Source organism: Phyllobates terribilis, unplaced genomic scaffold (assembly GCF_046119375.1).
Source record: "Phyllobates terribilis strain yellow unplaced genomic scaffold, ASM4611937v1 Scaffold_3__8_contigs__length_932513732, whole genome shotgun sequence".
NCBI classification, from domain to species: domain Eukaryota; kingdom Metazoa; phylum Chordata; class Amphibia; order Anura; family Dendrobatidae; genus Phyllobates; species Phyllobates terribilis.
In genome coordinates this window covers 318,528,502-318,672,680 of record NW_027362763.1, presented here as the reverse complement: position 1 = coordinate 318,672,680, position 144,179 = coordinate 318,528,502, and the positions used below count along the sequence as shown (strand labels likewise).

General features: G+C 45.1%; 1 protein-coding gene across 3 annotated transcripts; it reads right to left on the bottom strand.

The window, feature by feature from the left end:
• Positions 1-62,158: 62,158 nt before the first annotated feature.
• On the bottom strand, positions 62,159-129,712 carry TMEM44 (transmembrane protein 44). 3 transcript variants are annotated; one of them, XM_073675050.1, is made up of 10 exons: positions 129,409-129,712; positions 117,605-117,731; positions 114,724-114,817; positions 112,825-112,979; positions 111,250-111,336; positions 110,202-110,372; positions 109,077-109,232; positions 108,510-108,608; positions 105,733-105,909; positions 62,159-62,739 (listed from the first exon to the last, which is right to left on the bottom strand). In XM_073675050.1, exons 1-10 carry the CDS (start codon positions 129,606-129,608, stop codon positions 62,530-62,532), a joined length of 1,476 nt encoding a protein of 491 aa, XP_073531151.1. In that variant the 5' UTR covers positions 129,609-129,712; the 3' UTR covers positions 62,159-62,529. The 3 variants fall into 3 exon arrangements, with proteins under 3 accessions (XP_073531151.1, XP_073531153.1, XP_073531152.1); XM_073675052.1 differs by having other exon boundaries at positions 129,467-129,577; XM_073675051.1 differs by lacking the exon at positions 62,159-62,739 and adding an exon at positions 104,499-105,365.
• Positions 129,713-144,179: the final 14,467 nt, after the last annotated feature.

Genomic DNA, 144,179 nt, shown 5'->3' with positions numbered 1-144,179 from the left:
TGTGTCAGACTTCTTGTCTCCTGTGGCCTTGCAAAGGATGGGCTAAAAAAGTGGTGAAATGATTCCGCAAAATTGATGTTACCAGCAGATACTGTGGTTCTGTTACGGTTTGAGTGCTGAACACTTGACGGTCCCACGGTTGGCAAGTTGGAACTGTGAGATTCACTACGTGCACCACTGGTGTTTTGTGGAAAAGCACATGTAAGATTCTGCAACAGTCTCTGCTGATACTCCTGCATGCATGCATCCCTTTCTATGGCAGGAATAATTTCGGCAAATTTACTTTTGTACCGGGGATCTAACAGTGTGGCAACCCAGTAGTCAGGATTATTTCTAATTCTCACAATTCGAGGGTCATGTTGCAGGTAGTGCAGCAAGAAGGCACTCATGTGTGTTGCGCATCCAGGAGCACCAAGTCCCTGTTGTGTTGGTGGCGAGGTAACAATCATGCTTCCTTCCTCTGTCCTCTCCCCCCAACCTCGCACAACAGAAATGTGATCAAGGTCTCCCTCATCTGATGAGTCTTCCATCAGTTCGTCCTCCACTTCTTCCTGGGCTCCTCCACCTTCCTCACTAGTTTGGCTGCTACCATGCGCCCTGGTAAAACCATCTCCCCCACCCTCACATGCCTGCCGCCTTGGTGCTGCCGACCGTCTGGACCTTGCAGATGTTAGCCCTTCCGCATACAACTCCTCCTCCTCTACTTCCTCCACCTCCTCTTGTGCCACCACCTGACTCCGAATTCTGTTTAACATGTGCTCCAGCATGTAAATCACCGGAATAGTCATGCTGATAATGGCATCGTCAGCACTAAACATCTTCGTCGCCATTTCAAAACTGTGCAGAAGGGTGCATAGGTCCCTGATCTGAGACCACTCCTCCAGCGTGATTTGCCCCACCTCTGGATCTCGTTGGCCCAGGCTATACGTCAGAACGTATTGCACCAGGGCTTGTCGGTGCTGCCACAGTCGCTGCAACATGTGCAGAGTTGAATTCCACCGGGTAGGCACATCGCATTTTAGCCGGTGAAGTGGCAGGCCCAACGACTTCTGTAGAGATGTAAGTCGCTGAGCTGCGGGATGCGAACGGCGGAAGTGAGCACACAGCGACCGTGCCCTCTGCAGAAGGCCATCTAGTCTGGGATAGTGGGCTAAAAATTGCTGGACAACCAGGTTCAACACGTGAGCCATACAAGGCACGTGTGTGACATTGCCCCGGCGAAGGGCCGCACCCAGGTTTGCAGCATTGTCGCACACGGCCTTCCCTGGTTTCAGGTCCAGTGGAGACAACCATTCATGAAATTGATTCTCCAGAGCTGACCACAACTCCTCAGCTGTGTGACTCACATTTCCCAGACATTTCAAAGTAAAAACCGCCTGATGACGTTGAGCCCTACTGCCAGCATAGTAAGGAGGTGTGCAGGATCCCTTCTGCGCAGTTAGAAAGCTTGTGGCATGACCAGACAGGCTTTGGGTGCAGGTGGAAGACCGAGAGGAGGTTGAGGAGGCAGAAGCAGTGGAGGAACTTTGACATAAAGAGGATTGACGCACAACTCGTGGGGACGGCAAGACTTGGACAGCAGCCCCTTGTCCTGCTGTCACCATAGTTACCCAGTGCCCAGTCAGCGACATGTAACGCCCCTGTCCATGCCTACTCGTCCAAGTGTCTGTGGTGAAATGCACCCTGTCACACACAGAGTTTCTCAAAGAAGCGGTGATGTTGTGTGCGACATGCTGGTGGAGCGCAGGCACACCTTTCTTTGAGAAGTAGTGCCGACTGGGCATCCGGTACTGGGGCACTGCGACGGACATAAGGTCTCGAAAATCCTCTGTGTCCACCAGGCGGAAAGGCAGCATTTCTGTAGCCAAGAGCTTGCAGATGGTGAAATTCAACCTCTTAGCTTTCTCATGGCTAGGAGGAAATGGTCTTTTACTTGTCCACATCTGAGGGACCGAGGGCTGGCTATTGTGCTTAGACGGGGTTGATAAGGGTGTCCCCGGCAAACTGCCGGTCTGTGAGGAAGATGCAGGCGGACATGTTAGGTTGCCTTGATCCAAAGGTGGTGCTATCGATGTCGGACAGCGCTCAACACCAGCTGGTGTTACCACCTCCAAAGAAAATGATGACCTGCCAATCACGCTGGCTGTTGCGGGTAAAGAGGTGGCAGGTCTGCGCCCCAAAACAGGTGTGACTGCTGTCCCCCTAGTCACAGAGGATGAAGAGGCCGCGGATGCACAAGATATGGCAGACGGTGGTTGGCCCGGCCGGCTAGGCCGCATTGTAGCACACTGAGCTTCCCACTGCAACTTATGCTTCATGTCCATGTGCCGGTTCATGCATGAAGTACTCAAACTATGTATTTTTTGGCCTCTACTTAGCTTTTGCTGACAAATGTTACAGATAACACGAGTTGGGTCATCTTTATCGATCTGAAAAAATGCCCAGGCTATGCAAGGCTTAGCACCCATGCGACCTGAAGAGCCACCACGACTTGTGGTGAGAGGCAGAGTTGTGTTTGAGGATGCAGTTGTTGACGTGCTTCCAGTACTACGTCTCTGTCCAGGAAGGCGCAACCTGACCTCGTCGTCACTAGCATCTTCCTCCACCTCCTCTGCTGACCTCATCTCTTGGCTAACTGTGGGTTGACAGTAAGTGGGATCTCCAACCTCATCATCATCACCCTGTGCGTTATCACACCCGTCGTCCTCAGAGCCAACCTGTTCCTGCCCTGACAAAAAACTAAAGTTGTCGCTCCAATCAGGTATTTGAGTCTCATCATCGTCTTCCTCATTGTCTCCACCAACAGGAGTTACAGTTTGGGAATGAGGGTCTACATTATGGTCAGAACCTTCTGCGTCTGGTCCTGGATCCGACTCATAAAGATTCTGGGCATCAGTGTAGATCATTTCCTCGTCTGGATTCACAGAAGCGCTGGAGTCGACCTCTGATTCCCAGGCTATAGTATGAGTAAACAGCTCTGCAGACTCAACCATCTGTTCTACCTCATACTCAGACGGGCAGCTGGAGATTTGGGAGCTGTGAGGAAGCAAGTGCGATTGGGGTGACACCTTTGAGGACTGGAGTATTTGTGATGTTGAAGTTGATGTGGAGGAGAGCCCACTTAAAGGAGCACTTGATATCCGTTGAAGCACCTGCTGTTTTTGTGCCTCATCTGGAATTTGTAGCGATTGGCGTGGCCGTAAGAAAGGGATCTTATCACATTGTCCGCTAAAAGAAGTAGACATTTTAGTTTGGCTGGAAGATGGTCTTTCTTCTGCAGATGTTACTGTTGCTTTAACACCTACCCCACGGACACAACCTTTTTTCCCCTTCCCAACACGCCTATTCCCCTTTCCACCAGCAGCAGGCCTTTTTCCACTCATTTTGGTGGTTAACTAATTCACAACTCTGGAGTTGTTTGCACAAAAAAACAATGGATGGGAACCGAGCAGAGCTGAGTGGCCAAACTGTGGTATTAGGCCAAAACTATTGGCTGGGTTAGATGGAGAAAAAAATTATATTCGATTTGCAACCTGATGGAGGTCAGTATAGATGGACTAATAGAACAAGTCCCACACACAGCTAGAAGCCCAAATATTTTTTCAGAGGTAGATGCAGAAAAAAAATATATTCAGTTTGCAACCTGATGGAGGTCAGTATAGATGGACTAATAGAGAAAGTCCCACACACTGCTAGAAGGCCAAATATTTTTTCAGAGCTAGATGCAGGCAAAAAATTATTTTGAATTTGCAACCTGATGGAGGTCAGTATAGGTGGACTAATAGAACAAGTCCCACACACTGCTAGAAGGCCAAATAGTTTTTCAGAGCTAGATGCAGATAAAAATTATTTTTAATTTGCAACCTGATGGAGGTCAGTATAGATGGACTAATAGAGAAAGTCCCACACACTGCTAGAAGGCCAACTATTTTTTCAGAGCTAGATGCAGAAAAAAATTATATTCAGTTTGCAACCTGATGGAGGTCTGTATAGATGGATTAATAGAACAAGTCCCACACACAGCTAGAAGCCCAATATTTTTTCAGAGGTAGATGCAGAAAAAAAATATATTCAGTTTGCAACCTGATGGAGGTCTGTATAGATGGATTAATAGAACAAGTCCCACACACAGCTAGAAGCCCAATATTTTTTCAGAGGTAGATGCAGAAAAAAAATATATTCAGTTTGCAACCTGATGGAGGTCAGTATAGATGGACTAATAGAGAAAGTCCCACACACTGCTAGAAGGCCAAATATTTTTTCAGAGCTAGATGCAGAAAAAAATTATATTCAGTTTGCAACCTGATGGAGGTCAGTATAGATGGACTAATAAAACAAGTCCCACACACAGCTAGAAGCCCAAATAATTTTTCAGAGGTAGATGCAGATAAAAATTATTTTTAATTTGCAACCTGATGGAGGTCAGTATAGATGGACTAATAGAGAAAGTCCCACACACTGCTAGAAGGCCAAATATTTTTTCAGAGCTAGATGCAGATAAAAATTATTTTTAATTTGCAACCTGATGGAGGTCAGTATAGATGGACTAATAGAGAAAGTCCCACACACTGCTAGAAGGCCAAATATTTTTTCAGAGCTAGATGCAGATAAAAATTATTTTTAATTTGCAACCTGATGGAGGTCAGTATAGATGGACTAATAGAGAAAGTCCCACACACTGCTAGAAGGCCAAATATTTTTTCAGAGCTAGATGCAGAAAAAAATTATATTCAGTTTGCAACCTGATGGAGGTCAGTATAGATGGACTAATAGAACAAGTCCCACACACAGTTAGAAGCCCAAATATTTTTTCAGAGGTAGATGCAGATAAAAATTATTTTTAATTTGCAACCTGATGGAGGTCAGTATAGATGGACTAATAGAGAAAGTCCCACACACTGCTAGAAGGCCAAATATTTTTTCAGAGCTAGATGCAGATGAAAATTATTTTTAATTTGCAACCTGATGGAGGTCAGTATAGATGGACTAATAGAGAAAGTCCCACACACTGCTAAAAGGCCAAATAGTTTTTCAGAGCTAGATGCAGATAAAAATTATTTTTAATTTGCAACCTGATAGAGGTCAGTATAGATGGACTAATAGAGAAAGTCCCACACACTGCTAGAAGGCCAAATAGTTTTTCAGAGCTAGATGCAGAAAAAAATTATATTCAGTTTGCAACCTGATGGAGGTCAGTATAGATGGACTAATAGAACAAGTCCCACACACAGCTAGAAGCCCAAATATTTTTTCAGAGGTAGATGCAGAAAAAAAATATATTCAGTTTGCAACCTGATGGAGGTCAGTATAGATGGACTAATAGAGAAAGTCCCACACACTGCTAAAAGGCCAAATATTTTTTCAGAGCTAGATGCAGACAAAAAATTATTTTGAATTTGCAACCTGATGGAGGTCAGTATAGGTGGACTAATAGAACAAGTCCCACACACTGCTAGAAGGCCAAATATTTTTTCAGAGCTAGATGCAGAAAAAAATTATATTCAGTTTGCAACCTGATGGAGGTCAGTATAGATGGACTAATAGAACAAGTCCCACACACAGCTAGAAGCCCAATATTTTTTCAGAGGTAGATGCAGATAAAAATTATTTTTAATTTGCAACCTGATGGAGGTCAGTATAGATGGACTAATAGAACAAGTCCCACACACAGCTAGAAGCCCAAATATTTTTTCAGAGGTAGATGCAGATAAAAATTATTTTTAATTTGCAACCTGATGGAGGTCAGTATAGATGGACTAATAGAGAAAGTCCCACACACTGCTAGAAGGCCAAATATTTTTTCAGAGCTAGATGCAGATAAAAATTATTTTTAATTTGCAACCTGATGGAGGTCAGTATAGATGGACTAATAGAGAAAGTCCCACACACTGCTAGAAGGCCAAATATTTTTTCAGAGCTGGATGCAGATAAAAATTATTTTTAATTTGCAACCTGATGGAGGTCAGTATAGATGGACTAATAGAGAAAGTCCCACACACTGCTAGAAGGCCAAATATTTTTTCAGAGCTAGATGCAGAAAAAAAATATATTCAGTTTGCAACCTGATGGAGGTCAGTATAGATGGACTAATAGAACAAGTCCCACACACAGCTAGAAGCCCAAATATTTTTTCAGAGGTAGATGCAGATAAAAATTATTTTTAATTTGCAACCTGATGGAGGTCAGTATAGATGGACTAATAGAGAAAGTCCCACACACTGCTAGAAGGCCAAATATTTTTTCAGAGCTAGATGCAGATAAAAATGATTTTTAATTTGCAACCTGATGGAGGTCAGTATAGATGGACTAATAGAGAAAGTCCCACACACTGCTAGAAGGCCAACTATTTTTTCAGAGTTAGATGCAGAAAAAAATTATATTCAGTTTGCAACCTGATGGAGGTCTGTATAGATGGATTAATAGAACAAGTCCCACACACAGCTAGAAGCCCAATATTTTTTCAGAGGTAGATGCAGAAAAAAAAATATATTCAGTTTGCAACCTGATGGAGGTCTGTATAGATGGATTAATAGAACAAGTCCCACACACAGCTAGAAGCCCAATATTTTTTCAGAGGTAGATGCAGAAAAAAAATATATTCAGTTTGCAACCTGATGGAGGTCAGTATAGATGGACTAATAGAGAAAGTCCCACACACTGCTAGAAGGCCAAATATTTTTTCAGAGCTAGATGCAGAAAAAAATTATATTCAGTTTGCAACCAGATGGAGGTCAGTATAGATGGACTAATAGAACAAGTCCCACACACAGCTAGAAGCCCAAATATTTTTTCAGAGGTAGATGCAGATAAAAATTATTTTTAATTTGCAACCTGATGGAGGTCAGTATAGATGGACTAATAGAGAAAGTCCCACACACTGCTAGAAGGCCAAATATTTTTTCAGAGCTAGATGCAGATAAAAATTATTTTTAATTTGCAACCTGATGGAGGTCAGTATAGATGGACTAATAGAGAAAGTCCCACACACTGCTAGAAGGCCAAATATTTTTTCAGGGCTAGATGCAGATAAAAATTATTTTTAATTTGCAACCTGATGGAGGTCAGTATAGATGGACTAATAGAGAAAGTCCCACACACTGCTAGAAGGCCAAATATTTTTTCAGAGCTAGATGCAGAAAAAAATTATATTCAGTTTGCAACCTGATGGAGGTCAGTATAGATGGACTAATAGAACAAGTCCCACACACAGTTAGAAGCCCAAATATTTTTTCAGAGGTAGATGCAGATAAAAATTATTTTTAATTTGCAACCTGATGGAGGTCAGTATAGATGGACTAATAGAGAAAGTCCCCCACACTGCTAGAAGGCCAAATATTTTTTCAGAGCTAGATGCAGATAAAAATTATTTTTAATTTGCAACCTGATGGAGGTCAGTATAGATGGACTAATAGAGAAAGTCCCACACACTGCTAGAAGGCCAAATATTTTTTCAGAGCTAGATGCAGATAAAAATTATTTTTAATTTGCAACCTGATGGAGGTCAGTATAGATGGACTAATAGAGAAAGTCCCACACACTGCTAGAAGGCCAAATATTTTTTCAGAGCTAGATGCAGAAAAAAATTATATTCAGTTTGCAACCTGATGGAGGTCAGAATAGATGGACTAATAGAACAAGTCCCACACACAGCTAGAAGCCCAAATATTTTTTCAGAGGAAGATGCAGATAAAAATAATTTTTAATTTGCAACCTGATGGAGGTCAGTATAGATGGACTAATAGAGAAAGTCCCACACACTGCTAGAAGGCCAAATATTTTTTCAGAGCTAGATGCAGATAAAAATTATTTTTAATTTGCAACCTGATGGAGGTCAGTATAGATGGACTAATAGAGAAAGTCCCACACACTGCTAGAAGGCCAACTATTTTTTCAGAGCTAGATGCAGAAAAAAATTATATTCAGTTTGCAACCTGATGGAGGTCTGTATAGATGGATTAATAGAACAAGTCCCACACACAGCTAGAAGCCCAATATTTTTTCAGAGGTAGATGCAGAAAAAAAATATATTCAGTTTGCAACCTGATGGAGGTCAGTATAGATGGACTAATAGAGAAAGTCCCACACACTGCTAGGAGGCCAAATATTTTTTCAGAGCTAGATACAGAAAAAAATTATATTCAGTTTGCAACCTGATGGAGGTCAGTATAGATGGACTAATAGAACAAGTCCCAAACACAGCTAGAAGCCCAAATATTTTTCAGAGGTAGATGCAGATAAAAATTATTTTTAATTTGCAACCTGATGGAGGTCAGTATAGATGGACTAATAGAGAAAGTCCCACACACTGCTAGAAGGCCAAATATTTTTTCAGAGCTAGATGCAGATAAAAATTATTTTTAATTTGCAACCTGATGGAGGTCAGTATAGATGGACTAATAGAGAAAGTCCCACACACTGCTAGAAGGCCAAATATTTTTTCAGAGCTAGATGCAGAAAAAAATTATATTCAGTTTGCAACCTGATGGAGGTCAGTATAGATGGACTAATAGAACAAGTCCCACACATAGCTAGAAGCCCAAACATTTTTTCAGAGGTAGATGCAGATAAAAATTATTTTTAATTTGCAACCTGATGGAGGTCAGTATAGATGGACTAATAGAGAAAGTCCCACACACTGCTAGAAGGCCAAATATTTTTTCAGAGCTAGATGCAGATAAAAATTATTTTTAATTTGCAACCTGATGGAGGTCAGTATAGATGGACTAATAGAGAAAGTCCCACACACTACTAGAAGGCCAAATATTTTTTCAGAGCTAGATGCAGAAAAAAATTATATTCAGTTTGCAACCTGATGGAGGTCAGTATAGATGGACAAATAGAACAAGTCCCACACACAGCTAGAAGCCCAAATATTTTTTCAGAGGTAGATGCAGATAAAAATTATTTTTAATTTGCAACCTGATGGAGGTCAGTATAGATGGACTAATAGAGAAAGTCCCACACACTGCTAGAAGGCCAAATATTTTTTCAGAGCTAGATGCAGATAAAAATTATTTTTAATTTGCAACCTGATGGAGGTCAGTATAGATGGACTAATAGAGAAAGTCCCACACACTGCTAGAAGGCCAACTATTTTTTCAGAGCTAGATGCAGAAAAAAATTATATTCAGTTTGCAACCTGATGGAGGTCTGTATAGATGGATTAATAGAACAAGTCCCACACACAGCTAGAATCCCAATATTTTTTCAGAGCTAGATGCAGATAAAAATTATTTTTAATTTGCAACCTGATGGAGGTCAGTATAGATGGACTAATAGAGAAAGTCCCACACACTGCTAGAAGGCCAAATATTTTTTCAGAGCTAGATGCAGATAAAAATTATTTTTAATTTGCAACCTGATGGAGGTCAGTATAGATGGACTAATAGAGAAAGTCCCACACACTGCTAGAAGGCCAAATATTTTTTCAGAGCTAGATGCAGAAAAAAATTATATTCAGTTTGCAACCTGATGGAGGTCAGTATAGATGTACTAATAGAACAAGTCCCACACACAGTTAGAAGCCCAAATATTTTTTCAGAGGTAGATGCAGATAAAAATTATTTTTAATTTGCAACCTGATGGAGGTCAGTATAGATGGACTAATAGAGAAAGTCCCACACACTGCTAGAAGGCCAAATATTTTTTCAGATCTAGATGCAGATAAAAATTATTTTTCATTTGCAACCTGATGGAGGTCAGTATAGATGGACTAATAGAGAAAGTCCCACACGCTGCTAGAAGGCCAAATAGTTTTTCAGAGCTAGATGCAGATAAAAATTATTTTTAATTTGCAACCTGATGGAGGTCAGTATAGATGGACTAATAGAGAAAGTCCCACACACTGCTAGAAGGCCAAATATTTTTTCAGAGCTAGATGCAGAAAAAAATTATATTCAGTTTGCAATCTGATGGAGGTCAGTATAGATGGACTAATGGAACAAGTCCCACACACAGCTAGAAGCCCAAATATTTTTTCAGAGGTAGATGCAGATAAAAATTATTTTTAATTTGCAACCTGATGGAGGTCAGTATAGATGGACTAATAGAGAAAGTCCCACACACTGCTAGAAGGCCAAATATTTTTTCAGAGCTAGATGCAGATAAAAATTATTTTTAATTTGCAACCTGATGGAGGTCAGTATAGATGGACTAATAGAGAAAGTCCCACACACTGCTAGAAGGCCAACTATTTTTTCAGAGCTAGATGCAGAAAAAAATTATATTCAGTTTGCAACCTGATGGAGTTCTGTATAGATGGATTAATAGAACAAGTCCCACACACAGCTAGAAGCCCAATATTTTTTCAGAGGTAGATGCAGAAAAAAAATATATTCAGTTTGCAACCTGATGGAGGTCTGTATAGATGGATTAATAGAACAATTCCCACACACAGCTAGAAGCCCAATATTTTTTCAGAGGTAGATGCAGAAAAAAAATATATTCAGTTTGCAACCTGATGGAGGTCAGTATAGATGGACTAATAGAGAAAGTCCCACACACTGCTAGAAGGCCAAATATTTTTTCAGAGCTAGATGCAGAAAAAAATTATATTCAGTTTGCAACCTGATGGAGGTCAGTATAGATGGACTAATAGAACAAGTCCCACACACAGCTAGAAGCCCAAATATTTTTTCAGAGGTAGATGCAGATAAAAATTATTTTTAATTTGCAACCTGATGGAGGTCAGTATAGATGGACTAATAGAACAAGTCCCACACACTGCTAGAAGGCCAAATATTTTTTCAGAGCTAGATGAAGATAAAAATTATTTTTAATTTGCAACCTGATGGAGGTCAGTATAGATGGACTAATAGAGAAAGTCCCACACACTGCTAGAAGGCCAAATATTTTTTCAGAGCTAGATGCAGAAAAAAATTATATTCAGTTTGCAACCTGATGGAGGTCAGTATAGATGTACTAATAGAACAAGTCCCACACACAGTTAGAAGCCCAAATATTTTTTCAGAGGTAGATGCAGATAAAAATTATTTTTAATTTGCAACCTGATGGAGGTCAGTATAGATGGACTAATAGAGAAAGTCCCACACACTGCTAGAAGGCCAAATATTTTTTCAGAGCTAGATGCAGATAAAAATTATTTTTAATTTGCAACCTGATGGAGGTCAGTATAGATGGACTAATAGAGAAAGTCCCACACACTGCTAGAAGGCCAAATAGTTTTTCAGAGCTAGATGCAGATAAAAATTATTTTTAATTTGCAACCTGATGGAGGTCAGTATAGATGGACTAATAGAGAAAGTCCCACACACTGCTAGAAGGCCAAATATTTTTTCAGAGCTAGATGCAGAAAAAAATTATATTCAGTTTGCAATCTGATGGAGGTCAGTATAGATGGACTAATGGAACAAGTCCCACACACAGCTAGAAGCCCAAATATTTTTTCAGAGGTAGATGCAGATAAAAATTATTTTTAATTTGCAACCTGATGGAGGTCAGTATAGATGGACTAATAGAGAAAGTCCCACACACTGCTAGAAGGCCAAATATTTTTTCAGAGCTAGATGCAGATAAAAATTATTTTTAATTTGCAACCTGATGGAGGTCAGTATAGATGGACTAATAGAGAAAGTCCCACACACTGCTAGAAGGCCAACTATTTTTTCAGAGCTAGATGCAGAAAAAAATTATATTCAGTTTGCAACCTGATGGAGTTCTGTATAGATGGATTAATAGAACAAGTCCCACACACAGCTAGAAGCCCAATATTTTTTCAGAGGTAGATGCAGAAAAAGAATATATTCAGTTTGCAACCTGATGGAGGTCTGTATAGATGGATTAATAGAACAAGTCCCACACACAGCTAGAAGCCCAATATTTTTTCAGAGGTAGATGCAGAAAAAAAATATATTCAGTTTGCAACCTGATGGAGGTCAGTATAGATGGACTAATAGAGAAAGTCCCACACACTGCTAGAAGGCCAAATATTTTTTCAGAGCTAGATGCAGAAAAAAATTATATTCAGTTTGCAACCTGATGGAGGTCAGTATAGATGGACTAATAGAACAAGTCCCACACACAGCTAGAAGCCCAAATATTTTTTCAGAGGTAGATGCAGATAAAAATTATTTTTAATTTGCAACCTGATGGAGGTCAGTATAGATGGACTAATAGAGAAAGTCCCACACACTGCTAGAAGGCCAAATATTTTTTCAGATCTAGATGCAGATAAAGATTATTTTTAATTTGCAACCTGATGGAGGTCAGTATAGATGGACTAATAGAGAAAGTCCCACACACTGCTAGAAGGCCAAATATTTTTTCAGAGCTAGATGCAGAAAAAAATTATATTCAGTTTGCAACCTGATGGAGGTCAGTATAGATGGACTAATAGAACAAGTCCCACACACTGCTAGAAGCCCAAATATTTTTTCAGAGGTAGATGCAGAAAAAAATTATATTCAATTTGCAACCTGATGGAGGTCAGTATAGATGGACTAATAGAATGATGCTATGCCCAAAAGATTTTACTTCACTAGGTGCAGTAAAAAAATTGGTATTCTATACACAGGTGGTATATCTTGCAACACAGATAGGCTACTCCACTGACTAACACATTCTGCAATACGCCAAAAAGGATTAGCTTTGCTAGATTCAGCCAAATGCTGTGAAAAAAACTTGCACAGCACTGGCTCAGACCTGCCTGGCAAAAACTGATAAGAACTGATGTAACCTAGTCCTGAAAAGGACTCCAATTACAATTAGTCTTTACTCCCACAATCTATCTATTTAAGAGCACAGACCTGCCTGATAAAAGTCGTAGGAAATGCTGTAACCTAGTCCTTAAAAGGACTGCAATCACAACTATTCCCTACTCCCAAGCTATCTGTAGATTTGTGCGAAAATTGGCTTGAAATTAACAAGGTATAGCGCACACAGCAACAGCGGTGCCGTCTAACACGCAGCTGCAGCAGTGAGAAAATGGTGGCGACGGCCAAAATTTCTTGGTCTTATAGGGCAAGGACATGTGACATACACTGCCAATGACACATGCCCTTGCTTGTGTGAAAAACAGCAGTTCGCTCCGTGTGTGCGCTGCTGATAGGCTGACAGATTGCACCTCCCCACTGTAAATGCGGGAAAGAGAAAAAAAAATGGAGATCTTCATTGTTCCTGCAGAGATCCATCCCCTGCCCCTCCCCCCACCCCGCTGTACACTCAAACTGCGTATTAACATTAATTTTCATCATTACTGAGAAAAAATCCAGTTATGATTTTGGTGCACGAACAGTTATCGAACATAACCTCGAACAGCCGAATTTTTCTCAAATCGTTCGTGTTCGCCGAACGGCTCGAACACCGCCCAAAACAGCTCGAATTTGAGATTGGTGAACAGTTCGAGTAGAACAACGCTCATCTCTAGTTATGGGCTCAATGAGTTTTTCCTGTGAACAATGTTCTCCCCCCACACCTTCTCTTAATGCTTAGGACATACCTCCTTTTCCTACCACCTTTCTCATAATGACATGGCTTCTCTTTCTGTAAGGAAAAGCAGCTCAAAAATCCTCTAATGGCTGAAGGAGGAGAGGAATAAAAGTCTGCAGAATCAGAGATAACACAGGGTTTGTGGGAAAGTTATAGCAAAGGAGTACCTCTTTAACCCTGATGATTTTGCATTGAGCCCCAAAATCGTCATGTTGTGGCTCTGAACTGTAACCATAGAATAGCAGCTACATCAACCTTCTGTGCATATGTTTGTAGAGGATATTGTAAATTGATACTATTATTATTATTTATTATTATAGCGCCATTTATTCCATGGCGCTTTACATGTGAAAAACATAGCAAATACAAGTACCATAATCTTGAACACAATGTGACAGCGACTGGTACAGGAGGAGCGAGGACCCTGCCCGCGAGGACTCACAATCTACAACTATGGACAGAATGGCCTAATTTGTTGTTTAGGTGCATTAGAGCAAATTTGAAAACAGTTATAAAGTTGATCTGTAACTTAAATAAGCTGGCTTAGCTAACTTAGTTGAGATTCTGATTTGGCTTTTATCCTGTCATGTGACAAGGCTTGTTAATGGGTCGATAGTGACTTTTAGGATTGCTGCTTCAAATAGGTGGCACTAGAGTTATAGTCCTCTTCCTTTCTGAAGAGGCAATTTGCAGGCTTAGTTAACAGCATGGCTATGCTGGACGTCTGTGAAAATAACAACAAGTGCGCAGCTCAATGTAAAGGCAATATAGCAGACATGCTTGATAGTCCTGTAATCAAAAGGATTGCCATTACCTTCATCACACTTTTATATTATAACCAGCAATGGCATAACTAGAGTCTGATGGGACCTGGTGCAAAATTCAGACCTGGGCGTCCACCTGCATGTTGGTCAGATGTATGGGACCTTCTAGCATTCTAAATCCAATTAAAACATACGTATCCCCCCCATAATGTAATAATGTCCCCATTCTGTACTGATGTCACCGTTCCTGGGCCCCTTCTTGCTATAATGACCCTCATTCTGAACCCCTTCCTGTAATAATGTCCCTTTTATGAACCCTTCCAATGATAATGTCCATCATTCTGGTGTATTGTCCCCATCCGGGCCCTTTCCAGTAATATATGTCCCACATCCTAGGCCCCTTCCTGATATAATGTGCCAGCTCCGTGGCCCATCCTGTAATAATTCTCCGCTGTTCTGTAACACATAAAAACCAAAACATTCTTCTCACCTTCCCCCAATTCCCATGACACGCAGAGGCTGGCAGCAGCCTTCGGCATGCCTCCTATGAGTTACACATGACCTCGTTATGTACCACTTGTGACTGGCATGCCTGCCTCTGATTGGTCGGGAGCATGTATTGTGGTGCAGGGACCCTGCAGGTCTCTGCGCTGCAATACATTTCAGCTGAATGTGCTTCCTGGGACTGGTATTGGCAGTTTCCCCTCCCACATGGGCTTAGTTGCAGTCGCACCCTCTGCAACTGCGATCATTTTGCTCCTGATAACCAGGCTGTCATCGTTTAGGATTAAGTAGATCACCTTTTCCCCTTTAAATATTATGAACAGTATTGCTTTTAATGTAATGTTAACCAAACACTTCCATGTTTTGTGTGCCATTTGGCATAATCCCTAGTGCATCTGTGAATATAAAATAGTGCCATTGACTAGGGAAGGACCTTTCCATTACTTATTTGTGTTTACCTTAACATGAATTCCCCCCCGGTATGAATTTAGATCTTATAAAATGGACTTATTACTGTTTTTAGTGCCACTTATATTTATCAATGAATTGTCATGAATAAACATTCCCATATAGCAAAATATTTGTTCTGTTAAAATGCAGTATTAATTGCAGTTCATTGGTTGTAAATTGTATGGGAACATTCTTAACATCTGGATAGCCACACTTAATCTTTCTTCACTCCAGAATTCCCTCTATTGTCATTTTTACAAATGGTCATTGACTTTGAACCTCTGATTGAGGTCCACTTAAGCACATTAGTCAGAGCAGACATTCTCATTGTGCTGTATTACTGTGTGAAAATAAATGAAGTCCCTTCACTATCTTATCTGAATGGGAAAAGGCAATACAGCCAAAGAATTTCCTTTCATTGTCTCATCCAATCTTTCCATTGTCTCGTTCTCCAGATTTCAAGTTAATGTAGGCAATTCATCTTATGTTTCTTGAGAATCACTGCAAAGCTTTGGAGAGGTTTTTCCTTAGTGCACTGGATATGGGATATTTTTGTTAAGTTTTCATTATTCGCATACATTTTGTAAGATTATTTTATAAAAAAAAAAATAAACAAAATTAATGTTACATGAAATCTTTTCTTGTCAATATTAGTCTACTACTAATCAACAGGAGTCTCAAAAACCTGGTTTGAATAGTCAAGCATGGACACTGTCACTACTTACAAAAATTATTGGACTGATGTGGATAGCCAAGTAACAAACAAAGCAGCACATTGTAACGCTAAGTATGCGAACATGAATAGTTGGCTGTGGTAACCATCATATTGTGTAGGGGGACAGTGTGAGAAGGGGGCAGAAGTTTTGAGAGAACAGCATGGTGGGCAGTATGAGAGCATAGTATGAAGAGGGGGCACAGTATGAATATAGAAAGAAGAATCATGAAATGGGGGCAGAGTATGGAGAGGGGTTAACAAGTGTGAAGCTATAGAGAGTGTTAGGGAAAACAATGGAGAGGGTACAATGGTAGGCCATGGTTCACAAGTGTAAATTGTGTGGCAATTATAGCTGATAAGGGCGGATGGTGCGGCAGTTTTAGCTGATAAGGGCAGTTGGTGTGGCAGTTATAGCTCATTAAGGCAAACAGTGTGGCAGGTGTAGCTAATAAGGACATTGTGGATGCCATATTACATAGGCTTATTTAGAGCACAGCATGGACAAATATTTTTAAGCTACGGGCATTATCATAACACTCTTATAATAAAGGGCACTGTGTCAGGTTATGCTGCAGAAGACCGGAGAAGAGGAAGTCTGCAGAGACGATCTGTGGATGTGAAAAGTCATCATGGCGTCTGGACAAGAAGGAGATGAAAAAAAAGAGAACCACTCTAAACAGAGATGTCACCTGTAAGGTACCTGGATGTAAATCTTTATATGTGGTACTGCCTGTGTCTCATCAGTACTGTGACTCCTCTATGGTCCAAACTCCCAGATTTGTAGGTTTATGCAGTACAATTGTATATAGGGCTGACCTGACATTACAATTGATCGCTGTACTAAGCTTGGTTCCTGTAGTCAAGTACTCGTGGTGGTTCTGGTAATGTATTTATTTACTGATGCTAGTTCTGGTGACATATTCGTGTACTATTGGTGGCTCTGGTGTTGCATTTATGTACTGATGATTATTTTGGTGATGCATTCATGTACTGATGATTTGGTGTCATATTCATGTTTCAATGATGGTTCTGGTGATGAATACATCATTAGAACCATCATCAGTACAGAAGTACACCACCAGAACCACCATCAGTACATGAATACATCGCCAGAACCACCATCAGTACATGAATACTGCATAACAACCACTATCAGTTTTGTTGCAAGGTGTATTTGTTGTAAAATGGATGCAAACCCCATCAGATGTATCCCTTTACCTATACTGGGGTTTGTTTGGTTACCATTAGAGTAGTTGTTAAATGCTGGACACCTTAATTAAAAACCAACGGCCCTCATTATAGTTAAGCTGTATTAGTTTCCATGAATATCCTTGCATTTGATATTTAAAATATAGGATGTAAAAGATGAATATCTCTTTGTCCCTAATTGTGAAATTGAACTCCCTGTTAAGTCACACCCCTAAAGTACACCACTTTGTTTTACTTTTGCTGGTATTTTTTGGTAAAAAAGGTAACAATTCTAGTGGAAGTGGTCATCAGAACTTGTTACCTGACACATCTGGAGAGGAAAGGGATCTTGTTACCTTAGTTCAGTCCTGCACATCATACAGCCTGCGGGCCACATGTGGACTGCCAAAGGATTTCTTGCATTCCTCAAATAATCAGGAGATCTTCCAGTATTCAAATATATTCATTTTTTATAGACACAAATGCATTTGAACGCCAGGGCAAAGGAGCTTTCATCTGCCTAGGGCACCTTGTCCTGGCACTGCCAGTGTCATGGCTTGGTTTGGGAATTCGATCCACTGACCTGTTGTTGCGTGGTCGGTTCCCCTATCGGCTGAGCTATTGTCTTTTCTTCCCTGTCCAAATGCTCTTGGTTCCAATTTTTTTCTCCCTTCTTGGTTTGCTCCTCTCTAGGTGTTTTCCATTTTCCCATTTTTGTCGGTTCTATCACATTCTGAGTTGGGATTTATATGTTCAGCCTTCACTGCGCTTCGTTGCTGGCTATACCTCTAGGTGGGCTTGGGTTTTGGAGATCCAGCCCTTCAGTGAATATATATGACGACCCCGACCACGTCTCCCTGGCTGAGTCCACGCTACGTCAGCTTCAGCAGGGAGACCAGCCAGCAGAGGAATATTGCTCTTAGTTTCGGAGGTTGTCCACAGACACTAAGTGGAATGACCCCGCACTCCGTAGCCATTTTTATCAAGGGTATGTATGTGTATGAGACAACAGTCTCTCTTGAAGCTGCCATGTCTCTGGCGATCTGGGTTGATCACCGTCTTCACCAGAGACATAAAGTGACACCCCAATATGCGGGAGGTCCAGGGCCAGGGGAACCCTTGTCGGACTCATCTGAGGAGCCCATGCAGTTGGGTGGGGCAAATTGTTCAGTGGATCAAACCGGAGTTCGGCGTAAAGGGGGAGTATGTTTTTACTGTGGGAGGAAGGGTCACTTCGTGGGTGCTTGTCCTTCCCTACCTCACTGTAAACAGCCACCGGAAAACTAAGGAGCCCATGTTGTGGGGAGGTTAGTAACCCGGGTGTATATATCTCCTCCTTGGGTAGGTCACAATTTTTTCTACCAGCTGAAATCCATCTGGGCAAAAATAAGATGACCATTTCTGCCTTTCTGGACAGTGGGGCGGGGTTTAATTTGATTTATGCCAGGTTCGTCCAGGTCCAGGGCCTCAAACCACAAACACTGTTCAGACACATACCCATAATTGCCATGAACTCCACACCCTCGAGCCAGGTGTATTTTACTCAAGTCATCCGAGGGTTACATCCACAGTTAGGGGCCGTGCTCTCAGAATGTATTGACTGGTATGTGCTAGAGGGTCTGCCCTCTCCTGTAGTCCTGGGACTACCTTGGCTCACGCTGCACAACCCTGTGGTATATTGGCAGATGTGGGAGGTAGCTAAGTGGAATGAGTATTGTCAAGGACACTGTTTAGGCACTCGGCTGGCTAGTGTGGATACCCACTCTGTGCCTTAATGCCTGTCTGACTTTGGGGATGTGTTCTTGGAGCAGGGGTGTCAGGAACTCCCTCCCCATCATCCTTATGCCTGCCCCGTTAATCTTGTTCCTGGGGCCAAGCTGCCTAAGAGACTTTATAATATCTCTGGTCCAGAGAGATAGGTCATGAAGGACTATATCGCGGAGAGTTTGGCAAGGGGTCAAATCAGACCATCCTCATCCCCCATTGCTGCAGGGTTTTTCTTCATAAAGAAGAAAGACGGGGGGTTACGCCCCTGCCTAGTTTTCCGTGAACTTAATCAGATCACTGTCCGGGATCCATATCTACTCCCTCTCATCCCGCACCTATTTAATCAGATTGTGGGAGCAAAATGGTTTTCTAAACTGGATCTCAGGGGGGCGTATAATCTCCTTCATATTAAAGAGGGAGATGAGTGGAAAACAGCCTTCAATATGCCTGAGGGACACTATGAGAACCTTGTGATGCCATTTGGGTTAACTAATGCTCCCATCATTTTTCAGCATTTTGTAAATTACATCTTTAGTAATTTACAATTTGTGGTGATCTATCTTGATGACATATTAATTTATTCACCTGACCTTGAGTCACATCAGGTACATGACAGACAATAAATTATTTGTCAAACCAGAAAAGTGCATGTTCTCGGTTGAGGAGATCCCTTTCCTGGGATATATTTTATTGTCCACCGGTTTTCGCATGGATCCGGCGAAATTCCGGGCGGTACTGGATTGGGATCGTCCTGAGGACTTAAAGGCATTACAAAGGTTTTTGGGTTTCGCCAACTACTACTGCAAGTTCATCAAAAACTTTTCAGTAATCGCCAAACCTCTGATGGATATGACCAGGAAAGGGACAGACTTTTCCAAATGGTCCAGTCCAGCCAGGGAGGCAGTTAAGACCTTGAAGGAGTGTTTTGCATCTGCGCCGATTCTCATACAGCCTGACGTCACTCAGCCATTCATTGTAGAAGTTGACACGTCTGAAGTGGGGGTAGGGGTTGTTTTGTCACAGGATGCGTCTCCTGGTAAATGGCTTCCGTGTGCATACTTTTATAAAAAACTGTCAACTGCTGAGAGAAATTATGACATTGGTAACAGGGAACTGTTGGCAATCAAGTGGGCTTTTGAGGAGTGGCGTCATTTTCTGGAGGGGGCAGTTCATCCGGTTATAGTAATCATGGATCATAAGAATCTGGTATACCTAGGGTCTGCAAAGTGTCTAACGCCTAGACAGGCAAGATGAACGTTATTCTTCACCAGGTTTAACTTTTTCGTCACATATAGGCTGGGGAACAAGAACATTAAGGCGGATGCCTTATCTCGTTGTTTTCCTGGAGCAGAAGGAGAAAATTGTGAACCGGATCCTATACTTCAAAAAATGGGTGGTTATTGTGTCTATATGCTCTAATCTGGGCCGGGGTCCTCAGTGGGCCCCTGAGCAGTACGCACCAGGCCCCTGGTTAACATGGGCGTCGGTGCTCCGCACTGCAGGGGCCCGGAGGGTCAGGGAGGCGGGCAGGGAGCAATCCATCCAGCTCCGTTGCCGACAGGAGGAAAATGGCAGCAGAGCTGGAGGGATCCGTCCGCACCTCTGCTTCCTGCCTGGTGTTCCTCCCTGACACAGGCTCGCGATGCTTGATGACGTCATCATGCAGCGTGAGTCTGTGTCAGGGAGAAAGATGCCGGGCAGGAACCTGAGGACGATGCTGTGGGGGAACGTGCTGAGAGGTAAGTGTTTTTTTTTTTAAACTAATACACTGGACTGGAGATGGGGGGAAATGGGGACAGCAATGGTGATGGAGAAGGTGTAGGGAGGTGAGCGAGCGCAATGGTGGGGGGAGATGAGGGAGAGCAATGGTGATGGTGGGAGGAGATGAGGGAGAGCAATGGTGATGGAGGAGGTGGGGGAGATGAGGGAGAGCAATGGTGATGGAGGAGGTGGGGGGAGAAGAGGGAGAGCAATGGTGATGGAGGAGGTGGGGGGAGAAGAGGGAGAGCAATGGTGATGGAGGAGGTGGGGGGAGATGAGGGAGAGCAATGGTGATGGTGGGGGAGATTTGGGAGAGCAATGGTGATGGAGGAGATGGGGTAGAAGAGGGAGAGCAATGGTGATGGAGGAGGTTGGGGGAGATGAGGGAGAGAGCAATGGTGATGGAGGAGGTGGGGGGAGATTCGGTAGAGCAATGGTGATGGTGGGGGGAGATGAGGGAGAGCAATGGTGAAGGAGGAGGCGGGGGGAGAAGAGGGAAAGCAATTGTGATGGAGGAGGCTGGGGGGAGATGAGGGAGAGCAATGGTGATGGAGGAGGTGTGGGGAGATGAGGGACAGCAATATTGATGAAGGAGGTGGGGGGAGAAGAGGGAGAGCAATGGTGCTGGAGGAGGTGGGAGGAGAAGAGGGAGAGCAATGGTGATGGAGGAGGTGGGGGGAGAAGAGGGACAGCAATGGTGATGGAGTAGGTGGGGGGAAGAGGGAGACCAATGGTGATGGAGGAGGTGGGGGGAGAAGAGGGAGAGCAATGGTGAAGGAGGAGGTGGGGGGAGATAAGGGAGAGCAATAGTTCTGGAGAAGGTGGGGAGAGATGAGGGAGAGCAATGGTGATGGTGGAGGGAGATGAGGGAGAGCAATGGTGATGGAAGAGGTGGGGGGAGATGAGGGAGAGCAATGGCAATGGGGGAGGTGGGGGAGATATGGAATGGTGATGGGGGAGGTGGGGGAAGATATGGCAATGATGTTGGATGAGGTGGGTGAAGATATGGCATGGCAATGGGGGAGGTGGGGGAGATATTCATGGCATGGTGATGGAGGATTTAGGGGGAGATATGCATGGCATGGTGATGGAGGAGGTGGGGGGAGATATGCATGGTATGGTGATGGAGGAGGTGGGGGGAGATATGCATGGCATGGTGATGGAGGAGGTGGGGGAGACATGGCATGGCAATGATGTTGGAGGAGGTGGGGGAAGATATGGCATGGCAATGGGGGAGGTGGGGGAGATATGCATGGCATGGTGATGGAGGATTTAGGGGGAGATATGCATGACATGGTGATGGAGGAGATAGGGGGAGATATGCATGGCATGGTGATGGAGGAGGTGGGGTAGATATGCATGGCATTGTGATGGAGGAGGTGGGGAGATGATATGCATGGCATTGTGATGGAGGAGGTGGGGGGAGATATGCATGGCATGGTGATGGAGGAAGTGGGGGGAGATAAGCATGGGATGGTGATGGAGGACGTGGGGGGAGATATGCATGGCATGATGAAGGAGGAGGTGGGGGGAGATATGCATGGCATGGTGATGGAGGAGGTGGGGGGAGATATACATGGCATGGTGATGGAGGAGGTGGGGGAGATATGCATGGCATGGTGATGAAGGAGGTAGGGGGAGATATGCATGGCATGGTGATGGAGAAGGTGGGGGGAGATATACATGGCATGGTGATGGAGGAGGTAGGAGGAGATATGCATGGCATGGTGATGGAGGAGGTGGGGGGAGATGATGGAGGGAGCAAAGGTGATGGAGGAGGTGGCGGGAGATGATGGAGAGCAATGGTGATAGAGGAGGTGGGGAGAGATGAGGGCGAGAGCAATGGTGATGGAGGAGGTGGGGGGAGATGAGGGAGAGCAATGGTGATGGTGGGGGGAGATGAGGGAGAGCAATGGTGATGGAGGAGGCGGAGGGAGAAGAGGGAGAGCAATGCATGGCATGGTGATGGAGAAGGTGGGGGGAGATATGCATGGCATGGTGATGGAGGAGGTGGGGGGAGATATGACATGGCACTGGTGATGGAGGAGGTGGGGGAGATATGGCAATGATGATGGAGCAGGTGGGGGAGATATGGCAATGATGATGGAGCAGATGGGGGAGATATGGCAATGATGACGGAGGAGGTAGGGGGAGATATGGCAATGATGATGGAGGAGGTGGTGGGGGGAGATATGGCAATGATAATGGAGGAGGTGGTGGGGGAGATATGGCAATGATGGAGGAGGTGGTAGGGGGAGATATGGCAATGATGGAGGTGGTGCGGGGAGATATGGCAATGATGATGTAGGAGGTGGGGGAGATATGGCAATGATGCAGTAGATATGACAATGATGGAGGAGGTGGGGGAGATATGACAATGATGGAGAAGGTGGGGGAGATAGGACAATGTTGGAGAAGGTGAGGGAGAGCAATGATGGAGAAGGTGGGGGAGAGCAATGATGGGGATGGGAGAGAGCAATGATGGAGGTGGGGGAGAGAAATGATGGGGAATTATTTGGACGCTATATGCTGTTAATATCTGGTCTGGTCACGGTGTGGTGGTATTTCTCTCTTGTATGTGGTATTATTCGGTCACTATGTGGTGGTAATATGTGGTCTGGTCATGGTGTGGTGGTATTTCTCCCTTGTATGTGGTATTATTCAGTCACTATGTGGTGGTATTTCTCCCTTGTATGTGGTATTATTCACTCAGTATGTGGTGGTAATATGTGGTCTGGTCATGATGTGGTGGTATTTCTCCCTGGTATGTAGTATTATTCTGTCACTATGTGGTGGTAATATGTGGTCTGGTCATGGTGTGGTGGTATTTCTCCCTTGTATGTAGTATTATTCGGTCACTATGTGGTGGTAATATGTGGTCTGGTCATGGTGAGGCAGTATTTCTCCCTTGTATGTGGTACTATTGATGTTGGTATAGTGGATTGTGTTGTGTATGGCGGTCATTTGTTCTCTTTGATATTAATTAGGAGAAGATTCTTTATTTCCATTAGTGATTAAATACTTGGAACAAGATGCACTTACAGGGGTTCTCCGGGGAAAACAAGTAATCACCTCTCCATAGGATAAGTTAAATCATTAGTGGGGGGTCTGACTGCTGGGACCCGCACCGATTGGTAGAATGTGGAGCTTTTATCCCCATTAGACTGGAGCTCATGTGCGACTTGACCACTGATCCATTCATTCCCTTAGTGGCTGTTCTTGTTTTTTTCTGGAAGCCCCAAAGAGAATGAATGGAGCTGTGGTCAGACGTCCCACCTGCTGCAGCATTTTAAAATGGGGATAAGTGTCCTCCCAGGGATAAAACTTCCCCATTCTTCCAATAGGTATGTTTTCCAATGTTCGGACCCAAACGATCAATAAGTGATCACCGATCCTGTGGATCCCATGGATCGGTGATGGCTTGTTTTAACCAATGAACCCCTTTAATGCAAACTAACGTAATTCTACATCCCAGTTATAGTATGTGCACAGTATATGTGCAGGAGCCGCCTGTGATTTACAGTCGACACTCCACTATTACAGGGATATCGGCTAACAGGTATTTGCATATTGCTGTAGGGTGGGCCCCGAGGATTAATTCCTCCTGTGGGCCCCAGACGCCCCAGTCCGACACTTTGCCTGTCCATTGGGTAAACTGTTTGTACCCGTGGATCTCCGTCTTGGAGTTCTTAGTGAACATCATGATTCGGTCTAGGCCGCACATCCTGGTAATAAAGCCACCACAGATCTTCTTACTCTGCGCTTTGATGGTTAGGGGATGTTCGGGAGTATGTGGCCACCTGCAATGTCTGTGCGCGTTCTAAGACCTCTTATACTCGTCCGTCTGGGTCTCTCCAACCATTGGCGATTCCCAGTAGACCGTGGACTCATGTATCAGTCGATTTTATCACTGATCTACCTGTGTCAGCTGGTAATGCTGCAATTTTGGTGGTGGTGGACAGATTCAGTAAGATGTCACATTTCATTGTGCTTCCCGTGCTACCTAACGCCAAGACTTTGGTGCAGATTTTCATCAGAGAGGTTGTAAAATGACATGGGATCCCTACCGATATTGTTTCTGATTGGGGGGTGCAATTTATTTCCAAATTTTGGAGGGCGTTTTTCACTTGGTTGGGGATCCATCTGTCATTCTTTTCAGCATTTCACCAGCAATCTAATGGGCAAACTGAACGCGTTAACCAGAATCTTAAAACTTAGGTGTTTTCTGTCTGAGAATCAGGAAGCTTTGGTTACTTTCCTCTAGCTTAATTCACGGTGAATAATTGTTGTCATGAATCTACTGGTAAGTCCCCATTCTTCGGGGCATACGGGTTTCATAGTGAGTTCAGCTCATTTAATAGAAATCATTCTTTAGGCATTCCTGAAGAAGAACGGTTTTCAGCAATTACGTCTGTGTGGCAAGGAGCTCTTAACAGCTTGATGAAGATGGGGTCCAAATATAAAAGTGTGGCTGATCGGAGACGTGTGGTGGGTCCAGACCTTTGTGTTGGTGACTTGGTGTGGTTGCCCTCAAGGAACATTAAGTTGAAGGTTCCCTCTTGGAAACTGGGTCCCAGGTTCATCGGTCCTTATAAGATTGTGGCTGTCGTCAATCCCGCAGCATTCCGCCTTGCTTTGCCGCCAACCTTTAGGATCCATAATGTGTTTATGGGGGATTACTCGGAGCTGGGTCCCGTGATTTTGGTGGGGTGGAGCCGTGGCCCGGACCCGCTCCGTGCCCAGGGCCGTCACATTAAAAAGGGTGGTACGGGCTTATCAGGGTTGAGTGGTTGCTATCGACTACGCCACCTATGGTACCTGGTGAAGGCCACCAGCGCTGCTGCAGTCCTCTGAGGCGGGATGTTATGGCAGCCAAAGTTGATACTACTCCCCACAGGCGGAGCAGGGCCTCAGGGCAGAGAGGACAGGATGGAGGGGGTTGTAGTGTAGGAGGTCTGGTGCTGCGTAGTGCGGTGCAGTGCAGAATAAAGAGTCCGGAGGCCATAGGGGTTGACTTCCAGGGTTTTTACTCACGGTGGAGAGTGCAGCTGCAAGGCTTCTCTCTGCTCCTCGCAGAGTTCTGCGGTCACCAGTAACGAGGGTCCAACAACCTCCGAGTAAGTCAAGTGTTCAATCAGGACCCCGCACCAGAGTGTTCCTAGACTTCAGACCGGGTCCTTTCCTGTCTGTGTGTGTGTAGATAGGCCGGGTCTCCCTCTGGACTACGCTCAGAAAAAGGGTACGGGTGGCTGCTCCGCTCCGTCCGTTACCCGGTGGGATCCTCAGGGCCTACCGGGCTTCCCTGACCAGGACGTAGAGTAGCAAGGTAAGGTGTCGGGGGCCGGTACCCCTCTTGCAGCCGGAATCCCTCTGACTTGGCCAAAATAGCGAGGACAGGTGGCGTACACCGCTCCGTCTGCATCCCCCTGGGATCCATTTGCCGTGGTGCTACACTCTTAAGCTCCGGGCCTTCTTGGTCATGGTCCTTGACCGGGTTGAGACATACGTTATCTGCAACCTGCCCCTCGACCCGAGGCCAGGGCACGAGGGCCGTGTCTCCATCCGCTGCAGGTCCACACAGGATCCACGTTCTGGGAGGGAGATCACAATCAAAGAACCCTGAGCCAAGATTGCTGTTTATTAAATATGAAATATTAAGTGTCACTAAATGTGAGTCCTCCACCCTCACCCACTAATTGGTTCCCCCTACCTCTTGGTTCCCCGGTCTCCCAACTTCCAGTAGGGGCAGCACTCTAGTGCCTATTAGCCCCCTCTGGTGGGAGAAGTGTGGTGTTGGATGTGGAGGTGGGGTCCTGACCATTGCACCGTTCTTACCTCAGAGGAGGAACACCACACTCCATTAAAGAGGTGCAGCATCCCTGTGGCGGTCGAACCCTCAGGGGCGCTACATTCCCCCCTGGTGAAACACAGCACGTCCGCGGGCTGCAAAGAGAGCAAAACCTGGTACAGTCTTTTTATATTTTCATAACAGTAAACAATCTTCCCATTATGGGAGGCACTTCTCCTTTAACGTTACAAACTGTACAAAATATAAAAGTACAAAAGTGTAGAAGTATAAAAATATAAAACTATCCAGAGACATTTTTGCATAGACAGACGGGTTAAAGTGCCAGAACGAAGAGTCAGTTCAGAAGCGCGAGGGACCTGTCCCAAACCCCCAATGTAGGCCCTGGGGTGGCTGCAGGGCATGAAGATCCTGAGTTGGACCTCCAGGAGAGCCACTCCAGACAGGTTTTTCTTCCGAGGTCTGAGGTAGGAATAGCTGCGGTTTTACATAAAACCAATAAGGAGCACCTAAAGAGATGCAAACTATTTACAGGTACAGAGTCTGTCTGCTGCAAGTCCGCAGGGACAAATGTCTCTAGAAACCGGGGGAGCAAATTAAAACAAACATCAACATGATAACTTTGAACAAGTTACAGCCTCTGGGGCTGCTCAATTCTCGGGTTCCCACCGGGGAAAAGGCTCATTCCTCCCGACGGAGGCTGACCGGTCCCCCATGGCCGAGCGCGAGGGAGCATCGCTCCCGAACACCTTGTGGACATCCAGGGCGTACCACCCCCGCACCCCGTGGTGGCGGGTGTACGTAACTATGTCACCCGGGAAGAGGTTCCGGCCAGGGTGTCCCTTTTTCAGCTGCGGCTCGACGTCCCGCCGGCTGACGAAGACGTCGTGCTCGTGTTGGGAACTCTGTATGAATCCCCATCCCGCCTCATGGTGGAAGCGGACAACTTGCCCCCCCACGCGGGGACTCGGACGGGTTGCTTCTTCCTTGCGGGCCCGGGATTTTACAGCCTTTGCGCGCACCTCGAGGTGCTCACAGCGAACTTCCCTCTGGCGTTGCTCCCTGCTGAGCTGGAGGATCTGTTGACGGCACAACTCACTCCTCCTACACGCTTCAGCCTGGATCTCCTGGGGGAAGCCCATCAGGTCCCCCCCCTGGTTGTCCCAGGCCCACTCCTCAGCCGCCGGCCAGGTGACTGTTGGTGCGGGCAGCGGTGTCAGTAGGGACTGCTGCAAGTCCTCTAGAAGCGCGGACCAGTCCGGGTTGGGGTCGGTGGATACCCCAGCAGACTCAGGTTCCTCCGACTCGGGAGTTGGGAGGCAGTGCAGGTCCCCGCCAGTAGCAGAGGCTTCCAGCTCCGGGGCAAAGACCTGCTCCCAGGTGACCACGCCGGGCAGCAGGTACTCGGTCATGAGATCCAGGAGAGGCACGGTGGGTTCAGCAAGCGGAACGGGGGTTTCACACTCACCCACTCCGGGGCTGCTCGCGACCTCTGTTGCAGCCTCCTCCTGTGCTGCTGCTCCTTGGCGGCGGGTCCAGATGCGCAGCAACATTTCTTCCCGCCACGCAGCGGATGCCGCTTGCTGGGCCTCAGCCATTCTCCGTGCAAGACCCGGAGTTCCTGGTGGAGAAACTCGATATCTCCCGCTGTCAGGATTGTGCCGCTTAGCTCCCTGACGGGAGAAGAACCTGGGCCGGGTACGGAAGGTTCCGCCTGACTCGCTCCAGTAGCGTCCATATCCGCTCCTGAAGATTGCGAGTCACCAACTGCTATGGCCGCACCTTGTTGTTTTTCCAGTCCCTCCTATTATTGCGGCGGCTCCAGGGCGATGGACTGACAGGCACGCCCTCGTTCAGCCCATCCGACTTGACAGGCATTACCCCGCGGATAGTCTCTGATGGAAGGGGGCAGTCCGTTCCTTTGGCGCCATGGAGGAGCCAGGCCCACGATGGGAGGTGCTAGGAGACTGTCTTTTTGATGCACTATGGCGTCCGTTCTTCTTGGGCGGGTGCCATTTTAAGTGAAAATGACAGTGTAAGGTGTAAGGCGCACAGTACCCGGTAGCAATGGGCAATTTCCTTCCTTTGCTGTGGGCACGTGATCCTGCCGACTACGCCAGTTAAGTGACGCTCACAGCCCTAACCCTGGGAAGATGGGGGATTACTCTGAGCCGGGTCCCGTGATTTTGGTGGGGTGCATCCATGGCCCGGACCTGCTCCGTGCCCAGGGCCGTCACATTAAAAAGGGTGGTACGGGCTTATCAGGGTTGAGTGGTTGCTATCGACTACGCCACCTGTGGTACCTGGTGAAGGCCACCAGTACTGCTGCAGTCCTCCGAGGTGGGATGTTATGGCAGCCGAAGTTGATACTACTCCCCACAGGCGGAGCAGGGCCTCAGGGCAGAGAGGACAAGATGGAGGGGGTTGTAGTGTAGGAGGTCTGGTGCTGCGTAGTGCGATGCAGTGCAGAATAAAGAATCTGGAGGCCATAGGGGTTGACTTCCAGGGTTTTTACTCACGATGGAGAGTGCAGCTGCAAGGCTTCTCCCTGCTCCTCGTAGAGTTCTGCGGTCACCAGTAACGAGGGTCCAACAACCTCCGAGTAAGTCAAGTGTTCAATCAGGACCCCGCACCAGAGTGTTCCTAGACTTCAGACCGGGTCCTTTCCTGTCTGTTTGTGTGTAGATAGGCCGGGTCTCCCTCTGGACTATGCTCAGAAAAAAGGTACGGGTGGCAGCTCCGCTCCGTCCGTTACCCGGTGGGATCCTCAGGGCCTACCGGGCTTCCCTGACCAGGACGTAGAGTAGCAAGGTCAGGTGTCGGGGCCAGTACCCCTCTTGCAGCCGGAATCCCTCTGACTTGGCCAGAATAGCGAGGACAGGTGGCGTACACCGCTCCGTCTGCATCCTCCTGGGATCCATTTGCCGTGGAGCTACACTCTTAAGCTCCGGGCCTTCTTGGTCATGGTCCTTGACCGGGTTGAGACATACGTTATCTGCAACCTGCCCCTCGACCCGAGGCCAGGGCAAGAGGCCCGTGTCTCCATTCGCTGCAGGTCCACACAGGATCCACGTTCAGGGAGGGAGATCACAATCAAAGAACCCTGAGCCAAGATGGCTGTTTATTACATATGAAACATTAAGTGTCACTAAATGTGAGTCCTCCACCCTCACCCACTAATTGGTTCCCCCTATCTCTTGGTTCCCCAGTCTCCCAACTTCCAGTAGGGGCAGCACTCTAGTGCCTATTAGCCCCCTCTGGTGGGAGAAGTGTGGTGTTGGATGTGGAGGTGGGGTCCTGACTATTGCACCGTTCTTACCTCAGAGGAGGAACACCACACTCCATTAAAGAGGTGCAGCATCCCTGTGTCGGTCAAACCCTCAGGGGCGCCACAGTTTCATCGATCGCTACTCAAAAAATACGTCGCGTCCTCTGTACCATCACCACTACCGCCATCTCCTGTCATTGTAGATGGAAATTTAGAATTCCAAATAGCTAAGATTGTTGATTCTCGCTTAGTTCGTCGGTTGCTTCAGTATCTGGTACACTGGAAGGGTTATGGTCCTGAGGAGAGGATGTAGGTATTAGCAACTGATGACCATGCGGCCAGGTTGATCAGGTCTTTTCATGTGGCACACCTGGATAAACCCAGTTCTGAGGTTCCTGGGGTCCCTCATAGAAGGGGGGGGTACTGTCATGGGTTTACCGCAACAGAGAGGAGCCAGAAGACCACAGCGTCTGATTCCTCTCACTCCTGCACTCATTAGAAGCCTTTCGCCTTCATATTAAACTGTGCAAGTTTCTTTTAGCAGTGCAGGGGTTAATCTGCTCAGATGTGAGCTCCTGGAAGCTTACCTTCATTTAGGCTCTCAGCTGTCCAGTGTTAGCCACTTCCCGCTCCTAAATATACTGGGCTTTGGCAGGCTATAATTTCCAGAGCCAGCCTATGCTGCATGGTTCTAGGAATGTGGTGGAGAGTGGTTATTTGAGAAAGCGTTTAGTGGATTTCAGCTGAGACTGTTGCGTGGTTTAGGTTGCGTGTTAATCCTTTTCTCCTTTTTTGTTTCGTTTCCCATCCTCCTCTTCCCAGTGTTAACCTCTGTTGTTTGTGTGCATATATTTGTATGATTAGTATTTTCCTTTAGCCATGTTTGTATTTCCTTGTTAGTCTGCTTTGTGTACTGCCATACACTACTACTCCCCTCTTCCCCGGGGGGCCGAAGTGAACAGACTGAGGGCGGATTGAGGAGCTCAGACAAGGTACGAGGCCCCATCGCCTTCACCTTCAGAAGTAATCCGGGGAACAGGGCAAGCTAGGGCGCCCCTAGCATTAGGGACAGGGTAGGAGCCCCTGGCCCCAGGATACCCAACAACAGTCATGACAAGTGGTTTCTTTCTCGGTCGCCTTCCATGAAGTCTACTTTTAGCTAAGACAGCGATGGTTGATGCGATCTGACACTGATGTACCTTGACCTTGAAGTTCACCTCTAATCTCTTTGAAAGTTGTACTGGACTCTTTTGTTACCATTCATATTATTCGTCTCTTCAATTTATCAATTTTTCTCTTGTGACCACATCCAGGGAGGTTGGCTACAGTGCCATAGACCTTACCTTCTGGATAATATGTGCAACTGTAGGAACAGGAACATAGAGCTGTTTGGAGATGGTCTTACAATCTTTATCTTTAACATATTTGTATATCATTTCATTCTAATCTCTTGATACAACTTTCTCCTTAGCTTTCTTTGCTTCATACTTAGTGTTGTACACACCATGATACCAAACACCACAGTGACTACTTTTCACTAGTGATGAGCGAGCATGCTCGCTACTGCTCGGTGCTCGCCCGAGCATCTCACTGCTCGAGATGCACGGCGCTCGCCGAGTATTTCCGGGGTTGATCGGCTAGAGCTCGGGTCCCCTCCCTACATGTTTGGCTCTCTTTAGAGAGCCAATCAACATGCAGGGATTGCCTGCCACTCAAAGTAATGCCGTAGTCATGTTGGTTGTGGCATTACAGTGATTGGCTGGCCGCACATCATTATCGGGTCTATATCAGACCTGGAACCGCCATGTTCGTCACAGTCACTCCGGAATCAGACAGTGTAGGGAGAGGTGCTGCTGCATCATGGAGAAATTTGCTTGTGTATTAGGTAGTGTAGGGAGAAAAACCGTACATTACACATATCCATCTTAACTAACAGTCCTTTTGAGGACTAACTAATCCATCTGCAGAGATATCAGGCAGGCAGTGTATATAGGCAGGCAGGCAGGGTATATAGCAGACTGCAGTGCATATAGCACAAGAGGCTCCATTCCAATTCTGCCTTCTGCTGCTGTTAGATATTTCTATACAAAGGCCCAGGTCTCAGGGGCCAGGAATACTTTTCTTTGGATCTTAATCCTCATTATTTGCTTAAAAAGCAATCTAGAGAACACTGTTTTTCTGCGCCATTTGCTTGTTGGCACTGCAGAATACAGGCAGGTCCTTTCCATATTACAGCGCTAGAAATCCAGCTATTTAAAACTCTGTTTTCTCCGTCACATGGATCACATATACATTGTCAGAAAATACTGCCATTTCTGGCCTCCATTAAAAATTTCCTTTAGTGTGTCAGTGAAGCAATTCACACCAGTTTGCTGTTCAAACTACTTACCTACCGGTCAGGTATTTAAAACTCTGCTTTCTCCGTCACTTGGATCACATATACGTTGTCAGAAAATACTGCCATTTCTGGCCTCCATTAAAAATTTCCTTTAGCGTGTCAGTGAAGCAATTCACACCAGTTTGCTGTTCAAACTACTTACCTATAGGCCAGGTATTTAAAACTCTGTTTTCTCCGTCACACGGATCACATATAAGTTCGCTCCAAACTCAGTCATTTGTAGTGAGCGTGGAAGATACTGTCCTCCATTTAAAATGGGCAAGGCACGTGGCAAGGGACGGGGAACTGGACGTGATGGTAATGGTGCATGCAGAGGCCGAGGACAAGGCCGTGGGCAAGCTGAAATTGTGCCACAACAAACACCCACATCTTCTCGCCTGACCTTCCTGTCCCAATTTCTAGGGGACCGCAGCACACCACTATTGAACCTAGAGCAGTGTCAAAAGGTTGTTGGTTGGATAGCGGATAATGTGTAACATTCCTGGCGGCAAGCTTGCATGGTGCACCACCTCCCACCATGCAAGACTGCAATCTTACCTGACAGTCCAAGCTGCACATTTTGTTTCAGTATCTGCTGTGTCCATGTCTCTTGTCTGACTGCTGGACTGCTTGGGGCGTCGGCGCGGCTTCTGCCTGTTTCTTGTGGTTGCTGTGTGCGCGGTCCTGGTGCGTCCCCAGCTTGTTGCTGTGGGTCGCTGGATGCTTGAACCCCCTCCACCCAGTAGGAGGTGCCTGAGCAACACTTTCACTCAGTTTGTCTTTTGCAATTGAGTTGCCAGGTCCTGTCCTGACTCTAGTCTGTTTCTGCCACCCTGGGGGCTGAGTACCCAGGGCCTCTACCTGTACCTGTGACTTCTAGTCAGTTTCTGCCACCCTCAGGGCTGAGTTCCCAGGCTCGTTCCTGTATCTTGTTCCTGGTTCAGATCCTGTCTGAACAGTGTCCTAGTCCGTTACCTGTTTATCTCTGTGTCTGCACCTTCCCCTTTTCCTGCAGTATCTGAACCTGCACCTAACTCCTACTCGTTGTCTCTGTACTTCTGTTTGTGAGTTTTGTGTCCACTCATTGCAAGTACCTTGTGTGTATCTGGTTCTGCTCGTTCTGTTTCCCTGCCTCCGTATCTAACTCTTGTGTTCCAGCTATCTTCTTGTGTTTCCAGTCTGTTCCATGTGAACAGAGTCCTGTTCTGTCTACCGCATCTGCGGGTTTTGCTTTGCTCTGCTTGTTTACTGGACCTGCGGTTTTGCTCTGCTTTGCTTGTTTACCGCATCTGCAGGTTTTGCTCTGCTTTGCTTGTTCACCGCATCTGCGGTTTTGCTTTGCTCTGCTTGTTCACCGCATCTGCGAGTTTTGCTCTGCTTTGCTTGTTCACCGCATCTGCTGGTTTTGCTCTGCTTTGCTTGTTTACCGCATCTGCGGTTTTGCTCTGCTTTGCTTGTTCACTGCATCTGCGAGTTTTGCTCTGCTTTGCTTGTTCACCGCCTCTGCGGTTTTGCTCTGCTTTGCTTGTTCACCGCATCTGCGGGTTTTGCTCTGCTTTGCTTGTTCACCGCATCTGCGGTTTTGCTCTGCTTTGCTTGTTCACCGCATCTGCAGGTTTTGCTCTGCTTTGCTTGTTCACCGCATCTGCGGTTTTGCTCTGCTGTGGCTGCTCGGTCCCCAGCCGCCACTATTTCTCCGGGTGTGCCGTCCCCGCATTACACAAGCACGTGTCCTAAAACATTAGCCGTGCCCTCAACAACGCAGTTACCGGGAAAGTCCACCTAACCACGAACACGTGGACAAGTGCTTGTGGGCAGGGATGGTACATGTCGCTGACGGCACACTGGGTTAACATAGTGGAAGCCGGGACCGAGTCGGACCTTGGGACGGAACACGTCCTCCCGACGCCAAGGATTGTGGGCCCTAGGTCAATCAGGGTTGCCCCCACGGTCTACAGCTTATGCACCTCATCCTCCTCAGCCTCCTCCTCCTCTTCAGCCTCCATCTCCAAAATGACATCAGTCACAAGCTGGAAGCACTGCAGCACTGCCTCAGCCAAGCAGCAACAGGCTGTGCTGAAGCTAATATGCTTAGGTGACAAACCACACAATGTTGAAGAGTTGTGGACAGCTCTGAAAGAGCAGTGAGATCTGCCGCTCACACCGCTGAACCTACAGCCAGGCATGGTCATGTGTGACAATGGCCGGAACCTGGTGGCTGGCCCATGTGCTTAACCTCACGGTTCAGCGGTTTCTCAAATCCTACCCGGAGCTGCTGGATCAGCTTGTTAAAGTACGCCACCTGTGTGACCATTTTAGAAAGTCAGATACAGCTTCCGTCGCCCTTGCCGTGTTTCAGCAGCGTTTGCAGCTTCCGGCTCACAGACTGGTGTGTGATGCCCCCACGCGTTGGAACTCTACACTGCAGATGTTGGGAAGGATTTGTGAGCAGAAGAGGGCAGTTGTTGAGTACCAGCAACAAGACCGTCGGTATTCAGTTCAGGCTCCACACATAAGACCTCATGAGTGGACATGATGTCAGACATATGTACCATCCTCCAAAACTTTGAGGACTCCACCAAGATGGTGAGCGGAATTAGCATCACCATCCCGCTTCTCTGTCTTCTGAAACGCTCTCTGCTCACAAGCACTATGAGATGGAGCAAGGAACCATACATGGTGATTACACACAGCCAAGCCTCATCATTGGGTGACAATGAGGAAGAGGAGGAGGAGGAAGGACAGGAGCTAGTTTCATGCACTATAGACGGTACTACCTGCACAGCTGTCATACCGTCTGCTCAGCGTGGATGGCCAGAGGACAGAGAGGAGGAGGAGGAGAGCATGGTCAGTCATCCTCTTGGTGAGGACACGGAAGTCTTGCCTGTTAGTAGTCTGGCACGCATGGCTGAGTTTATGTTACACTGCCTTTCCCATGACCCTCGCATTCTCAAAATTTTGGGTGAGAGTCATTACTGGTTGGTGACACTTCTAGACCCATGCTACAAGGAGAACTTTATATCTCTTATTCCTGAGGCGGACAGATCTACAAAAATGGAGCTGTACTAGAAGGCCCTTGTTGCGGAACTATTAAAAAAATTCCGATTTGAAAACGCTGGCGGCAGAGGTCACACTTCGTTGGACAACCAAGGAGTACAGGCGAGAGAGACACAACTTCAATCCAGCAGAGGCAGGGGAACACTGTCAAAGTTCTCTAAAGTACTCTAAAGACATACTGATAAGGAAAGTAGATTGTGAGCCCCATTAAGGACAGTGATGATGATGTCTTTAAAGCGCTGTGGAATTAGTGACGCTATATAAGTGAGTAAAACAAATAAATATCTATACAGTAGTCAAATACCAGTTTACACAGGAAGAGATCATACAATTCAGTACAGCACTTTCCTTTAGTTCTCCATTTAACCATGAGCGAAAGTACAACTTCTCTTGATGACTACAGATTTTGCTGCTTAAACAACTTTGGCCTCTTACTCCTGTCAACACCCCCAGGATCTACAGCAACACAAACAATCCCCTCCTTTTAAGGGCATATCCACCTTCAAATATTTTTTTACTCCATTGGTTTGCCATAGCTAAAAATTGTAAAATCAGTTGTTGTTTACAGGATGCAGCTGTGACATCACGAGTACAGCGCATTTGACAACTGCAGCCAATCATTGGACTCAGAAGCGATGCTAATGTAGACCGCAAGAGCCACTAAGCTCAGTGATTGGCTTCAGAGGACATATGCTATATTCGTGGCATCACTACTGCAGCCTGTCAACTCTCAAGTTCTTTAAAGCTGCGTTCTCGCAGTGAACTTTTTGTGAGTTTTGTTGTTGCATATTTTCTGCACCAATTAAGTAAAATAGGTTACATGCATTTTTTCAAAATATGCAGCATAAAAAAAATCAACGAATCCTCTTCCTTTGAACGTAGCCTAACACTGACATACTGCAGTCACTGCCAATACTGTGCATTTTGCTGACCTAAATTCCTCCATCTCTGTACCTTGAGGGTTGCCCATTGCCTTCAAATACTACACCCACAAGGTGCACACGACCGTTTATATCGGACAAGTGCTATCAGTGGTTTTAAGGATAGATCTCATAGCCATGTTATTCGCTGGGGCTGTGCACGTCTGATTTTTGTCCTCGGGCCGAGTGGTCTGCGGAAAAAAATTGGTCACATGTCCGAAATATCTGAGTTCCGGATCCAAATCAGCAGTGCAAGGTCCATGGAAAACATTGGACCACATTCAGATGACATATGAATGGTGTCTGATTGTCACCGATTGGCTAAATTAAGATGGTGGAGAAACTTTTTTTTTCTCTTCACCTCTGAGAAAACCTGATCCCACTCTGATCAGAGTCTGATCAACATAATAGGACCATTTTTCTCAAATCTAGATTTCTCGAAAATGCTTAGGAAGCCTTTGCAGATGTTTTTTTTCTAAATATTCTAATTTACTGAGATAATGACTTTTGTGTTTTCATTGGCTGTAAGCCATAATCATCACCAGTAACAGAAATAAACACTTGAAATAGATCACTCTGTTTCTAATGACTCTATATAATATATGAGTTTCACTATTTGTATTGAAGAACTGAAATAAATTAACTTTTTGATGATATTCTAATTTAGTGAGATGCACTTGTATACAAGACATAGAAAGATATTAATGATAAGGAGTAATTCCTGCTCCACGGTGAAAAATAAATCTTCAGGCATCTGTTCTTTTTTTCCCATTTTGCTCTACCTTTTGTGACCAAAAGTAATAAGGAAAAGGAACTTACATCAACAGTTAGTACATGTGTTGTCACGTGATAACTGACAGGTCTTGAGTTAGACAGGAAATTGTTACAATGTAATGTTGCTCAATATCTCTGCTGTATTCCCTTATTTGTCCTGTACTAATTCAAAATTTCATAAAAAAAAAATAGTTCTCAAAATTGCTTAAATACGTAAGTTATACAACAAACTAATATGCCTTATATTACAAAGGTGCTCAGCACTTCAGCTCTAAGCTGCAGCCCAACCAATCCTCTTTCGAGTTGTACCAGACACAGTATAGCATTTCCCAGCTCAGCATATGTGAAGGGAGTTCACCAATTGGGCATTTAAACATCTATGATCGTCCTCTTTCCTGCAGCAGATGCGTTGATACAAGAGGGGCTGACTTAAAGGGGTTGTTCAGTGAAAATTAGTTATCTACAGCATAGGCGATAATTTGCACATAGATGCAGGTCCTTGCGGTGGGACACCGACCAATCAGCATATTGGGGAACTTTTCCTAGATACAAAATGGCACAGACCCAGACCCAGCCACAGACCACAGACAAAATGGTCAGACCCCAGAATACCTCTCCATTCATTCTCTATGGGGCCATAGGAAAAATTTAAGCGCAGTACTCTTTTGCCCCATAGGGAAGCAATGGAGCACTGGTCACATGTACTGCCATTCTATTCTGACAGGGATAAAAGTTTCTCATTCTGCCAATCAGTGCAGGTCCAGGATTTGGCTCCCCACCAAACAAGTTATCACCTATCCTGTGGATGGCCATCTCTCCCATAAATAAGAGTGATCACCCAGCCAAGTGCTCCTGTGTTCTCTATGTGTTCTACTGGTGAACAATGCCTTTATCAGTCTGAAATCGGACATGCTGGATCGATATTTCCCTTGATAAATTGTTTGGACCTTTCAAACACATTAGACTTCTGCCTGAAACTGGATATTGGTGAGTTCGGCCAACATTACTCGAATGTGTATGGGAGACATAAAGGTTAACATATTAAATTCTGTGTACTGTGAATGATTAATATTTGAAAACTGTATGCATAGTTCAGGAGACCAGCATTTGACTAGTCTAATTTCTTGTATTGTTTCTTCAGCATACCTTCCAAGAGTTGTGGCTCTATTTGGGACCTACTACGAAATTTTCATTGTTTACTTTTGTTACCAAAGAGAATGTGAACAAAGAGGAATAATTTATTCTCATATCGATCACTTCTCCAATCAGAATAGTTTATAAAATATAAGCAGGATTGCATGATGTAATATGCAATATAGTATTGCCTGCCGCTGTTAAACTATTTACAGTTTTATTAAGCTATGAAATCCAAAAATGTGATTTTGCTTTGTACTAAAAGCTTCTCAAAAATTCAATTCAATTGATGGCATGATCTCTAACTGGTGTCCCAGGTGAAGAGATGATCATCTATGTAGCGACAATACCAGGATATAAATGGAACAAAAGGAATGTAGCCCCTACCAAGGCACCAGTAAGTTGAAGACAGAGCTGATTGTTAAAGAGAAAAGAATGTATGCAGCAGCTTAGCAGAGAAGCTCTTGTAGAATGGATGTACAGTACAGACCAAAAGTTTGGACACCTTCTCATTTAAAGATTTTTCTGTATTTTCAAGACTATGAAAATTGTACATTCACACTTAAGGCATCAAAACTATGAATTAACACATGTAGAATTATATACTTAACAAAAAAGTGTGAAACAACTGAAAATATGTCTTATATTCTAGGTTCTTCAAAGTAGCCACCTTTTGCTTTGATGACTGCTTTGCACACTCTTGGCATTCTCTTGATGAGCTTCAAGAGGTAGTCACCGGAAATGGTCTTCCAAGAATCTTGAAGGAGTTCCCAGAGATGCTTAGCACTTGTTGGCCCTTTTGCCTTCACTCTGCGGTCCAGCTCACCCCAAACCATCTCGATTGGGTTCAGGTCTGGTGACTGTGGAGGCCAGGTCATCTGGCGTAGCACCCCATCACTCTGCTTCTTGGTCAGATAGCCCTTACACAGCCTGGAGGTGTGTTTGGGGTCATTGTCCTGTTGAAAAATAAATGCTGGTCCAACTTAATGCAAACCGGATGGAATAGCATACCGCTGCAAGATGCTGTGGTAGCCATTCTGGTTCAGTATGCCTTCAATTTTGAATAAATCCCCAACAGTGTCACCAGCAAAGCACCCCCACACCATCACACCTCCTCCTCCATGCTTCACGGTGGGAACCAGGCATGTAGAGTCCATCCGTTCACCTTTTCTGCATCGCACAAAGACACGGTGGTTGGAACCAAAGATCTCAAATTTGGACTCATCAGACCAAAGCACAGATTTCCACTGGTCTAATGTCCATTCCTTGTGTTCTTTAGCCCAAACAAGTCTCTTCTGCTTGTTGCCTGTCCTTAGCAGTGGTTTCCTAGCAGCTATTTTACCATGAAGGCCTGCTGCACAAAGTCTCCTCTTAACAGTTGTTGTAGAGATGTGTCTGTTTCTAGAACTCTGTGTGGCATTGACCTGGTGTCTAATCTGAGCTGCTGTTAACCTGCGATTTCTGAGGCTGGTGACTCGGATAAACTTATCCTCAGAAGCAGAGGTGACTCTTGGTCTTCCTTTCCTGAGGCAGCCCTCATGTGAGCCAGTTTCTTTGTAGAGCTTGATGGTTTTTGCAACTGCACTTGGGGACACTTTCAACGTTTTCCCAATTTTTCAGACTGACTGACCTTCATTTCTTAAAGTAATGATGGCCACTCGTTTTTCTTTACTTAGAATTTGTATTATGGCAAGAAAAAAGCAGCTAACAGTCTATTCAGTAGGACTATCAGCTGTGTATCCACCTGACTTCTGCACAACACAACTGATGGTCCCAACCCCATTTATAAGGCAAGAAATCCCACTTATTAAACCTGACAGGGCACACCTGTGAAGTGAAAACCATTTCCGGTGACTACCTCTTGAAGCTCATCAAGAGAATGTCAAGAGTGTGCAAAGCAGTCATCAAAGCAAAAGGTGGCTACTTTGAAGAACCTAGAATATAAGACATATTTTCAGTTGTTTACACCTTTTTGTTAAGTATATAATTCCACATGTGTTAATTCATAGTTTTGATGCCTTCAGTGTGAATGTACAATTTTCATAGTCATGAAAATACAGAAAAATCTTTAAATGAGAAGGTGTGTCCAAACTTTTGGTCTGTACTGTATATGAACTTTAAGTTTACAAAGAAATGACAACTGCCGCCACATATAATGGAAACTTTCTATACATGACCCCAAGTGTCACAGAAAAGCAGTAGAATTTTTTTCTATTTTAAGTGACCAACATTGTCATATTGTATAGTTCCATTCATAACTCAACAGATTATCGTTTGGGACACTTAGACTTTGTACCGAGGCTGCAAATCTCTATGCTAATTCCAGCAATGTGATTTCATTTACTGTACTATTTCCAGACCTCAGCTGATCAGAGAAAGCAAATACGGCTAAAAAGTTCTTTGCCTTGATTTCTTCTTGAATTCCAAAAGGAAATGTGCGTCATTACATGTATTGTCACCTTGCATAACTAATAACAAATCTGCCTGGTTATGCAACAAAATATTTCTACATAACATGAAAGTGGACAAGGTGGAATTTTAACTTCTAAGCATTTTTAATGTAATGGATTCTATTAATGCATTTACAAATATTTTTCTGGTAAAAGAATATTTGTTAAACTCTTGGTATAATTAAACATCACAACTATTAAATAAAACCAAGACATAAATAAAACGTGCAGGCTCATATAGCTTGCATTTCTAAAAAATATTTACCTAAGTGTTACAGGTATTGGCAACAATATACAATATGGCTAGCAACAGAATGCATGAGCACAATGACCTCAGCACAAGAACTCCGTCATACCTCAAATTGGCAATCTATGGCACTAAACCAATATTTTAAACAGATACAAGTGTCAATACAAATGTCATTTGTCTAGGAAATATAGTAAAGCAGGCAAAAATAAAATTGAAAAGCAGAAGAAAATGGGAACGAAGCAAATGGCCTTGGATCCATGTTGGTAAATAATTTGCCATATTTATGAGCAGGATTTCAGAAGACTGGAGTGGACATGAGCCAAATGATAAAGAATGTAGTAGATCATTGGCAGAGAGGTTCTCAGTACGCGTGTGATGAACAAGCCATTACAAAGGTGGCTGTAATCATCGTATACCTCACATCAGCTTGTACATGGATCAGCAGAACTCAAGGACTCGCAAAAAACACATTATTTTAATGCTGCATTCCGAAAAAAAAAAAGACTGGATCGCGAACATTGATAAGTAGTAACTCCAGGCTCCCCAGTTATGGATTTTGCAGAAGTACATACTTTAAAAAGAAATTAAAGAAAAAATAAGTCACAGCTCCATATTCGTTGAGGGAGGGTTGCGGTAGCTTTGGTGGTGGTGAGGTGACATTGGGGTTATTGCAGGCTGTAGTGAGTTGGCAGCGTGGTCAGTGCAGGCTGTAAGCTTGCTAGAAGAAATGCGTTTTCAAGTTCCGTCTGAAAGTTCTGAAACTGGCTGTTAGTTGGACGTGTTGAGGCACAGAATTCCACAGTATGGGGGATTTTCAAGAGAAGTCTTGGAGGCGACTTTAGATTCAAATACACAAAGGAACACATGAAAACAAGAAGTAAACACGTATGAAACAAACCAGAATATGTGTTAAATTTTGGAGGAATCCAAGTATCTCCCTTTTACTCAGAGCATTATACACCCTTGTCATGCTTTCAAGTAGGTTCATCATGTAGTCAACTAAAATGGCTTTCCAATAGTCTTCAGGGAGTTTTCAGAGGGGCTGGGCATTTGATGACTTTGCCTTTACTGTGGTGCAACTCATTTAAAACCATCTCAAATTGGTTGAGGTCAGGCAATTGTGAAGGCAATGTCATCTGGCGCAGTATTCCATTCCTCTCCTTCTTGCTCACAAAGCCTTTACATTGCCTGGAGGTGTGTTTTGGGTCATGCTGCAACATAAGTAGTGGTCCCACTAAATGCAAACCTGATGGGATGGCAGAATGTTGTTGTAACCATATGGGGCAAGTGTGCCATGAATTTGGAAGACTTCACCAAGTGTCACTAGCAAAGCACCCCCACACCATCACACACACCCCTCCATGCTTCACAGTGGGTACCACACATGTAGAAACCATCCATTCACATTTTCTGTGTCTCACAAAGTTATGGAGGTTGCTACCAAAAATCTCAACTATTGACTTATCAGTCCTCAGTACAATTTCCACATATCTAATGTCCAGTCCTTGAGTTGCCTGGCCCATACAAGTATTCTCTTCTTGTTTGGGGTCCTCCACAATGGCTTCTTTGCAGCAATTCAACTATAAAGGCCTGCTTCTCACAGTTTCCTCCAGAAAGTTGATGTTGAGGTGTGTCTGTTACTTGATGTCTGTGTCTCATTTAGGAGGGTTTATAGTGTAAGTCTTAGTCAGCTAATGCTGGTGAACTTCTCCTCTGAAGCAGAGGTAATTCTTGGTCTTCCCTTTTGGATGGTTCTCAAGAGAGCTAGTTTTTTATTACAGTGATTGATGGTTTTCATGATTTCAAAGAAAATGACATCTACAAAATGGGAGTAACAGAACTAAGCAACACCACATGTGAAAAAGACTTGGGTATACTAATAAATCACAGACTGAACATGAGTCAACAGTGTGATGCAGCAGCAAAAAAGACACACAGTTCTGGTATATATTAAAAGAAGCATAGAGTCTAGATCACGTGAAGTAATTATCTCCTCTTCTTCCTTGGTCAGACCTCATCTGGAATACTGTGTCCAGTTGTGGGCACCACATTTTAAAAAAGACATTGAAAAATTGGAGCAAGTTCAGAGAAGAGCGACCAGAATGGTGAGAGGACTGCAAACTATGTCCTACGAGAAATGGTTAAAGGATCTGGAAATGTTTAGCTGGCAAAAAAGAAGGCTAAGAGGGGACTTAATAGCGGTCTACACATATCTGAAGAGATGTCACAGTGTAGAGGGATCATCCTTATCATTTGCACAAGGAAACACGAGAAGCAATGGAATTTAATTGAAAGGGAGAAGATGCAGATTAGAAAAATATGTTTGACAGTGAGGGTGATCAATGAGTGGAACAGGCTGCCGCAAGAGATGGTGAGATTTCTTTCAATGGAAGTCTTCAAACAGAGGCTGGACTGACATCTGTCTGAGATGGTTTAGTGAATCCTGTGATGCGCCCCCTGGGCCATGGGGTACCCGGTGCCAGGCCGGTAGATGCTGGGGGATGTCACAGTGGTGGTGACCCGGTCCATGACCCAGGGCGGTCAATAACAGGGGGGTTTATTTACAGGGGATTTATGTACAAAGTTCGTGACGCCACCTGTGGTATGCGGCCAAGGGAGTCGCCGCTGCGGAGCAGGTCCTCTGGAGCTGATGTTACTGCAGCAGGGATGGTGTGGCTCTCCACAGGTAGAGCTTAGCTCCAGGGCAGTGTAGATGTTATAGGTAATGCTGGGCTTTGTAGTGCAGGGGGTGATGGCGCAGACAATCACAAAGACAGTAGGGTGCAGTCTTCCGAGTTTACTCACAGTTGTTAAGTTCCTCAGGTTGCACTGTCCAGCTTACAGCCTCCCACGTCGCGCTGCGTTCACCAAGCAGGGGTTCAGCAATCCCCCAGGTAATTCAGGAGCACTTAACGGGACCCCTTTCTGTGTGCCTTTCTCAGTCGTCTTCCTGTGCTGGCTCTCACCCTCCTGCCCTGCGTCTCGCAACCAGTGTCCCAATCCGGTAGCCTCGGGTCTTGTCGGGCGACCTGCAGTCCCCTGGACCCTCTGTGGCCACCTTCTCGGCGATATAGTTGCGAATGTGGCCACTGCACCTTGCAACTACAGCAGCCTCCGGTTCCTAGCTGAGCCTTGTAGTTCTCCACTAGTTAAGGGGCCGGTCCCCTCTGCGGCTTGATCCCTCCACCGCCTGGCAGATTCGGGCGTACGGGTGGCCTCCAGCACTTCCCGTACCCCTGGGATCCCTTCTGTTCCTGGAGCCTTTCTCCTGCTCCCTCTCCTCTCCTCTTTCAGTCCTGGGCCTCTCACTAGGCCCGCCTCCAGAGCAGAGCTCCTGCAGAGCCTCTGATCCCCTCACCTTACTCACTTTGGAACATGAAATGATTACAAAAAAATCCAAAAAACTCACTAGAGACAGGTCAGACTATCGTGGTGGGAATGCTACTACCAAAGCTTTTAAACCCATCTCTAGTAATATTACCAAAAGGAGAACTTCCAGCACCACTATACCCATCCAACCTGATAGTAATGCACCACGTGCCAATACCAACAACTCACGAACATTTTTAAACAGTAAATACAATTTCAAAAACAATGCAAAAAATCGGTCTCTTATATCCAGTTCCTCGATAACTCCTCCTGGCAATTCAACTCCACCAACAAAATTTTCCAATCCCACCACAGCTTCCTCTGCTCTATCCCCCACCAACTCTGTATCTAATACGGAGAAATATTTGCAAGTGATCAAAGACAAAATCCATCGTTTGCGCACTGAACATAACATACCCATTCCGGCCTCTAACATTCCCTCCTTTCAAATCCCGTCCGATCTAATGTCCACTCACATACCAGATGAAATATCACTCATACCACTCACACCAACTCCCCTGAACCCACACCCTGCCCCACTTTCACAAATTTCACTTCCACCAAGCAACCATGATATTGATCTTGATTTCTCAGTTCACGACACTTCCACGGATTTTCTCCCCACTTTTTTAGAACTTCAAGTTGAAAAATCCCCCACAGTCACAAACAATCTTCAAGTGACCAGTAACACCATTGTTTTGGATAACACCAAAGCAGGAAGCATGGGTTCAGTGCCATTTCTACCTCCTATTTACTCGGCTTCAGCACCTGCTAGTCCCCAAAACCCCTCATCAATAAAAAACTTTTTTCTACCAAAAGCCACAAAAAGGAAAAATCTAGGAGGGGTACAAGAGGAGGGAAAAACAATGAAAAAAGGAAAAATCTCTCCCAATCAAACTCAAATGTAATAAATAGCCCTCCAACAAACAATATATTTAATTTATCTCATTATTCTTTGAGCGCCACTGAAATAGCAGTATTATCTAAAGGGCTCTCTTTCTGTCCCACCAACACGGTTGATGATTTCAACATATTCCTTGACCTTCATACATTTATCAGAAAATTAACTCTGAGAAGACACTTTTCCATAAACAAAAATAAACCACCTTCACAGGACGCTTCACCTACAGATTTTCACGTTGATGTCCATCCCAAGTCTAATTTTTATCCACTTGAAAGTCAAGGCCATTTTGTAAATACATTTTTGGAGTTGGTACTTGATGAATTCAAAAACATCAAAAGTAACACACATGGATATTCCAAGAACAATCTCACAAAGCAAGAAAAAATGGCTATACAATCTCTTAAGAATAACCTCAACATTGTCATACGGTCTGCCGACAAGGGGGGTGGTATAGTGGTACAGGATCGAGATGACTATATTAAAGAAGCTTTTAATATTTTATCTAGCCCAGAGCACTATGAAATCATACATAATGATCCATTTCCACCCATATATGCCAAATATTCCCAACTCATCTCTAAAGCTTTTGAACAGGGTGTTTTAAATAAGAAAGAAAAAAAGTTCTTGACTACTAATGATCCAAACATACCATTCATGTATCACCTCCCAAAGATACATAAATCTCTTGAGAACCCTCCAGGGCGACCAATCATATCTGGGATAGGATCACTTACAAGTAATTTATCCTATTATCTTGACACTATTCTCCAAACTCATGTCAAAAGCCTATCCAGTCATTTGGATGACTCTGGTCATCTGATTAGGATTCTACAGGGCATTACTTGGGAAGATTCATATTTATTTATTACACTTGATGTCACCTCGTTATACACTAATATCAGACACAACATTGGTTTACATTGCATTAATCTATTTTTGTTGAAAGATACAAGGTTAAGTAAACCACATAAAGCTTTTATTCTGGAAGGTTTGGATTTTATTTTGCAAAATAATTTTTTTAAGTTCCAAAATAAAGTTTATCATCAAAAATGTGGCACAGCTATGGGGACAAGGGTAGCCCCAAGCTATGCAAACTTATTTATGGGCATTTTTGACGAAAAATTTATTTATAATTCCAGATACAATGCCAACATTGTCCTGTATAAGAGGTTTATAGATGATCTTTTTATTATTTGGAAAGGGGATCCACAAACAGTTTCATGCTTTTTATCTTATCTTAATTCTAATGATTGGGGGATTACTTTTACTCCTACAATAAGGAAAGATTTTATTAACTTTTTAGATATCACCATCTCTCATCAGGGACAACATATAATTACTAAAACTTTTTTTAAAGATGTGGATGCCAATAGTTATATCCATTTTTCCAGCGGTCACTATAAAAAGTGGCTTGAAAATGTCCCTTTTAATCAGTTTCAACGGATAAAACGTAACTGCAGTAATGAGGTTGATTTTGAATCACAAGCCAATATCCTGCGTGAGCGTTTTCATAGGCAAAGTTACCCCAAAGGGCTTATCAAGCGCGCTTATCAGAAAACTAGGAACTTATCACAAAAACAGTGCATCCAGCCCAAAACTGTCCCACAGGCTAGTGCAGGTGATGATTTTAATTGTAATTTTATCACAACTTTTAATTCAGCACATGAGTCCATTCGAAACTCACTGCACAAACATTGGCACATTCTTCTAAAAGATCCAATTCTGTGTTCTCTCATTCCTAAACAGCCTAAGGTTACCTTCAGGCGAGCCCCCACGCTGAGAAACATCCTAGCCCCCAGCCGCCTGAAACACACGACCCCCAGTGATACATGCACCAATAAACGATCACAAAGAAATGGGAGTTTCAAATGCTTTTCGAGACAATGCCTTTGTTGCAACAGCATTAAACATAATACCCAAACTTTTAAATCTAACCATACAGGTGAAGTTTTTACTATTAAGTCAAATATGAGCTGTCAATCTCGTTTCATTATATACCTCATAGAATGCCAATGTGGCCTGCAGTACGTGGACAGGACCACCCAGACACTACACCGAAGGCTTAACTCTCATCGCTCCAATATTGTAAAAGGTTTCATGAAGCATGGTTTATCCCGGCATTGCGCATTGGTACACGGCAAGAATGCCACAGGCATCTCTATCACACCAATTGAATCCATTTCCCTTGATCTCCCAAACCCTATGGAAACCCTGAAGAGAAAAGAAATATATTGGATATACAGGGTCAGCACCCTTAAACCCTATGGACTCAATGAAATTACTGAGATTTTTATTTAATTATTTATTTCATTCTATTTTAAGCTCTGCACAGTTGTTGCATAGGGTCTCAGATCCCTTTTTATGTATTTTCTGAGGTACTTTTTCTGATTGTTATTTTAATATAATTTCTATTAATATCCCCATTTTTAATTCCATATCACAATGAGTTTTATCCTAAACAATCAATATACACATGATCTTGGATCCAATTTATCCATTCTTGGAAATTCATTTTTTTTTTTTTTTTTTTTTTTTTTTTTTTTTTTTTTTTTTAAATTTATTTTTTATTTATTTATTTATTTATTATTTTTTTAGTTATTCCCTCCTTGTATTTATGAATATTATTATCCCCATTTCATTTTTCATCCCCCTTTTTTAACTCTCCTGCACTCCAAACCGTAGTCTTTACAAAATTTTTGTCCTTTTTATTCATTTCTAAGTATAGTTCCCTTTCTGTACCACCTTCACCTCATCCACCTTGATGGCTCCTCTGTTAAATGTTGCCCTTCTGATGTCCCTACACTGCCAAATCACAGGTTCTAATCACATTTCTCCTACACTCCAATCGCTTCTCCTCAACAATTTGTCTTTTATTTATGTGGTGCCATTTATATGTGCATTTCCCCTCTTTCCTTTGTCCCCTTTCCCACATTCGCCTGGGTGGCTCACCTGTTAAATATTCACTCACTGGCTTTTATTCACTGCCCCATTCTGGGTTCTTATATCACATTGTAATCATTTAACTGTTTACATTTTATCACTATTAAGGATGGTCCCTTTTTTTTCTCCAACTTTAATTGCAAGTTGAACGTCCCTCCCCTTCCCAATTTTCCTATTGGTTTAAGTGTTTCTGTGGGTGTTCCCAATGTAACTGGCATCCATTTTGGGCCTTTAAAAACCCATCCATTCTCATGCTGTACACATTTGGTTTTTTTACTTGAAAAAGACGCCAGTACGGCGTTGAAACGCGTTGTTAATAAAAAGCCTTTTCATCATCATCATCATCATCTCTGAAGAATTGATTCACTTCAGCAGCGCAGCCCAGCTACGTGTTTATCCAACTGGATCCAATATCTCCTGGAGGATTCATCTTCCAGCCACGGGGCAGCAGCAGCTTTTTTTTTTCATGCCTACATAGGAGTTGTGCCTGTCACAACTCCATCAGGTGAGTGGAACCAACACTCTCTTACTCTCCCTCCATAGGGTATCACCCTATTGTGCGCTCTGTTTCCCACATTTAGATCTACACCTTCCTCCTCTGACTGATCTGAACTTCCAAGATGGTTCCCTCTTTTATACAGCTACTAAAGTGCTCCCCTGATCTATGTCCTCCACCCACACCCACTACATGGTTCCCCTTCACTTGGCTCCCCCCCACTCCAGCCACGGAAGGGGCTCAGCAGGAACCAGAGGCATCTTGCCCCCCCTGCTGGCCTGGAGTGGTGTGTTGGATGCTGGTGTTAGGGTCCCGGGCAGTACTCCATCCTTACCTGAGAGTGAGATACCACACCTCTGGGTGAGATGCAGCACCTCTGTGGCGACTGAACCCGCAGGGGCGCCACACCTGCATTGAGCAGGGGTTGGACACGATGACCCTGGAGGTCCCTTCCAACTCTAACCTACTATGTTTCTATTCCATCAAGGTTTTATCAACCTTCCTGGAATGATTGACTGTCATGATATAAAGTAATGATGGTCTGTCATTTATTCTTTACTTAGTTGAGTGGTTCTTACCATCTTCTTGTTCAGAGAAGTTGTGGAATACGGCTCTGCACTGTATAGAACTGTGTACCAACACTGTCTCTACAAAATACATCTGATGGTCACAAATACTTTCCGAAAGCTGGTGATTCCACAAGTGAACACTTGACAAGATATACCTGTTCGACATAAGCCATTTCAGATGACTACCTGTTGAAGATGCTTCAGAGAATGCCAAGAGGGAATAAAGTTGTCATCAGAGTAACAGGGAGGTACTTTAAGGAATCTAAGATTTAACACATATTCTGGTTTGTTTCACATTTGTTTCTTTACTTGTAATTTCCATATGTGTTCCTTCATTGTAAAATCAGGCTAAAGGCAGCAAAATAATGTGCATATTCCAATAAGAACAAGGAAAACTATTGCCTGAACAGGTGTGTATAAACTTTTGACTGGTACTGTATATATATACCTATTTAAAAAAAGAATAAAATTAGTGAGCACATTTAACAAAATTATATGTACACTATAGTCTTATGCTGCCCCCCAAAAACAAATGTAAGTTCTCCATTCTAAACCTATTGCATAATTCAATCCTTTATCAACTCCTCTGCCAATTAATCCACCTTCCTCTACCCATTCTCTTTTCTGGCAGCCCCTACCCTGGCTGCCTATTGCCTACCAAATAAGTTTGTTTCAAAATGCTGAAAATTACATACAAGACAGTTTTTAACCCATCTCCATACAGCTCTCCCCTACACTCCGGAGATCACCCAACATAGAATTTCTGGTCCTCGAGACCTTAAATGTTACTTTCATTATCAAGTCCAAGACCTTTCCCATGCATCATTCGCCACGCACTCAGCACAGCAAATTCTCTCCTACCTCCTCAAGGAAGCCAATAAGAACCCTGTCTCCTCTACAGAGACATATAAGCAGGTCTTACCCTCACCTATTTCCTCTTGAATTAAGGCCTCTTTGTACAAAATGAGAGCGTGTACTATCTTCTTACCAAATTATCTCATGTTCATTGTACTTGTGTGGCACCCTGCTGTTCACAGGTACCACAGGACTCAGGGTGCATGGATGGACTTCTCCACAAGAGGCCCTCACAGTAAAGGTATAGAAGCGAATCCCCTGTCTGTCAGTTACTCCTACGCCATTCCGTCTGCATTACAGGTCCCAGCATCACCACCCACCATCAAACTCCACACTGCCTGGGGGGCCCGCTCCGCCTGTGGGGAGCAGAAACATCCCAGCTGCCATCCCATCACCCCCCGGAGGTCTGCAGCAGCGCTGGTAATCCTTACCAGGTAGCACAGGTGGCGTCACAAACTATTTACTTTATTTTTATTTCTATCCAAGTTCCAATCCCTTTCTTCAAGAGTGACCCCAGGGTACGGGCCCGGGAGTTGACCACCGCGACATCCCCAAAACCAGGCTAAGGCCCGGGTACAGAGTCGTCCCCATCCCTTGGGCGCATCAACTCTTCCTGGCGTCACGAACAGGATTTCGTGCCTGTTGCCACCGGGTACTGTGTGCTGTAATTGAACTGTATTTTTACTGTGGTGAACATCGCCGCCATTACCGCGTTGCTGCGCGGCAAGAAGAGGGGCGTAACCGTGGGAATCGGAGAGGCGTGACTGCTAGAAGCGCACGAAGCTCAAGCCCCGCCTCGCTCTCTGACCCAGCACCAGGAAGCGTCAGGTCCTGGAAGGAGACAGTCATCTGCGGAGCTGCGGCCTACCCGATTAAAGAAACAGGAGGTAGTCTACAGTTCACTAGGGGGCGCAACCATGGCCGACGACCAGCGAGACGCCGGAGCACCGGATAACGCTCCTGATGCTCAACGTGCACCTGGCGCTGCTCAGGCCGGAGCGGCCGCCCCACCAGCAGGGGTCGTGTCTCCGTTGATACCCATGGCCCTGCCGTATATCCCTGGAGCAAAATGGCTTCCCCAGTATGATGGCAAACCAGACACCCTGTCTGGATTCAAAAGGAAAATATGCGATGTACTGGATATATACTCAATGACTGGTAAGCAGAGAGCCGCTGTTGTGCTGGGACAATTGAATGGTGCTGCAGAGCGGGAAGTTGAAACCTGGCCAGCCGCAGACCAGGAATCAGTATCCATTATCTTTAAGAGACTGCAAATGGTCTTTGAAAACCGCACTGAGACAGATCTCCAGATGAGGTTCTACCACTGTACCCAGAAACCTGAGGACCGTATCCGGGACTATGCCTGGCGCTTACAGGAAGCCTTGCGGGCCCTGAAACAGGTTAGTCCAGCCAGCATACAAGATGAGAATAAAATGCTGACAGAACAATTCATCCGGGGGTTGAGGTCCCAGGAGGAGAGCAGAACCGTACGGTGGTGGGCCTTAGATCATCCAAATGCCACCTTTGACACCCTGAAGGACATGGCTATTTAGGGCCTTCAGCCCCTGGAAACATCAGGGACTGCTATCCAGCGTTACCAGGGTGGGGCCACACCAGTGCCCGCAGCACCCACTGCGCCTTCAATAACGGCTGAAACAAAGATGCAACCGTGCCCCCTAGCGAGCTGGACAACCTGCTCTCTGAAGTGCGTCAGCTGAGTAAAATCCTGGCCACTGTCCTGAGCACCCTGCTGCTACAGGCGGAGCCCGAGCCGGAAGGAAGGATCCTACTCGCCGACAGTCCTGAGGGTGTGCCCTGGATGAGGAGAAGAAGGAGGACGACACCACCCCGTAGGAGGACGACACCACCCCGTGGGCGGACCAACGTCGCCCTCCAGGAGACTTCATCTGCTACCGCTGCCACAAGGCAGGCCACACCGCGCGGAACTGTCCTTTAAACGGGCAAACCCTGGGGCTGAGGGCCGACACCCAGGAGTAAATCAACCAGGCCCATGAAGCTGGTACCACTGGTTCGTAGGAGGAAGGCCTTTCCTGTCCATCGTGCAGGACGGCATAGCAACACCTGCGTTACTGGATACCGGCTCACAGGTAACCATCATACCTGATGTCCTCTACAAAAGGTACTGGTGCATAGATGAACTCCACCCGCCAGCCCCAAACCTCTCTGTGTATGCCTCTAATGGCCTTCCTCTTAACCTAGTAGGGGTTAAGGACGTGACAGTGAAGGTGGGGAGAGTGGAACTAAAGGACCAAGGACTAATTGTCATAGAATCTAACCCTGGTGATACAGACTTGTATATGATACTTGGTACAAATAATGTCGGTAACTGGGAGAAGTGTTGTTTTTGCTCCAACAGATTGCTGACACTGCCAAACCAGGGCAGAGGAAGGTGCTCCAGAGAGAGATTCGAGCCCTCCTGTACCAGCAACAGGTAAAGCTAACAGGTGGTGAGATTGGTAATGTACGGGTGACAGACCCGATACCCATTGTGATTCCCCCAATGAGTGAGATGCTGATTTGGTGTAGGGCAGCAATAGGTCTCAAGGGACAGAACTACCAGGCGATGGTGGAGCCCATTAGCTCAGAGCACAGACCTACACTCTTAACTGCTAGAGGGGTAGTTGACGTACGCAATGGGAGGGTGCCCGTACGACACCTAAATTGTGGGGAGGAGGAAGTCGAATTGCCAAGGTATGCCACTGTTGCTAGATTGTATACTGTGAATGATGATGCCATACACACAGTGGAATCCTTGACCCCACCAGATACAGTGGAGGACAATGACTCCGAAGCTCAGCTGGAGGATTGGTGTCAACAGCTCCATATTGGAACTGACGCCACTCCTGTCCATCAAAAACACGGTGTCTACAGAGTGGTTCAGGAATATGAACGTGTTTAGTAAACACCCACTTGACTTTGGAAGGGTTAAAGGGGTACAACACCACATACCCACCGGTAACCATCCACCCATTAAGGAGTGTTACCGACCCATACCACCAGCACATTATCAGAAAGCCAAGGAAATGTTGCGTGACATGAAAAAGGCTGGGGTAGTAAGGGATAGCTGTAACCCTTGGGCAGCTCCCCTGGTCCTGGTCAGGAAAAATGACAGTAGCATGAGGATGTGTGTAAATTATGGACAGATTAATCGCATAACACATAAAGATGCATACCCTTTGCCCCGTATAGAGGAACCCTGGCTGCACTAAAATCTGCCAATTACTTCTCTACACTGGATCTCACTAGCGGGTTACTGGCAAGTCTCTGTTGCTGAGGAAGACGGGGAGAAGACGGCCTTCACTACCCTGATGGGACTGTGCGAGTTCAACAGTATGCCGTTTGGACTCTGCAATGCACCTGGAACGTTCCAGAGGCTGATGGAGTGTTGCTTGGGACACCGGAACTTCGAGACAGTGCTGCTGTACCTGGATGACGTTATGTACTCGAGGACGCATGAAGACCATCTGAAGCACCTGGCGGAGGTATTTGAAGCATTGTCCCGGTATGGGATGAAACTGAAGCCTTCTAAATGCCACTTTTGCAAGCAGAAGGTTCAGTACCTGGGGAACGTAGTCAGCTCGGAGGGAGTAGCACCAGACCCGGAGAAGGTCACTGCCATCCAGAAGTGGCCTGAGCCGAGAAGCATCAAAGAAGTACGGAAATTCCTGGGACTGGTCGGGTACTACAGGAGGTTCATAAAGGACTATACCAAAAAGTAGCACCTCTACAAGACCTCCTGGTAGGACAGTCCAAAAGAGGAAAGAGTCCCCCATTCCAGTGGGGCAAAGAACAGGCCGAATCCTTTGCAGCAATGAAGGAAATCCTGACTGGTGAAGAAATCCTGGCTTACCCTGACTATAGACAGCCTTTCCTGCTGTACACCAATGCCAGCAACAAGGGACTGGGAGCTGTGTTGTCCCAGAAGCAAAATGGAAGAGAGAAGGTAATTGCGTATGCCAGCAGCAAGCTACGCCCTACCGAGAGGAACCTGGAGAACTACAGTTCCTTCAAGCTGGAGTTCCTGGCCTTGGTCTGGGCTATCACTGAAAGGTTCAAGCATTACCTAGCCTCAACGAAATTCACAGCCTTTACTGACAACAATCCCTTGACACACCTGGAGACAGCCAGGTTGGGAGCCATGGAACAGCATTGGGTGGCCAGACTGTCAAATTATCAGTTCACCATCAAGTACCGCGCAGGTCACAAGAACACCAATGCTGATGCCCTGTCAAGGATGCCTCACCAGTCAGACACAGAGGATGAAGTGGATGATTTAGAGGAAGTTGAATTACCTGCTTTCCACCAAAGCGGAGTGGTCCATGAGCAACACGTCACCAGAAGACGTCAGGGAAGGACACTGAATCCTTTACCCCACCACAGTTGGAAGGAGACCCAGGACAGTGACCTGGTTGTCAGCCTTATTAAAAGACTGATCACCCAGGAAGGTTCTCACCTGGAGAAGGATGCTCCTCCACAAGCCAAGCAACTGTGGAATGAAAGAAGTCGGCTGTTCATCTACAGATGGAAGCTGTGCATTAGATACTGTATGTCAACCCCAAGACCCATGAACTGGTGTGGCAGATTGTTGTACCCAGGATGGATATCCAGATGGTGTTGGAAGCCTACCACGATCAAGCAGGTCACTTTGGCTGGAAAAAGCTCGAAACCCTGCTGAAGGATCGGTTCTACTGGGTTGGAATGCGGAGCTCCATAGAGAGGTGGTGCCGGAATTGTGGGCCCTGTAGCCTCAGAAGAAAAGACTACGGCAGCCAGAAAGCACCCTTGCAGTCCATCAAGACAACCCAGCCCCTGGAGATGTTCGCTCTGGATCACATCAAGCTGTCACCCAGCAGGTCAGGCTATTCCTATGCACGGACCATGGTGGATCACTATTCCCGGCTCCTGGTGGTAGCCCCGGTCAAGGATCTGACAGCAGAGACTGCAGCAAGAACGTTCCAAGCATATTTCTGAAGGCCCCATGGATACCCGGACAAAGTGATGACGGATCAAGGCCCTGCCTTTGAAGCCGAGCTGTTTAAAGAATTCTGCCACCTGTACAGGTGCAAAAAGATCCAGACTACGCCGTACCACCCTCAGACCAATGGTTTGTGTGAGAAAATGAACAACATCGTCATAGACCTGCTGAACCTTACCCTTGGAAGAAAGAAACAAGTGGCCAGACAAACTACCTGACCTGGTAGATCTGTACAATCACATACCTGTGAGTTCTGCTAATTGTACCCCAGCGTACCTCATGAGAGCAAGACCCGGAAAGTTGCCCATGGACCTGGAACTCTGAGTGCTAGAGCCAGAAGCAGATATGTCCACTGAAGACTGGGATACAAATCGGCAAGAGCTGTACAGGAGAGTACAGGCCTGTGTTGAAGACAGCCTAAACAGAGTAAGGGAAAGATAGGAAGAACAGTACAATAAACATGCACCAGCAGAACCCTTGGCACCTGGAGAGATAGTGCTAAAGCGGAAGAGAAGAAGTCACAAGCTCGATTACCAGTGGGAAAGAGCCCTACACAGTGCTTAACTCCAAATTTGCCAACAGTAAAACCAGCCTGATTAGCAAAGATGGAGGTAAAATGTCCGCAACAGTCTCAAGAGAGCATCTGAAAGTGTGCCCAGGTCTACTGAAGACAACGGAAGAAGAAGTACCTCCTATAGCACCGGAAGAACCCAAGGAAGAAGTGCTTCACACAGTTCTAGGAGATTTCCCTGTGGACTGGCCTCAACTTGATGGAGCAGTGATTATACCCGTAATACACTTCTATCAGCCACAAGAAGAACCTGTGAGCGCTCTAGAAGAACCTGCTCAGGAACAGGAAGAGTCCCCAGTAAGAGGAGGATCACCCGTTGAGACAGAGCCTGAAGGCCCAGTGGACAGTGTACTTGCAAATCCTATAGAGAGATTAAGGCAGTTTTATAATCTACCAGCACGCACACTTGCTAGATTAACAGGAAGGGTACGCACAGACACTAGAGACACCCCAGTGCTACGAAGGTCCACACGCAGCACACAAGGACAAATCCCTGCCCGGTTTAGGGAATAAGCATGAAGTGCCTAAATTGTAAATAGTTACCCAGTTGGATATTGCCTATTGTTTGCTATATAAACTGTTAATATGTGTGCATTTAGTTACCCGTCAGGTACAAAGACTTGTAGGCTGAGGACTGTGAGCAGCCAAAAACTGTCCATGTATATAGTTTGCACTTATTAAAGTGCCCCTTATTTGACCACAGAACAAAAACCCGTTTGGCGTGACCGAAGACGTGGTCCAGCACCTGGATCACTTATGCCCTGTAGCCACGCCCAGGGCCTACGTTGAGGGTTTTAGGCGGGTCCCTCATGTTACTCTTGTTACATCATCGGTGAAATGGACACACTGTAAATTAATTATTGTTATAATTATTATTATTGTTAACCTGTTTTGCAAAATGCTTCAGTCCAGGAGTACTGAATTGTACTAGGGGGGAATGCGGCACCCTGCTGTTCACAGGTACCACAGGACCCAGGGTGCATGGATGAACTTCTCCACAAGAGACCCTCACTACATACAAACACCTCCACCCTTCCACCTCATACCACCAGAGGGAGCCAGTTAGGGATATATATATGGAAGGTGGAGCCAGGCAGTTTAGAGTCAGAGTCAGAGTCAGAGAATCTGAGAGCTAGGCCCAGTTGCAGGCTGGCCAGGAGCATACAGAGAGGCAGACACGGACCTGGAGGCCTTATACCCGCTCACTGGGGAGAAGTCCTGAAGTGCACCCATCCTACTGAGTACCCTGGACCGTACCGGACATCTGTACCAGTATTGAAGCGAATCCCCTGTCTCTGTCAGTTACTCCTGCTGCGCCATTCCGTCTGCACTACAGGTCCCAGCATCACCACCCACCATCAAACTCCACACTGCCCTCGGGACCCGCTCTGCCTGTGGGGAGCAGAAACATCCCAGCTGACTTCCCATCACCCCCCGGAGGTCTGCAGCAGCGCTGGTAATCTTTACCAGGTACTACAGGTGGCGTCACGAACTATTTACTTTATTTCTATCCAAGTTCCAATCCCCTTTTTCAAGAGTGACCCCAGGGTACGGGCCCGGGAGCCGACCACCGCGACATCCCCAAAACCAGGCAAAGGCCCGGGTACCGAGTCGTCCCTATCCCCTGGGCGTGTCAAATGCATCTTTTTAAGTAGAATCCTCGCATTGGAGCACAGTAAACCCTGTAACATTGGTACAAATTAGAGTTTAAAAAAAATGACCCATAATCTAGAGGTCACCAACAATTTCTTGCAAGAAAGCTGACACCCCCCCTCCTTATTTTTGTAATGTAGATCATGTTTGATTTCCGATCACAAAAACTGTAGAAAAAGCTCCTCCCGCGGTAACCTTTAGGATATTGTACAACTTATTTTGCACAATTTTTTTTCAAAACCTCAATAAGTACTCAATATCATAACATATATGGGAAACTACTACTTTATCCAGCAAAAGCATTCTTATGTAAAGAATTACACCGACAAGTTGTTCCATTCAGTAAACTAAGAAACAGGATAGCATCGCCCAAATCAGACAAGAGAATTTTTTAATAAAAGAAGAAACAAAATCCTAAACAAAAAGTACAATATTTTTTTCAAGCTACAAGACTCACATAAAGGGTTATCCAAGAAATATTTTTATCCTACATACAGTACTTGCAGAGGTTAAAAAAAAACAAAAAAACAACTTTGCTATATTCATCAGCCACTCCTTTGGCAATGCCTCCGTGATTGACTGCAGTGGTATCTCTGTAGTGTTGACATCACTGCTGCAATCTGTCAACAAACGGCAGCAGTGGAGATACTGCGCAGGAGCAGTGGTGGGTGAACATCGTAGGGTTTGGAAAACCCTTCAAAATTTGAACTGAAAAAAAATAAAAATAAAACAAAATTATATTATATATATACACACACACACACACACACACACACACACACACACACACACACACACACACACACATCAAACATGGTGTAAAGTGAAACTGGCTCAGTTGCCCTTAGCAACCAGATTCCACTTTTCATTCCTCACAGACTCTTTGGAAAGGTGGAATCTGATTGGTTGCTAAGGGCAACAGAGCCAGTTTCACAGATAGATCTCCCCCAAATCTGTTTTCTTTTCAGATAATTCAGATAACACATAATGGCAAATAATTTAAATACAGATCAAAGAAAATGGATTTTAAACAGAGTATTGGAAATCTCAAAATGCTGAAACCTTTAGAGCAAATTGGGTTGAAACATTAGGTACTCAAGCCCCAAAGAGACAAACCATTTACCGCATTCGTGACAAATTCAATGCCACTGGCTCAATCCTTAATGCTCCAAAAAGTGGTCGACCCAAAACAGTCTGTACAGAAGATAATAAACAACTTGTTGCTGAAACATTTGTTCAGAGTCCAAAAAAGTCCACAAGAAGAGCCTCTTTGGAATCGGGAATTTCACGAGCTTCTATCATGCGAATCCTGAAATCTATTGGGTGGAAAGCTTATCATCCACGTCTAATTCATGGTTTATTGGAGGATGATCCAGACAGGCGGCTGCAATTTAGTGAGATTATGCTTAACGAAATTGAAGAAAATCCAGTAATTTTAGATATTATGTGGAGTGATGAAGCTTCTTTCAAATTATCTGGCTATATTAACAGACATAATTGTATTTATTGGTATAATGAGAACATGCATTTAACATTAGAGCAACAACTAAATGAGCCTGGTGTCAATGTTTGGGGTGGAATTTCGAGTTTTGGTGTTTTAGGACCAATATTTTTTGATGGAACAGTCACAGGAGATAAGTATCTCGAAATTCTAATGAATCAAGTTGTTCCCCAGTTACAGCAACAGCCTAATTCAAATGACTTATTTCCAACAAGATGGGGCCCCTCCACATTATTCAAGAGTAGTCCGCGAGTATCTTGATGAAACATTTCCTAATAAATGGATTGGCCGAAGAGGCCCACTTGATTGGCCGGCACATTCACCAGATTTGACCCCAATGGATTTTTTCTTTTGGGGAGTACTCAAGGACAAAGTTTATAGTCGAAAACCAAAAAGTGTCAGTGATTTGAAAAATTACATAAGAGATGCATTTCAAGAAATTAATACCCAAAAGAGACTTGTGCAAAAAAGTTTGTCGAAGCGTAAGAGACAGACTTCAAAGCTGTGCAAATTGTAATGGAAAACAGTTTGAGAACCTGTGTTGATAAAATTTAAGGGCTTTTGTATTATTGTTCAGAATAAAACTTAATTGTTAATGTTATGCTTGTGTTAGTAAATATAATTTTATATATAAATCAAAATAAATGTTGTTATTTTATTTACTGGCCACTTACTTTTGGACTACCCTGTATGAATATATATATATATATATATATATATATATATATATATATATATATATATATATATACACATACACACACACACAGTACAGACTTCTGCACAACACAAGTGATGGACCCAACCCCATTTATAAGGCAAGAAATCCCACTTATTAAACCTGACAGGGCACACCTGTGAAGTGAAAACCATTTCCGGTGACTACCTCTTGAAGCTCATCAAGAGAATGCCAAGAGTGTGCAAAGCAGTCATCAAAGCAAAAGGTGGCTACTTTGAAGAACCTAGAATATAAGACATATTTTCAGTTGCTTCACACTTTTTTGTTAAGTATATAATTCCACATGTGTTAATTCATAGTTTTGATGCCTTCAGTGTGATTGTGTGACACCCCAGGGGTCTGGTTGCCACAGTAATAGAGATATTATGTCTGAGAGCAAGTGGGAGGTTTCTCTGGTCAGGAGCCCTAAACATGCAACACGGCCCACCCAGACCTGGGAGGGGAGGAATCTGCCCTTATAAACTGGGTCTGGGGCGGGATTAGTGAGTGAAGCTGCAGACGGAGTCAGAGTCTGGAGAGGGAAAGTGAGATCAGGAGCTCTGGAGGAGCAGTAGCTGAAGTCCAGGGGCTGGAGCTGAGCAGAGCTCGCCCTGGACGAAGACACTAAAACCGGACACAGGAGTCCGAGGCTGTGGGGACTGATATACATCCAGCAGCAGAAACCAGCCGGCAGGGGATTCCAGGTCCTCTGGCCATAGAAGCCCGGAGGCTCAGTCACAAAGAAGGGACCAGTGCCGCCATCCAGGAGCGGAGGCTAACAGAAGGCCCCAAGTCACCAGCCATACGGGTGAGCACCACACGGTATACTCAGGGACGTGGGCTACTTGTAACCGCTGACAGCAAGGTAGCCAGGAAGAGTGCAGATAAACGGGGAGGCCTACAACTCCACCTGGCCAGGGGAACTCCTGCTTGCTCGCAGACTGACCAGGCCCCTTATACTAGCCAGTACTCCCGGGAGGGTCTGCCTTGTACCATCAGTAAAGACCCTGAACTGCACCACACGTCTCTGTGATTCCTTGCCGCTCCTGCACCATTAGCACTGGGACCCTCACACCATCATCTTCCACATTAGCTGCCCTGAGGCAATACTTCTCCCGTGGGGAGTCATCCCATACTCGGCTGCGCGAACAACATCAGCCTCAGCGGTCTGCAGCGCAGCGGCGGTCCCCACTGACCGCAATCCACGGGTGGCGTAGTCGGGCACTTATTCCAATACAAATAGACTGCCACTGGTTTGACCACCCTGGGCACGGACCGGGTCACCGCCACACGGAGACTACAACCCCCAGCATTCTACAACAGGCCCGGTTCCGGGTTCCCCTGCACAACACAGGCCCAGGGGGTGCGTCAATTGTACAATTTTCATAGTCATGAAAATACAGAAAAATCTTTAAATGAGATGGTGTGTCCAAACTTTTGGTCTGTACTGTATATATTGCAGACCAGTTGATGTGAATTGGATATAACGCATTCTTCATTATGAACTGACAAGTTCGGTCATGCTTGCTTGACTGACTTTGGTAACTTACAGCATATACTGTCACACTTTTTTGTGTAACTGGGCCTTGCATGGTCGGTAGGGACAATTTAAATGAACAGAAGATTTGTCATAATTAATCTGTTCCACACTCTATATCAGCCTGTTCAGCGCCTGCTCTATAACATGCTTCCCAAGATAAGACTGCAAGTGAATCGTGACAGGTTTCCTTTAATCCCTTCCCGACATTGGACATAGTGGTACAGCCCATGTCGCGTCCCCATGTAGGATATGGAAAATTGCCCAGATGGGAAAGTATTAAATAGAAATGCAATCTCTCCACTTACCACATTCTCTTCTCTTCTCCCATGCCTGGCTATGGCATCACTGTTATAGTTCAGGATCACTGCACTCACGAAAAAAGTACATCAACTAAAGTTCATGCAGCTTCTCGCTGAAGAACCAGATTAAACAGGGCCGAGCTGCAGAGGGATCTTTTTGTTCTGGACCAGCTAGGAAAAGCTGACAATTCTAGAGGTCTATAGAGGGGAAAACTATCACACAGGTGAAATTGTGCCCAGGACAAATATTTCTCAAATGCACAATGGCTTAAGAAGAGTTAATAATGGTTAAGGTACAAATGCTGACAGCTTATTGTGCAGAATTATTGGGTAATGTAAATGGGGTGAATCACCGAATTATATGTCCAAAAAGGCTCGTTCATCATGCATGAAGTAGTTTATGAGAGCAAAAAATTATCGATGCTCGCTCATTGAATGTGCAATGTAAATGGAAATCGTATGCTCATTCCATCCTACAGCGAATGATATTCTAGCAATTAGATGATTGGATATAAAGGATTTCTTTAAACAGTTATGGTGAAGTGTACAGACCAATTTTGGCCAGCCAATATTCAGGAAGGAGTATGCCCAAGAACTCTTGTTTCCTGATTGTAGGCATATGTAAGCAGGCCAGCAATCATCTGATGAATGAGCATAATACTTGTTTGTTGGGCGAGATGCTTGCTCAAAAATAATATCTCTCTGCAGCACATCATCCCGTGTAAATTGGACATGTGCTACTGATAAAATGGTGTTATACACGTACAGAATGATCATTCAGTGTGCATGGTAGTGTGGTCAGCCTATCTAAACAGGCCATTAAATGACCGCGGATCGGCTTACATGTAGCTGATCATCAGTCTTAATATCCGTGGTCGGCCTGTCAAAATTAGCCCCAAAAGCTCCTCTGGCATCTTGCACAAGTTATTTATTCCAATCTCAATGTTGATCATTCACACAATTATTGGCTAATCTAAATGTCTTTATTCTGAAAAACTACTGTAAATGAGAAATATCTTATCAATATAAAATCTGTCTTACAAACAGAGGACAACAGATCTTGCATGGGCCTGAATGCCCGTAGGGAGAATTAAACTTCATTTTTACAGACTGGAACAGAGAAAAATGTAATTTAATGAATCATGACAGTACGAGGAAGCAAAACAAAATATTAGATTCATCCAATTAGAATTTATAAAAGTTCAAAACTAAGTGAATTTCAAGGCATAGAAAATTCACATTTTAAATAAATTATACAAAAAATATTCGTCCTGTCGGAAAAAGAAATTGATGCAAGAAGAAGTATGAGGGATATAATAAAAAAAACGTCTGATGAAGGTACCAGCTTTCTTAATCTAACCACTTTACATCCCAGATGTTGTATGTTCCGTGCAAACAGTTGACAATTATTTGAAAGGGTAATGACTGGGGAAATGGAGTCAAAACATCCTTTTTCCGATGCTTAGTCAATTTTATTTTTTTTTCTTTCACCTGTGTTCTATTTTGGTCAGGTCTGCAGATTGAGTGTTCTTATTGCTTGTAGAGGACACTGGGTTTTTGAAACTCTGCCAGATGGTGGATAAGATCGGTTGTTCAGGAGTAATTTTGATGGCTTTTAAGAGACAGCTATCGTTGGGTTGGATACTTGGAAATTCAGAGTCCTTATTCCAATTTTGATCTAAATCTTCAAAATCCCACTAAAAATAGAAAAAGTACAATTAAATAGGTTTGGATTTTCAATATTTTTCCTATACATACCTCACCATGAAATAAACAGTTGACAAAAAAAAAAATTAAGAATCAAATAAAACCATATGAAATGGGAATGGAAAAATGTAGGTCAAATTTTCAAACAGTTTCCTTTGAGTATTACCCCTAGGGGCAGACAGAGCTAATAACAATATTTTGCTTCAGTGCAAGGATCTTTTTTTTTAAGAATAGTAAATGGCTTCCATTCTCTTAAGACCTAGCAAAACTATGGACCATGCAAATTGATAGTCTCAGTCATTAATGCCATAAAATAATCGTAAACGATTGATGGTCTGCGGCTTTGTTTTCCATTGCCAAGATATATTTAAAGTGTAACCGTTCCTTCTCCTTGTCAGAAACAGATTTTCAGAACATGTATTATCTTAACAAAACAATCTGAAAGGTTTAAATCAAGCTCATTTATGAAGGTTCTGTTCTGGAGGCCTATTTATATCAAGGTATATTAATCATAATTATAAATAAAAAGATTAATATTTAGTGCCAGCATATTCCGCAGTGTTTTACAATTCAGACACATTATCGGCACTGTCCCCAGTGGGGCTCACAAGGTATATTCCCTATCAGTATGTCTTTGGAGTGTGGGAGGAAACCAGAGAACCCAGGGAAAACCCACGCAAACACGGGGAGAACATACAAACTCCTTTAGCACCTTCCCACACAAGGACATATTAAAGGGATTGTCCACTAATCAGACATTCTCTTAAATACCATATTCTCCAGATACTGACTTTCCGCATCAGTGATAATCGACATTGGATCTCTAAGTGATCGCATCACATTATGCTGCGTGAGCACTGCAGCCAATCAGCAGTCGCTAATGAGCTGTAGTTTGCAGAATTCTTTTGGATGTCCGAGGTTTGTCTGAAGGAAGTGTGAGTGAAGCAGCTCATTAGTTCCTGCTGATTAGCTGCAGTGCTCAGCGTGGCAAATATCATCATGCGTGCACTAGGAGACCCGATGCAGACATCGCTGGAACACTGGAGAATATACACTGCTCAAAAAAATAAAGGGAACACTTAAACAACAGAATATAACTCCAAGTAAATCAAACTTCTGTGAAATCAAACTGTCCACTTAGGAAGCAACACTGATGGACAATCAATTTTACATGAAGTTGTGCAAATGGAACAGACAATAGATGGAAATTATTGGCAATTATCAAGAGACACTCAATAAAGGAGAGGTTCTGCAGGTGGGGACCACAGACCACATCTCAATACCAATGCTTTCTGGCTGATGTTTTGGTCACTTTTGAATGTTGGTTGTGCTTTCACACTCGTGGTAGCATGAAACAGACTCTACAACCCACAGAAGTTGCTCAGGTAGTGCAGCTCATCCAGGATGGCACATCAATGCGAACTGTGGCAAGAAGGTTTGCGGTGTCTGTCTGCGTAGTGTCCAGAAGCTGGAGGCGCTACCAGGAGACAGGCCAGTACACCAGGAGACGTGGAGGGGGCCGTATGAGGGCAATAACCCAGCAGCAGGACCATTTCCTCCGCCTTTGTGCAAGGAGGAACAGGAGGTGCACTGCCAGAGCCCTGCAAAATGACCTCCAGCAGGCCCAAATGTGCATGTGTCTGCACAAATGGTTAGAAACAGACTCCATGAGGGTTGTATGAGGGCCCGACGTCCACAGATGGGGGTTGTGCTCACAGCCCAACACCGTGCAGGACGCTTGGCATTTGCCACAGAACACCGGGATTGCTCTTCACAGGTTCACACTGAGCACATGTGACAGACGTGACTGAGTCTGGAGACGCCATGGAGAGCGATCTGCTGCCTGCAACATCCTTCAGCATGACCGGTTTGGCAGTGGGTCAGTAATGGTGTGGGGTGGCTTTTCTTTGGAGAGCTGCACAGCACTCCATGTGCTTGCCATAGATAGCCTGACTGCCATTAGATACTGTACCAAGATGAGATCCTCAGACCCCTTGTGAGACCATATGCTGGTGCAGTTGGCCCTGGGTTCCTTATAATGCAGGACAATGCCAGACCTCATGTGGCTGTAGTGTGTCAGCAGTTCCTGCAAGATGAAGGCATTGAAGCTATGGACTGGCCCGCCCGTTCCCCAGACCTGAATCCGATTGAGCATATCTGGGACATCATGTTTCGCTCCATCCACCAACGTCACGTTGCACCACAGACTGTCCAGGAGTTGGCAGATGCTTTAGTTCAGGTCTGGGAGGAGATCCCACAGGAGACCATCCGCAACCTCATCAGGAGCATGCCCAGGCGTTGTAGGGAGGTCATACAGGCACGTGTAGGCCACACACAATGCTGAGCCTCATTTTGACTTGTTTTAAGGACATTGCATCAAAGTTGGATCAGCCTGTAGTGTGTTTTTCCACTTTAATTTTGGGGGTGACTCCAAATCCAGGCCTCCATTGGTTAATAAATTTGATTTCCATTGATGATTTTTGTGTGATTTTGTTGTTAGCACATTCAACTTTGTACAGTACAAAGTATTCAATGAGAATATTTCATTCATTCAGATCTACTGTAGGAGGTGTTATTTGAGTGTTCCCTTTATTTTTTTGAGCAGTGTAGTATATATGGGGTTGTCCAAGTAGTGGAAAATGCCTTTAAGTCAAAATTGCAGTTTAACTTGCCTTCCCTCCCCATCCCCTTTGAAGCATCTGCAACATCTAAGGAGCTTGACAATGTCAGGAGATTTCTTTTGTTAACTCATTGATATTAAGCAAAAAATAAAACAATAGAATTAATTTTATTAAAGAACCTTCCGATTTGCAGTGTTAGAGGCGCCTGTCTGACAAGTCTCGTCACATGCTCCTCCACAAGTAGCCAGTTTTTGGTCAGGAGAACTGTGCAGTCTGTGATTAAGGTGAACTAACAAGTGCAGCAGGAGAACCTGTCATGTCCTCAACACATCAGTTTGAATAAAGAGTAGGAAGCAAACCTTCTTCAAAGCTTGATGTTCATGATCATATTCGCTCATCTCTAATGTATGTACGGTAATTTTACAGGTCTTACAGGTATTATGATTCGGGGATACAGCACAGTGGTAGCAGAAGCAGAGTAAATGAGTTTTCTGAGACTTCCTGAAATTTGGATAAATAAATTTTACCAAAAGAGTATGGATCCAAAATAAACTACCTCAAACCTGCCCCAATATGTAAAGCTTTGAATTAGACACAATGTGTCTATACACAAGATGAACAAATTTTTTGGACCGGAAACCACCTCAATGTGAATATGGGTGTCCCAGCTCTCCCTTGAGAGATGATGTCAGGGAAAGGAAATTTCAGGCATGTGTATTCCCACATGGTCCCTTTGTTCTCATCAGAGGTGTCTGACAGGGGGTAACAGTCCCTATATACATTGAGTAAAAGTCAACCAAATCCTCCAAATTCAACAGGAGCAGTTGGTCATCTAATGTGTTTTGGGGTCTCAATACTCTACCTGTGACAAAAATTATCAGGGGAGAGAAGGATCAGTTAGTTGGAGATTCAACAACCAATACTTTTGTTTTCATGGGAGCTAACCCGCTGCAAGAGGATATTGGCAGCAGCTTTCTCTTTCCCCTTTGAAAACATGAACACTTGAGCATGGGGGAATCGGGAGAGAGAGCCATCTACCAAACCAATGTTGGACAGACAGCTACTTCATGTGTAAGGCCAGCTTTATTCCCATTTCCTTATAAAAAACACATGCTCACTCAGCTAAATGTATGAGCAAGTCAGGCTTTTATGCTAAAAGCCATCTATGGTGTGTTGGCGCCTTTAGTCATCGTGATTGCACATACACACCCAATAGGATTGCCACTTTAAAGTGAATATATAGAATGTTTCATCAAAATTAGTTTTTATAATTTTGGAAAGTCCTAATATTCCCAAACAGCTGTAATATACACATGGTGCAAAAATATAAAAGTGATCTCATTTCGGCTGATGGGGCGGTGTGCTGTGGAGTAGTTAGTGTCGTCTTTTGATGACATATCACAAGATTTTCCATTAAGAGACCAAAACATTTTGATGTCCTAAAAGAAAAAAAAATAGAATTAGACTTACCGGTAATTCGGTTTCTAATAACCCTCCACAACAGCACCAAAGGAGGATGTCACCCCACCCTAATAGGGACAGGAAACACAAAGAGGTCAAATAACCCCTCCTTCATCTTCCCTCCAGTGTTTTTATAAAAGGACCACACAAGTATGGATGCTTCAAATTATATTTATTCTTATTCAAATTAAATGTTTTTTTTGCTAACCAAGCCTGGGAGGGAATTACCAGTGCTGTCGTGGAGGGTTATTAGAAACTGAATTACTGGTAAGTCTAATTCTATTTTCTCCAATAACCCCCCACGACAGCACCAAAGGAGGAGTACCAAAGACTCATGTTTAGGGAGGGACAATGTCCTGAAGCACTTTCCGCCCAAAAGCCAAGTCTTTAATGGACATTAAATTAAGTTTGCAATGCTTGGTGAAGGTATGGACCGAGGACCATGTAGCTGCTCTACATATCTGCTCGAGGGAAGCATTAGACTTCTCTGCCCAGGAGACAGACATGGCTCTAGTAGAGTGTGCTTTCAGAGTTTCTGGTGGTGAGAGATCTTGGATCTGATATGATTCCACAATTGCTTTCTTGATCCAATGGCACCTTTTGAGACTGTCTTTCCTCTGTTCTGACCAGATGGCTGAATAAAGAGGTTCTGATCCTTCCCCCAGGCCTCTGTTTTTTGGAGGTAGTGAAGAACGATCCACCCTACAGCCAAAGAATGGAATTCTTCTTCTCTTTTATTTTTTGAGCTCGGACAGAAAGAGGGCAGGATTATCTCCTGTGATCTATGAAAGTCTGAGACCACCTTTGGTAAGAAAGATGGATCTAGCTGTAGAATAATCTTATCCAGGATTCTCAAATACGGGTCAATTACTGAGAAGGCCAGGATTTCTCCCACTCTCCTGGCCGTGGTAATTGTTACTAGAAAAGTTATTTTCCAGGCTAATTTATCCAGCTCTATTGAGGCCAAAGGTTCAAACGGTGGTAGTGTCAGACCTTTAAGGACGATATTAAGATCCCAGGAGGGAACGTGGTTGATTATTCTGGGACGCAGACGAGTAGCTGCTGTCATGAACCTTTTTACCCATCGATGTTCGGCTGGGCTTTGGTCGAAGTAGGCACTCAGCGCTGCGATCTGTACCTTGAGGCTACAGGGTTTAAGGCCTTTTTCCAGCCCCTCTTGTAGAAAATCCAAGATCTGGGTCATGTCAGGATGCCGAAGATCTGGCATATTTGGTATATACCATGTTAGGAAGGTCTTCCATATCTTGCTGTATATGGAGTTTGTTATTTGTTTCCTACTAGGTCTGAGATTCCTTTGGCTTTCAGGATAGTGAACTCAGAAGCCAGGCTGCTAGCTGGAGGTTCTCTGGATCTGGATGGAGTATTGGACCCTGATGGGGAAGGTTTTTGATTGCTGGCAGAATGAGGGGCCCTTCTATGATTAAACCGTTTAGTGCACAGAACCAGCTCCTTTTGGGCCAAAGTGGGGCTATCAAGATTATCTTGACCTCCTCGGTCCTTACTTTCTGTAAGGTCTTGGGTAGCAATGGAATTGCGGGAAAAGCGTAAGCTAGATGGAAACGCCATGGGTGAGCGAATGCATCTATCCCCAGGCATACGTCGTCTGGATCTAGGGAGAAGTATTTTTCTGCCTTGGTGTTTAGGAGTCTTACAAAGAGGTCCACCTCCGGACGACCCCATCGTCTGGTCAGCATGTGGAAAGTGTGAGTCCAGTTCCCATTCCCCCAGATGGATATTCTTTCTGCTCAGAAAATCGGCCTGGATGTTGTCTGAGCCTTTTATGTGCAGACCTAATAAGGAACGAAGATGTCTTTCTGCCCAGAAGAATATTCTTGCTGAGCAACTTTTTAGATTCTCATACCTTGTACTCCCTTGATGGGACAGGTGAGCTACAGTAGTCATGTTGTCTGAATAGACTTTTACGTGTTTGCCCGCAATGATTGGAGCCGATATTTTGAGTGCCTCCTCCATTGCCTTTAATTCGCGAAAGTTGGAGGATTGTCTGCTGGTCTCTTCAGAGGGAACTGAGACCATGGAACCCCTGTTCTTAGGTTTCTTGGGCTGAGCCACTATGACAGGGATGTCTTCACATAATGAGGGATCATAATCTTCCTGTTTAGGGAGTCTGGGGATCCATCCCACTGTGTGAGAATATGGGTTTGCAATACCCTGGTGTGAGCTTGAGCCCAGGCTATGGATTGGTTGCAGGCTGTCATGGAGCAGAGGGCTGACATGGTAAATCTTAGGGACACCTTGTTCCGGGTCTCCGGATTCGTTATCTTGGATCTCAAAAGTATCTGCTTGTCCTTTGGTAGGAAGGAGGTTTGTCTGGCGGAGTCTAATAGAACACCCAGGAACATTTTTTCTGTGGCAGGGACCAGGTCTGATTTTTGATGATTTATCAACCACCCTAGGGTGGTCAGGATTTGGATTGTTCTTTGCAGATTTCCTGGAGTGATGCCAACGAGGGACCTACTAGTATGAAGTCGTCAAGGTAGGGAATGATGCAGATTTTCTCCTTTCTGATAGAAGCCACTACCTCTGACATCATTTTGGTAAATATTCTTGGTGTTGAGGATATTCTGAACGGCAATACATTGAATTGGAAATGTAACGTCTGATCCTCTTGAACCATCGCAAATCTTAGAAATTTTCGGTATGTTGGATGTATAGGGACGTGGTAGTATGCGTTCTGTAAGTCTTGTCCTATCAAGAGAACTGCTGATCTGATGGACTTCATTTTCAATCTTTGGTAGATGATGTATTGATTTAAAGGGTTTCAGATTTATTATTATTCTGTAAGTGCCGTTTGGTTTTCTTATTATAAACAGGCGTAAATAGTGGCCTGTGTGTCTTTCTGTTTTTTGAGACCGGTGAAATGGCCCCCAAGGATAGCAGATTTCTTAGGCCGGACATCAGGGTGGTTTTTAATCTCGGGGAGGTTAGACAAGTTATTCTCACTTTTCTTGGTGGATATGAGGAGAATTCGTTCTTCACCCCTTCTTGAATTGCTTTCAAGACCCATTGATTGGAGCAAATCTTTTGCCATTGGGGAAGGTATTTCATGATTCATCCCCCCACTGCGCTGGGGTCAGCGCTTCTGTTGTCGCTGTCCTTTTGGGAAAAAAATATTCCTATCTTTCCCCCCTTTGGGGTAGCTCCATCGACCGGACTTCCCTTTCCCCTTGCATTGGGGATTCTGCTCCCGAGGGGGGCGAAAGGGGGTCTTCTTGTAGTGTCTGGGTTCTGGCAAGGATTTCTTTCTATCAGCCGCCTTCTCCAGGAGGTCGTCAAGGGCCTGGCCAAACATATATTCTCCCCTAAAGGGAATGGAACAGAGTTTTATTTTGGAGGCCACATCACCATTCCACGATTTCAGCCATAGTGCTTGCCTTGTGGAGTTCGATAGGACTGCTGGCCTGGCGGTTACTCTCACAGATTCCGCTGAAGCATCTGCCAGAAAGTCAGTGGCCTTCTGCAGTAAAGGTAGGGAAGCTTGTATCTCTTCTCTGGATGTGCCCATAGCCAGATGCTCTTCAAGTTGGTTGAGCCATCTCGACATTGATGTCTTCTGTCCAGGGCTCTTATATAGGCGACTGGACTCAGCGCTCTCCCTCTTTCCCTGGTGAGGAGGGTGGGAAGGCTCTTCCCCTCCCTTGGTCCAATTTGTGAAGCTAGAACACCTGGAGCTTTTTTTTTTTTTTTTTTTTTTTTTTTATTGTGTTACCTTCGGACGACCCCATTGCCCTAAACGGACTGCAAGTAATCTAAGGGAACATGTTTTGGCGTCCCACGTCACTTTCCGGATGTTTTTAGGTTCCTGCGTTCCAGGGTGGAACGCAGATCGGAAGTGACGTCATCCAGCAGTCCGCATCATTTCCGGGATCCGGTGCACGTCTCTCCCGCTATGGAGATTGCCAGGGGCCACCTGAGAGGGGGGAGGAGCTGGGCTGGAGAGCTCGAAGAGGCCTCCAGCACGACACACACCGGACTCTGTGAGGATGGGGTTCCTGAGTCCCGGAGGAGACGGGAGCAGCATAAGGGGAGGAGGAGAAGACCGCTCGGTCCCTGCTGCCTGGCTTAAAAGGCATGCTAGGTGTCTGCCGCCGGCACAGAGCACCCTGGATGACCTCTTCATCCCAATAGGAACAGGAAAAAACACTGGAGGGAGGATGAGGGAGGGGCTATTTGACCTCTTTGTGTTTCCTGTCCCTATTAGGGTGCGGTGACATCCTCCTTTGGTGCTGTCGTGGGGGGTTATTGGAGAAAATAATAATAATGTTGAATTTAACTGCCACATACAGGGTTAATTGTATATTATTGTATATTATGAAACTTGGCATTAACAATTTAAAGATACCCCTTAAAAACAGAGTAAAAGCAAAATCCACTGAGACCTCACTGATCAGGAGATGACTGGAGTCCTATGTCCTCCAAAGTCTGAGACAGTAGTAGAAGAAGAAGAGCGGGGGGGGGGGGGGGGGGGGCAGTGCAGTTGGGGCAGCATATGGAAAAAACAAAGTTGATATATACTTAGACTTGTTTTCTTGTCCACATATTTAGGTCTTACCCAGTATAAAAACCCATTTTCATTCACCTTATTAGGGAATTATTAGTTAAGAGGGGAGTTTTGTTTGGGTTATCTAATGATGATCCCCAGACCCTTTAGGAGGGGAGCACATGGCATTACTATACACTATGTGTTCTCCCTGCTGAAGGGGTTAATTGGCGAGAAAATAATTTTCCCGCTGTTTTTTCCTGTCTCCATGTGCTGTGCTAACTTACCAGGACATGATGGTTGGTAGGAAGGTTAACCAGTTGTGAATTGTCACTGGGGTGGTATTCTTTCTCCCCTAGCGATGATTTATGATTTGTATACTGTATTTGCAAATAAGGGATGGTGCGGAGATAAAAAGGTGGCAGCGCAGAGGGTCCGTGTCAGACCATCAGCACTTCCTACCTGAAGCTGCAGTGGTGTCCAGAAGATGGAAGGCATCTCCCGAGTTCCCCTTTTGGAAACCATTAGCAATCTGAATGCAGCGGTGAGGATTAAGGATGACCCGAAAGTCGACGTCAATGGAGCGGCGCCGGAGGTCACGATGATGTAATTGGAGGGAATGGGCATGCACAGTGGAGCGCGGCCGAAGAGAAGAACAATCCTGTATTCTCCATTGCCGATGCGTGGACTAAGGACCCAGAGACGGCGCAGAGGAAAGCATAGCATCACAGCTGTCTGATGGCCAGGGCTTGGTTGACCACCGGTCAAGGAGTGCCATTGCTGGTCCCAAGGCCCAGGTTTGCTCAGCTGATGAGCAAGAGGAGAACTAGCTCAGCAGGAGGAACTACCCTACAGAGGAATGGGCAGCTAGTGGCAAGTATGATATACCCCAAGCCCAACTCCCCGCTTTCCTGTCCCAATTATCCTCATGTGTAGCTTCCCTGCAGGGTCTTTTACCCCCATGAAGGGTACCCTCTTTATGTTCTGCGAAGCCGCCCTGTGTTCCAAAAGTGTCAGCATTATGGAGGCACTTAGATGAGGGGGTAGAGGGGCTAGAAGGAGGGGAGCTGGAGTTCATAGTCACCCCAGTAGCTCCAAGGGTTTAAGGGCTAGGGGAAACCTGTTACACGGAAGCCCTTACATGTCCCGTTTTGCTATTAGGTTTTCATTTAATTATGACAGTAATGGAAAAAATTTGGAGAAACTAATTTTTAGGCTTGCGGCCACTGTTGCCAGCCTCTAAGGAGTTTCTGGCTAAATTAGAAAAAAAAGAGCAAAAAAATAAATAAATAATAATAAAAAAAAAAGATGGATGAGGATAGTCACCGCCCTGTACAGAGATCTTTTAACCACTGGTTACAAGTGCTCTGTACATATGCTATTGTAATGCGAAAAATGTTCAGGATTATTTCAGCATGTAGACTTTGAAGGTTTAAGCTGGTATTTTTTTAAAATGAAAATTTTTGTCAGAAAGCGTCAGTCTGTCTTTAAAATGGGGGGTGGGCTAAGGATGTTGGTCTCTGGCATAACCTGATGCTACCATCCAGGGTAATGGGGGCACAACGCTCTTCCCCTCAGGCTAATTTTAATTAAAAAAAAGGGACATGTTTTGCATTTAATGAGTAACAATATAAAATGTCCCAATACATGCTAATACAAAAACAAGTGTGCCTTTTGTGGAGGGGGGCACCCTATGACAAGGTGTTTTAAAAGAGCAAAAGCCTTGACCCCGGTAAAGCTGGGGAGCATGCTAGGTTGGCTAGAGCGGTATCCAAACTGCAAGATGGCCAAACTGCTAATTAAAGATTTCTCTAATGGCTTTCATGTTTCCCCTTTTACTGGTGTGGGATGCACTTGGGTTCATAATCTCAAATCTGCAGCACTTCACTCTGAGGTGGTGGCAGCGCCAAAGTTCTTAAAGGCAAGATGGCTGGTTGGAGTTAGTCGTCCAGGTAATGGATGGATAGAGGTTTGATGGTCAACGGGCTTGAGCGTATTGGGTAAAGCTGCATGTGGCAAGTTCTATGGTTATGGATTTACAGATGATTTAGTGAAACCAATTTTATATCTTGGTTGTACTTTTAATTTTAATAAAGGCTGTGGCCAATATTTATTCACCAATTTTAACGTGTCGGATGATTTTTTATTTAGTATCGTTAAGTTAATAATTTATATTGTGCTATGTAATGCCATGGCCCAAGTGAAGTGTTTACAAATGGAGTCTCTCACTATAACCTATGTATTTGAATGGCCACTGCGTAATAGTTACTTTTCCCTGAGCAGCACACACATCACAGCATCACTCAGGTTCCCAGCAGGGAAAAACTTTGTGACCAGCTTGTTAAGAGACTCTTCTAAAGCCGGCCATACATAGGAGATGGTTTTTTGCCGATTGTTTGGCTGACAGCCATCTCCCATATACAGGGGCACTTGTTTGGCCGAACGCTCCTGTGTTCTCTATGAGAAAGCCACCGACGGCTTATTTCTGGGAGAACAAAGCAATCGGCAGTTTGAAATCCAACAGCCTGATCGGCGCCCCCATGAAAATTAGAGCCGAATTTGTCAATGTCGTCAGGTTCGGCCAACATTAGTCGAATATGTTGGGGGCTTAAGTAGTAAAGATTATCCACGTGGAGTACTCTTAAAATCTAGCTCTAATCATCTTGTCACTCTAATATCTAGAACATAAAAGCTTAGTTGGAGATGGGCAGAAGTTGTGTTTCTCTGGACACAAATAATCAGGTTAGATTATAGAAAATAGTGTGCAATACAGTAATATTTGTTAATTGCCTCGTCCTTGTTCACTCAGTCTCTCCCCAACCATTATTCAGCTCAAGGTAATGTCTACAAATCAGGGCCGCCATCAGGGCATTACTGCCCTTACTGCTGTATGGGGCCTGCTGACCAGAGGCAAAAAGGGGGGGCCCCCACCAGCGGGAACCGCCCCCCCTTTGCTTCTGCTTACTGGGCCCTTAGGGACAGCAGCTTGGTGCATGATGCACCCGACGAACGGAAATTAGCGCTGTACCTTTAATCCTTGGCCTGGTGCATCATGGTCCTGGTCATGTGACACGCTGCGTGCTCATCTTCAATCCAAAGCAGAGCAGCAGCATGCCACATGTGTTGCGGGGACGGCTGACTTGCCTAGGGACAGGTGCTGAGCTCCGGCGCCAGAACTGCCAGGGTCCTGTCCAGTGTTGCCAGGGGACGGGATTAAGAGTGCATGGGGGACTTCCTGGACAGTGGAGAGGGACAGTGGAGAGGGACAGAGGAGAGGGACAGAGGAGAGGGACAGAGGAGAGGGACAGAGGAGAGGGACAGAGGAGAGGGACAGAGGAGAGGGACAGAGGAGAGGGAGTCAGGTGTCTGGGCTCACGCGAAAGACAGTTGGTTGTGGAGAGCAGACCGGCAGTTGGGGAGAAACAGTCTGACCTGCCGACAACGAGAGAGACGTGCTGACCTGTCTGCGGTGACGGATGAACGAGTGACACAGCTTGCCGCAAAACAAGGGGCGTGCGGTCTGTACCAGGCCTACAGAAAGTGATCGTTCAGTTACCTGCATGACAACAGTTTTCCAGACATCTGACGGTGACCTACGGGTGAGTACGCACCCGGGATTAGTGATCCTAATGCAGTTTGTTGTACGACGGAAGAGCTTGCTACGGCTCTTAAAGGAGTCGTGACCGCTGTCGTGTGGTCAAATGGACTGGGGGCCCAGTAGGTGAGACCCGAGACCGCCCACTGCCGCCAGAAGACGGACACCCTCCGAAGTGAGTGTCTGAAGACGGACGTAGTTATCGCTAAAGGACAGATAAGTGCAAGCCTCCAGTAATCTACCTTCTCTTATTGAGCCTGAACTTTTGGGACTGCGCTGTATTGTTCATCCTTTCCATGTTATAGTTAAACCACAATCGTTTATTGTCCGATTTTCCTGTTTTATTGTTGTGTTACTTAAAATTTACACTCCCTGCGTGGAGAAACCAAATCTTGAATTAAACCTCTGCCATACTCTCTGCGTGCGGCATCAGAGCCTTTTAACGTGTGTGTGTGTGTGTGTGTGTGTGTGTGTGTGTGTGTGTGTGTGTGTGTGTGTGTGTGTGTGTGTGTTACACTGCGCCGCTGAAGGAGGGGAGGCTGCTGAGGGGATGCTGCTGAAGGAGGGGAGGCTGCTGAGGGGATGCTGGTGAGGGGAGACTGCCGAGTGGAGGCTGTTAAGTGGCTGCGGAGCAGGGCCACCAATTTTGTTTCAAGAGGGTGCCAACCTCCACAGACAGGTAGAGACTAGTAATTGATAAATGGGGTGCCCCCCCCTCCTCCCTTTACTCTTGACTACTTGATAATTTTTTTATATTATCACTTTGAGTTATGTTTTGAGGTGTATTTGTATTTATATTCTAGAATTTATAGGTTTTTAATGAACACCAATTAATGAACACCAATTTTTAGCAGTGTATAATCGGTGAATATATATGCAATAATATACCCTGTTTACATTTATTAATTCGGTGATCACAGGCTGAGGCGGTGGCCAGGTGGCAGAGGTGGGCAGGCTGAGGCGAGTAACTTATAAGCTACTGGATGAGCCTGAGCAATGCTGCAAAACCAAATTCCGAATTACAACATCAGGCGACCACACTCAGTTCTCCAGGAGCTTATACATTTTAGTTGGGGAGGGGAGGGAATGATTGATGGAATCTGCAATCTGAAATACAGATTCTAAAAAAAAAAAAAAAAAAAAAAAAATTCACAATCTGGTTACAATTAGTTTAAAAAAAAAATGTATGTGACATCCCTTAAAAGAAAAAGATAAAATATACCTTAAAAAAAAAAAAAAAAGTATTGGATATTTTTAAGAAATGTTTAATAGGTTAGAGTAGAGTAAGGCCCGGCAAGAAGAGTCTCCTTGTCATGGTGGCAGCTTAAAAAATCTTTTGGCAAAAACTAAAGCTGCTGGCTATGTATGTGATCTGGTGTTCGATGGTAACTGTTAATGTGTGATTGGTGAGGACGTGGTGCAGAAGTGGAATTTTTCCAAGAGTGGGCGGTGGGACTGTGGAAGGTTCGAGGGGGGAAAGCGGAGCTGGGGTGGAGCCTGGGCGGAGTCTAAAGGGGGCCCCCGAAATTCCTAGCGGCAGCCCGGCTACACATTGACAGATGCAGTGCAACTGCTATCTATGTGGCTCTCTACATACCTCGGCCCTTGCACAGCTACATGCTGGAAATACATCGATTAACAGTTTTTAAATTCATCAGTACTTGAAAATATTAACCCCTTAACAACAGCCGTAACACATTTTCACGGTGGCAGTTAAGAGTACTTATTCCTCAGCGCCGTGAAAATGCGTCGCTGAGGAATAAGGCTGTAGCGCCCCCCAGAGTCGGAAATTCTCCGGGGTCTCAGCTACCTGGGGTAGCTGAGACCCTGGAGAATATGATCAGGGCCGGTTTTTACGGTGCCCTGTCACGTGATCACCGTTATTCACCGAATAACGGCGATCACAAAAAAAAGTGTGCCTACGGTTTGCAATCATTTCTCTCTCCTCTGACATGATATACATGTCAGAGGAGAGAGAAATTAAGCCCCCCGAGCCCACCCTGTACCTCCGCCATCCTCTGATCACCCTCCGGATCTTACCCCTGCCTCCGGCATCTTGCGGCAGAAAAAAAATGGCGGATGCATGCGCAGTGCACCCGCCGAGATCTGCCAGCCAGTGCCCGGCAAAAACAGGGAATTTCCCCTATTGGTTCATTTTGATCACTGTGATAAACCCTATCACAGTGATCAAAATAAAAACCAACCCCCTTTTGTCTCCCCTCTAGGTAAATAAAAATTATAATATATAAAAAATATATTTTTGTTAGAGTTGGGGTTGGGGTTAAGGTTGGAGTTGTGTTAGGGTTATGATTAGGCTTAGGGTTGTGTTAGGGTTAGGGTTATGGTTAGAATTAGGTTTAAGGCTGTATTAAAGTTGTGTTGGGGCTGGGATTTTTTCAAAAGTAAAGAAAAAAAAATGATGTTGATATTTCGACTAGTGCTGAGCGCAAGTGCTCGCTACTTGAGTTTGCATTGGCTGCTCGGCTATGCACCGAGTATCCTCACCACGCATGTTTTGCGGTTGTTAAACAGCCAAAAAAACTCGGTTTGGTGATTGCCTGCCATACACATAATATTAGCAAACACCTCCAATTAGAAATGTAGTATAGTATTTTTGATTCGCTATATCTCTTTCCTCATGTGAAGGCATTGCAGGACCTTAGGTATCCATGGTTACGTCCACTGATAAAGTCACAGTTAGCTAGTTGCTAGTGGTCGTAACCATGGATACCTAATGTCCTGTATTGCCTGCACATGAGGAAAGTGGCATAGCGAATCAAAAATACTATACTACATTTCTAATTGGAGGTATTTGCTAATATTATTATTATTATTATACCTACTACATATTGGGATAGGATCTTGGAGATTGGAATACCCCTTTAAGGGAACCTGTCAGCAAAAAAATGGTAATTACTTGAAGCCGTAGTGGTAATCTGAGGCAAATACGGTTATAAACATATGTGGCAGCTTACCTTGGAAGTGTGGCTGCAGGGGGAAATGAAGTTATATTCTCCCTGCAGTCACTCACTTCCAGTCATCGACGCGGCATCAGCGCTGTGAGCCATCAGCATGCTGCAACCACATCAACTGCTCCTTGACTAACATCCTTTACCTGCAGATAAATACGGTTTTGTTTTTGTTTTGTTTTTTCCCTAACAGGTTTCTTTTAAATGTAAAAATTTATGGGCGAGGTTTGGGAGAATGCCTCAAACATAAGGGGGACAGGAATTTTACTTTCCTGGATATCATATTTACGTGTTGAATGTTGATATATAGTGCAGGAAATAATAGCTGTTTGGGTTCACTTACTAAACCTATAAATACTTCTGGGATCTTTTGCCAAGTCTTTGAAAACTGTCCTTTTTACATTTTTCTTGCACACAGTGACCTCTAGTGGTATATATGACTACACGCATAGATTATTATATAGTCACACAGAAGTGCATCTGTACATTAATCGATACTATAGGAGTGCTGGCCTTGTCCATATATTTTTTGGTATGGTGTATTTGGGGTGTTGCCCACCACATGAATGGTGCACCCTTATCTAACCATCGTTCCAATATAACTTTTAAATTAGAGTCAGACCATATTCTAACATCTACAGTGGTGGCCAAAAGTATTGGCACCCCTGCAATTCTGTCAGATAATACTCAGTTTCTTCCTGAAAATGATTGCAATCACAAATTCTTTGGTATTATTATCTTCATTTAATATGCTTGCAAGGAAAAAACACAAAAGAGAATGAAGCAAAAATCAAATCATGGATCATTTCACACAAAACTCCAAAAATGGGCCAGACAAAAGTATTGGCACCCTCAGCCTAATACTTGGTTGCACAACCTTTAGCCAAAATAACTGCGAACAACTGCTTCCGGTAACCATCAATGAGTTTCTTACAATGCTCTGCTGGAATTGTAGACCATTCTTCTTTGGCAAACTGCTCCAGGTCCCTGATATTTGAAGGGTGCCTTCTCCAAACTGCCATTTTGAGATCTCTCCACAGGTGTTCTATGGGATTCAGGTCTGGACTCATTGCTGGCCACCTTAGAAGTCTCCAGTGCTTTCTCTCAAACCATTTTATAGTGCTTTTTGAAGTGTGTTTTGGGTCATTGTCCTGCTGGAAGACCCATGACCTCTGAGGGAGACCCAGCTTTCTCACACTGGGCCCTACATTATGCTGCAAAATTTGTTGGTAGTCTTCAGACTTCATAATTACATGCACACGGTCAAGCAATCCAGTGCCAGAGGCAGCAAAGCAACCCCAAAACATCAGCGAACCTCCGCCATGTTTGACTGTAGGGACCGTGTTCTTTTCTTTGAATGCCTTTTTTTTTCCTGTACACTCTATGTTGATGCTTTTTCCCCAAAAGCTCTTCTTTTGTCTCATCTGACCAGAGAACATTCTTCCAAAACGTTTTAGGCTCTCTCAGGTAAGTTTTGGCAAACTCCAGCCTGGCTTTTTTATGTCTCGGGGTAAGAAGTGGAGTCTTCCTGGGTATCCTACCATACAGTCCCTTTTCATTCAGACGCCGACGGATAGTACGGGTTGACACTGTTGTACCCTCGGACTGCAGGGCAGCTAGAACTTGTTTGGATGTTAGTCGAGGTTCTTTATCCACCATCCGCACAATCTTGCGTTGAAATTTCTCGTCAATTTTTCTTTTCCGTCCACATCTAGGGAGGTTAGCCACAGTGCCATGGGCTTTAAACTTCTTGATGACACTGCGCACGGAAGACACAGGAACATTCAGGTCTTTGGAGATGGACTTGTAGCCTTGAGAATGCTCATGCTTCCTCACAATTTGGTTTCTCAAGTCCTCAGACAGTTCTTTGGTCTTCTTTCTTTTCTCCATGCTCAATGTGGTACACACAAGGACACAGGACAGAGGTTGAGTCAACTTTAATCCATGTTAACTGGCCGCAAGTGTGATTTAGTTATTGCCAACACCTGTTAGGTGCCACAGGTAAGTTACGGGTGCTGTTAATTACACAAATTAGAGAAGCATCACATGATTTTTCAAACAGTGCCAATACTTTTGTCCACCCCGTTTTTTAGGTTTGGTGTGGAATTGTATCCAATTTATCTTTAGGACAATTCTTTTTGTGTTTTTTCATTGAAGACAAATTAAATGAAGATAATACCAAAGAATTTGTGATTGCAGTCATTTTCAGGAAGAAACTGAGTATTATCTGACAGAATTGCAGGGGTGCCAATACTTTTGGCCACCACTGTATGTGTCGCGATCAGAGTATGGACTGTAATGCACAGCCCCCTTCAGGTTAGAAGACCCATGGCCGGTCCAGGCATCACTGACCACGACACACAGATGTGTGGAAGTCGCATTAGGCTTGCCCTAAAAAGCAATCATCCAAAAAATTATTTATTATTAAAATCAGGTTGTTTTGCATGTTTGTTTTTAAAATGTTGGCTTTTTTTTGTTTCTCTCCAGTCTTTGGCGATTTGCTGCAGTCGTCATGTCACATATCGCACATGTCCACTTTCCCGGGCTCTGGTTTTAGAGCTCCCCCACCTACCCGATGTCCCAGGTAGTGGACCTCACCTATACCCAGCTGGCACTTTTCCGGCTTAATGGTCAAGCCTACCCCTTTGGAGCCAGATGCTCCAGGTGATCCTCCCAGGTAGGACTGAAGATGGCAAGGTCATCCAGGTACACGGCCGTGTACCCTCCGAGTCCCTTGAGCAGCGTGTTGACCATCCACTGAAAAGTGGCAGGGGCATTCTTCATGCCGAATGACATCACCATGGACTCGTACAGTCTGAATGGGGTGATAAAGACAGAGCGTTCTTGCGCCTCGGGGATCAGGGGAATCTGCCAATATCCCTGGTTCAGATCCATGATGGTCAGGTACTTGGCCTCGGCGAACTGATCGAGCAGGTCAACGATGCGCAGCATTGGGTACACATCGGTGACCGTGACAGCATTGAGCCCCCTGTAGTCCACGCAGAACCGGGTTGTCCGGTCCTTCTTTGGGACGAGGACCACAGGCTAGGCCCAAGCGCTGCTGGATGGTTGGATGACCCCAGCTTCAGCACCTCGTCAATCTCCTGGCGCATGTGCTGCTGTACCTCCAGGGAGACCCCATATGCTTTACACCCGATTGGGGTGTGATCCCCAGTTTCCGCATGATGGACGGCCGACTGTCCTTCCAGGCTTGTTGCTGAACACATCCTGGAAGGGGTGTAGGGTTGCCCACAGCTGGGACCATTGGTCCGACAACAGCTGGTGGCAAACCTCCACGTCCTCGATGGTTCCACATGCCCTAGCCTGGTCAAGCATGTCCAGGAGGGTCTCCGCTTATCCCTCCTCTGGCAGGTTGCACACGGGGAGGACACAGGCCTCCCACTCATGATGTGCCTTCATCATGTTTACGTGGAAGGCCTTCAGTCTTCCCCGGGCATTGTCCATGGTGACCAGGTACGTTACGGCATTGAGCCACTGGTGCACGAGGTACGACCATTCCTAGGCCACCTGAAGCTTGTCCTGGAGTACGGAAACCAGTACCCACATCTTTTCACCCCCTGGTAGGTCCTCTCACAAGCATTCTGGTCGTACCATCGCTTCTGGTAGGCGTCAAGGCCTGGATTTTGTCACGGAAGCGCACAACATATTCGATGACCGACACTCCAGGGGTGGCTAAGTCCCTTTCCCAGACCTCCTTCACCAGAGCCAGGGGGCCCCACGCACGCCGGCCGTACAGGAGCTCAAAGGGGGAGAACATTGAGGCCTGTGGAACCTCCCGGTAGGCAAATAGCAGGTATGGGAGGTACCGTTTGCCAGTGGCCCCCGTGGGAGTCGACCAACATCTTAAGCATCTGCTTCAGGGTGCCACAACCGTTCGCACAGGCCATTGGTCTGTGGGTGGTATGGTCCGGTCACCAGATGTTGCACTTGTATTTGCTTACAGAGGGACTCCATCAGCTGCTACATGAACTGGGTCCCCCAGTCGGTGAGCATTTCCTGGGGAAAACCCACTCAGGAGAAAATCTCCAGCAAGGCGGTAGCCACCTTGTTGGCACAAATGGACGACAAGGGTACCGCTTCCGGGTACCGGGTGGCATAGTCTACTACCATCCGTATGAAGAGTTTCCCGGAGCTGCTGGGAGTGGCCATCGGGCCAACCAAATCCACAGCCACCCTCCTGAAAGGCTCTTCAATGATGCGCTGAGTTATCAGTGGGGCTTTGGGGAGCCGCCCCACCTTCCCCACCCTCTGACAGATGTCACACATCAGGCAGTAGGTAGTCACCTCAGCCCCCATCCTTGGCCAGTAGAAATGCTGGGCTAGCCTGGCCTTGGTCTTATTGATCCCTAGGTGTCCAGCCATCAGAATCTTGTGCGGCATCCGCAACTCCTCCGCCCCGGAACTTATAGGGTACCACTAACTGTCGGTCCCTGGGCCACACCTCCGGTGAACCTCGCTGGACCGTTACCTGGTACAGCCGTCCTTGGTCCCAGATCACCCGCTCGAGGTCTGAGTCCGAGGGATCAGTGCCACCTGCTCCTTGAGAGCTTTCAGGCTGTCGCCAGTCTCCAACACCGCCTGTAACCCCTGACTGGACGTGGCCAGAATAGACGAGACAGCCACGTCTTCTGTCAGCTCCCCGGGACATGTCTCCTGACCTCCGTCTGACCCGGCAGCCACTTGGTCGGAGGGGGAGAAGCCGTTGGACTCCCAAGGGTACCCAGGTGCCACCACTGCGAGTGACAGCTGGCACAGCCGCTGTGACCATGAGTAGCTCCCGCTGTGACCATGAGTAGCGCCCGCTTCTCCTCCGCTTCTGACCAAGCCTCCAGTCTAAACGAACTACCCTGGCCCTCTGATGTCCTGGTTGTGGAGGAACCCTGCCATGTGGCCTTACCTGGGAGCCCTACCTGTCCCAGGACTGCCCCGCCCTCCATGGGATGTTCCCCGTCCGCAGCTGTTTGTCCCCTGTCTGTCCCCTCTGTGACAACCTCAGAGCCACGCTCTAAGCCGTTATCACAGCTGACTTGATTGATCTCCTCCCCCCTGAGGAGAGAGGGACACAGTACATCACCCACCCCCACATCCCCATCAGTAGGCATGTTGATAACATTGGCATCCATAGGGGTGGACATGACATTGTCTGGAGAGTCAGGCCTTGGGGGTTCAGTGGTCACATAGTGGGACACTAGCCTCCCCAAGTAAAAGCACTCGTGGGAATGTTCGGAGTTACCCCCACCTCTCGCACTCCCCTCACAGTGCCCCAGTCCAAATACACCTTGGCAATGGGCAGCTCCAGCTCGACGCCTCCAATCTTGGAGACTGTAAGAGTTTTCCCAGGTATCAAATCCTGGGACGACACCAGTTCAGGCCGCACAAGAGTCATCTCAGCGCCGGTGTCTCGCAGTCCCATGGCTCTGGCATGGTCTATTGTGACGGTCTGAAGGTTGTCAAGGGACCTCCCACCATCCCTCACTCACACATAAAACAGTGGATGGTTTCTGGGATGGGGAAGGGTCCTTCTGGCGCTGGGGACACATGGCTTTGAAGTGACCTGGCTGTCTGTAAAGGTGACACAGTCGGGGTTTCCCTACCGGTGTGGAGAGGAAAGCATGGGTAGGTGCCACCTTGGGCTTGGGGGCAGAGACAGCAGGCATCGCATTCGTCTTACTCAATCTGGCAAGTTTCTTGGCCTCTGGAGTCCTGTTGTTGGAGTACTCGTCAGCAAGTGTCACTGTTACAGAGGCCCCCTTTGGCTTCTGGTACTGTTGGAGGTCCTCCGGGAAGTTCCACAGAAAGATCTCAGGCACGATGAGCTCCTTCAGCTGCTGGACGGCGGTAAGCTCCAGTCCCGTGGTCCATTGATCAACTGCTCTCAGTAGGGCCCGCATGTGATCGATCCAGCTGTCTGCAGGACCCCGCTGCATACTCCACAGCTTCTTCCAGGAAAAATCTCAGGGGTCAAGTTGTACTGCCGGAAGAGAGCCTGCTGATGTCCTCATAGCTAAGGGTGGTCTCACTGGGCAGGTATCCACAGATTTTTAGGGCCTTACCCCTAAGGCGAGGGGTTAAGAACTGGACCCACTGGTCTTCAGGCAGATGGTACTGATGGCAGGTTTTTTCAAATGCCAGTAGGAACGTGTCCAAGTCCCCTTCTATGTCCAGCAGGAAGAAGTCCTGCACCCGTAGCTTTGAGACTCGAATCTCAGGGGACTCGAGACTGGCTGGGGCCTGCAGCCGGAGCAGGAGCTGAAGCATATTTTTTTTCTGGTGCTCGCGCTCCCACTGACGTTCCACCATGAGGGTCTCGTAGGTGGCCCTGTCCCCAGCCTGGAGACTCGCCAGAGCAAATTGCATGAGGGCGTCTGAGCATGCCCGGCGGCTGGGGAAGGGGGGGGGTGGTCAGGTGGTGGGTGGCCCACTGAGAGACCGACCGCCGGCAACTCTCTCTCTGGGGAGCCTAGGCGGGACTCCCCTTCTTCTGGAGCAACAGTCTTCCACCTCCTCCCTACCATCCAGAGTATTGGCCATCTCCTTGGTTCTTCCCCTGGTGCCACTGGCCATCCTTGTACTCTATGGTCATTGACACCGAACTGCAACCTGATGCACCCACACACCTTACAGTATTTCCATTCGGACTGTCTAGTGCTGAGCTGATCTTAAGACCCCAGCAGCAAAAGCTACTACTGGCAGTCCTTAGTGTCTGAGTATGCGTTCCACACTCACAAACATTTTCAATCCCACAGCTGCCACCAATGTGATGAATGGCACCAGAGGGACCCTACAGAATCACACCACTGCCACTACTTGTGATGGAATGGCAGCAGAGAGATCCCGCAGAATCCCATCGCTGCAACCACTTGTGACGAATCGACACCTCGTCACCCGCCTGACGTCACAATTGCGTCAGATGGATCATATGATATGGATCTGCCCTTTGTTCCACACTCCCTCGGGGACGCGTAAGGTCAGATTGGTACAGTTCTACACAGACATTCCCGGGTACAGGAAGGCATTGGGAGTGAGAAGAGGTGGCCCACTCCGTCACTGATGTGGCACCACACTTGCTCACACCCCCGACAGGCTGAGAGGTCCCTTCACTAACCCCAGTTAAGCAGAATATTGTTGGCCTAGTCGAGCTGCCACCAGTTTCTATTAGATATAAGTCCCCGGTCTGTTAACTGGGATTATATTGGGCCAGAAATCTACCTCGATAGCATGAGGATTAAGTCGAACAATGAACGTGTGGGTTCGTGGATCGAGATAAAAGAGCAGCCCAAGGTTAAATTATATATTTAATCGCCCTAAGGGCACACTAGACATTACACTATATACATAAGGGTTATACCATACCTCCCAAGTTTAGAAGAACAGAAAGAGGGACACATCATGCGGTGCACCACGGCAAATTTTACCCATGCATCCGGCCACACCCCAATCCACACCCATTTACCATTTCTTTCTCCCCTGGCAGGAGGAGTTGTCAGAGGTGCGGAGGTAATGAGGGGCATTCATCAGATGCCCGAGACTGCAGGGCGTAGACCCAAATCCAGAACTGTCTGCTGTATCTGGGACAGTTGGGAGTAGAGATGAGCGGATGGATTCCCGTGTCTCTCGTCCAGCATCCAGGTCAGTGGTACCTGGCAGCTGGACAGGAGGCCATGAATCTCTAACTATTCAGTGTCCTTGGCGGCTTTTGATCACCCAGGGAAGTGCGACCTGCTCATCTCTAGTTGGGACCTGTGGATTATTTTTTGTAGCATTTACGCTACGTGTGAACACAGCCTCAGCGTTACAGTTTTATTACATTTTTATGAGTTTAATAGAGAAAAATATCAATTACGCCTTTTTTTTTTTGTTTACATCATTTACCGATCCCTGTAAATAATCTGATCGCTGTGTTGTGTGGGTCGTTACGATTACACGGAAATATGTCTATGTTATTTGCGGATTTGTGATGTTCATTATTTAAAAATAAAAAAATTTTCTCATCATCAAGTGTTTTTCATTATTATTTTTTTAGTAATTTTATAGGATGAAAAAATCTTAGGGTATGCGCACACGATCCAAAGCCACTGTGATATGCAGCGTCAAACCTGCAGCAGCCAGCTGTTACAGCATAGTGGATGGGATTTGTAGAAATCCCATGTCCACTATCTGTCCCCGTGCACCTGCGGATCATCCGCGGAAACGGACATGCGGCGTGTCTTTTCAGTCCAGCAGCATGTAAATTTCTCCTGGCGGTCTGCATGCGGGCTTTCCCCATAGACCTAACCTCTCTAAGGAAAGTCCTCATGTGAAATAAAAATGGTGCCGCTCATTTGCATATTGATTGGAAGCCGCCGGCGGCTATTCCGGCGAGTCAGGCCTGAAGGATGGTACACGTCGTGCGCGCATACCCTGATTCTCCCTATAGAATAAAAATACATACATTGTACACAGCAGTGTATTCCTATCAGCATGGTCAGATTCTGCAGTACAGATCAAGTACATGGAATTCAGCTCATTATCCCACAAGAGCTTGTGGCTCAGAACACTAAGGCTGTGTGCCCACGATGTGTTTTTAATGCGTTTCTGCAGTGTTTTTGCAGCTGCGGAAACGCATTAAAAACGCATGGTAGAAGGCCTGCCATGTTCCCCAATGACCATCCTCATGTGCTGTGCACATGCTGCGGAAATTTCCGCTGTGGATTATCATTGCGGAAAAAAATGCAGCACTACCAATTATTTTGCGGAAATGCTGCGTTTTCGCCGCCATTGACTTGCATTATATCTTGCTAATCCCGCAAGACTGCATCTGTACTTGCGTAATTGGTGCATTCTAATGTGCGGATGGTACCCGTGTGTAGATGAAAGGAGAGTCTCATCCACACCCAGGTACCATTAAAAAATCTGTAAAAAAAAAAAAAAAAAAAGAATAAAATAAAAAATAAATGTATATTTACCTTCCGGCGGCCCGGGCAGCGCTCCTCCTTGCTTCCCGGCACTTTGCAGTGGATTGAAGGACCTGCGCTGACGTCAGAGTCATGTGACGGGTCACGCGACGCTGACGTTGGCAGGTCTTTCAATCCACTGCTGCTGGCAGCCGGGACCGAGCGAAACAAGACAGCGCGGGCCATCGGAGGGTAAGTATATATTTATTTTTTTATTTTTAACCACTCTCTCGGTTCAAACTATATAAATCCATGCAGTTTGCATGGATTTATATAGTGTGACCTAGTTGTCACAAGCCCTTTCCAAGTGATGCTAATCGCTTGGAAAATGCTTGTCAATCCGCATGCGGAAATGTCAGTGAATAACGCTCCATTTCCGCATGTCCCTGGCAGGAAAATGCATCTACAATCCGCATGTACAATCCGCATGCGTTTTTTTCTGCCAGGGAGATGCAGAAACGCTCAGGAAAAAATCCTGAGCGTTTCTGCATCGTGGGCACATAGCCTAAGCTCCCATCTATCTGTAATGTGTGAAGGTTTGTGATTTCAAGACCTGAGTAGACACAAAAAAAACAAAAAACATTTAATTGCTTATTATTTTTAATACTTTTAGGCTATATTACCACGATCAGGAACAGCAGCGCTTTGGTTTTTATAAACGCTGCGTTATAATCACAGGTAAATCCGCATGTGTTCACTGAACCATGTGGAATTACCGCATCTAATGACATTTTATTGTGGAAATTTCATAGTTGAGACCAGCGTCACTGCAACAGAAATGGACATGCTGCGGTTTGTAAATCCGCGCCGCTGGCGAGTTTACGCAGCGCAGGTGGGCGGTGTCCAAAACACTACAATTATGGAGCATGGTCTTCTAGCCTTTAGGAACAGGATAAATATTTTTCTTCACCTCAGTATACAGCCACCATAAAATACATTGTTATATATACACACAATGTATTTCTATGGAGATGTATACTCTGCTTCTGGATTCATTGCAAAGTAGAGTCAAGATAACCAAAATCTCCCATCTATCACTACGGGCTGTAACTCAGTGGTTAGAGCATACAGCCTGTGAACTATTGGAAGCATGGTGTGACAGTGTGATTGTGAGAGCGAGTACCGGTGAGACCAATAACAGAAGTGAGAGGAGGTGAATTTATAATTTAACTTATGCACTAAGAAGAGATAATCGTTATGCCCCCAAGGAGGAGGAGCTACAGAGCGATGGGAACATCAGAGAGAGAGGCAAGTATAGAAGCCAGGAGAACAGCTGAACCATGACAGGACGTGGGACTGAGCCCTCAAATCGGGACAGTCCCGCCAAAAACGGGATGGTTAGGAGCTAAGGTTAGGCATACATAATGGTCAGAGATGCAAACACAATAGTAGGGGTACAAAAGATATAAAACAGTTATAAAGAGTCAATTACTAGTCATTTACCTGTCAATTACCTGCAAGCCATGGAAGGCCTGGCTTGCAGGGAAAGGGCTGCCACATGGGAGGCTTGTGGGGTCCTCTCTCTTTGTTGCAGGACTTCTCCCACACGAAGTCTCTCTACGTGCTGGACTGTGCTGTAAGCCAGGGTGACATTCATCCGGTTCATGTGTTTCCAAAAATCTATTTGGTGCATCACTGGGATGTATCATATTCCCATAACTCAGTGTTGAATTATAATTGTCTGATACAAAGAACATGCCGCATGGCTTGGAAGCCAAAGGGGGCCTTCCTGTGGCAGCTCACAGCTGCTGGTGGTGGTGGTGGTGGTGGTGGTGGTGGGGGGGGGGGGGTGTTTGGTCACTAACTATATCTCTCAGCCCCCTCCCTTGCAGAGAGTGTCCGGTTACAGCTATACACTGTGATCTGTATAACTCTCCGCCAAACGGCACAATGATTGACATGGGATTATGTTTTCAATATTCTTCACAGATGGCATTACTCACGGGGCTCAGGTCTCATTGTTTGACCTAATAAATTTAAATAGTTAGTATAGCAGGGAGCTCTTTAAAATCAACATTCAGCTGGCTTAAGTATAATATTTAATTTGTTAATATACTAACATTCACAGACCCAAGAGAAGACAACAATCAGGGTTATACAAATAATCGTATGTCCTTCTTGACCAGCCATAGAAACATATTTACAAGTCAACACACGCACAATAGTGCATTTCTCTTGGACTTAACCAATCGAAACATCTGGCTGATTAAGATTTAGAAGCTGCATCGTCACAATACCTTTGGCTTTCAACACTGCCCGAATCCTTCTGGTAATGCTCGCGATCAGATTCAAGCATGTCTCGACTGAAATCTGATCCCAGGTCTTTTCTACACGTTCCCAAAGTTGGTGTACACTGGTCGACTCACTTGGGTATGTATACAGCTTTTTCTTCAACTCTGCTCATAAATGTTCAATTGGGTTGAGATCTGTGGACTGTGGGGGGCCAATCCAGCACCTCTACTTCATTGTCATTGAACCATTTCTTCGTCAATCTCGACATATGCTTCTGGTCGTTGTCCTGCTGGAACAATATATCGTCCATTTCATACCCATAGTAGTGTATGAAGTAACTCGTCTTGTAGGATACTCAAATATAGCTCAGCATTGAGACCACCATCGATCCTGGTCAAAAATCCAGTGCCTTTGGCTGTGAAACAACCCCATATCATCAGGCTTCCTATACCAAACTTGACAGTTCCTTCAATTTCTTGATCCATTAGCTCCTTTTTCCCTTGCTTCTTCCAGACCTATTTGCCCCCATCAGAGCCTAGTCTATTGAATTTCATCTCATCTCTCCAAATCACCCATTTCCAATCTTCTACTGTCCACTTTTTGTACTTTTTTTGCAAACTCACGCTGATGCTTCTTATGACGATATTGAAGTCGAGGCTTCTTCACCTTTTTTCAGGCCATCATTCCAGACTTGTGTAATGTACGTTGCACAGTGCTTGCATAGACGCCTATAATCTCACTAATACGAAGCATACAAGCCACCTCCACTGCTGTGTTTGTCGCTCCAGAACTGGTAGACCTTGGGATAAGCAAACTTCTTGTCTCCGATATTTTGCCTAGACTTCCATCTCTTGGCTTTTAAATGGATGGACGGACTTAATTTCGTATTATTTCAACTGTCATGGCACTCACATGGTGCACTTTGACAATTTTCTTGGCCAAAAGACTGCTATCCATGAGCTGGATGATCTTTTTTCTCTTTTCTTGGGAAATCTTCTTGGCTGCTCCTTGATTCGAACCAGTGACCTTTTGCTTGGGAATCAACCTCATAACACACTAAGCTATTAGGAAATGTGAGAACAGGTTGTATTTTGTAGTATACAGGAAGAAAAAGATTTTTCCACTACCAGGAGCAAAACAGTAACAATGCAGAGACATAAGAATCTGCATAACTAATCATATGCAAAATGGTTGCAAATCAAATTTATTTATGAGATAGCCACGATGATGGTCTATAAAATGATGGTAGTCTCACGTTTGAAGCAGTAGTGTATGGTGAGATATGGAGGCTGAAATTCAAAAGTTCAAAACATGTTGAGACTGACGAGCAAAAGGGTAACCATCAACTGTCCGCAAGCAAGAAGGGAACAGCCAAAACCAAACAACACAAGGAATGGACATTATTGGTTGACTGAGCAGTCAAAATTTGACATTTTTGGTACCAACTGTCATGTGTGTTATGCACACGCCCGGACTGACTGGCGTGTGCGGGTGTTGTGGTTCCACTGGACCATGGACCGGAGAGTGCCTGGAGGGGCGTGACTAAGTATCTGGCCGATCCGACCAAGGTGGCACGACGGCATACGACGCCAGTGCACCAGGGAGAAACCGGGCAGAGGGACCAGGTGCTACTCCAGGTCAAATTCCGGACACGGGGGTTGACCCACACTGGGATTACTGAAACAGGCAGGTTAGGCTGGCACAGACTGGTGGATGTAAGCAAACACGGCAGGTATGCAGATGGGTGGATACAGGCGAGTATGCAGGCAGGGAGGTACTGGCCGAAAGGACGGGCTGGAGCACAGAAAGGTTAAGACCCAGTACAGACTGGGTCACAGAACCGCAGATGCGGTAGACAACCACAGCAGAGAGGGAACGCCCGAAGCGGTGGGCAAGAACAGAGCAGGACGGGGCTGCAGGAGCAGCGAGCACAAGCAGGGCAGGACAGGACTGCCGGAGCAGCGGGCAGAAGCAGGGCAGGACAGGACTGCCGGAGCAGCGGGCAGAAGCAGGGCAGGACAGGACTGCCGGAGCAGCGGGCAGAAGCAGGGCAGGACAGGACTGCCGGAGCAGCGGGCAGAAGCAGGGCAGGACAGGACTGCCGGAGCAGCGGGCAGAAGCAGGGCAGGACAGGACTGCCGGAGCAGCGGGCAGAAGCAGGGCAGGACAGGACTGCCGGAGCAGCGGGCAGAAGCAGGGCAGGACAGGACTGCCGGAGCAGTGAGCAAAAGGGTCAGAGCGGAGCAAGGCTGCCGGAGCAGTGAGCAAAAGGGTCAGAGCGGAGCAAGGCTGCGGAGCAGTGAGCAAGGAGTCAGAGCAGGCTAGAACCGCCGGAGCGGTGAGCAAAGGAGTCAGAGCAGGCTAGAACCGCCGGAGCGGTGAGCAAAGGAGTCAGAGCAGGCTAGAACCGCCGGAGCGGTGAGCAAAGGAGTCAGAGCAGGCTAGAACCGCCGGAGCGGTGAGCAAAGGAGTCAGAGCAGGCTAGAACCGCCGGAGCGGTGAGCAAAGGAGTCAGAGCAGGCTAGAACCGCCGGAGCGGTGAGCAAAGGAGTCAGAGCAGGCTAGAACCGCCGGAGCGGTGAGCAAAGGAGTCAGAGCAGGCAAGGCTGAGTAGGGGGGACAGGGCTCTGTTCACACGGAACAGACAGGAAGGGAAAGGCAGAGCCAGACACCCACAGGGTACTTGCAGAGAAGTAGCGAGTGGACCACAAACTCACAAACGGGAGTACAGAGACAACAAGCAGGAGTTAGGTACGAGTTCAGACTCTGCAGAAAAAGGAAGGGAACGGACATAGAGGCAAAACAGGTAAAGGATAGGAGAGAGTTCAGACTGGAACTGAGTGTACGGAGGAGACCGACACTGCAGCGGAATACAGGAGCGGGTCTGGGAATACGGCCCCCAGAGAGGCAGGACGAACAGGCAAGGAGCGTGTTCAGACAGGACAGACAAGATACAGGAGCGGGTCTAGGTAATCGGCCCCTAGAAGGCGGGAGGAACAGGCTAGGAGCGTGTTCAGACAGGTCAGACAAGATACAGGAACGGGTCTAGGTAATCGGCCCCTAGAAGGCAGGAGGAACAGGCTAGGAGCGTGTTCAGACAGGCCTGGAAATACAGCCTCCAGGATAGGCAGACAAGAGAACACAGAACGGGACCTGGCACCTTCAGAGTGCAAGCACACACTGAATGAAACACTATGCTCAGGCAGGAATAGATGGGAGCAGCTGAGCTATATACCAGGTGACAGACAGCAATAGGCTGAGGACGCACAAGGGGTGTGACCCACAGCAGGTACAAAAAGCAGGAAGTGATCGGGCGCCGCCCTTAAGCAGCAGAAACAGACACAAACAGACAGCATGGAGGGAAGCCAGAGAGACATTCTGGACTGGAGATCAAGTGCGCGCTCTTGCACAGTGGGAGATGGACCACCATGCAAGGACGCCGCCAGGTATGTTACAATGTGTTTGTGAGGTGCTGAAAATATGAAGGTTTTTACATGTGTGATGCCTACCATAAATCATGGAGGGGGAGGTTTAATAATGTAGGGATGCTTTGTTGATGACACTTTAGACAATTTTAAATTCAATGCCATTCTGCAATGATATACCATGCCATCTGGTATGCAGTTATTGAAATAGGACAATGACCCTAAACAATGCTCCAGGCTATGTAATGGCTATGTGACCAAGAAGGAGAGGGATTGAGTACTGCATAAGATGACTGTCCTTATAAATCCAAACAAATCACCCAGCCTTAACCCAATTGATATGGTTTGAAATGAGTTGGAATGAAGGAAAATCAGACAAATGCTCAGCACTTCTGAGAACTTCTTAAAGACTGTTGGAAACCCATTCCAGGGGACTCACTGATGAAGCTGCCAAGGGGGTGTAAGAGTCAGAATGAAAGGGGGGTATTCTGAGGAATCTAAGGTTTAACACCCTCTGGTTTGTTTTACATGTTTGTTTTTACTTGTTTCTGTGTTCTTGTGTGGTAGAATTTACAATGTGCACATGCCAAGGAAGAACATTGCATGAATGGGTGTGTTCAAACTTTTGTCCGGTACTGTATATATGTATACATCATATAAAATTTATCACACACTCACACACGTCAGCCATAACATTAATACAAAGACAATAAGCATTCATTATATAGTCACAATTAGAGATGAGCGAACCCGAACTGTAAAGTCGTACCTGACACCTAGTGTTTGATGCTGAACACTGAACACGGAATTCTCAAGGAAGTCCTTTTTAGTGTTGGGAGTTCAGATGCCAAGTAAATCTTGTTGAAAGGCTGCAGTGCAGCCAATCAACAAGCTTTTTGGCTGTGGGAACTTCTGCAGCCATCACAACCAAGCAGAGTATTGGCATGGCTGTGATTGGCCAGCACACCACGTGATTCAGCCTGTATAACCACCGTATCACGGGTGGCACCGCCATTCTGCTGTGACTAGGGACAGGACAGGTTCTGTGGGGCTACTCTGCAAAACAGCCTCGATGGGGGTACTGTATACAGGCCGTGTAGTACTCTGCACTTTTTTGGGGTGCAAAGAATGAAAAGAGCATCAAAAAGGGATCATGGCCGTGGTGCTGCTGATGTAGCTGCTGCAGGTGACATGACGGTCGGCGTAATTTCGCAGGCCTGAGTATGGCTACACGAATGATGAGGTCAGAATAAATAGAGGCAGTTTTAGATTGGATGGCCAAGAGTGCCTCCAGTTCCTTTTCTTTGTCTTCCATCCGGTCCCCTGCTGAAAGTGCAGAGTTTGCACCTGCTGCCTATGGGCACCTGTCTTCCACATGAAGCAAGCAGTCTGAGCCCCACGTCATGCAGCAGTCACTTCTGCTTTTTGATTAATTTGCTGTCTGTGGTTCCGTAGGCCATCTACCTGGCCTTGCCCCCCCAAGTGGAAGAGATTGAGTGCATTGGTGCCCTTAATCTCTTGAGGGCACATCTCTGATGATGATGACTAAACAAAGGTGCCAACTGCTTCAGCTTTCTGTAGTGTGCAGACCGGAAAGGAGGGCAGGGGTGAGGGGTGGGTGGAAGATGATGCGGGGGGTGATGAGGTTTTAGACCCCAGATGGAATCAAGTCCATCCAAGTGACGTTGGCAGTTCGGAGCAGGAGGTGGTGGTCACACTGCCCCAGCTGCACAGCAAAAGAGGGGGCAGGATGCAAAAGCACAGTGGCTGGCTCCTAGCCAGTATGTCGGCTGCTACTGCACATTGCACTGATGAACTGAGCACACAAAAGCCAGCTCAGAAGGAGCTCCCTGCCATGACATTTCTTCAGGCAATGTGCTAACGACAAGACACAGGTGGTTTGCACACCGTGCTGTCAGAGCCTGAAGTGAAGCATAAATGTTTTTAACCTGAGCACAACCTGCATGACGAGGCATTTGAATGCAAAGCCTGAGCTGCAGTGGAGTACACACCTGAAAAACCAGGAAAGCTCTGAGGCTCCTCCTGCTCCCTCTTCTGCTGCGGTCTTGGCCTCTTCCTCCCGCTCAGTTAAGAAAAGAAAAACCAATGGAATAATATTGATTGTTCATTTGTCACCACACACTTGGTGTATATTAGGATCTGATGCATATATGTATATTCCTTATGTGTTAATACACCACAAATGTATTTGGGCCTGGTGCAATTTATGTAAACTTTATCCTGTTCCAGAAAGGCCGTACTCAGCCCCTGGCTTCACAGAGAGGCCGGCATGACAGGGTTAATGCGTTATAAAGGGGGGGGGGGGCTTGTGTGGCGCCCCTGAGGGTTCAGTCGCCACAGGGGTACTGCACCTCAGATAGAGGTGTGGTATCTCCTCTTTCAGGTAAGGATGGAACATCACTCAGGACCCCACTTCACACTCAACACTACACCACCCTGTCCAGAAGGGGGCCTAAATGCACCAGGGTGCTGCCCCATCCCGGGATAGAGGAGATGGGGGGGAACCAAAGATAGGGGGAACCAGGTAGTGGGTGAGGGTGGAGGATACACTTACAGGAAGCACTTATAGAATCTATATAATATACGGCCATCTTAAGTTCAAGGTCTTTGATTGTGGTCTTCTGTCAGGGTCCAGCAAGAGTCTGTAGCTGGCTGAAGATTCACGGTCCTCGTTCTCTGGCCTTGAGACGAGGAGTGGGTCAGAGTTAACCTGTGTCTCTGCCCGCTCAGGGTCCTGTTCTAAGAATGTCTTGGAGGGGAGGAGAGGAGATAGGCTCTACAGGCAAAAGGATCCCAGGGGGATACGGACGGAGCGCAGTCGCCACCTGTATTCTTCATTTTGGCCTAGCCAGAGGGATTCCTGCTGCAAAAGGGGTAACCGGCCCCCGATATCTGACTTTGTCGCTTCACGTCTCAGGTCAGAAAAGCCCGGAGGCTTAATGGATCCCAAGGGGGATACGGACGGAGCGGAGTCGCCACCTGTATCTCTCCAAACTGCGTTTACCCAGTGGGACCCGGCCTTACACCACATTCATACCACACACAGTGAGGAGAAGACTCAGTGGGAGAACTTACTAAGGAGAGGAACACACCAGCGGGGTCTCGACAGATGCTCCTGATCTACCTGGAAAGTGCTGAGCCCCCCTACCCGGTGGCCGCAGTACGCCGTGTGTAGCTTTGCGGCTGAAAGTTCATCTAAAGTGAGTACAGACCCGGATGACTTCATACACCGCCTCCGCTTGTTTATTCCTGCGTGGCACTGCACCCACCATAATTCCACATAGCTCTCCATTCCACTGCGCCTGTGGGGAGTAGTACCAACTGTGCTGCCAGAACACCGGCCTCAGAGGACTGTCGCAGCGCTGGTGGCCTTCACCAGAAACCACAGGTGGCGTAGTCGAACAACCACTCATCCCTACAGAAGCCCATTATTTTTCAGGCGACAGCCCTGGGCATGGAATGGGTCGAGGCCACGACTGCATCCCCTGCGACATCTACACTGACCCGGCTCAGAGTAACCCCACCGCTTAGGTTGCCATCATCCCATACACATTATCTTTACCAGTATGGAGGCCATTGATGGGATGCTGCGGGACGCTGCTGGTTTAAATGGTGCGGACTGGCTGCAGGCATCAATCCAAAGCCTGCTTGGGGGTGCTGGAGCTGGTAATGCTTCACCAGCTCATGGGCCACACCAGCCGCGGAGGACTAGGCCTCCGGCGCGCCTTAGTCCCGAGGAAACCCCCCATGGTCCGACGGCGAGTCAGGAGCCCCTCTAGGGACCCTCTGGTCGGGGGTAGGGCCCGCACTGCCTTGACCCATAGTTCCCGATCCGGGAGGAATCCACCTTCACCACCGGGACCTGGAGGTGGTGTCTGCCTCCTCCACTATAGCGCGAGGCGGCAAGGCAGTTGGACCAGGTGTGGCAGACCCCAGGCTGCGGTGGGGGCCTGCTCGGCGCAGCGAGGTGAGGAGGGCGCAAGGATGGGGGCCTAACCTGGGAGCTTCTCAGCGTGGGAGCGGCGACGATCGCGCGGCCGGCTTTGCCCATCCTCCGGCGGTCCGGGCTGCAGGGAGAATAGATTCAGCAGGATCCGGCCGGCTCCGCCCATAATGCGGCCGCAGCGGACGCCAATCAGGATGTTAGATGCGGGCAGCAGGCGGCTGGCTCTGCTGACAGGGGGACAGGCAACGGCGGACATGCAGAGGTGGCATCACCATACGGGCTGCACAGCGCTGGCCAAGCCCTCTTATCTGGCATAACGGCCGTCCATGGCATTAGCCAGGCTGGCTGCAGCCATTGGTCAGCTCACTCCGCTCAAAATGTGGGGTCAGGATCAAAGCGGTTAGCGGGGCAGCAAGCTGCTGGCCCTTCAGATTTCCCTTTCTCGACATACTGTGGTCAAGAAGGATCGGATGGAGGCCGTCAACATCAGGATTCAGGATCAGCGGCTGCTGGGTTCACAGCACCTAGGCAGCCAGGTGAGTTGTCGCAAATTTTTCCTTTCAGGCCCCAGTTACCTTCTTTGGCGTTTAATAGTCACGACATTTCTGGGGGAGGTTAGCGGGGGTATTGGTATGCTGATGCAGGGTTTAAGGGATTTGGCTTTACTACTGTTGTAGTGTTGCCTACCCCTGCGTGGCTGGGTAATTTTCAGTCGGCCCAGTTGGGACATAGCGGTATAGGCTGTAATTACATTGCGTTTTTGAGGGGCTCTAACACAGTGGGAGCAGGTGGAGGAAATTTGTCAACAAGTGAATCTAGCATGGGGGCATCAGGAACAACACAGGCGGTGGGGGGCGAGGGCGACAAGGACAAAGATGACAATGTAAGGCTAGACGATATGGCAAAAGGGGAAGTATATGTTTGTTTTGAGGGGCCTTTGGGGGCACATTTGAAGCCTGAGGTGAGGGAAAAAATATGGAAGGGGGAATATGTAGAAATATTCTCGTTACTTCCATTGGAACTAGACCGGGCTAGAAAGGAGGATTCCAAAAAAGAGGATGAAGAAAAACGAAGGTACCGTCTGATACCACGGACCTTTACGAACTGGTTACAAGCATTTGCGATACTAGCCAGTGTGATAGGCGAAAGCTCCTGAAAACTGTTCGGGGCTTTTTTGTTAAATGGATGCAATTGGGGAGGCATATAGGGTGTATGGGGGACAAGGGTGGCTACATTATGACGAACAATTTCGTCAGAGGAAAGCGGTACAATCTAGTATCCGTTGGGACCATAAGGATATTGCCTTATGGCTGAGGGTAACAGCGCCGAGTAGGAGTGGGCAAACTAATCAGTCGTTTCTCGGGAGCAGCGACGGTCTCGACCAGACGGGACACTCGGCAGCTGTTCAAAAAGGGTTAGGTTTCCTCTTCAATGAAGGATCTTGTAAATTCGGAACTAAATGTAAATTTAAACATGACTGCTCCTCATGCGGTGGCAGCCATAGCGCATACAAATGTTTCAGAGGGGGAAAGCTCAGTAGCAACAAGGGTAGTGAAAAGAGGGGTGACACGGGTGCGACTGGCAGAGATGCAGATATTCCTAAGTAGATACCCGGGCAGGGCGGCGGCCTCGCTAATAGAAGAAAGTTTTGAAGTTGGTTTTAGGATACCGTTAATTGATAGCGAAGTTCAATTTAATGCAAAAAATTTAAAATCCGCGTTACAGTTTCCTGAGGTGGTTGTGGAAAATTTGGTAAAAGAGGTAGCTTTAGGGAGAATGGCTGGTCCTTTCGTTTCAAAGCCCATAAAGAACTTGCGGGTGTCTCCATTAGGCATTGTCCCCAAAAAAGGAACCGGGTAAATACAGGCCAATTCATCACCTCTCCTTTCCAAAGGGCACATCGGTGAATGATGGTATTGATCCGGATTTGTGTTCGGTGAGTTAGACTTCCTTCGACATGGCAGTGAGTTGGGTCCGTTTTTTTGGTAAAGGGGCATTATTGGCAAAGACTGACATAGAGGCGGCTTTTAGATTGTTACCAGTACACCCGGAAAGCATGCACCTATTGGGTTGCTCTTGGAACGGCAACTTTTTTGTAGACCGGTGTCTCCCAATGGGTTGCTCGCTGTCCTGTGCGTACTTTGAAACTTTTTGCACCTTTCTCGAATGGGTTGTTGGGGATGTTTCCGGTCTAAATTCCAGCATCCATTATTTGGATTATTTTTTGTATGTTGGTTCTGCTAATTCTCCCGTCTGTTCTGTGTTGTTGCATACAACGGAGAGCGTGGCTAAGAAGTTTGGAGTGCCTTTGGCAGTTGAAAAGACCTTGGGTCCGGTGAAGTCTTTGAGTTAAATGATACAGTCAAAATGGAGTGTAAGCTACCCATTGATAAGGTAGTTGATTTGTTGGGAGAGGTATCCAGAGTTAGAAAGTTGCATAAAATTACATTGCGTGAATTACAGTCTCTTCTCGGGAAATTGAATTTTGCGTGCCGTATTATGCCAATGGGCAGGGCATTTTGTAGGCGTTTGTCATTAGCGACGGCAGGAGCAAAATCACCTCATTACTTAATTAGGTTGCGTAATGAGTTGCGGGATGATTTGGGAGTTTGGGTTCAGTTTTTGGAGACATATAATGGCAAGTCGGTTTGGATTGTTCCGGTGGTGAATGCCAGCGAATTGGGATTCTTCATTGATGTGTCGGGACAGCGTGGTTTTGCCATCTTTTTCCGAGGTAGTTGGATTGAGGAGAAATGGCCAGCAGCATGGCGTGATCGGAACTTGTTGGGTAATCATACATTGATCAACCTTTTTCCCATCATGGTTTCTTTGGCTCTATGAGGAGAGTATTTTCAGAACAAAAAAAAAATCATTTTTTTTCTGTGAGAACCAGGGGGTAGTGTCTGCTATCAATTCTCTGTCAGCTGCATAGCCATTGGTGGTGAAAGTACTGCAAAGGCTGGTGCTAATGAGTTTATCGTTGAACATGTGGATAGTGGCGGAGTTCAAATTGGTCCCTTTAAATCCGATCGTCAATGCTATTTCTCATTCGCAGTGGGATCAGTTCCGGTTGCTGGCACCTCAGGCGTCATCGACAGGTTTGGTACGCCCTCCACAACTATGGAATCTTCCCTTTGAGCCGTAAGGAATCTGGTCAGTCCATCATTATCTACGAGGACCTGGTCATCATATGAGTTCGCTTGGCAGTTGTGGGAGGAATGGAAATTTTCTATGGGGGACCCTTTAGAGAGTGACAGCCTATTATTGGTTGGTCATTGCTGGGAGGAAGGTTGGTCAGTGCCCAAAATAAATAATTTCATGGCATGTTTGGCCTTTGGCTTTAAAATAAGGGGTCTTCCGGACGTAAGCAAAGCAATATTGGTTCGCCAATCTCTAAAAGGTTGGCCGAAGGGTTGGAAGGTGAGAGACTGTAGGCGACTATTGTTAACACTGGGGCAGCTTCTCGCGTCAGTATGTAAGTCCCCATGGGAGATCAGACTATTTCGGCTAGCTTTCTCTCTGGCTTTTTTCGGGGCCTTACGTTTGGGTGAGTTGGTTAGCCCATCAAGATTAGTCAGTGGGTGTCTTTCAAAAGAGGACGTGAATTTATATTTGGATAGAATAGAGGTATTCATTTGTTTTTCAAAGACGGATCAATTTAAGAAGGGGTGTAAAGTGGTGCTGTTCGCAGTGGCCGGGTCCGACATGTGTCCGGTACGCTGTGTGAGAAAATTTGGTTTAGGTACCGGGGGGCACAAATCACCATTGTTGGTTCACGAGGATGGCTCCTTTTTATCTCGCTACCCGTTTTTAGCAGTGCTAAAAAAAGTGTCTTGAGGCAGGTGGTATCTTGCCAAGAGTAAAGCGGTCACTCTTTCAGTATTGGGGCAGCCACTGACGAAGCCAGGAGGGGGCTGGGTGATGAGTTAATCAAGAAGATCGGACGGTGGGAATCCATACGGTTTCGGTCTTATATACGCCCGGCTTGGTTGTAATCAAGAGAATGTTCCGAGTTCTTGTTAGATGTTACCGTTTCTTAGATTTGTATTACGTTTGACTTCACAGATGAAAGTCCCTGGCTCGTATGGATCATGGGCCATTCTTTTGTCTTCTGGGCTGCACTACGGGCAGCGGTGAGGCCGGCTGGCCGTCAGTTAGGATTCTTGGAGGATGAAGTCATTCTACGGTGGATTGGGAAACGGGGAATGGTGTGGCGGCAACTCCTGGCAGAATTCCACCACTTTGTGAGGCTTGATAGGGTCCCTGATTTGCTGGCGCTACATTTGGGGGGCAATGACCTGGGTAAGAGGTCTTGTATGGAACTCATAAAGGATATCAAATTTGATATACTGAGATTGTGGGCAATGTTTCCAAAGGTTTTGGTGATTTGGTCCGACATTGTTCCACGACAAGTCTGGTGAGGGGCCCGATCAAATGAGGGAATCAATAGAGCCCGGATAAAAGTAAATAGGGCGGTGACACGTTTCATGGTACGAAATGGGGCTTTGGCCATCCGCCATACGAACTTGAGTCTGGAGAAGGGGAATTTTGGAGGAGGGATGGGGTGCACTTAAGCGCGGCCAGTACGGATATGTGGTGCCTTGTAATTCAGGAGGGCATAGAAAAAGGTTTAAAGAGTGTGGAGGGACACAAATATTTGAGGCGTCAGAATATTTGTGCTCATGGCATGGGGGGGGGGGGTCCACGAAGTTGGTGATCATGGTTAATGGTGGATCAGTGGGGGGGGGCCTCGGGAAGTTCTGGACCCCCCTACATGGTATTCAGTGGTCTCGGGTGGTTGATCCCATGGGAATGGATCGGAAGGCCCGTGGTTTGGGTCATGCTTCATTGGCCAGGCTGTTTGAATTGGTGCCTCCGAGCTGGTGCTTAGCGGCTGGAGGTAATACGCAATCTGGCCTGAGACAAAGATACAATTTGTTTCTTGGTTAAAAATAGTTTGGGGTCCCCATTGACTTCTATGGCATTCAGCTTCAAGTTTGGGTAGAGTTCTGGTACCTAAACCGAACATTGGACTAAAGTTTGGTTGAACCCGACGAACCTCAACATCAACGGGTCCGCTCATCCCTAGTTACAATAGAACCTGTTAAGGGTCAGAATCTGTCAGACAGTAAGTGAAATGTCAGTTCTTGAAGTTGACGTGCTGGAAGCAGGTTGAATAGGCAAGTTAAGGACCTGAATACGACTTGGCAAGACCATAACCATTATGGCTAGACAATTGGGATAAGCGCTTCTCCAAACAGTCTTGTTGAATAGTCTTCAAAAAAAGGTGCTGCCTGCCAGCCATGGCAACTGGAAAACTGGCACTGCAGCCATGGGTACCCCAGGTTTATTGATGCGCAGAAGGCTGGCTAGCCCAACAATTCTACTCAACAGTAGGATACACATGCACACAGCAGACACTTCACCACTAATTAGTATATGGCACCCAAGTTTATTTTTTAATTTTATTTTTTGGTTGCGCCAATGGAGATTAACAGATCTATAGCTGCAAAGGTATTTCTAGTGATCCATTTAAGGAGAAGGGTTTATGTGGGTAAAATCTGGCGACAGATTCCTTTTAATGCTGGCTACGAAACAAGTGTTCGAACAAACAGGGCATTACAGTATGCCGATTACAGGGCTGAGAGCCACGTCAGCCCCTGTGCATTAGCAATACAATGGCTTGTGGGCATCGGAACCGGACTGTGGTGCAACAGAAACATGGTGCCTTGGTCTGAAGAATCATGTTTTCTATATCATGTGAAGAGATAGGAAAACCTTGGTTGTCACATGAAATTTGTAAAAAATGTTCAGAAAGGCTTTGAGGAACATGACAAAGAGGCCAAGGTAATGACTTGGCCTCGAAATGTCCCAGCTCTTATTCTGGTTAAGTATGTTTGGATGCATGGAGGCCCCCACTTACAAGACTTAAAGCATCTCCTCAGGACACCTTCAGCTTCATATGTATTGTAGAGTCCATGCTTCAAAATGTCAGTTGTTTTTGCAGCATGAGGCGGACCTTACCTCATTGTATATGCTTATAGCTGCAGACGAGGTTTAACATGGGGACTCTGACTGATCCGATGCAGATTGTGTACTGAATGACGTCCTTCATATTTAATCAGATAATCTGATGCATTTAAAGTTTTTCTGGGAATTAAATTTCTTTACTTCATAGGAACCCACTGGGTAAAAACAACAATTGGAGCCTTACTTACCCTTCCCTGTTCTAGAGTAGGCTCTTCGCTGCTGCCTTATCTGGTGAGCGACTGCAGGAGTGAAATGTCAACAGTGCTGGGTTCGGCAGCTTTTGCCATTTACATTGTTTGTTTTCACTCAATGGTAGCCTATGAAATAAAAAACTAATTCCTGGAAAACCTTTTTAATGCTGATCTGGTACGTTGAACATGCTTCTTTACCTGCAGATGTCTTTGTATAAAAGGTAGACAGTCCCCCAGTATCTTCTGGGGGAAATAAAGATCCAACAAAAGTTGGATTTTTACCTGTTGTATCCCTCTTTCCCCATGATAAGTGTTACAGAGGCTATCAGCCACTTACCTATGCCCTATTGTGATGCCCAGTTAGACATAAATAAAACATTCCACATAAAACAACAAGTTCAAATATTATTTTTCCAATTACAGTCATGGCCAAAAGTATTGAGAATGAGACAAATAGTAATTTTTCAAAAGTTTACTGCTTCATTTTTTGTAATGGCAATTTGCATATACTCCTGAATGTCAAAGAGTGATCAGTTTAACAGCAATTACTGTACTTGCAAAGTCAATATTTGCCCAGAAAATGAACTTTAACCCCCAAAACACATTTCAACATCATTGCAGTCCTGCCTTAAAAAGGAGCAGCTAACATCGTTTTAGTGATTGATCCATTAACACAGGTGTGGGTGTTGAGGACAGGGCTGGCGATCAGTCATGATTAAGTAAGAATGACATCACTGGACACTTTAAAAGGAGGCTGGTTCTTGGTATCATTGTTTCTCTTCAGTTAACCTTGGTTATCTCTAAAGAAACACGTGCAGCCATCATTGCACTGCACAAAAATGGCCTAACAGGGAAGAGTATCGCAGCTACAAAGATTGCACCTCAGTCAACAATCTATCGCATCATCAAGAACTTCAAGGAGAGAGCTTCCATTGTTGTCAAAAAGGCTCCAGGGCGCCCAAGAAAGACCAGCAAGCGCCAGGACCGTATCTTAAAACTGTTTCAGCTGCGGGATCGGACTACCAGCAGTGCCGAGCTTGCTCAGGAATGGCAGCAGGCTGGTGTGAGTGCTTCTGCACGCACTGTGAGGCGGAGACTCTTTGAGCAAGGGCTGGTTTCAAGGAGGGCAGCAAAGAAGCCACTTCTCTCCAGTAAAAACATCAAGGACCGACTGATATTCTGCAAAAGGTACAGGGAGTGGACTGCTGAGGACTGGGGCAAAGTCATTTTCTCTGATGAATCCCCTTTTCGATTGTTTGGGACATCTGGAAAACAGCTTATTCGGAGAAGAGGTGAGCGCTACCACCAGTCTTGTCTCATGCCAACTGTAAAGCATCCTGAAACCATTCATGTGTGGGGTTGCTTCTCAGCCAAGGGAATCAGCTCACTCACAGTCTTGCCTAAAAACACAGCCATGAATAAAGAATGGTACCAGAATGTCCTCCAAGAGCAACTTCTCCCAACCGTCCAAGAGCAGTTTGCCTTTTCCAGCATGATGGAGCACCTTGCCATAAAGCAAAGGTGATAACTAAATGGCTCATGGAACAAAACAGAGATTTTGGGTCCATGGCCTGGAAACTCCCCAGATCTTAATCCCATTGAGAACTTGTGGTCAATCATCAAGAGACGGGTGGACAAACAAAAACCAACAAATTCTGGCAAAATGCAAGCATTGATTATGCAAGAATTGGCTGCTATCAGTCAGGATTTGGTCCAAAAGTTGATTGAGAGCATGCCAGGGAGAATTACAGAGGTCTTGAAGAAGAAGGGGCAACACTGCAAATATGGACTTGCTGCATTAACTCATTCTAACTGTCAATATAACCTATTGGTACTCATAATATGATTGCAATTATATTTCTGTATGTGATATAAACATCAGACAAACACTAATAAAAACCAGAGGCCAGCAGATCATGTGAAAATATAATTTTGGTGTCATTCTCAAAACTTTTGGCCTTGACTGTAGAACACGCAGTTATTTTCGACACCACGATTTTATTTTTGGAGAGGATTTGTGGTGTAAGTAATATTACGTTTTTGCAGTGTGTGTACTTTTCTCAGCTGACTATAAATATAATTACTGTGATTCAAGCATTCCCCTCCAATTACCTTGGAAAATTTACAGGAAAATGAATTGTTCAATCTGATTATCAAGATTTCTGCTGAAGGATATAGACTAAACTATTAATTCCATGGGAAGAAAGCACTGAAGGCCTCGATTAAAGGGAATCTGAGCATGTTTTTCTATGAAATCTGAGGACAGCATGAGGTAAGGGTTAAAACACTGAATGTAGCAATATGTCACTTATCAAGCTGGGTGCTGTTTACTTACAATGAAGGTTTTATCACTAGGACAATATCATTGCGGTGACTAGCTGACGCGTGTCATCCGACTCCACCCCCTCCTGTGATAAGCAGCTCGCGGTCTATACAAAATGTACCTAGAGAGCCTGCTGTGGGCAGGGGAAGCTCACTCAGCTCTGTCTCATGTTACATCTAAGAACTTTGAGTGTGCCACAAGTGCTGCACCCAGTAATCTAAGAGATATATCATTGGATTCAGGGTCTCTTTTCCTACATCACGCTGCTCTCCGATGAGGTATCAAAAAACAGATTCCCTTTAAATGCCAGGAGGCAGAGATCTTGAGAACTGCAAGGAAATGATCAAAAGAGTATTTTGTAATATTGTATGACTAATTAGTAAACAAAAATGAAACTTATTTGCTGAAACTGTACTCTCCTTTAACAGATCGCAATATAATTGGAATGGTAATTTTTACCAAGATTATATATTGAAACATACATATGCACGAACATTTGTAATCTGCTGCCAAAGCAATCAGAATTACAGGATCATTTTCAAGCATGAATTTTGCAAAGGTAGTTTTACTGCATACCGTAACATTTCAGCTATTTTTTGTTTTTCCCAACAGTTACCATTGTTTTTGCATATTAAAATATTACAAACATTGCATGCTACTAAATATGCAATAAATAACAGAAAAGAGACTACATACCTCTAGGTCAGTAGTATTGGAAGATGAATCAGATGAACAGGAAGGGGAATTTGTAGAGTGCGTGATACGCGGAGGAGGATACACAGACAGGTCAAGGTAACCAACAAGTTCCTTAGGATTATCGTGCATAGGGGTAGTCTGTCCATCCCCAGGGAGTCTCACTGGTCCAATATCATTCTGAATATTAAAGAAATTGTGTGAGTTTCAGTACTGGATCAAAAACACATTCTTAATTTATAGAAAATTTACCCTATAACAAATCATTCTTTAGAAAATAGCATTTTCTTCACTACCCACCACTAAATATCCAGAAACTAGGCAACTTAAAAGGAGTCAGTTACCCCCAAAATGCATTTTATATGAGCTATACAGTGTTATACACACACGTGGTCAAAATTGTTGGTACCCCTCGTTTAATGAAAAAAAAACCTACAATGGTCACAGAAATAACTTGAATCTGACAAAAGTAGTAATAAATTAAAAATCTATGAAAATGAACAAATGAAAGTCAGACATTGCTTTTCATCTCTGCTTCCACAGAATTTAAAAAAAAATTAAACTCATGAAATAGGCCTGGACAGAAATGATGGTACCCCTGAAAATAATGTGACAAAAGGGACATGTTTAATCAAGCTGTGTCCACTAATTAGCATCACAGTCTGCAATCTAGTAATCAGTCAGTGGGCCTGTGTATAGGGCTACAGATACTCACTGTGCTGTTTGGTGACATGGTGTGTACCACACTCAACATGGACCAGAGGAATCAAAGGAAAGAGTTGTCTCAGGAGATTAGAAGGAAATTTATAGACAAGCATGTTAAAAGGTAAAGGTTATAAGACCATCTCCAAGAATCTTGTTGTTACTGTGACTACAGTTGCACATATTATTCAAGATCATTCATGTATTCATGTAAGATCCATGGGACTGTAGCCAACCTCCCTGGATGAGGCAGCAGGTGGAAAATTGATGACAAATCAAAGAGACTGATAATTTGAATAGTAACAAAAGAGCCCAGGAAAACTTCTAAAGAGATTAAAGGTGAACTTCAAGCTCAAGGAACATCAGTGTCAGATCGCACCATCCGTCGTTGTTTGATCCAAAGTGGACTTCATGGGAGACGACCAAGGAGAACACCATTGTTGAAAAAATATCATAAAAAAAAACAGACGAACTGTCATGGTTATGACCAAGGACATTTTTGTTCGAAACGCGTAATCCCCTGGATCAACAATTTTAACAGCATGATTTTAAAGGAATTCTAATAAACAAAGTTTTAACACATATTCAGATTCTCATTTGGATGTCTGTTGCTGGATCCCTGTTTTTTGTTGATTACCACAGCCACTTTATCCGAGCACCATCCTGGAGTTCACACCCAAAGCCACAGGAATTCATCTAATGGTGAGCTGAAAAAACACTTTTTTTTCTCTTTATATTGATATATATTGGAACTTGCCAAACTACATGTTGACAAGCCACAAAGCTTCTGGGAGAATGTCCTATGGACAGATGAGACAAAAATGGAAGATTTTGGCAAGGCACATCAGCTCTATGTTCACAGATGGAAAAATTAAGCATATCAAGAAAAAAACACTGTCCCTACTGTGAAACATGGAGGAGGCTCTGTTATGTTCTGGGGCTGCTTTGCTGCATCTGGTACAGGGTACAATGAAATTTCAAGACTATCAAGGGATTCTAGAAAGAAATGTGCTGCCCGGGTGTCAGAAAGCTTGGTCTCAGTCGCAGGTCATGGGTCTTGCAACAGGATAATGACCCAAAACACACAGCTAAAAACACCCCAGAATGTCTAAGAGGAAAACATTGGACTATTCTGAAGTGGGCTTCTATGAGCCCTGACCTAAATCCTATTTAGCATATTTGGAAAGAGCTGAAACATGCAGTCTGGAAAAGGCAACCTTCAAACACGAGACAACTGGAGCAGTTTGCTCATGAGGAGAGGGCCAAAATACCTGTCGAGAGGTGCAGAAGTCCCATTGACAGTTACAGGAATCGTTTGATTGCAGTGATTGCCTCAAAAGGTTGTTCAACAAAATATTAAGTTAATAGTACCATCATTTCTGACCAGGCCTATTTCATGAGTATAATTTTTTTTAAAAATTCTGTGGAAGCTGGGTTGAAAAGCAATGTCTGACTTTCATTTATTCGTTTTCAAAGATTTTTAATGTATTATTACTTTTGTCGGATTCAAGTTATTTCTGTGACCATTGTGGGTTTTTCTTTCATTAAACGAGGGGTATCAACAATTTTGACCACGTGTGTAGGTGACTAAGCCTCTCCAAAAACCATTCTGCCACTGAGACAATAACTTAATTTGTGCACAAATGAGGGGACTACGGTGCACCCTTGGTGTGGCCAAGAGCTTGATGCACCATTACACCTCATGATATGCATAATAGGGACCTTTCCATGCTTCTGATTGACAGTGCTTGTTTCCCAGAGTGAGCATTTCGGCATGTGTACACGTGTGCCAACATGGTCTGTCCCCAGCTGCGCACGCACGCGCACACATAATATCTTTGCTGTATTGTGATTTATTTCATATGGTGAGTCTTTCTGTCCCCATACAATTCCTATTGTCTACATGCACCTTTGTAGTATCCAAAATTGAATTCCGGAATCCTTTGGCCATATTGTCATACTGGGGTGGTATTGTGGGGCAATGGTTTTGCCATCTTTATTTACTTTTCATTTTAGGATTGGCAGATTAAAAAAAAAAAGTGTTGTTGAGTAATCTCATAGAAAAGAAAGGTTATTACCTCTTGCACTTTCTCAACACTCAGCCTCACAAAACGGCTAAGCGATACCTTGCTTAAATATCTATTAGGAGCCATGTTCAGGGGTGTCCAGCTTGAGGTCTAGAAAAAGGGGGTTTGACAATAAACAGTTATTACTTAATGATTGTACATAAACAGAGTTTTGCTTAAAGAGCAACTGTCACAAGTGAGCAGTTTTTGCTTTTATTTTATTCTCGCTACTCTCTAACATTTTTTTGAACAGTCATATGTATTCAGAGATTTGGACCCTCAAAGGGTAACAATGCACAGCCACCTAAAGACACGATCCCAGAGAATCCTGTGAGCCCGCCCCCTTGGAAAACACCATAAAAATTAAATAAAAAGCTCATGACGGATTAAAAAAAAACTCCAAAACTAATAGAATACTCAGGATCAGAGGGAAGAAATTAAGAGCAAAATCTGGCCACTTTCCACCTATTGACAGGTCCTCTTCACATTATGACCATGACTTGATAGAAGCTGTATACCTAATGCCTCCTATAGATCTCAACCCTTTATAATGTCCCACAAATAAACATTACAACCAACCTTTGCATCAGCGGTAGTGTTAGGGATGTGTGTCCCTTCTGCCATTTGTTCTTCTACTGCTAGCAGCTCACAGCTTTCGTCATCCAGTGATGCATCCAATACAAGTCCCAGCTGTTGTACCAGTTTATTTTTCATTATACAAGACAAAAACATTAACTGCAGATATTACAATGTCAAGGATTACACCAGATTTCACGCTGGCAGAAGAGTACGATATAATAAGGAGACAGTGTATTTATTTCAGTTCTCATTTTATTCTAGTCTGTCAATTACAGGTGTCACCTCGTACTGCATTTATAGGGGAGGACAGTTTGTATTGTGAAATTTAGTGACAGACCACACCGTTTCCCAGCCTCTCGACTCCTGAGTTGAGTGGGCACTCCGGCTAGAGTGACAGTTGAGGCCAGAAGCCTAATACTCCTACTGTCAATAGTAGCCTAAGACCATGTTCACACGTTCAGTATTTGGTTAGTTTTTTACATCAGTATGTGTAAGCCAAAACCAGGAGTGGAATAATCAGAGGAAAAGTATAATAGAAACACGTCACCACTTCTGTATTTATCACCCACTCCTGGTTTTGGCTTACAAACACTGAGGTAAAAACTCAACGTGTGAACGTGGTCGAATACTCTTACTGCTTAACTGAACTGTGTGTGCTCCTGATGCTGCAATATGAGGCCGCCTTGCATCTGCAGCTTAGGAAGTGCAGTAGGGCTTGGGAGAGGTAGTCAGGATTGAGAACTACGATCCTGCGATCCCAGGTGGCCTCAGTGCAGTGCTTTCAAGCTCTTTAGGAAAGAGCTTGTAAAGTAAACACTGTGCCCTTTCCGTCTAAAACAAGTGGCCGGTGCCCTTGGCAATATGCTGTAAACAATAAAAAGGAAAATACAGATATTAGGAGAACAGAGGCAGACAGAAACAAAATAGGTTACAGCTGCTTATTTCAATCTAGTGGAGAAATATGGTGTCACGATTTGGTTGATCAGTAAAGGTCCCAGAAATCAGACCACCATGAAAAACTGATGTTCTAGCCTACTGAAAAGCCATCAATAGAATAGTTAAAAAATCGTTAAATAATCAGATATAATAAATAAAGTAAGCTGTTCAGCCCAGTGTAAAGGATACGGCAATGTCCAGGGCAGCAGCGCCCATTGATATAAGGAACCAAGGGATCGCTTTGACAAAATATTCCGGGCGGCGATCATGTGACATGATGGCAGCTGCATACATCAAACTAGCCAAGGCTGAAAACATCACGGCCCAGACTCGAATGACCGGGAACATCTGTCCTTTGCACTACAGATAAAGTGTGCTTACAGATTAGTATATTATACAAACCTCATATACATATATACATACATACATACATATACATACATACATAGAGTGGTTGGCGTTAGGTTACTAGGATCTGATAATAGGCATTTCTGAACATACAGCGTAATTGCTTTGGGTGTCAGGAACACACCCTGTTCTGTACTGTAACAGGAACAAACTGCTGGTCAAAAACCTGCACGGAACAACTGCACTATTTAGGTTGATTTTTGCATTAATAAAAAAAGACAGAAAAATAAAACTCCTTGGTCTTTTCCTTCGCTGTTATTTAGTAACCGCAGAACACACTCAAACACTAATAGCAAAGCAACAGTTATAAAAAAATCCACACACTATAGGTAAAAGTGCACAAAATTATCCATACATAGCCCAAAGCAGAAATGGCTTACATACTGTGGCTTTCACCCAAACACTTACTGGAAAAACTTGAATATCAACTAAACCTACCCTAAAAGAAGAGATGAAGGGTATGTAAGATGTTCGGAGATGTCAGCGCATCACTATGTGAACAATTCAGCTTTCTTGCGGTATATTTGGATAGATCAATGCCAGTAAATTTACAATTTCCTGGTGTTTGGGAATTGATACTGGGCCAAATATAGCAAAAGCAACAGAAGTTGCAATAATCATTGAATATATAGCTCTATATAAAGGGAGGTTCACAAAGCGAACTGTATAAAAGATATATGTAATCTGCATCCTACACACAGAACAAAGGAAGTCAGCGCTGGACAATCATCATAGCAAACGTCCAGGGACAAATTTGGGTAGGTCTCGTCCTTTTCCCATCAGCAATTGGCATCTACACAGGTGGTGACATTTTCTATGGTGAACTTACCACTCTTGTGATAGTAGGCACTTTCATTGTCCAGGAGACAAGAACGGCAACAATCCCAAGCGTAAAGCCCACAACATCTGTATTTTCCTAGAACACGATGACATAAAGGCCTTGTCATCAAGCTGTCATGTTATTGTTAGATGTAAAGAAGAGGTGTTAATGCAACATGATATCGCGTATGTGGTCACAGTGACTACTAGCAGGCAGACAGGTAATGTTATCCTTCTTACTTTTTATATAAATTAACTCAACGTCTGCTGCTGCCCTTCAGTTCTTGTAATTCCCCAGTTTCTAGCGCTGATATGTCCGAATATACATTTTATACCAAGATCTTTCTAGTATTGTAGAAAATAGAATGAAGCAGAACAAGTGATTATGGTGTAAAATTTTGAGCATTAAAGGCTTGTCTAGGACTATTTTATTTATTTTTTACTATGGACCTAAAAACTAACCACTCCTGCCAGCGATGCAGCAGCTCCACATCAACAGAGCAGTTCTTCTTCTTCCAGTATGTGTATGGGGCGTGACTGCTCACATGCTGATTGATAGCCAGCTCCCCGCAGTTAGGCAGCGGGGAGCCAGCAAACAATCAACATGACGTTGGCAGCCATGCCCTGTCAGCAAAGCGGAGCAGAAGAGAAGCAGCTGCTCTGTCGATGTGGCGTCAGCGGAAGATGTTGAATCACTGGCAGGAGCGGTCCGGGACCACTCTGTACCTGCAAAAGTCACAGGTAGGTAGTTAGCAATAGTTCTTAGGCCCTTAGTGAAAAATTAATTAGTCCTGGATAAACCCTTTAAGAGGACTAGGAACATGTCTGTGAATACATTTCACAGCAGCTATAATAAAAGTATCTCTACAGCAGTAGGATGAGATTTATCTTCATAAGTATAGCTTTTTAGGTAACGTATTTGGGACTTTCCATTACTATTATCATTATATTATGTGGATCTCGGACAGCTTGAGCCCCACAAACTGAAAGCTGTACCAGTAGTGATGAGCGAGTATGTTCGGTTAACCCTTTGGGCGAGTATGCTCGGGCGAGTACTGTTTATCTTCAGCGTACTCTGTGACATGTTTGAATCGCTCCGAGACCATGATTTGCGACAGTTTGAACGCTTTAATACATGTGAGGAATGCTTAAGAAACAAACATTCCTCACATGTATTAAACCTGTCAAACCGTTGCAAATCATGGGCACGGGAGTGATTCAAACATGTCACCGAGTACGCTGAAGATACTCAGTACTCGCCCGAGCATACTCACCCAAAGGGTTAACCGAACATACTTGCTCATCACTATGTACCAGGCATAATTTCCAATATAATTTTTGGCATAAATTATAATAGAATTAGACACTCTCTCCCATTACACCCCACACTATATCTTAGTAAAGTGGCAAGGCTGGTAAGAAAAGATCAAAAATAAAAAGTGCAATTTTTTAACACCACTACTGTGGCGCAAAGCACCTTGTATGTTTTGACAATAGAACAGTGGATTTCCTACACTTTGGGTACCCGGAAGGATCCATTCTTATAGTAAACTTTCAGATTAGCATTCTCAATATAGACAATTACCTGCAGCATTGTCCCAAGTAACCTTCTACGAGGAGCATGAGACAAATCAAAAGAAGGAAGGTCATTTTCTACTAAGGAGTAACGGTACCCTAAACTTATAAGTATAGAGATTGACAGAGCAGAAAAGAGAGGCTTGTGTTTTCTTCTGGAGTTTCCTGCATAAAGGAAAAATACAAATTTTTTACAATTATGTTCTAATGATGCGAAGCTCAACCCAGTTGTACCAAGAAGCAAAAGCACAAGATAAAATTAAATATTCTGTTACTTCCCCCACATAAGAAAAACATGGGTGCTGTATACAGAGACCTGTTGATCAGAGGACTGATTTATTTGGACTTTATACCAGCACAATAAAAATCAAAGACAATCTACAGGTACGAGGGCAGCCTACACAGCCCTCCAGGGTGAGCACCCTGTATATAGAAGCCATCTACTTCCTGCACCCACTAATAATGAGCTGGGGAGACTAGGTTTGATTTGAGATGGGCTTTAATATATACTACTGATGTTGATTTAGATAGGCTTAGAGTAGCACTCTACTGCCTGGAAAAATCATGCACACTCTGCTTATATTTTTTCTGCAAATGCATTGAATAGAATGGTATTTAAGTAGAATGCTATACACTATATGGTCCCATATAATGTACAATGTATGGACATATGTATTGGGACACCTACATATTACATATGACATTCCACAATAAATCCATAGGCATTAATATGGAGTTGGTTCCCTCTTTGCAGCTAAAACAGCTCTACTCTTCAAGAAGACTTTCTACAAAATTTTGCCTGTGGGGATATTTTTCCCAGTCATTGAGAAGAGCATTTGTGAGATCAGACACCAATTTTGTAAGAGAGGGCCTGGCTCAAAATCTTATAGTTCACCTCATTTTTGTTTGATATCATTGAGTTGTCAGGACTGTGTGGACCAGTCAAGTTGATCCACACCAACTATGCCTTCTATGACCTTGCTTTGTGCACTGGGCATTGTCATGCTGAAAGAAAAAAAGGGCCTTTCCCAAACTATTTCTACAAAGTAAAAACATATTAAATTATCCAAAATGTCTTGTATGCTGAAGTATTAAGATATCCCTTCACTGGAACTAATAGAACCCCATAACATTATTTATCCTAAACCAACTTTTACAGTTGGCACAGCGCACTCCGGCAGATAAAGTTCTCCTGGGATTCGTCATACCCAGACTCATTAATGAGACTGCCACATAGAAAAATGTGATTTTTCACTCCACAGAAAATGTTTCCAGTGCTCCAGAATCCATTGACAGCATGTTTTACATCACTTTATCCAATACCTGGCATTGTGCTTGATGATGTAAGACTTAAATGCAGCTGCTTGCCCATGGAAACCCATGCCATGAAGCTACCAGTGCACAGTTTTGTGATCATGTTGATGTCAGAGGAGGTTTGGACTCTGAAGTTATTAAGTCAGGAAAGTGTTGGTGACTTTTATACACCATGCGCCTCACCAATTAGCGACCTTCTCCGTAACTTTGTGTGGTCTTAGTGGCCGAAGTATTCACTTTCAAATGTTAGTAAAGGCAGACGGCATGGCGAGGGGCTGAATATTATACTTCTATGGCAATAGGACTGAGTGAAAAACCTGAATTAAAGGATTAAGATGTGTGTCTGATTACTTTTGTCCATATATTGTGCATACTAAGACACACATGATAGACAGAAAGAGAGTAGTAGTGCATGAGTATTCGTAAATATGCCCCAATGTCTAGAATGCTAGAATGGTCAGATGCCGTCTGTAAGGATCTTTGTGCAGAAATCTGCAAAATGTGCCCATGATGCTATACTCATATTTGGACAAATCCTGGGAAAATTCATACATAACCCCACACAACTAATGGGTATCAATGATGTATTACTTACTCATTCTCACTCTGAAGCTAGAGTTACATGCCGGGAATAAAGTTAACATAAAGTCTATAACATCTGATAATGCCATATAAGCTCCAGTGATGATCTGTTAACAAAAATAAAAACAAATGATAACATACAGATGTAATGTAAATTAAAATTAAATAATATTTTTGGAGTGCTGCCTCTTGATATTCTTTTTATTGATATGCAGCAGTTTGGACAGACTGTTTGGAGGCCTGGCACCCACTAGTGAGTAAGATGAAATGGTGCTGTCTTTAATATATATTTTTTATACATACATTACATACATACACAGTACAGACCAAAAGTTTGGACACCTTCTCATTTAAAGATTTTTCTGTATTTTCATGACTATGAAAATTGGACATTCACACTGAAGGCATCAAAACTATGAATTAACACATGTGGAATTATATACTTAACAAAAAAGTGTGAAACAACTGAAAAGATGTCTTATATTCTAGGTTCTTCAAAGTAGCCACCTTTTTCGTTGATGACTGCTTTGCACACTCTTGGCATTCTCTTGATGAGCTTCAAGAGGTAGTCACCGAAAATGGTCTTCCGACAATCTTGAAGGAGTTCCCAGAGATGCTTAGCACTTGTTGACCCTTTTGCCTTCACTCTGCGGTCCAGCTCACCCCAAACCATCTCGATTGGGTTCAGGTCTAGTGACTGTGGAGGCCAGGTCATCTGGCGTAGCACCCCATCACTCTCTTTCTTGGTCAAATAGCCCTTGCACAGCCTGGAGGTGTGCTTGGGGGTCATTGTCCTGTTGAAAAATAAATGATGGTCCAACTAAACGCAAACTGGATGGAATAGCATGCCGCTGCAAGATGCTGTGGTAGCCATGCTGGTTCAGTATGCCTTCAATTTTGAATAAATCCCCAACAGTGTCACCAGCAAAGCACCCCCACACCATCACACCTCCTCCTCCATGCTTAACGGTGGGAACCAGGCATGTAGAGTCCATCCGTTCACCTTTTCTGCGTCGCACAAAGACACAGTGGTTGGAACCAAAGATCTCAAATTTGGACTCATCAGACCAAAGCACAGATTTCCACTGGTCTAATGTCCATTCCTTGTGTTCTTTAGCCCAAACAAGTCTCTTCTGCTTGTTGCCTGTCCTTAGCAGTGGTTTCCTAGCAGCTATTTTACCATGAAGGCCTGCTGCACAAAGTCTCCTCTTAACAGTTGTTGAAGAGATGTGTCCGCTGCTAGAACTCTGTGTGTCATTGACCTGGTCTCTAATCTGAGCTGCTGTTAACCTGCGATTTCTGAGGCTGGTGACTCGGATAAACTTATCCTCAGAAGCAGAGGTGACTCTTGGTCTTCCTTTCCTGGGGCAGTCCTCATGCGAGTCAGTTTCTTTGTAGCGCTTGATGGTTTTTGCAACTGCACTTGGGAACACTTTCAAAGTTTGCCCAATTTTTCGCACTGACTGACCTTCATTTCTTAAAATAATGATGGCCACTCATTTTTCTTTACTTAGCTGCTTTTTTCTTGCCATAATACAAATTCTATCAGTCTATTCAGACTATCAGCTGTGTATCCACCAGACTTCTGCACAACACAACTGATGGTCCCAACCCCATTTATAAGGCAAGAAATCCCACTTATTAAACCTGACAGGGCACACCTGTGAAGTGAAAACCATTTCCGGTGACTACCTCTTGAAGCTCATCAAGAGAATGCCAAGAGTGTGCAAAGCAGTCATCAAAGCAAAAGGTGGCTACTTTGAAGAACCTAGAATATAAGACATATTTTCAGTTGTTTCACACTTTTTTGTTAAGTATATAATTCCACATGTGCTAGTTCATATTTTTGATGCCTTCGGTGTGAATGTACACTTTTCATAGTCATGAAAATACAGAAAAATCTTCAAATGAGAAGGTGTGTCCAAACTTTTGGTCTGTGTATGTATGTATGTATGTATATATATATATATATATATATATATATATATATATATATATATATATATATATATATATATATATATATATATATATATATATATATATATATATATATATATATATATATATATATTTATATTAGAGTAAATGCCTCCTTGAAAATATTTATGATACATAGAAATGGCTTTTATTCAGACGATAGGTGGGGGTGTCACAGGGATGGGACACCTGTCTATCACAGATCGATGGTATTGTCTAGGCCACCAATGTTATTTCCTGGGAAAAAAATTAAAAAGACAGTTACACTTTAAGCTCTCCCCATAAACCGTAGATAGCTGTTGGCTGAGCTATGGGTTGGCCAATCGATCGGCTGACAGCCATCTCGTCCGACTTTCTGATATACGGCGCATCTGTAACCTCTATGAGTATTACTGCCAGACATCTCTGCCATTGACTTGTCTCTAGAGAACCAAAGAACTGTCATTTTACAATCTGGCATGTTCGATTTTGAACTCCACCAACAATCATATGTCGAGCACCAGATACACTTTAGACTGTCTGTTGATATTAGCAAGTTTAGTCAATGCTAGTCTAATATGCATGGGGGCCCCTTCTTGGTCTGTTAAATTGGTGGAGGTGCGACTCCTGTGATCCCCGTCAGTTGCTAAAAATCTGCTCTGTAGCACTCTGCTCAGCAGGCAGACGCATTGACATCTGCATGGAGTGGTGTACAGGATCAATAGAAAGTCTAGGAGACCATGCCCAGGCAAGGGTAATAGCTCATAGCTTTTTATTGAGCATGTACACCACTCTCTGAGCACGCTCATGCAGGTGCCCAATTTGTCTGGCTGCTGAACAGAACGCTATAGAGCAGTTTTTTGGGCAATCAATGGGGAGGGTTTGGTGTCACAACAGAACACACAATAAAAATTATTATTACACATTATACATACCTGAATAGTAAGCTGTTTTGACAATAAGGCCCCAATTGTATTACACATAGAACCGAAAAACCCATATATGTTCCAGAACACGGATTCTTCATAGCTTGATTTTCGCTTACACCTCAAGTAGAAGTGTCTAAATGATATAAAAAAACATTTTAGTATACCAATAATAAAGTCTTTCCAGAGCCATCAAAGTGTCCATCGTTTTGATGGGAAAAATAAACTTTGTACTTAGCAATACTTTACCTGTCAGATATGGCAAAATGAACACAGACAGGCTTTCATAATTCCAGCAAACTATGATTATGTATGGTAATAAAATTACAAGTTCATTTGCAATAAAAGCTCTGCAGAACAAGCCTATGACAAATTCTTTCTTAGGGTTCACAGACAAATGGGTATTAGACTTTTATAGAATATCTCCATTCGCAGAGCTTGGTGGAACCCTACAAGTGCCCTATAACGCTGACACAGGACAACCCATATATGCCCCATTAGGAAATTTGGGAGTAGTGGGAGGCCAATATCTTCAGGGCGCCTTGCTATGAGTCAGGAGGGCCTCCTGACTCATAGCGTGGCACCCTGAAGATATCGGCTGCCCACTACTCCCATCATCCCTCCTCTGATATGGCTCCTCTGCTTGACGCCAGGGGCGGGTGGAAGGTGCTGCAGCGCTCCAGGACTACTGGCATCCAACACTTGTCATCAAGTGTGAAACCTCTCCCTCTACCTTGTCCTGTATTACTTTCACATGGAGCGCTCTCTCCCATTTTGTGTCTCGATAAGGGAATTTATATGCCATACAAGAGGATTCCTCATCTGTATAGTGTATCTCACCCTGGAATTATCTCTTCCCAATTTTCCGCATATGAGAACTAAAACTCAATTTGCACAACTAGTGATATAAATTTAGTCAATTTGGTGCAAATCAATTTGCATTAATTCAAATTATTGTTGCAGTGAGATGCTCGTGTGACGACATAGCAAGCCGACTAATCAAACGAGAGTTGAGGATGTTGGGATGTAGGAGGCGGTTCTCAGATCTCCTGTCCAGCGACCAGACATTACTGACATGGCTGCTGGTCTGGGTCCTATGAATCGATTTGCACCAACTCTAATTTCTAGTAAAGAATAGCAGCGGGCAGAGATATTTATTTCAAAACCGGTAAAACAGGTGACGCCCAAGTAAACAGTTCAGAAACAAATAAGTGATATCCTCCGAGTGATGGAGCCATATAAAAGCTTCACTATTCTGTATCATGTGTATCAGGAGTTCATGTATTATATAACAGGAGCAATCTGCCCAAAAAAAACAACACTGTCTCATGCCTAATCTGATAACGCAGGGCTGGGGGAGCTGTGTAGGATAGAAGGAACCAGAGAACAAATCTCTACTTCGATCTGCACCTTGAATAAGACAGTGGGACCGGTTAATGTACAATATCATCTGCAGTTAGAAACTACCACGTAATACGTATATAACATACAGTACAAATACACAGTGACCCGCCACAATACTAGAATCATTCATAGTTGGGGTGAAGTACTGATTATCTTGTGATAATAGGATCAGTCTCAAAGGACAGGATATATTAGGCAATAACGGGGCAGTCTGGAAGCAGAAAGAATGGGCAAATGTAAGGATCTGAGTGATGGCTAGATGGTATCAGTGGAACTTGTGTGCAGTGGTTAGTATGTGCCCAAAGAGGTCCAAGACAATTGGGTTACAGGCACCTAAGGCTCATAGTCATTGATTTGTAGGAGTGGCAAAGGCTAGGTGATGTGGTATGACCCCATAGAAGAGCTACTTTAGCAGAAATTACTTTAAGGCCACATTCACACGTTCAGTATTTGGTCAGTTTTTTACTGGTGCACTGAACTACTCAGCCATGCCAAAAAGTGCCTGTGCTTGGTATTAACAGTCATTTTATGCTGACAGTCACGCATTAAGGCCACGTTCACACGTTCAGTATTCGGTCAGTATATGCAAGCCAAAACCAGGAGTGGAACAATCAGAGGAAAAGTATAATAGAAACACGTCACCACTTCTGTATTTATCACCCACTCCTGGTTTTGGTTACAAATACGGAGGTAAAATAGCAACCAAATATCGAACGTGTGAATATATAAAAATAGAACTAGATCATGGAGCAATGGCATTAAATGTGGACGTCTGGGTACGCGTGTCGCTTACCTGGGGAAAAGAAGGCACCAGGATGTAATATACACTACTATACTTCCCCCATGGTCAGAGAACTGATTATTCCAGCCAAAATTAGCAGTGTTTAGGTTGCCACTTATCTCCAGCCATAACACACAAATAACATGCTTATCCACGTGACCTGAGCGAGCAGTATAGTATGGAGTCATGATACACATCGGTTGGAAATGGTCCATTATAGCACTTTGGATATTTGAAATCCAAATTATACCACGTGGCAATTAAAGGAGTATTCTCATTAGTGGCGGACACACACAGAAAAGGGCGCCTGTGGAAAAACCCTTTGCAGTCAAATAGTTCATCATAATGCAACAATTCTGTGACCGAAGCTGGAGGTGGCCCCCTTACTTCATTGTGGCTGCACAGGTTGCACCAATGGTACATCCGCCCCTACAGAGGAGATTGCATAATGGGTTAACAATGAAGGCCATTTTTGCACCCATCAGACATTTCTGGTGTTTAACCCTTAGGGTATCTTCACACTGAGGTTTTTGGTTTGTTTTTTTTTAGCAGAAAATCTAATTCTTTATCAATGATTTGCAGTTTCAGCTCTAAAAACTCAGCAAAAAGATTATGGCCCCCGTTCAGCAAGTCTTCATAAGGGGGGCATGTTGGAGTCAGACGTGCTCGATTCATTAAGAGCCTCATCACAGCTCATCATGAATTAGTCGAACAGGCGTCACTATGCCGCTTCCCATTACTATTCTGCCTGAAAATGCTTAATAGTAATGGAAACTGGCGTGAAAACACCAAAAGTAGCAACATTTGAATGCAACGCCACATTGCACAAAAATTTTGCAATCTTTCAAAGCATTTTATGCTACATTTCTAGCTTAATTACCTTGATGAATCATGGTGTTGGTGTGCGCATACCATTGGGGTAAGGCCAGACAGTGCATTTGTGATGGGAACATGATGCAGTTGATTCAATGAAAAAAAATGTGTGAAATTGAATGCTTACAGTTTTTGCACACACAAACATGCACTTTTTTATTTTTTTTATTTACCGCATTGACTGTGCTGTCTGGGCTTACCCTTAGGGCTCTTTCACACATCCGTGTTTCCAGTATGTGTGACGACAGTTTCCACACGTACTGGAGACACTGACACAAGCAGACCTATTGAAATCTATGGGTCTGTACACATGTCAGTGTGTTTCCACATGTCCATTTTTTTTGCGGATGCACGGACTGCAAAAGTGTCTCGCGCTGAACACACACGGATGACATCCATGTGTCATCAGTGTGACACTTACCGGCGCTTGGGAATCAGTGATACATTAAGAGCTGTTCTCAAGCACCGGGTGCTGAACACTGCCCTCATCATGGTTCCTGCCGACGCTGAGATCAGCACCAGCAGGGACAATGATGAGGGTAATAGTTTCTGCTCCCGCAGTCTCCCTGTGTAAAAATAAGAATAAAATAAAATCCTTATACTCACCTGTCCGGAGATGTCCCCCGCTGTAATCCTCTGACGCCGAGGAGCATTAATGGCTCCAGTGAGCAGGCTCCTGAGCTGCGCTCGGAGCGGTATGCTGTCACTCACTGAGCGCGCTCCGAAGCGGCTCATTCTCCCTGGCTCCTCGGAGTTAGCGGTCAGAGGATTACAGCGGGGGACATCTCCGGACAGGTGAGTATATGGATTTTATTATTTTATTCTCATTTTTACACAGGGACACAGCGGGAGAAGACTACTACTACCCTCATCATTGTCCCTGCTGATGCTGATCGCAGTGCCGGCAGGAACCATGATGAAGGCAGCATTCAGCACCCGGTGCTTGGGAACAGCACTAACTGTAGCTCTGATTCCCAGGCGCCGGTCTGTGTGATCCTGATGCAGCACACAGTTGCCACACGGATATCTCCGGTACCGGTTTTTCTGGTACCGGAAATATACAGTGGCATGTAAAAGTTTGGGTACCCCCTGGTCAAAATTACTGTTATTGTGAACAGTTAAGTAAGTTGAAGAAGCAATGATCTCTAAAAGGGCTAAAGTTAAACATGACACATTCTTGTGTAAAATATGTATGATATATATATACATACATACATACATACACAGTACAGATCAAAAGTTTGGACACACCTCATTTAAAGAAATTTGTGTATTTTCATGACTTTGAAAATTGTACATTCACACTGAAGGCATCAAAACTATGAATTGACACATGTGGAATTATATACTTAACAAAAAAGTGTGAAACAACTGAAAATATGTCTCACATTCTAGGTTCTTCAAAGTAGCCACCTTTTGCTTTGATGACTGCTTTGCACACTCTTGGTATTCTCTTGATGAGCTTTAAGAGGTAGTCACCGGAAATGGTTTTCACTTCACAGGTGTGCCCTGTCAGGTTTAATAAGTGTGATTTCTTGCCTTATCAATGGGGTTGGGACCATCAGTTGTGTTGTGCAGAAGTCAGGTGGATACACAGCTAATAGTCCTACTGAATAGACTGTTAGAATTTGTATTATGGCAAGAAAAAAGCAGCTAAGTAAAGAAAAAAGAGTGGCCATCATTACTTTAAGAAATGAAGGTCAGTCAGTCCGAAAAATTGGGCAAACTTTGAAAGTGTCCCCAAGTGCAGTTGCAAAAACCATCAAGCGCTACAAAGAAACTGGCTCACATGAGGACCACCCCAGGAAAGGAAGACCAAGAGTCACCTCTGCTTCTGAGGATAAGTTTATCCGAGTCACCAGCCTCAGAAATCGCAGGTTAACAGCAGCTCAGATTAGAGACCAGGTCAATGCCACACAGAGTTCTAGCAGCATTCACATCTACAACAACTGTTAAGAGGAGACTTTGTGCAGCAGGCCTTCATGGTAAAATAGCTGCTAGGAAACCACTGCTAAGGACAGGCAACAAGCAGAAGAGACTTGTTTGGGCTAAAGAACACAAGGAATGGACATTAGACCAGTGGAAATCTGTGCTTTGGTCTGATGAGTCCAAATTTGAGATCTTTGGTTCCAACCACTGTGTCTTTGTGCGACGCAGAAAAGGTGAACGGATGGACTCTACATGCCTGGTTCCCACCGTGAAGCATGGAGGAGGAGGTGTGATGGTGTGGGGGTGCTTTGCTGGTGACACTGTTAGGGATTTATTCAAAATTGAAGGCATACTGAACCAGCATGGCTACCACAGCATCTTGCAGCGGCATGCTATTCCATCCGGTTTGCATTTAGTTGGACCATCATTTATTTTTCAACAGGACAGTGACCCCAAACACACCTCCAGGCTGTGTAAGGGCTATTTGACCAAGAAGGAGAGTGATGTGGTGCTATGCCAGATGACCTGGCCTCCACAGTCACCAGACCTGAACCCAATCGAGATGGTTTGGGGTGAGCTGGACCGCAGAGTGAAGGCAATAGGGACAACAGGTGCTAAGCATCTCTGGGAACTCCTTCTAGATTGTTGGATGACCATTTCCGGTGACTACCTCTTGAAGCTCATCAAGAGAATGCCAAGAGTGTGCAAAGCAGTCATCAAAGCAAAAGGTGGCTACTTTGAAGAACCTAGAATATAAGACATATTTTCAGTAGTTTCACACTTTGTTGTTAAGTATATAATTCCACATGTGTTAATTCATAGTTTTGATGCCTTCAGTGTGAATGTACAATTTTCATAGTCATGAAAATACAGAAAAATCTTTAAATGAGAAGGTGTGTCCAAACGTTTGGTCTGTATATATGGATCTGTGCTCACTGAGCCGCGTTGGAGGTAGGCACAGGTTCACACAGTGATGCAGTCCGTGGGTTCAAACAAACTGGTGGTTTATTTAGTGTCCATACACCAGTGAGGAAACAAAAGTAACAGCCTTTTCCTTGCACAAAAAAGGAATAAGATCAAAGCTCAAAACAACAAGTCAATGCAGCATGGCCTGAGCCGTTTAAACAAAGTGCCATCCTCTGCCTCCTGCAGAGTCTAAGTAACACATGCAAGGTCTGCTCACCTTGCCCAACACACACAGACAGACCGAGACAGGCACAGCTGTCTTAACTCAGCCTTCCAAGACCTGGACTGGAGGTAAGTGAGCAGCTGTCCCCCCACAGCTCTTTCAGCTGCTCGTAAAACCCAGCCCTGTAATCCGGGCCCATTAAATTTCTCTCAGCACTATGTGTGCTGGAGCCTGCTTCTCCGGGTCCTACATCACCGAAGATAAGCACTTCAGGGACACATACCTCCCGTTCACGACTTGTCCAGCAGCCACTAATAAATATATTAGTATTTTTTTCCAGATAAAATTGACCAAAGTTTCAGACCTTTAACTAGTCTGTTAGGGTTATGGCTTGTTCACTATCATTGTCAGGAAAGGCCAGGTGATGAAAGTTTCCCACCTTTATACAAACCCAGCCTCTTCTAACCTTGTGCCAAAAAAAAAACAGCAGCCATGGATTCTTCTAAGCAGCTGCTTAGCACTCTGAAAATGAAAGTGGTGGAGGCTCAGAAAGCAGGAGAAAACTATAAGAAGATAGCAAAGCGTTTTCAAGTTGTCCTTTCCTCAGTTCGAAATGTAATTAAGAAATGACAGTTAACAGGAACAGTGGAGGTCAAGATAAGGTCTCAAAGACCAAGCAAAATTTCAGTGAAAGCTGCTCGTAGGATTGCTAGAGAGGCAATTCAGAACCCCCGTTTGACTGCAAAAGATCTTCAGAAAGATTTAGCAGAATCTGGATTTATGGTGCATTGTTCTACTGTTCAGAGACACCTGCACAAATATGGCCTTCATGGAAGAGTCATCAGATGAAAACCTCTCCTGCATCCTCACCATAAAATTCAGCTTCAAAAGTATGCAGAAGAACATCTAAACAAGCCTGATGCATTTTGGAAACAATTTCTGTGAACCAATGAGGTTAAAATAGAACCCTTTGGCCACAATGATTAAAGGTATGTGTGGAGAAAAAAAGGGCACAGAATTTCAGGGAAAGAACATCTTGCCAACCATTAAGCATGGGGGTGGTCAATCATGCTTTTTGGTTGTGTTGTAGCCAAAGGCATGAGGAAAATTTCACAGGTAGAAGGAAGAATGGATTCAATGAAATTTTAACAAATTCTTGTTGCAAACATAACACCATCTGTAAAAAAGCTGAAGTTGAAAAGAGAATGGCTTCTACAAATGTATAATTATCCTAAACACAAGTCAAAATCCATAATAGACTACCTTAAAAGGGGCAAGCTGAAGGTTTTACAATGGCCCTCACAGTCCCCTGATCTGAACATCATTGAAAGTCTGTGGCTAGACCTCAAAATAGCAGTGCATGCAAGACGTCCCAGGAATCTCACAGAACTGGAAGAATTTTCCAAGGAAGAAAGGATGAAAATCCCTCAAACAAGATTTGAAAGACTCTTGTCTGGCTACAAAAACTTTACAAACTGTGATACTTTCAAAAGGGGGAAAAACTAGGTACTAACCATGCAGGGTGCCCAAACTTTTGCATTGGCCCAATTTCTTTTTTAAAATTTTTAAAATGTAAAAAATGACAGTATATTATTTGCCTAAATTACAAAGGAAATGTGTCATTTTTATTATATTCACTGTATGCCTAAAAGGCAGTCACCTCCGGGTCTAGAGACCTTATGGTCAGGGCGGGTATTGCAACTGAAGCCTTGTCCTTGTATCACAGATGTCTTTTCTCCTGAAAAATCTTCTAAGCCAATTATGACCTAATTAAATTGCACCATTGAAACATACATAGGCTTTTAGTCACTTTTCTTTTTTGTCTTATGGCATTTCTTGACATTATCAGACCCCACCTGCAATACCGAACAATAAAATAAATAAAAAAACAAAAAAACTACATCAAGTCAGGCGAAGATAGAAAATAGAATTGAAAAAAAGTGCTTATTAAAAAAAAAAAAAAAAAAACCACACAACATTGCAAGTGAAAAACACCAGAAACTAGACCAAAAAAGTGCAATAGCAAATTGGACTCAAAAAGCCTAAAGATTTGCCAAAGTGTAAAGAGAATAAACAAAAATATAGAAATTTAAGTGCCACACAAGCTTTTTTTTTTAACCACTAACGCAAGTTCCCTGCCCCTAGTATCATCCATACGAGCCGCAGTCTTCTGTAGGGACCTGCCGGATCGCTCCAGTGTTTGCTGGGCGAGTCGGAGGTCACTTCTCAATGTAAGGCCTTATTCAAACGTCCGTGTTTAAACACATATGTGAAAAACTGGTACCGGTGTCATCAGTGTTTTCCATCCATGTGTCCATTTTTACAATAAGTGTTTTTTCACAGATGGATAAATAAATAAATGTAAAAGCTTCTCCTATTCTTTGCAATGTTAAACACGACAGCACATGGATGCCATACGTGTTTTTCATGGACCCAAAGACTTGTATTGGTCCTTGTCATCCGTGATGCCGGAAAAAACGGACATGTCTATGTGTGCTCTGCACGGACACACGGTCTATGTAAAAAAACACGGACATGTGCATAGCAGCAGAGGTTATAATGGGCAAGTGTGTTATCCGTGAAAAAAACAGAAACCACACGTACTGGAAACACGGACATGTGAAGGAGGCCTAAGTCTATGAAAGCAAGAACGAGGCTCTTATAGACTTATATTAAGGGCTCGTGACCTCTGACCCAGTCAGAAGCTGTGGTCACATGATGGTGCGGTGGGACCGGAGCTATGTTCTGAACAGCTGAAGATGTTGGCTGGTAAGTATAATGGCAGGGCAGGAAACATGGATTAGTGACACCACGCAAGCTGAAATAAAAAATAAAAAAACGCTGGAGTGGTGCTTTAAGATTTGTTCTCATCAGCGCTATATACAGACTGTGGAAAGTACAACAAAACCATGAATCTTGTATGCTGTTCACGGAGAGAAGACAACTGCCAACAGGAGCTGCTTCCATGGCTGCAGGGAGTGTAGGGTACAACCTGCTCTCAGCTTCCGAATGAAATATGTGAAGTCAAAGTGACCGTGTAGATCCCCACACACTGTGGATCAACTATAGATCTAATATCGATGGTGACATAGAATCTACGTGTTGCTTTCGTTTTCTAATCAGCCTTAGAAAAAACTTAGAGGTGCACACTGTTTTGTTGCCATGGGTGACAACGCCACACTAACAGTGCAGAAGTGTAACGACACACTAAGGCTATGTTCACACAGTTGTGTTTTTTTCTGCAGCAAATCTGCTAACAACTTTTCTCTGGCAGGAAAACAGCTGCGTCAAAAAAGCAGGCTTTCCTGTGTTTTTTGATGTTTTTTTGCAGCGTGTTTTTTTCCACTGTCCTTCTGTCTGTATTTAGGCATGTGCATAAAGTTCTGTGAAAAGAAAGAATCCCATTCTATTTTGCCATCAAAAACGCAGCAGGTGTGTTTTTTTGCTGCTTTTTTTTTTCCACCACCCATTACTTCCTATGGGTGAAAAAAACGCTGAAAGAAGTGACATGCTCTATTTTCCAAAAACGCAAGCAAGGCAGAAAATATGCAGCAAAGAAAGAGCAACATGTGTGAACAGAGAATTCTGGTTTCTCATACACTTTGCTGGTACTGGAAGACACCGCTGAAAATTTACATAAAAATCTGCTGCAAAATAAGCAGCAAAACACAACGCGTGCGACGGCGCGCTAACAGTGCAGACGTGCGACGGCGCGCTAACAGTGCAGACGTGCGACGGCGCGCTAACAGTGCAGACGTGCGACGGCGCGCTAACAGTGCAGACGTGCGACGGCGCGCTAACAGTGCAGACGTGCGACGGCGCGCTAACAGTGCAGACGTGCGACGGCGCGCAAAGGCTGGGTGCCCACATAGCGTTTTTCAAGCGTTTATGCTGCGGAATTTCCGCAGCGGAAACGCTTGTGTAACGCTAGGTAATCCTCGCCCCATGGTCCCCAAGGAGATTCCGCATGTTCTATGCACATGCTGCGGATTTTTCCGCAGCGTTTATGCTGCGTACAAAAATCCGCAGCATGTCATTTAATTTTGCGGAAGCGCAGCGGAACTCCCGCCATTGACTTTGTGCCTGTAAAAAAAGAATAAAATAACAAATAAAGTTTATACTCACCTTTCCGAAGGCTTTTCTCTGAATGCCGGCATCGCTTGAGGACCTGCGGTGACGTCACAGTCATGTGACCGCAGGCCCTTCACCGCTCTGTCTCGTGATATGCCGGCAGCCGGGAACCAGACAGGAACGAGCGCTGCTGCACACACCGGGGCCTCGGGGGTGAGTATAGCTTTATTTGTTTTAATTTTTTTATGCTGGCATTCAGAGAAAAGCCTTCGGAAAGGTGAGTATAAACTTTGTTATTTTATTCTTTTTTTACAGGTACAATGGTACCCAGGTCTGGATGAGAGTCTCCTCTCCTCCAGAACTGGGTACCATCCGCACATAGAGATGCATAGAAGCCGCTTGTACAAATGTACAGTCGCGGTTTCCATGCGTTTCAATGCAAGTCAATGGCGGGAGTTCTGCTGCGCTTCCGCAAAATTAAATGACATGCTGCGGATTTTTGTACGCAGCATAAACGCTGCGGAAAAATCCGCAGCATGTGCGTAGAACATGCGGAATCCCCTTGGGGACCATGGGGTGTGGATTACCTAGCGTTTCACAAGCGTTTCCGCTGCGGAAATTCTGCAGCATAAACGCTTGAAAAACGCTACGTGGGCACCCAGCCTTACAAATGTAAAAGGAAACATGATCACTTATAGGCTGGGTCCATACATAGCAGATTTTACAGCTCCATTTCAGCAGAAAAACTGTAAGGTCACGTTCCCACTATCAGTATTTGGTCAGTATTTTTTCTCAGGAGTAGGAGCCAAAACCAGGTGAGGAACAATCAGAAAATAGGTATAATAGAAACAAGTCACCAATTCTGCATTTATCACCCACTCCTGGTTTTATAGTTCCTACTCCTGAGAAAAAATACTGACCGAATACTGACCAAATACTGATAGTGGAGCCATGGCCTTACTGTTGCACTCCGATATACAGTGGAAAGTCAAGTTTAACAATCTGCACTACAGCTAAAATATCCATGCAACTAAATTTTGCAGCATTTAGCTAAAACACTAAAATGACATGCACATAAAAAAAGTGTGTGTGTGTGTGTCACACACCCCTCTATACATCAGGGTTGCCACTTGTCCAGTAATTCCAGAACAGTCCATAAAAATGGGGCACTATCCGATCCATAAGGCGTCTGATTTTTTTTTTTTTTCTCTTTTTGAAGGTGAAGAAACTTATACAAGATTATTTTGACTCTAAACATAATTTTACAGTGAATATAATTGATGTCTAAATAGCAGAATTATGGGCTATAGACATTGATCACTTATAACCATAATGATTTCTCATGGTTTTTCAATGTTTCCGTAAAAATAGTTTGTTTGTTTGTGATCTTTTGATAAGCTGTCCAGAAAAAAATAAAATGTCAAGTTGGCAACCCTGATATACACAACGCACAAACCTTGCTAAACAGAAAGGTTTGCTCCAGTATGTGGGGCAAGAGTGACTTCATTCAACGCTTTACGGGAAATTTAACCACTTCCCTGACACTATCCAGACAGAGCTTATCATGTGAGCATATCCTGCAAGAGAAGCAGCCAAACTAAACAAGGAAGGAACAGGTGACATTACAGGGAGAAGGAGGTGAACCAGAACAAGCAGGAAAGCAGCCAGAGCCCGAAAGACACACAGATCTTGTCCTCAGCGAAGCAGGTGATCAGGTAGTCCAGGTTCCAAAGTCCAGGATCACGACCCTCCTGCACGGTGATGTTTTCTACCCTGTCCATGTCGTCCTCCGCCGCAGTCAGACCTTGTTGGGGGGCACCATACATGCTTGAGCGCAGTGCATCCTCCTATGCCTCATGCTGATCTGTGGCTGCTTCCAGGCTAGACAGGTGAGGCACTAGGTTCTGCTCCACCTGTGCATCCTGGCCACACCTCTGCCCCTCCCTGTCATAAACACTATTTACCTGCGCTCGGTCACAACTGAGACAAGTCTGCAGCTTACAATTTATGGATCCTGGTGTTGATAGCTCTGTTCATACTTGTTTTTTTTTCACCGTCACACATAAATACCCCTATAAAAGCCAAATGCCTTTCACCAGGATTGATGCTATGCATATCACATGAGCAGGTCGATATAACAACGCATATGGATTTTTGCAACATATACTAAAGAAAATATCTGAACGGAGCCTAAAGCTGGCCATACACATGGGATGGCTGCCCTCCAGATGTATATTGGTTTTATTCTGCAGGCCAGTATGATTATGACAATATCCGATTTATATAGTTTTTTTTATGTTTTATTACTTAAAAAAATCTACAGTTGCTAATAAAGCGATTATTCAGCTTAAGGGTACAGTCAGATGGCTGTATAAATCGGACCGACCCTAGCGTGACAACTGCATGGAAATACATGAAGGTGTCACGCTCGGGTCGGGAGAGCCGCCAGCCAGTTCATGCACTGCGTTCCGATCTCGGTCCTTCAGCAAAGGTCCACATGGGAACTATGGCTCTGACAGTTGGTTATTGGCTGAAGATCGCAGTATGCTACAGCACAACATAATGGAAATGTGTGTGACCAGGTTCCAAACCACAAATTGGTGCAACGGGGACATTTAAAAAGCCTTTTTTATTTAATAAAAGAGTGGACAGCCCCAGACAAGGGATTTTTCTAAATATAAGCTACAGTATTTTCCAAAGTGCATCGATCACTGCCTAATGCCCCCCACTTCAATGTTGTGAAATCAGTAGAGAAGGATCCCTCAACCATTTGTTCCTTCTCAGTGCGAGATCTCATGCGCTATCACGAGATCTCTCCCTTTGTACTAGCCTATTGCTGCCATATTGTTTAATAAGCAGTGACTGAATGGTACTTAGAGCGGTAACCATTCAGTCACTGCTTTGTAAACGATGAGGCAGCTCTGCATGACGGGATCCCATAACCTGGAAATTCCGACCTGATTTTGCAAGAAAAAGGGACATTAAGGAGTGGTCTGTGCACTTTGGATTATAGAAATTATCACTGTGGGCCTGCTCATTCAGTTTATAAATAAAAGGGTAGCTCCAGATTGGTGATAAATTGTGCTCTTTAAAGAGTAACTGTCATTTTAACTTTTGTTTCATAAATTAATAGTAGATAAGGAGAATTGGTGTGCACACTGTCAGAATTGCAAGGTGCTGGTGGAAGGAGGTGTTGGCCCACTGGAACATGTAGAGAGGAGCTTCACAGCACACTCTTATTTCAAAGATGCAATTACTTTATTACCACGTGAAGGCAAAACAGACATATGTTCAGGCTTTTATACAGGAATACAAGTGACATATTGTAACGGGTCCGGGAGGCGGAACCTCTGAGCTACTATACAAGGGGGCGGCCCTTGTAAGGGAGCGGGTGGCAGTCTCTGGGTGAACGGACAGGGAGTTACGGCAAGTGATCAGGGCAGTCTCTGGGTAAGGGGTAGGTACGACCTGTGATGGCAGAGCCTCCGGGTAGGCTAGCAGGCAGATGGTAGATGTGTGCTCCCAGGTGAGCAAGCGAGAGTCTCTGGAATAGCAGGTGGTCACGGCACGTGACAGCGGAACCTCCGGGCTGGCAGGCAGGTAGGTAACGGAGAAGCGCTCCCAGGTGAGCGGGCAAGAGTCTCTGGAATAGCTGGTGGTCACCGCACGTGACAACGGGACCTCCGGGCTGGCAAGCAGGCAGGTAACGGAGATGCGCTCCCAGGTGAGCGGGCAAGAGTCTCTGAGATAGCTGGTGGTCACAGCACGTGACAACGGAGCCTCCGGGCTGGCAAGCAGGCAGATAACGGAGAAGCGCTCCCAGGTGAGCGGGCAAGCTGGTCCATAGACAGACTGACCGGAGTAGTAAGGCAGACCGTCGGACCTCAGGCAAGCAGGCAGGTAGCTGATATGCGCTCCCAGGTGAGCGGGCAGGCTGGTCCTTAGACAGACTGACAGGAGTAGTAAGGCAGACCGTCGGACCTCAGACTGGCAGACAGGTAACAAGTATTCAGGCAGGAATCAGGCAGGTAACTGGCAGGTAACTGGCAGGTAACTGGCAACGGGACCTGAGGGCTGAAGCACAGGTGAGACACAGGTGCAAACAACATTGCTCGGGCACCTCCATTTTGGAGGAGGTGCCTTTTATATGATGAAGTCCTCCGGCCATTGGCCGGGGACTCTTTAGGGCGGCGCGCGCGGCCCCTTTAAGAGGAGGGGAGCGCGCGCGCGCGCGCCCTAAGCACAGGGGCCGGGAAGGAGCGCGCGCCGAGAGCAGAGCAGGAGGAGGACGCCGGGACGGAGCGCGCGCTGACAGCAGAGCGGGGAGAGGACGCCGGGCAGGAGCGCGCGCTGACAGCAGAGCGGGGAGAGGACGCCGGGCACGGAGCAGAGCGGTGAGGGGAGCAGCGTCCCGGCCTAGCAGAGGGCAGGGACGCCAGCGCTACAGTACCCCCCCCTTTAGGCCCCCCCTTTTTTAGGCCAGACAGAAATTTAGCTAGGATGAGAGGGGCATGGATGTTCTCCCGGGGCTCCCACGTTCTCTCCTCAGGACCAAACCCCCTCCAATCTACCAGAAAAAAGGTCTTTCCTCTTACCCTTTTGCTGGCAAGAATGTTCTCTACCTCAAACTTGTCCTCAGCAGAAACCAGAGCAGGAGGCGTACCTGTAGACTTAGAAAAAGAGTTAAGTACCACAGGTTTGAGGAGAGATACATGGAAGGAGTTAGGGATCCGTAAGTTGGCCGGGAGTTTCAATTTATAGGTTACCGGGTTGATCTGACCGATGACCACCAGTGGGCCGATGAACCGAGACCCTAACTTATAGGAAGGGATCTTGAGTCGGACATATTTGGACGAGAGCCAGACTTTATCCCCAGGACGGAATTGAGGAGGGTCCATCGCTAAATGCTGCCAGGGGGCAGCAGGTACTGGCAGAGGAAGAAGGCGGCCGGCCGACAGGTGTCTCGGAACTTTGTTGCGGGCGCAGGACACACAGGCAGAAACAAAGTCCATAACATCCTTGTGCAGGTTAGGCCACCAGTAGTGTCGGGTAATAAGCTGGAGGGTCTTTTTCCGACCGGCGTGGTCAGCTAGTTTAGACGAATGACCCCAGTGTAGGATTCTCTCCCGATCAGGTACCGATACGAACGTCTTACCAGGAGGGAGACAATTTAGACTCACGGGAGCCACCTGCATTACTCTGGCGGGATCGATGGGGCAGTCACATGGTCTATGAGGTGGTGATGTCTCTGCCTCCTCCTTAACAAAGACATCAGCACTAGACCAATAAGGAATCGGAAGTCCAGGTAGATTAGCTGGGATAGGAGAGGGACGGACGGAATGGACGGGAACCAGGCAGGTTTTATGACAGGCCTGTCCCCAGTGAAGGACTTCTCCGGTTTGCCAGTCAAGCACGGGTGCATGTCTCTGGAGCCAAGGCAGACCTAGCAAGAGGGCGTGAGGGAGACCAGGCAGAACGTGAAAGGAGATACTCTCTGAATGCAGCATTCCCACCTGCAGAGTAATGGATTCGGTGATGAATTGGATGGGGCGAGGTAAGAGGCCCCCATCCACGGCAACAACAGACAAGGGTACAGCCAGAGGTTTGGTGGGGATGCGGAATTTCTCCACCAGGGACTGTGAAATAAGATTTCCGGCTGCTCCAGAGTCAAGTTGGGCTAGTTCGGAATAACGATTCTCCCCGCAGATGATTGAGACTGACAACAGCAGGGATGGAGAGGATTTATTTTTGTCTAGATCGACCCCTCTGAGTGAACCTAGATACAGGCGTTCTCCCGACCTCTCCGGGCAGGCACGGATCAGATGCTCCTTACTGCCACAGTAGAAGCAGCTCCCCTCGGCACGGCGGAAATCCTGACGGGATTTGACCATCTTGGTCTGGTCGACCTGCATAGGCTCAGGAGAGTGTACCTGTGGAGAAACGGAAGGAATGACGGGTTCCTGGAAAGTAGGAGCTAGACGTGGAATCCTTCTCTCACGGGTGACCTCTTTGGCACGCTCCTGGAACCGTAGGTCAATCCGGGTGGCAAGGGTTATTAGATCATCGAGAGTGGTAGGAATGTCCCGACCAGCAAGTTCATCTTTAATACGGCCGGACAGACCCTCCCAGAAGACGGATACCAGGGCTTCGTTATCCCAGGCCAGCTCCGAGGCAAGGGTACGGAACCGTATGGCATATTGGCCCACGGTGAGGCTTCCCTGACGGAGGCGAAGCAGAGAAGATGCGGATGAGGTCCTCCGTCCGGGTTCGTCGAAGGCTTTCCGGAAAGCCATGAGAAAGGCAGGCAAGTCGGACACCAGGGGATCTCCTCTCTCCCATAGAGGATTTAGCCAGGCCAGGGCCTCCCCGGTGAGATGGGACATGATAAAGGCAATTTTGGCTCGGTCGGAGTTAAACTGGTGGGATAATAGTTCAAAATGCAGGGTGCACTGATTTATGAAGCCCCGAGCCAGGACGGAGTCGCCTCCGAAGCGAGGAGGTGCAGAGAGCCGGGGTCCGGAAAAGGATACCATGGTACTGGCGGAGGTTGTTGGTGGATCAGACAGAGTGTTCAGGCGAGTATTAACATTCCGCAGGTGACCCAGGATGGTCTCCTGTTGGGACCTCTGACGGGACAGTTCAAGACAGAGGTCCGAGAGCGAGGGAGCTTGGGTGCCACCGGGTTCCATGGCCCGAGCAAACTGTAACGGGTCCGGGAGGCGGAACCTCTGAGCTACTATACAAGGGGGCGGCCCTTGTAAGGGAGCGGGTGGCAGTCTCTGGGTGAACGGACAGGGAGTTACGGCAAGTGATCAGGGCAGTCTCTGGGTAAGGGGTAGGTACGACCTGTGATGGCAGAGCCTCCGGGTAGGCTAGCAGGCAGATGGTAGATGTGTGCTCCCAGGTGAGCAAGCGAGAGTCTCTGGAATAGCAGGTGGTCACGGCACGTGACAGCGGAACCTCCGGGCTGGCAGGCAGGTAGGTAACGGAGAAGCGCTCCCAGGTGAGCGGGCAAGAGTCTCTGGAATAGCTGGTGGTCACCGCACGTGACAACGGGACCTCCGGGCTGGCAAGCAGGCAGGTAACGGAGATGCGCTCCCAGGTGAGCGGGCAAGAGTCTCTGAGATAGCTGGTGGTCACAGCACGTGACAACGGAGCCTCCGGGCTGGCAAGCAGGCAGATAACGGAGAAGCGCTCCCAGGTGAGCGGGCAAGCTGGTCCATAGACAGACTGACCGGAGTAGTAAGGCAGACCGTCGGACCTCAGGCAAGCAGGCAGGTAGCTGATATGCGCTCCCAGGTGAGCGGGCAGGCTGGTCCTTAGACAGACTGACAGGAGTAGTAAGGCAGACCGTCGGACCTCAGACTGGCAGACAGGTAACAAGTATTCAGGCAGGAATCAGGCAGGTAACTGGCAGGTAACTGGCAGGTAACTGGCAACGGGACCTGAGGGCTGAAGCACAGGTGAGACACAGGTGCAAACAACATTGCTCGGGCACCTCCATTTTGGAGGAGGTGCCTTTTATATGATGAAGTCCTCCGGCCATTGGCCGGGGACTCTTTAGGGCGGCGCGCGCGGCCCCTTTAAGAGGAGGGGAGCGCGCGCGCGCGCGCCCTAAGCACAGGGGCCGGGAAGGAGCGCGCGCCGAGAGCAGAGCAGGAGGAGGACGCCGGGACGGAGCGCGCGCTGACAGCAGAGCGGGGAGAGGACGCCGGGCAGGAGCGCGCGCTGACAGCAGAGCGGGGAGAGGACGCCGGGCACGGAGCAGAGCGGTGAGGGGAGCAGCGTCCCGGCCTAGCAGAGGGCAGGGACGCCAGCGCTACACATATTAAACTTCGACCCAGTCCCAGGTCTTTGTGGTCCACTGCATACAAGACAGTGGCGTGGGAATGCCTGCTACAACCTCTCCACCAGCGAGTGTGTGACAAAGACCCGGGACTGGGTCGAAACATAATATGTCGCTTCAATTCCTGCATCTATAAAAATAAAAGTTTGCTTTGCCTTCAAGTGGTAATAAAGTACTTTTGTCTGTAAAATAAGGATGTGAGGTGAAGTTCCTCTCCACATAAATTAATTGTACACGTGAAAAAAAGAAACTTTGTTATATATCTTATGAGAGAAATCTGCTTCTTTCTCCGCCAGGACTGATCATTCACTTTCAAAATTCCCAATACACAAGTAAAATCAGTATTCAATGAAGACAGATTGTTATATAACTTAGATAGGTGATGGCAGCTGCTACGGATAAGATTCTATGTAGAGGAAAGGAGCTAGAGACAGAGCTCCTCCTTCTTCCGTCTCCTCTCTACATAGAATCTTAGCAGCAATAGCCATCTCCTACAGTGGAGAAAAAAAGTATTTAGTCAGCCACCAATTGTGCAAGTTCTCCCTCCTCTTAAAAAGATAAGAGAGGTCTGTAATTGACATCATAGATAGACCTCAACAATGAGAGACAAAATGACAAAACAAATCATGAAAATCACATTGTCTGATTTGGAAAGAAATTTTTTTCAAATTTTGGTGGAAAATAAGTATTTGGTCAATTACAAGCAAGCAAGATTTCTGGTTCTCACAGACCTGTAACTTCTTCCTCTGTCCTCCACTCATTACCTGTAATACTGGCACCTGTTATCAGTATAAAAGACACCTGTCCGCAACCTCAAACAGTCACACTCCAAACTCCACTATGGTGAAGACCAAAGAGCTGTCGAAGGACACCAGAAACAAAATTGAAGCCCTGCACCAGGCTGGGAAGACTGAAGGCAAGCAGCTTGGTGTGAAGAAATCAACTGTGGGAACAATAATTAGAAAATGGAAGACATACAAGACCACTGATAATCTCCCTCGATAAGGGGCTCCACACAAGATCTCACCCCATGGGGTCAAAGTGATCTCAAGAACGGTGAGCAAAAATCCCAGAACCACACGGGGGACCTAGTGGATGACCTGCAGAGAGCTGGGACCAACGTTACACAGGCTACCATCAGTAACACACTACAACGCCAGGGACTCAGATCCTGCGGTGTTGGACATGTCCCCTGCTTAAGCCATTACATGTCTGGGTCCATCTATAGTTTGCTAGAGAGCATTTGGATGATCCAGAAGAGTATTGCCGAGAAAGTCATATTGTCAGATGAAACCAAAGTAGAACTGTTTGGTAGAAACACAACTCGTCGTGTTTGGAGGAGAAAGAATGCTGAGTTGCATCCAAAGAACACCATACCTACTGTGAAGCATGGGGGTGGCAACATCATGCTTTGGGGCTGTTTCTCTGCCAAGGGATCAGGACGACTGATCCGTGTACATGAAAGAATGAATGGGGCCATGTATCGTGAGATTTAAAGTGCAAACCTCCTTCCATCAGCAAGGGCATTGAAGATGAAACATGGCTTGGGTCTTTCAGCATGACAATGATCCCAAGCACACCGCCAGGGCAACGAAGGAGTGGCTTCGTAAGAAGCATTTCAACGGCCTGGAGTGGCCTAGCCAGTCTCCAGATCTAAACCCTATAGAAAACCTTTGGCGGGAGTTGAAAGTCCGTGTTGCCCAGTGACAGCCCCAAAACATCACTGCTCTAGAGGAGATCTGCATGGAGGAATGGGCCAACATACCAACAACAGTGTGTGCCAACCTTGTGAAGATATTTACCTAATGGGGAAACCCCATATAATACTAAAGACTATAGAATTTAACGTTTATTAAATATTCAATTAAAATGCACACTGGGTATTAAAAAACATCCCTGATCTATCTAAACTTTCTAATATAATCACTCATATGTTTGTTCTGATGGCCTCATAGGAAGCCACCATCTGTGGCAGAATAGGAAGGTAGTTTATACTAGCACGCCCCCCCAACATGTTTCACCGCTTCAGCGTCGTCGTCAGGGGATGGGACATTGGCTTTAAATGGCTTCCCGCCAGACATACCTTCTATATATAACCTCTGTAAACATCCATAACCAATCAGGGTGTATCCTGCAAATTACAGGATATGATCACATATCTTCAAATGCCAATCAGGATCAACAAACAAACAATCCAATTAGTTTCCCCATTTGGTAAAGATTGCATAAGCATCCCTCCGGGCTATTTATATTCCTCTTGTTGGTATTTGGAACCTTGTGAAGACTTACAGAAAACGTTTGACCTCTGTCATTGCCAACAAAGGATATATAACAAAGTATTGAGATGAACTTTTGTAATTGACCAAATACTTATTTTCCAGGCCTCTCTCATCTTTTTAAGTGGGAGAACTTGCACAATTGGTGGCTGACTAAATACTTTTTTCCCCACTGTATCTCAGTAATGTAACTATCTGTCTTTACTGAATACAGGTTTTACTTGTAAATTGTGAAATTTGAGAGTGAATGATCAGACTTGGAGGAGAAAGATGCAAATTTCTCTGATAAGATATATATAACATATGTCACAGATGTAATAGTAAAATGAAACCAATATCAAAACAGTCTCTTGAGAGGGGACATGTCACCCTCATATTGAAGATTGAAGCATGGCTTCATCGGAACTTTTAAAGGGAACAAGAGTTAGCACTCTAAACATCTGAGCCCAGTTATTTTATGACCTCCTGCGGTGAACAGGTAATTGAAGTGGGTTGTCTGCTGGAGAGCAGACTAAAAGTCCAGACTCAGTGTACAGTCATGGCCAAAAGTATTGAGAATGAGACAAATAGTAATTTTTCCAAAGTTTACTGCTTCATTTTTTGTAATGGCAATTTGCATATACTCCTGAATGTCAGAGTGATCAGCTTAACAGCAATTACTGTACTTGCAAAGTCAATATTTGCCCAGAAAATGAACTTTAACCCCCAAAACACATTTCAACATCATTGCAGTCCTGCCTTAAAAGGAGCAGCTAACATCGTTTTAGTGATTGATCAATTAACACAGGTGTGGGTGTTGATGAGGACAGGGCTGGCGATCAATCAGTCATGATTAAGTAAGAATGACATCACTGGACACTTTAAAAGGAGGCTGGTTCTTGGTATCATTGTTTCTCTTCAGTTAACCATGGTTATCTCTAAAGAAACACGTGCAGCCATCATTGCACTGCACAAAAATGGCCTAACAGGGAAGAGTATCGCAGCTACAAAGATTGCACCTCAGTCAACAATCTATCGCATCATCAAGAACTTCAAGGAGAGAGCTTCCATTGTTGTCAAAAAGGCTCCAGGGCGCTCAAGAAAGACCAGCAAGCGCCAGGACCGTATCTTAAAACTGTTTCAGCTGCGGGATCGGACTACCAGCAGTGTCGAGCTTGCTCAGGAATGGCAGCAGGCTGGTGTGAGTGCTTCTGCACGCACTGTGAGGCGGAGGCTCTTTGAGCAAGGTCTGGTTTCAAGGAGGGCAGCAAAGAAGCCACTTCTCTCCTGAAAAAACATCAGGGGTCGACTGATATTCTGCAAAAGGTACAGGGAGTGGACTGCTGAGGACTGGGGCAAAGTCATTTTCTCTGATGAATCCCCTATTCGATTGTTTGGGACATCTGGAAAACAGCTTATTCGGAGAAGAAGAGGTGAGCGCTACCACCAGTCTTGTCTCATGCCAACTGTAAAGCATCCTGAAACCATTCATGTGTGGGGTTGCTTCTCAGCCAAGGGAATCGGCTCACTCACAGTCTTGCCTAAAAACACAGCCATGAATAAAGAATGGTACCAGAATGTCCTCCAAGAGCAACTTCTCCCAACCGTCCAAGAGCAGTTTGGCGCCCAACAATGCCTTTTCCAGCATGATGGAGCACCTTGCCATAAAGCAAAGGTGATAACTAAATGGCTCATGGAACAAAACATAGAGATTTTGCGTCCATGGCCTGGAAACTCCCCAGATCTTAATCCCATTGAGAACTTGTGGTCAATCATCAAGAGACGGGTGGACAAACAAAAACCAACAAATTCTGGCAAAATGCAAGCATTGATTATGCAAGAATGGACTGCTATCAGTCAGGATTTGGTCCAAAAGTTGATTGAGAGCATGCCAGGGAGAATTACAGAGGTCTTGAAGAAGAAGGGGCAACACTGCAAATATTGACTTGCTGCATTAACTCATTCTAACTGTCAATATAACCTATTGGTACTCATAATATGATTGCAATTATATTTCTGTATGTGATATAAACATCAGAGAAGCACTAATAAAAACCAGAGGCCAGCAGATCATGTGAAAATATAATTTTGGTGTCATTATCAATACTTTTGGCCATGACTGTATACAAGACCCTGGGAGGCGACAAATTTATCGCCTGCGGAGATACAAGTGCTTCTCACTGAATTAGAATATCATCAAAAAGTTCATTTATTTCAGTTCTTCAATACAAAAAGTGAAACTCATATATTATATAGAGTCATTACAAACAGAGTCATATATTTCAAGTGTTTATTTCTGTTAATGTTGATGATTATGTCTTACAGCCAATGAAAACACAAAAGTCATAATCTCAGTAAATTAGAATACTTTATAACAACAGCTTTAAAAATGTTTTTAAAATCCAAAATGTTGGTCTACTGAAATGTATGTTCAGTAAATGTACTCAATACTTGGTTGGGGCTCCTTTTGCATCAATTACTGCATCAATGTGGCGTGGCATGGAGGCGATCAGCCTGTGGCACTGCTAAAGTGTTATGGAAGCCCAAGTTGCTTTGATAGCAGCCTTCAGCTCGTCTGCATTGTTGGGTCTGGTGTCTCTCATCTTCCTCTTGACAATACCCCATAAATTCTCTATGGGGTTAAGGTCAGGCGAGTTTTCTGGCCAATCAAGCACAGTGATACTATTGTTTTTAAACCAGGTATTGGTACTTTTGGCAGTATGGACAGGTGTCAAGTCCTGCTAGAGAATGAAATTTCCATCTCCAAAAAGCTTGTCGGCAGAAGGAAGCATGAAGTACTCTAAAATTTCCTGGTAGATAGCTGCGCTGACTTTAGCTTTCATAAAACACAGTGGACCTACACCAGCAGATGACATGGCTCCCCAAACCATCACTGATTGTGGAAACTTCACACTAGACCTCAAGCAGCTTGGATTGTGTGCCTCTCCACTCTTCCTCCAGACTCTGGGACCTTGATTTCCAAATGAAATGCAAAATTTACTTTCATCTGAAACCAACACCTTGGACCACTGAGCATCAGTCATCTTTTTCTCCTTGGCCCAGGTAAGATGCTTCTGGTGTTGTCTATTGGTCATGAATGGCTTGACACAAGGAAAGCGACACTTGTAGCCCATGTTTTGGATAAGTCTGTGTGTGGTGGCTCTTGAAGCAATGACTCCAGCAGCAGTCCACTCCTTGTGAATCTCCACCAAATTTTTGAATGGTCTTTTCTTAACAATCCTTTCAAGGCTGCGGTTATCCCGGTTGCTTGTGCACCTTTTTCTACCACACTTTTTCCTTCCACTCAACTTTCCATTAATATGCTTAGACACAGCACTCTGTGAATAGCCAGCTTCTTTAGCAATGACCTTTTGTGGCTTACCCTCCTTGTGGAGTGTGTCAGTGACTGCCTTCTGGACATCTGTCAAGTCAGCAGTCTACCCCATGATTGTGGAGCCTACTGAAACAGACTAAGGGACATTTTTAAACCCATCAGAAGGCTTTGCAGGTGTTTTTCAAATTATTCAAATTTATTGAGATAATGACTTTTGTGTTTTCATTGGCTGTAAGCCATAATCATCAACATTAACAGAAATAAACACTTGAAATAGATCACTATGTTTGTAACGACTCTATATAATATATGAGTTTCACTTTTTGTATTGAAGAACTGAAATAAATAAACTTTTTGATGATATTCTAATTTAGTGAGAAGCACTTGTAACTCTCACCATGTTGAAAAGCACTACAAGCAGACTCTTTTACGTAAGATTCCAGACATGAATATTGTTTTTTAGGTCACCGGTGTAGGTCCTATAGTTATTGGGAACATATTTTCGGCATCATGACAAAGTGGCGAACATAATGCATTTACTTACATCACTGTGCGGCTTGCTGATCAGCCCAGAATTAATATCGGCCAGGTGGACAAAGTTGAATATGCCATGTCTCCTGTCTATAGAAAGCTAAAATCATGATGGGAAACATGCATTAACATCTCCCATCTGGGACCTCCAGATGGGTAGATATCCTGAAGAATGGGTATCCCATAATTTTTTTTGACTTAGCCACATCTCATTGACCAGCCCCATTTGAGCTCACCAAGGGGAGGTGGGAGTGATTGTTATCTAATAAAAGCAGATTCTGAATTATAATAATTTTTTAGTGCTGGAAGATACAGCTAGCTTCAAGATTGTTCCATTTTCCTAATTGGAGTTCTTCCCCCCCATAAAAGATTTGCACCATTCCTGCGATCGCAGGTTTAGTACTTTTCTTTTGTTATCCCTTCTTATTAATAGAATCGGATGTGTATATACTATACGTTCACTATGAAGTGTCCAAAAACCTGCCTCGTAGCAAAAGCAGCCTTGGCCTTATCCATCAATCGTCAGTCAGTTGCGTAATTGTCCTGATGATTGGAGGCAACGGAATGCAGGTTTGTGACAAATTGGTGGCAGCAGTAGGATCTCTGTGAGATCTCCTAGCTGGTTCCAGACAAAAAAGTTTCTTACTTTCATGTGCACTATTGATTTATGAAATAACAATTAAAATTAAGGTTACACTTTAAGTCACTAGAAATCCAAACTTGCTGTACTCTTCCCCCTTACGTATTAGGATTTCAGCAACATGAGAGTTAAAAAGTGACCACATTCATGTAAGTTACACACGTGGTCAAAATTGTTGGTACCCCTCGTTTAATGAAAGAAAAACCCACAATGGTCACAGAAATAACTTGAATCTGACAAAAGTAATAATACATTAAAAATCTATGAAAATGAACAAATGAAAGTCAGACATTGTTTTTCAACCCTGCTTCCACAGAATTTAAACATAATATGTTGCTTCTATTCCTGCATCTATAAAAATAAAAGTCTGTTTTGCCTTCGAGTGGTAAAAAGTACTTTCGTCTGTAAAATAAGGATGTGAGGTGAAGTTCCTCTCCACATAAATTAATGGTACACGTGAAAAAAAGAAACTTTGTTATATATCTTATGAGAGAAATCTGCTTCTTTCTCCGCCAGGACTGATCATTCACTTTCAAAATTCCCAATACACAAGTAAAATCAGTATTCAATGAAGACAGATTGTTATATAACTTAGATAGGTGATGGCAGCTGCTACGGATAAGATTCTATGTAGAGGAAAGGAGCTAGAGACAGAGCTCCTCCTTCTTCCTTCTCCTCTCTACATAGAATCTTAGCAGCAATAGCCATCTCCTACAGTGGAGAAAAAAAGTATTTAGTCAGCCACCAATTGGGCTAGTTTTCCCTCCTCTTAAAAAGATAAGAGAGGTCTGTAATTGACATCATAGATAGACCTCAACTATGAGAGACAAAATGAGAAAACAACTCTTGAAAATCACATTGTCTGATTTGGAAAGACATTTTTTTTTCAAATTTTGGTGGAAAATAAGTATTTGGTCAATTACAAACAAGCAAGATTTCTGGCTCTCACAGACCTGTAACTTCGGCTCCTCTGTCCTCCACTCATTACCTGTAATACTGGCACCTGTTATCAGTATAAAAGACACCTGTCCGCAACCTCAAACAGTCACACTCCAAACTCCACTATGGTGAAGACCAAAGAGCTGTCGAAGGACACCAGAAACAAAATTGAAGCCCTGCACCAGGCTGGAAAGACTGAATCTGCAATAGGCAAGCAGCTTGGTGTGAAGAAATCAACTGTGGGAGCAATAATTAGAAAATGGAAGACATTCAAGACCACTGATAATCTCCCTCGATCTGGGGCTCCACACAAGATCTCACCCCGTGGGGTCAAAATGATCTCAAGAACGGTGAGCAAAAATCCCAGAACCACACAGGGGACCTAGTGAATGACCTGCAGAGAGCTGGGACCAACATTACACAGGCTACCTCAGTAACACGCTATGCCGCAAGGGACTCAGATCCTGCAGTGCCAGACGTGTCCCCATGCTTAAGCCATTACATGTCCGGGACGTATTAGGATTTCAGCAACATGAGAGTTACAAAGTGACCACATTCATGTACCGTAAGCTACACACGTGGTCAAAATTGTTGGTACCCCTCGTTTAATGAAAGAAAAACCCACAATGGTCAAAGAAATAACTTGAATCTGACAAAAGTAACAATAAATTAAAAATCTATGAAAATGAACAAATGAAAGTCAGACATTGCTTTTCATCTCTGCTTCCACAGAATTTAAAATAAATTAAACTCATGAAATAGGCCTGGACAGAAATGATGGTACCCATGAAAATAATTTGACAAAAGGGACATGTTAAATCAAGTTGTATCCACTAATTAGTGTCACAGGTG

Bases quoted from the DNA above. Each gene is read 5' to 3' on its own strand.
- TMEM44 (XM_073675050.1), bottom strand. From the start codon at position 129,608: ATGTATGGTGCCCCCCAACAAGGTCTGACTGCGGCGGAGGACGACATG. The intron at 114,818-117,604 runs GTATGTATAATG...TTTTGTTAACAG, and splicing joins CAAAACAGCTTACTATTCAG to ATCATCACTGGAGCTTATAT. The intron at 105,910-108,509 runs GTAATAACCTTT...TTTAATATTCAG, and splicing joins GTGTTGAGAAAGTGCAAGAG to AATGATATTGGACCAGTGAG.